General features: G+C 39.3%; 1 protein-coding gene across 1 annotated transcript; it reads right to left on the bottom strand.

The window, feature by feature from the left end:
• Nucleotides 1-19556: 19556 nt before the first annotated feature.
• TMEM260 (transmembrane protein 260) lies at nt 19557-83280 on the bottom strand. The gene is made up of 16 exons (XM_025392542.1): nt 83000-83280; nt 78098-78129; nt 77216-77367; nt 59470-59647; nt 57795-57908; nt 54192-54371; nt 51268-51308; nt 47530-47613; nt 46250-46364; nt 44775-44944; nt 41802-41973; nt 37985-38133; nt 30098-30274; nt 27741-27794; nt 26196-26286; nt 19557-21830 (listed from the first exon to the last, which is right to left on the bottom strand). Exons 1-16 carry the CDS (start codon nt 83157-83159, stop codon nt 21576-21578), a joined length of 2124 nt encoding a protein of 707 aa, XP_025248327.1. The 5' UTR covers nt 83160-83280; the 3' UTR covers nt 19557-21575.
• Between the last annotated feature and the right edge of the window lie 53994 nt (nt 83281-137274).

The raw sequence follows: 137274 nt of genomic DNA, 5'->3' as shown, positions 1-137274 counted from the left end.
TTTTTTTTTTTTTTTTTTTTTTTTTGAGATGGAGTCTCGCTCTGTCACCTAGGCTGGAGTGCAGTGGCATGATCTCGGCTCACTGCAAACTCTGCCTCCCGGGTTCAAGCGATTCTCCTGCATCAGCCTCCTGAGTATCTGGGATTATTGGCGTGTGCCACTATGCCCAGCTAATTTTTGTATTTTGGTAGAGATGGGGTTTCACCATGTTGGCCAAGCTAGTCTCGAACTCCTGACCTCAAGTGATCTGCCCCCCTTGGCCTCCAAAAGTACTGGGATTACAGGCATGAGCCACAGCACCTGGCCTCATCTCTGCCCTTCTCTTAAAGATGGATGTTTCTCAGGGCCCTTTCCTTGCCCCTCATTTATTCCTACTCTGTGTCCTTCCTATGGGAGGTCACATCCACTGCAAGGGTTTCATGTACCGTCTATATGTTGGTAGCCTCCAGTCCTCATCTCTAGACCAGAACTCACTACTGAGTGCCAGACCCATAATCCGGATTCCTACTGGAGTATCATCTCTCTATTTCGCAAATATTTTGCTGACTACTCCTGTCTTCCAAACACTTGTTGTAGGTGCTGGATGTACAAGTAGTGAACAAAACAGACAAAAATCCCACCCTCATGAAGCATAGAGGTCACTAGAATTGGGGAGGTCTGACAGTAAATAAATAAGATGTTAGCACTATCAGAGGATGGTGAGCAGAGGGCGATGTCACCTGCTTGTATTTCTAAAGGCTCTTTCTGGCTATTGTGTTGCAAATAGACTGGGAAGGGGGATAGGAGTGAGAGCAGAGAAAGGTGGGAACTGGGATACCAGCTACTGGACATCTATTTTTAAATGCCCCATGGGCACCGGAGACTCAAAACTCTAACACTGAGCTCACTATCCTTCTTCTAAACTTGCTCTTCCTCGTGCTCAGGACACCCAAATCCACTAAGGACTCAAGCCAGAACCTGGAATTTCTGCCCACTGCAGCCCCTTTTCCTCACATCAAACCAGTCACAAGTGCTGTCCACTCTAGCTTCTGAATATCCCATTCATTCATTCATTCATTCACTCACTCACTATTTCACTAGTTTGTCAAACATTTACTGGATACTGACCATGTTTCAGGCCAGTACTAGAAAGGTAGATAATGGTCTCTGCCCTCTGGGAGCTTACAGTTTAGTGTGTGAAACAGATAACAAAACCCAAAATGAAACATTACATATATGACTTCCTCTCATGCTAAGGGCTATAAAGAAACTAGTTTCAACAAAGGAGAAAAATAGCAATACTCTTAGGTAAGGTGGCCAGGGAAGGACCTCTTTAGGAAGAGATGCCTGAGAAGGGATGAGTCACCGGTGAAGAATGATGTATTAATTTCCTAGGGCTGCAGTAACAAATTCCCTCAAACTGTTACAGTCCCCACCAATATACCACAATGTAGCAGTTTCTCATTATAAGGTATCACCCAGAGTTCTTTGTCTCAGGACCCTGGACATAATGGGTGAGGTTGGAGCGAAAGTTTAAAAAGCCAAAGAAGTTCTTTGCTGCAGAGAGGGGACCTGGAAGAGGGCTGTCGTTTTACAGTTGCATGCAAAGGCTTTTACAGGAAATTGATGAGGGCTGGGTGTCTCATTTGCCTAAGGCACACATTTCTGGTAGCTCCACCCCGTCTTCCTAGTGGGCATGTGGGCCCGTAGCTTGAGTTACTCTATATTGCTTGGTTCCCCTTACTGCACATGCGTCAGGGATGGAATTTTCCATTGCGGGCATGTCTGGGCAAGTCACCTGTGTAGCTTTTCTTATCTCTATGGCTGTAGCATGTCTCAGGCAAGCCCTCCTGTGCAAGTTCCCTTATCTGTCCCTGCAGGCTGTTTTTTTGTTTGAAAGGATTCAACCAAAGAGCCACCCTGTCTGCCTAATCATTTTTTTTTTCCTTTCTCCTCAATCAAAACTGACACTTCTTGTCATTCCTTGGCTTATGGACACATCACTCCAGTTTCCACCTCCACATGGTCACATTCCCTCCATGTCTCCATTCTGTGTGTCCTCTCCTCCTATGAGTTTACTAATCATTAGATTTAGGGTTCACCCTAAAGTGAAGTGTGACTTCACCTTAATAAATTGGGATCTACAGAGATCCTATTTTCAAATAAGGCCAGAATTTTGTGGAGACACTATTCAACCTAGTACAAAGGAACACTTTTACAGGCATACGGGGCAGTTTTTACAGAGGCCCTCAGGTGAAAGGGCTTAGAGTGTTTGGAGCCAGGGTGGCTGAAGTGTAGGCGCAAGGAGTAGAACAAACCCAGGTGAGCTGGGAAAGAGGCAGACCCAGGGTATGAAGGATTGTAACAGGAAAGGGCTGAAGTGTAAGGAAAAGCATCTCTCCAGATGAAGAACATCAGAGTGTGTGATACAAAGAAAGAGAGAGAGAGAGAGAGAGAGTGAGAGCGCAATGAAAGGATACAGAAGAGGACAGAAATAAAGGGGCAGAGTCCTTGAGAAGGTGGCGGTTCAGGAGTGGAAGAGGGGAAGATAGACACAGAAGTAGATGGTAAGGGAAAAGGGAAATCGTGTCTAAAGGCTTCTATTTTCTTGATTATATTGGATAGCTAAGAGGTGGAGGAATGGGAGGTGAAGTGTGGAGAAGAAAGCGTGGGATGTTTGTCTTGGAGAGTGAGAAGTCATGCTTGCCAGGATGGCTGGGCAGTGTTAAGAGTCTGTTCAGGGTTTGGTTTCTAGAATATGTTCATTTTTCTTTCTCCGCACTGTTATCTACCTAGTTCAGACCATACGATTACCCTGTGTAACTGCAACCACCTCTGATAGGGTTCTCGTCTTCCCATCGTGCCCCACCCCAATCCCAACCCAGTCTATTCCCCACATTGCTGTCACCATGGTCATTTGAAGTTTACGTGGCATCACTCTCCACCTTAAAGTCCTTCCCCTAGTTTCCCACTGCCCTCCAGATAAAACCCAGCTCTTCACTGTGGCTCTCAAGATTGTTATCAGCTGGTTTATGCTTCACTAGCCTCATTTCTTGCCACTTCCACTCAAATTCTGCACTTGTTTTTGAGACGGGTTTTACTCTGTCACCCAGGCTGGAGTGCAGTAGTGCGATCATAGCTCACTGTGGCCTGAAACTCCTGGGCTTAAGCCCACCTCAGCCTCTGGAGTAGCTGGGACTACAGGCTTGCACCACCACACCCAGTTATTTTTTTTCTTTTTCTTTTTTCAGAGACAGGGAGTGGCGGCTGGGGTGGGGTAGTGGTGGGGGGGTCTCACTATGTTGCTCAGGCTGGTCTCAAACCCCTGTCCTCAAGTGTTCCTCCCACCTCATCTTCCCCAAGAGCTGGGATTACAGGTGTGAGCCACCACACCTGACCTAAATTCTGCATTTCAATCACTCAGAATTACTTTATAAATTCCTTGAACGTGCTGTCCTCTCCCCTTCAAGGCTTTGCACTTGCTCATCCCTGTTTCTGAACCCTCTTTCCCCTCTTCTCTAGCACTCCCTAGTCATCCGCCCTCTCCTCCTAACTCTCCTCCTCCTTCCAGCTCAGTTAGTCCCCTCTGCCAGCCAGCTTTCTTTGACATCCTCCACTCTGAGTCTAGATAGGTTTCCCGTACAACCCTCTATGTTTCCCTTATTAGAGCAAGTACACCTTATAATGCAATTGCTCCTTTGCCTATCTTAGGTCCTCATAAAAGTATAAACCCCTTAAAGTGTCCTGTTTTTCATATTCCTTGACACATGCCAGATACTTTTTAAAATGTGAAATAAGTAAATAAATGAAAATATTAAAACAGTTAATGTCTATGCTGAAAGTCATAAGTAACTCAAAGCTTTCAAACAATTGATTCTGCTTCCCCTCAAGGCACAATGGGATTGACCTTGATGCGGGGGATGTCAGGGAACTGCACTCTACATGGCCATCAGGACTCAGGCCCCTGTTTCATGCTCTGCTTCTCAGTTGGACTTCTGACTTCCATCGTGAACTGCATGAGGCTTTGGGAGGGTTCTCCGCAGGATAATTTCTGCTGTGTCTTTCTGCTTCTTTGTACCTCCTGTCTCTTCTGTAATTAGTGGTCTCTGTTATTTGGTCATAGGGAATGCTTTTCTTTGTAAGTGCTCACTCAGCTTCTGAGAGCCTTGGAAGAGTGTGTCTTGGAGTCTCCCGGGTCATTTGATTTTGAATTCCCAGAAATTGTTATTGTAAGCTGCTCTTTTCTTGTAGCATAAATAACTGTCCCAGTTCTCATACTTCCTACTCTGCCTTCAGGCAGTGTCCCAAGGATGTGCTTCCACTCACACCCAAGTAGTCCTAGAATGACTTCTCAAATGACAAAAAAGCAGCAGAAGATGCTCTGGTTTCTGTTTTGCATTACTTTCCTACATGGAGGCCTTCTGATCTTTTTGGAAGCATGCTGATTCAACTGCTCATGCATGCAGATCCAATTCCTGCAGACTGGCAAGATCACTCTGCATCTTTAACCCATTCCATTGACGAAATAATAGTTTCCCTTCTCAGTTTAAAAACGTGAAATAAGTAAATAAATGAAAATATTAGAACAGTTAATGTCTATGCTGAAAGTCATAAGTAACTCAAAGCTTTTTTTTTTTTAAACTAAAAACAAAGTTTTTTGTCTTCAGAGAAGTCCTCACCTAGCTTTCATGTCATCAGTGGGTGAAACTGGCTATCTTTTGCTCTTCCTCATGTTCTAATCAATGTACTGATTAGTGTGCTTTGGATGTCACATAAATAGATACATGTTGGCCGGGCTGGTCTCGAACTCCTGATCTCAGATGATCTTCTCGCTGCCTCAGCCTCCCAAAGTGCTGGGATGATAGGCTTAAGCCACCGTGCCTGGCCAGAAATATAGAATTCTTAACCCCCATTGTTTTGGATTGATCTCAGTACCCATAAACCCTTGTTGAAAAATCCTGCATTACTAATTTACCCACTTCTGAAGGTGCATTTGGTTTTTGGTTTTAAAAAAAAAATTGCTCTTGTGTAGTTTATAAATATGCTTTTTCAAAATAAAAAAAAACCCATGTTTTCATTTCTGTAATTGTTGAAGAGTAGAGGATACAGTGTATCGATGCTCAACATTTAATGCAACTGCCTTTTTTTTTTTTTCCCCCTCCTTCTTTTTGAGACGGAGTTTTGCTCTTGTTGCTCAGGCTGGAGTGCAATAGCGCGATCTCGGCTCACCCCAACCTCCGCCTCCAGGGTTCAAGTGATTCTCCTGCCTCAGTAGCTGGGATTACAGGTATGCGCCACCACACCTGGCTAATTTTGTATTTTTAGTAGAGATGGGGTTTCTCCATGTTGGTCAGGCTGGTCTCGAACTCCCAACTTCAGCTGATCCACCCGCCTTGGCCTCCCAAAGTGCTAGGATTACAGGCATAGCCACCGTGCCTGGCCAATGCAACTGCCTTCTAGAATGTCTTGTGTACTGACTGCAGAGGCGGGACAATTAAAACTGGGCTTCCCAAATGCCCTTGCAGTGAGGGTTCTGGACGTGAGCACAGTTCGGCCATTCATATATACTCATGTGGGATTCAGAAGGTGGCAGTGAGACACAGCCTACATTTTCTATTGTTTTTGCGGGCAAGCCTGGTCGGAGATACTTAGTTTCCCTGTGTGTAATCACTAGCCTTGTGTGTGTTGAAAGGCAGTGTTGGGGAGGCCATTTAATTTGTGTGGATTCTAGTAGGCACAGGCATGGTTCTGGTTATAGCGGTTGCAGTAACTTCCCGACCACGGTGGCTTCTGAGAGTGGCAGGGGTGTCATGGTTCTGGAATTGGGGACAAAAGCAGTAGCTTCCCATCTTGTTAGGGAGCTTCCTGGTTGCCGAAGGCCGCAGTTCTATTGGTGGCCAGGCTCTGCAGAGAAGTTTTGAGAGTCATCTTTGGGAAGGTTAAACCTAGAGTCTGTCTCTTCACCCTCCTCGTAATTCTGTCAGCCATTTCATGCTTAAACTAGGTGGAATGGATGCTGTTCTTGGCAATAAATCCATGACCTATATACCATGGGAGTAGTTGTTTGCAATATTAAATATAGCTTCTGGTTGGAAAGATGTTTAGACAAGAAAAGTAGCTGTCTGAGAAGACAAGATTTAGACTTTTTCTTGATAGCTGCAGCTATGTAGAAGCCAAATCATGGCTCTTGCCACTTGGGGTGCATGTACAACTTTCTGTGACAGTAACAGCAATCGGATTTTGAGGGGTGAATGAAAGGCAGAACTCTAGGGGCCCTAACTTTCACATTCAACTTGAACTCACACTGAGACCTAAATTTATAATCCCGAGGGTCTAATTCTTCTGCCAAACCTTTCTAATGACGAATAGCCTCTCTCCATTCTCCACCTCTTTTTTCCCCCTTCCCATAGGAGTAAGGACTCCCACTCCACCCCCACATACACACGTGTGGGCAGGAGAAGGCCATTTGTAAAGAAACAGTGTCATGTAAACAACAAACTCAAGTTTCAAAGGAGAAAAGATAACAAAATCTGCAATAGAACATATGCTGGGGGAAAGGACAATTACTCCTCTATGACAAGCGCAAGAGGGAAAGTCACTCACATGGCAGGGAAAGGCTGACCATGAGAACAAGTCTAGGATTTAGCTAGTCACTCCTTTAGGCCAGGTCCTGTTTCTCTACAATGTTCCCTTTTTAAATTCCTTCCTTCCCTCTCTCCCTTCCCTTCCCTTCCCTTCCCTCCCTCCCTTCCTTCCTTCCTGCTTTCTTTTTCTTTCTTTCACCAACTACCTGTCTGTCTATCCATTTTAAGATTGGGTAACACTTGCTCATGGTACAAAATTCAAAGCTAAAAAGGGCACAGAGTGAAAGCAAGTCTCCTGCTCCACCCCGAGGGCATTCCTCTTTCCCTACCCAGAAGCAGGCTCTGTTGTTTCTCCCCTTGTTCATTTTCCCACTGGGGCTCCTCTCACCTCAGATCCTATGGAAGCATCCAAAATTGTGGGAAAGAATTCCAGATGAGAGGTGGAGTCTAGGAGGAGGAGGAGTGGTGACCACCAAGATTCCAGATCCACTAGGCTAGTGCCTGGCCCACGGTTGGATCCTCCAGCGTGGACAGGACAGTCTGTGGTTGCTCCCTGCAGCCACCTGACAACTGGGCAGTAGTGGGAGGGAGGCTGGTGCCTTTTTCTTTAGCACGGTTGTCTGTTTGGTTTTATTATGTTGTGTCCCCACTCCCGCCTCCAACTCTTCCTTCAGCTGCAAATCAGAGTGCCTATGGATGAATGTTTGTTTACATATGTCATGCCGCTGTCCCTTCAGAACAAATGTGTGTATTTGAGGCAGGAGACTGTTTGGTTTTTAAACCAAGTGGAACTGCCAAACGCCCTCCACCCAGCTTGTGGACAGGTGCACTATTAGGAGTTTACATAAGAAAAATCTGTGCCAATTGTAACAGGTAGAGAGAGAGAGAGAGAGAATGAGAGAGAGAGAACCTGAATAATCCTTTGGCAATTCTTAGTGTGACACAAGATTCACTTCCTTCTTAGCAATTCTGTGCCTCATGCCTCATTCCTGATAATTTTAGGGTCTGCTATGTCTTTTGCTATGAGAATTAGCATCAGCAGCTTTCAAAATGACTTACCAGTTAGCCCCTCCAGAAATCTTAGGACACTATTCTTTTCTTCTCCAAATTTCCCATCTCTAAGCCTTCTAATTCTCCTTCAAATTTCCATCTGTAAAGTTAATACAATCCAATAAGAAAATAATGTGCTCTTGAGACGTTGACATGCTCAGAGCCATTTTATCCTGCCCTTAAGCCTGGAAAGTTTGAATTTTCCTTGGGATAAAAAAGTAAGAAATAATAGAATAATTCACTGTACTGTAACAATTAAATCCAGCAATTTAGCATTGAGCATTGGTAAATATAATGCTCGCAACAACCAAAAGTCTCCCACGTATTGACAGGAAAAACCAAAGTTATAAATCTAAACCTCCTATTCCGAACCACATTCCTAAATGTAAATAAGCATCCAAGCATGCTGCTACATATCTTTACAGAAGCAATTACAAACAAGTCTTATCAGTTGCTGCTAAGTCACCAACGCATACAATGCTTATCTGCTATGCCCTCTACTGGATAGAGTACACAAGGCAAGTCGCATTATTTCCAATTAATTTTTGGCATCATCACTCTGCATCTGCTTTAGGAATGCAAGGCGTGAAATTTATAGTAGCAGGTTTAATATTCCATCCAGCCAAAATCATTTCGCTACAAGGACTTACCTTTGGTAAAATATTTTTTGTTTTTTTGTTGTTTTTTTTTTTTTTTAAGTACATAGATTGCTTCTCCTCTTCTTGCAACCCACTGTCCAAACTCTCAAGCTGTCACAAAACTAAATACGTGGCAGGAATAATTTCATGCTGAGTAAAATGTGTTTAATTTCACATCTTGTAAGAATAATTACTTAGCATAATACCACTTAAAATGTATTTTTATCTGCAAATGCTAATGAAGCTACAAAAACCTGACTCATCTTTTGAAAGAATAAGGGTATTAAGGGTGCTTCGCCTCTACTCCCTCTTCTCCGTAGTGGCTGCCTGAAGAGAGAAACCCGGACTGGAGAAATAATCCCCAACTAGATCCTGCTGTCTTCAAGCTGGGTGTGAGCCCAGTGACTTTGAGGGGAATTTAATCCCACCCGGCCTCTCAGGAGCCTCCCAAGGTGCTGAAAACAGCTTCAGGCTCCCTGGGGCTGCCCAGTTCTCACCCAGGTCCACCTAGACAGCCACTAGGAGAAGGCTCAGACCCAGGGCCGAGAGCTACCTACCCTAACGACTGGGCTGGTGGCAGGCCTGTGGCCTTTGGCCTTAGGGCTTGTGTCTCTTTGATCATTGGTGTACCCAAGTCGGAAAGACCACTGTCCTATCTATTGTTTGTCTTGAGGCCTAAAGCAGTAGTTAACAAAGAATGACAAGGAGTAAGGGGGAAAAGGAGTGCCTTGCTTTAAAAACTAAAAAAAAGAAAAAAACCCAAAAACGAAAAACAAAAACCCTCTTTTATTCCTAGTTTTAGAATTACAGAAAAGTTACAAATAGTTCAGAAAGTTCTTATCTACCCTTCATCCAAATTCACTCACCTTAACATCTTACATAATGATCAAAACCAAGAAACTGGCACATTAGTGCAATACTATTAACCACACTATAGATTTAAATTCAGATTTCACCACTATTTCTAATTGTATTTTTCGTTGGGTGTGGTGGCTCATGCCTGTAATCCCAGCACTTTGGGAGGCTGAGGCAGGCGGATCAACTGAGGTCGGGAGTTCAAGACCAGCCTGGCCAACATGGAGAAACCCTGTCTCTACTAAAAATACAAAATCAGCTGGGTGTGTTGGCACATGCCTGTAATCCCAGCTACTCAGGAAGCTGAGGCAGGAGAATCGCTTGAACCCGGGAGGCGGAGGTTGTGGTGAGCTGAGATCACACCATTACACTCCAGCCTGGGCAACAGAGTGAGACTTTGTTTAAAAATAATAATAATAATGATAATAATAATAGTATTTTTCTGTCGTAGGATTGAATCCAGGATCCCATATTGCACATAGCTGTCATGTTTCTTTAGTTTCCTTAAATTCAGGACACTCTCTTGTCTTTCCTTGTTTTTCATAACCTTAACCTTAATATATTTGAAGAGTACTGGTCAGGTATTGTGTAGATGGTCTGTCAATTTGAATTTGTGAGATGTTTTCTCATGATTAAATTAAGGCTGGGTGTGGTGGCTCATGCCTATAATCCTAGCACTTTAGGAGGCTGAGGCGAGTGGTCAGGAGTTCGAGACCAGCCTGGCTAACATGGTGAACCCCATCTCTACAAAAAATACAAAAATAGCTGGGCATGGTGGTGGGCACCTGTACTCCCAGTTACTCTGGAGGCTGAGGTACAAGAATCACTTGAACCTGGGAGGCGGAGTTTGCAGTGAGACGAGATTGCCCCACTGTACTCCGGTATGGGGGACAGAGTAAGACTCCGTCTCAAAAACAAACAAAAAAACTAAATTGAGATTATATATTTTTGGCAAGAACACTACAGAAGCAATGATTCCCTTCACTGTTTTGTGGAAGCAGGGCCTGCTTTCTTAGCAGTGAAGCTAAGCAGGGGCATGGGATAAGAGCCTGAATGAGATCAACATCCCTCTAGAAATTTGAGTGGTGGCTTTAAGGAGAGTTAGGCACCAAGCTTAAGAGCAGGTGACACACTTTTATTACCTCTCGCCTCCTTTCTCTGTTACTATGAGTGGCAATGGGAGAGGTGGGAATATTTCTTCGCCACAGATAGACAGCATGAACTTTTTTTTAGTCCAATGTTGCTGTGACCAGCAGAAGGATAAAGGTAGCCAACGAAAGCCGAGAATTACTCATGTTGGTGTGAGAAAGAAGGTGGGGAGAGATGTGCCAAAATAAAAGTGTGGTCTAACGACCATTTTGGGGCCCGGTGAAGCCCTTTGTGGATTCAGCAGGGCTCCAGGTAGCCCAAGAATGAGATGCAGACTTCTCAACAGGTGGGAAACTTGTTAACCTGGGTTGAGGGGGTAGTGGTAAACATTCGTAAGCAACACTTCTAACAGTGAGAAAGCAAGTTTGATTCCTTAGTTGGGTAGAATGTAGTAGTGGTGAACAAAGATCCTTGGGCAGATTTTTAGACTTGCATTTTGACTTTCTCCCCTTCTGGAATGGAAGCTCTGTCGGGGACAGGGCCCTTGGCTGGTTCCCGTCTGGAAACCTCGTATTCAGACCTGGTACATTGTAGCAGCTCAAAAAATGTTTATTGATTAAATGTATTTTTTTTTTTTGGAGATGGAGTCTCGCTCTGTCACCCAGGGTGGAGTGCAGTGGCCGGATCTCAGCTCACTGCAAGCTCCGCCTCCCGGGTTCACGCCATTCTCCTGCCTCAGCCTCCCAAGTAGCTGGGACTACAGGCGCCTGCCACCACTCCTGGCTAGTTTTTTGTATTTTTTAGTAGAGATGGGGTTTCACCGTGTTAGCTAGGATGGTCTCGATCTCCTGACCTCGTAATCCGCCCACCTCGGCCTCCCAAAGTGCTGGGATTATAGGCATGAGCCACCGCGCCCGGCCTGATTAAATGTATTAAACATAAGTGAATGGGCTGGGCATGGTGGCTCATGCTTGTAATCCCAGCACTTTTAGGAGGCTGAGGTGACAGGATTGCTTGAGTCCAGGAGTTCATGACCAGCCTGGGCAACATAGCAATACCTCACCTCTATTTTTAAAAAAGTAATAAAAAAAGAAGTGAATAAATCGGGTGCTCATTTACAAGACATACTCTTGGACGCTCCACTCATCCAAGCTCAGCGATCTATGACCCTATCCCCCAGGATGGTTTTGGAGGTCCAGCAGGGCCTCCGCGCTCCGGACTGCAAGCTTTCTGCCCCGTGCCAGTCCTCGAAGCGCCTGCAGAAGCTGTGCTGGTAGGAGACTGTTCTTTGAGAAGTCCCTGGGGGTAGAATGCAGGGGAAGATAGACTAAGATCAAATATATAGATGGTAAAATCTAAGTTTGGGAAGAAGAGGAGATAATGTAGATGCCTGCTTCCAGATGGGCCATGGTTTGGGGAAACCAGTAGAAAGAGGGAAGAACGGTCATGGTCATGGGGCCTTATGAAAATGAATTGTGAACACATGATTTTTACTTGTGTGTGTGCATGCGTGTGCACAGATTGAGATGTGTTTTCCTTATTAATGGGACTGATTTCGTTTCTTCAACTGCTTAGTGCTTTTTGGTTACTCTCTTCTGATTCCCAGATACTCATATAATGTAAATAATGTATTTATATTTATAATTATCATTGTAATTTAAATTGAATTATTTAAATTTTCCAGATGCATATTTAGTAAAGACGTTTTTAAACATACTAGAGAGACAAGCAAAGTACCAGGAGGCTTCGAACATTTATTTTACTGAGTAGAAAGTAGAGAAGAACTGTTTTTACTGACATACTAATGAAAACAGCCAACATTACTTGCAGTTGGTCCATACCAGGCACTGTTCAATGCACTTTATAAATATTAACCTTTTTCATTCTTATAGCTGCATCATGAGGTAGTCTATTATATTTCTATTCTACAGAAAGGAAATTAAGGCAGCCAGAGCTTTATCACTATTTTTAATTTTTTTGAGATAAGGTCTCACTATATTGCCCAGGCTAGAGTGCAGTGGCACAAACACAGTTCACTGCAGCCTCAACCTCCCAGGCTCAAGTGATCCTCTCACCTCAGCCTTCTGAGTAGCTGGGACCACAGGCACACACCACCATGCTTGGCAATTTTTAAAAATTTTTTGTAGAGATGAAGTCTCAACTATGTTGCCCAGGCTGGTCTCAAACTCCTGGTCTCAAGTGATCCTCCCATCTCGGCCTCCCAAAGTGGTGGGATTACAGGCATCAATCACTGTGCTTGTCTCACATAGAACTTTAAACAGTTACTCCAAGTCACACAGCTAGGAAGTGGCAGAGCTGGGAGTGTAATCACTCTATACTATAGTGCTTCTGGTGCAATCCAGAAAAAGCCTATGTTCCAGAGAGAACTTAGTTTCTGCTCTTTGCTCTTTTAGGGGCAAAATGAACACTCCAGACCCACATCTTTCCAAGTGCTTCTTCGAGCAAGCAATATGAACTAGAGTTGTCCCCTCTTTCTGGGAGGGAAGTCACAGTGACTTCCCACAGGAGATACACATGGCTATGGGAGCTTTAAGAGATGAAGGTGTTAAGGTGTTGACTTCATCCAGGTGCATTATAATAAAAAAGGAAAATAGAATCTCTATTGTATCCAAATTATGAACAGGTCACATGTTTCACATGACAATATAAGCACAATTATTAAGGGATTTCATGGGATACTATAAAATAAAGTTCTAGTCTTGTACAGGTTCACACATTTTCTTGGTACAAATGAGCTCATGCACTTACCAGGTTTAGGCTCTTAACATCAACTATTTATTTGTTCAGCAAGGGACAAGTGAAAGAGGAAAAGTTTTGTCCTAGTAAAAGCGAACCCTGTGAAATAGGTAATCTATATATCTTTATCAAATGCACAAAGTGCATGCAGCATGGTTTATGTGGTCACATCAGAAGGGGATTTTGGTTTCTTGAGGGGTGCCAAACTTATTTGCCTCCGAACATGAAGGGCCAAATTACTTCTTTTTTCTTTATATTGTTGTGAGACAGAGTCTTGCTCTGTCGCCCAGGTTAGAGTGCAGTGGCGCAATCTCAGCTCACTGCAGCCTCCGCCTCCCGGGTTTAAGCAATTCTTCTGCCTCAGCCTTCCTAGTAGCTGGGATTACAGGCATCCACCACCTTGCCTGGCTAATTTTTGTATTTTTAGTTGAGACGAGGTTTCATCTTGGCCAGGCTGGTCTCTAACTCCTGATCTCGCGATCCACCCGCCTCAGCCTCCCAAAGTGCTGGGATTACAGGAGTGAGCTACCACGCCCAGTAGGGCCAAATTACTTCTAATTCTGAGAGTAAATGAAGGAAATTTAGGTGAAGCAATTCAGTGGATAACAAATGTCACCAAGATCGTTATAATAACAGCTATTATTACTATTTTTACTACGGTATATATTTTCACAAATCATACGTATAAACCAAGAGTCAAATTTGGGAGAAATCATTGTCACTTACACATTGAATACGGTAAGGTTCATATATAGGATATCAAACACTTAGGTCTTCAAAGAGGTTTCTGCCTTGTGGACATTTAACTTTTTTTTTTTTTTTTTTTTTTTGAGATGAAGTTTTGCTCTTGTTGCTCAGGCTGGAGTGCAATGGTGCGATCTCGGCTCACTGCAACCTCTGCCTCCCGGGTTCCAGCGATTCTCCTGCCTCAGTCTCCCAAGTAGCTGAGATTACAGGTGTGTGCCACAACACCTGGCTAATTTTGTATTTTTAGTAAAGACGGGGTTTCACCACATTAGCCAGGCTAGTCTTGAACTCCTGACCTCAGGTGATCCGCCTGCCTTGGCCTACCAAAGTGCTGGGATTACAGGTGTGAGCCACCGCACCTGGCCTGACATTTAACATTTTTTAAAAAGTGGCTGAACCAAATAGAAGAGTCATGAATACCAGTGGTAGGTGGGGTCTGCTTCTGGGAGGTAAAGTCTAATTTCAGTGGTGCTGGGACATATTTCTTTCTCCAAAATATAGAAATATGATTGTGTTTTGATGTCTACTTAAGAGGGGTAACAAATATATAAACTAGTGCAACATTTTTCAAATTGAGCTTCTAGCTGCCGATTCAGCTGGAATATAATTTATGCTAATAAGTTCCTGGATTTCAAAGTGACTTTTTTCTTGTCACACTAAAACCTTTTAATTTGGGTATATATTCCTAAGTCCAGAAAGGGCAGGGAAATTTTCAGTCAAAAGCCAGGGATATAACTATCCCCATCTAAAAGGAAAGGGGAAAAAATTTACATTCCGGAGAGTTGAAGGAGAGAAGGAAAGTTCAATGTATAGCTTTTCATTTCCTGCAACATAGTTGATTTCACACACCATTTACCCCTAGACAAGTTTATGCTAATTTTAAAATGGCTGCATTGAGGACTTTAATGTGCCAGAGAGTTGATGGTGGAATATAGCTGGTTTCATGTAACTGGGACTGGAATAGGGAAACTGTACCAGGTTGAGCCAAGAAGCTTGTGTTCTAGTCTCAGTGCTGTTACTACCTAGCCATGTGACATTAATCAAGTCATTTGTTTAGTATAGATGTCAGTTTCTTCATTTATTAAACTAGATTAGTTGTGATAGTTAACACTGGATGATCCTTTACTAACCCTTTTGATGTTCTCTGTTTTTTTTTTTTTTTTGGTTTTTTTTTTTTTTTTGGAGACAGTCTTGCTCTGCCCAGGCTGGAGTGCAGTGGGTGCGATCTTGGCTCACTTGCAACCTCTGCTTCCCAGGTTCAAGCAAAACTTCAGCCTCAGCCTCCTGAGTGTGCCTCAGGTTCAGATTAAAGGTGTGCACCACTACGTCCAGCTAATTTTTGGTTTTAGTAGAGATGGGAGTTTTGCCATGTTGCCCAGGCTGGTCTCAAACTCCTGACCTCAAGTGATCCACCTGCCGCAGCCTCTCAAAGTGCTGGGATTATAGGTGTGAGCCACGGCGCCTAGTCTGGTGTTAAGTTCTTGTAAGCCAGTGACTTTCAAATTTATTTTTTACTATGACGTACAATGAGTATATTTTATATTGACTCAGTACGCACATTTATCAATTTCTTTACATACACACATACATAAGTATGACATATATGTTATATTCACATGCATATGTGCATACACATATGAAATGAAACTGAAGGTTCCATGAAACAATACTTTGTTACCTCAAATGCATTGTGGCATTTTTATTTATTTATTTTTTTGAGATAGAGTCTTGCTCTGTTGCCCAGGCTGGAGTGTAGTGGCACAATTTTGGCTCACTGCAACCTCCGCCTCTGGGTTCAAGCAATTCTCCCTGCCTCAGCCTCCTGAGTAGCTGGGATTACAGGCTTCCGCCACCATACCCAGCTAAATTTTGTATTTTTAGTAGAGATGGGGTTTTGCCATGTTGGCCAGGCTGGTCTTGAACTCCTGATCTCAGGTGATCCACCTGCCTCGGCCTCCCAAAGTGCTAGGATTACAGGTGTGAGCCACTGCACCCAGCCCATTGTGGTATTTTTAATTCTACTTCATTAAGAAAAAGATGGTCAGTTCCCATTCAATTGACTTCATGACCCACAGTTTGACAATCAGTTTAAATAAGCACAATCCTGCAACTGGAGGAACTGCCTCCAGGTGGATACAGGTGACTGCATAGGTTAAGGGCTAAAATTCTAATCACTGAAAGAGAAACTTAACTGTGTAGACACAATCCACATATTGAGTGAATATGCTATAATTTTAGTGGAAAATTATGACTCTCTAAGTAAAAACAAACACTAAGTACGAGTATTCTCTATCGGTGAAGTTGCTTGTTTTAAGCTCTGCATGATTGAACTCTAGTTTTTTATGCTTCTAAGAATGAACTTTTTTGAAAACTTCCTTTCACCTGTTACACTAAGGAACCCTAGTTTTTTTGATAAATAGATCATTTTCCATATATAAACAATCCTCTTTAAAGTTTTTGTAGCTTTTGCAAGAGTAATTTTTAAAAGCTCTTGAATTTTTATAATAACTGTTTTTTGTTTTTTTTTTTTGAGATAGTGTCACCAAGGCTGGAGGGCAGTGGTGCAATCACAGCCCACTTCAACCTCCACCTCCCAGGCTCAAGGGACCCTCCTGCCCTCAGCCTCTCGTGTAGCTGGAACTACAGGTGCATGCCACCTTGCCCTGCTAATTTTTGTATTTCTTTTGTAGAGACAAGGTTTCACCATGTTGCCCAGGATGGTCTCAAACTCTTGGACTCAAGCGATCCACCTGCCTCAGCCTCCGAGAGTTCTGGGATTACAGGCATAAGCCACCATTCCTGGCCCTGAATTCTTGTGTCTTAGCTGACACTCAAGGATCCAGGGTAATGGGTGATTCATTTAGGTCCATAATCCAAGGATGAGAAAACTGGGTATGATTTTCCAAGCAGTGTTCCCCTTTCAGTTTTCCCCTTTCAGTTTTAATCACACACGCTTTTATATGTGAACAACCACCACTGGTATTAAAGATACCTTCAACAGTTCATCTATCTAAGGGAATATTTCATTTAGCTGAGAAATATCAAGTACCTTCTTCAAAAGGTTACATTTCAAAAAATGCCCTTTCAGATAACACTTCTAAATAGAAGACGATCATCGTTTGTTATTTTGAAAACAGGACATGGTCGGGCGCAGGGGCTCACTCCTGTAATCCCAGCACTCTGGGAGGCCGAGGCAGGTGGATCACGAGGTCAGGAGATCGAGACCATCCTGGCTAACACGGTGAAACTCCGTCTCTACTAAAAATACAAAAAATTAGCCGGATGTGGTGGCGGGCGCCTGCAGTCCCAGCTACTCGGGAGGCTGAGGCAGGAGAATGGCGTGAACCTTGGAGGTGGAGCTTACAGTGAGCCAAGATTGCGCCACTGCTCTCCAGCCTGGGCAACACAGTGAGACTCTACTCAAAAAAAAAATTTAAAAAAAAAGGACATAATCTCCATTTGTTAGCTTGCAGTATTTATTATACAATGAACTTAATGATAAAAAGATTTTATGCCATTTCCATATATTGTTCTTCACCCCATACTTCTTATACGAGAATTACAACAAATCCTAAAGTTAAAGTTTTGAAATGGTTAAAACTTAGATTTGGCTTATCTCTATTTATCTTTTATTATACTTATCCTCATCTAATGGCAACTATGTACCAGAAGACTTGCAACTCAGCAGCTGCTCTGTGAGGCTGGATCACTGGGATAGGTGTAGGGTCTAATAATTGTGTCTTTGTGTCTTGACCTTTATCTTGTAACTTTCTCAACCTTGTCAACTCAACTTTTTAATATCATAGCAATGTCTGTATTGAAAATTAACCCTCACCCCTAACTTTGGATCTGCAGCAAAGAGCCAGAGAACTCCACTTTCAGGCTAATAATTGTTGGCTTCACATGTACAGTGTTGGAACTGCTACTTGTCCTTCCCATGTGGCATCACCACCCTTTTTTTTTTTTTTCCACTATGGCATGAGCTAATCTTTCTAGTACATATAATATCCATCAAATGTACATTACATTGTTGAAGAGCAATCAGAATTTTTTTTCCTGAAAAACCCCCTTTTCAGGATATCTTCCTGTTTAATTTTCTATAGCTGAGTAAGCATACTGTACTATTCCTGGGGCTATTTTAAAAATACTGTCTGTGCTGATCCAAATCAAACAGACCTTTAGAGGGTACTGACAATGATGTCTTCATTGAATATGATCACTGCTAAAGCTTTAGCTCCTTGTTTGCTCTGTAATGCTGTGCCAAGATCCTGGCCTTTACATGTTCCCAGAATCCCTGGAGACATTAGTTACTTGCTTGTGAGTATCAGCATTAGAATGGTTTTGCGTTCACAACAAAATGTGAATCTCTTACTGGGCTGCAGTTGTTTTCTTTACCCAACCATAAGACTTGAAGCCAGTCAGAACAGAATTTTAAGTGATATCCTGTGCTGATGCATTTATAAAACATACCAGAAGTCAGAGTAACAGCATTCTTTTTTCTTTTTTTTCAACCTTTGGTATAAAATTTTTCCCTAAATATTAAAGCATTAACATTTAAACATTCTGAGGGATATTGATGAGAACTATGATTAAAGATTCACAATATTTCACTTTTAAAACAAACTTAAAAAACTCCTCTTCATATCCTAGCCTGATGACTTAAAATTACCAGCAGGGTATCATAAAAACAACCCTAACACTCAAAATGGGTTTTAAATATCATAAAGGCTAAACATTATGGTTCTACCAAGAGAAAACACTAACAATATGAGCAGAAATAACATTTCACAATTTCTGTTTTAAGCTTTCAAAATAATACACTAGTAATTGATTCCCTTCTATTTTGGCCACATTTTGAGTAATAGAACAGAAGCATTTAACAAAATGGGTCCTTTTAAAAAAACAACAAAAAAAGGCAAGTCAATACCAAGAACCAAGCATACTCCCATCAGAGGGAACAGGGAGGCACAGGGAGTGCAGCCCACCCAGTGGTTAGTCAGATAACTTGGGAGCCACCATCCACTTCTCCACTTGCCCTCTGGTGCGTGCCAGCCTTGGTGCCAGGGCGGCAGGGCCCTGATGCATGTGGAGAGGCAGACAGTTTCATTGGCACCTCAGGCCGAAGTCCAGGCAGAATTTGGCCTTGTGGCGTTCCTGTCGTCTTGCCAACCCATGGCACTCCCAGGACACTGCTAGGAGAACGCTGGCCAAATCCTGCATGAGAAGTCACCTCCATCACAGTCCCCTCAATGTTGGGGGTCAGACTACAGGAAACCGCTTTTATCAGATTTTGTGGTGTCTGTACACTAGCCAAGGAAAGGAAGAGAAAGAAAAAGAAAGCAACTTGTTTAACCTCGTCTAACAGAAAGGAAAGGATTCTCCAAAGTAGTTGATCTGGGAATGAAGCCCAACATCCCTAAATCTCAGCTCAGTTTACTAGTTTTTCATTTACCAGTGGTTTTTAGAAACTTATTATGATCCTATCTACTCTGGGCTATTATATCATTGGTTTCTCAAAGACAGAGTGGCCCAAAGCCGTTGTTGCACACACACAAAATAATCTATGTGCCGTTTGACAATAATCTATACATAAAGCACATTCAGCCATACACATATCTCCATAGTACAGACACATATTTTAAAAATATTTAAAAGCAGAGATTCTCAAAAAGAGGTCTTCATTTGCCATTCTTAAGGCGACTAATAGGAAATATCACTTTCAATGAGGTTCCTCAAACACCACATGTGTATGCAGATGCAGAGATGGATATTCACATACCTGTGTGTAGATGTTCAGAAACAAACACGACCATCACACATGTGTGCAATCTCTTTTCCGAACCAATAAAGACAATGCTTTCCTAAGATATGTTTGAATTTTATTGTACTTTCTTTTTTAAAAGAAAAGAGAATATCATAATCTTACACAACTTCTTTCGAATGGATAAACTTAGACAATTTATCAACGCTTCCTTACATTTTTACACCACACTGAACTCCAACAGGTTTTTGTTTTAAGGTAAACCAGGTTTTTGGTCCTTCCCTGTGGAGAAGTTACTTTCAAGTCAGTGAAAGTTCTTGGCCCATGATTAAAAGTCTTTGCCAATTAGTACTCAACAACTTCAATTCATTTTTTTCTGGTTCAAGATGAGTAGGAGCCTAATAAGGCTGTGATAAAAGGGCAAAAGGCACTGAGAGCCAAAAGCGGATTAATGAGCTCCTCCATTTATTTGTCTTCCTAACAGCTGAACTGTTACAACTATTGACACTCTTCAAAAGGTTCCGCTCTGAACCCTGTCCAGGCACTGCAGGCTCCAATGGACATCTTCAAATCCAGAGAATGGAGGGGCAAGAGCTTCCCCTGTGTGATGCCAAAACCAACAAAGCCCCATGGATCAGGTAATGAAACTTCAGCTTTTCCCCCTTTGAGATTTATTTACTGGCAGCTGACAAGGGGCAAATTCAGCTCGAATTGTGCAGTCAAGGCCCTGTCAAGCTTTTAGAGGCACCCTTGTCTTGAAGCACCTTCATGACTGGCATTTCACTCAAAAGCCCTCGGCACTGGTCCTTAACAGCTTATGACATCACAAAGGACACTCCAGACAGATGCCTACATGGCATCCTGCAGCATTTTAAAAGAGAATTAGTGGTTTTAATTATGGTCGTAGTATGAAAGGGAACCATGCAAGCTCCACAGGAGACCTTTGATCAGACCCTTTTGCTAGTACAATGCCACGGAACTGTGACTATTCCTGGTAAGGGGCCTTTTCTTGCTGAATGACTCACCAGTGATCTTTGAATGCAGACAAGCTTCTAGCCCTCCCTCTTCATTAGTGAGCATTTCTATACAGGGGCCTATATAGTGCTTGGAGTCTAGGAGCTATACAATTGGGGGGAAAAGAAGCCCTACAGATTCTGGCCTCTACTTAGGAAGTGCTGAAGGACTCTGAGTGACTTTATTCATTAAAACAGGTTGCTATTAATTAACTGTCATAATAAAATAAAGAACTATTATTTGCATTTCTTACTATGTTCTCTTTAGTAATATGTATAAAAGATGCTTGTAACAGAAATGAATTTATTGAGCCATCCCCCATCCCCCCCAATCCCTGCCTTTTTTTTCCCCTTTGCATTTTGGCAGCAAGAGCCTACTAATTATTGGGCCTAGATCTCTGAGTCCAAATAGAAATAAAACATAAATATAAAATTAATTAAGAAAATGCAAAATCCTTTTTACTCACCAGTTTCTGCAACTGAAATAAGCAAACATCAAATTAGCTTTTTTTTTTTCAGTGATTTCCGAGAACGATCTAAGACAGTAAAACACAAACTTTTTTCAAAATATCACCCACTTGGTGCTTAGCTTGAAGTGTAAGACTATGTAACAACTATAGCTACTTTGTAAAAAATGTACTCTCACCTAAAGCCTAACATGATTCATTCCTTTTGTTCAGGAAACAGAAAATGTCTTTGGTCTGGTATTAATATCAAAAGATTTTAACTTTAAAACTGATTCCAATAAGCATGGCCCTTAAACAGTTCATGGTCAATATTTAGTTATATGAAAATGGTTCATTCTCTTCTAGAATCTAATCCAGCGCAGTCATCTGGTAAAAGACTGGAAGTCAGAAGACTTTTCATAAAGCTTCTCACTGAAATGGTAATTTGGTAACATGGGATAAACAGAATTTTGCATAAATAGTAGATCTTAGTCACTGAACACCCCATTAAACAGTACTGCTGGACCATGTTACTTATATCTGGGAGATGACTTAGTTTTAAATTTTTTATGCAGCTTCTTTTCTTGAAGAAAAAACTTCCGGACTTCAGAATTTTGGAAGCTGAATGATGAGCAGGTTTTTCATATTTTGCTGTGTCAGACATTTTTCCTGTTTCTCAGACTTTGCAGTTCTTTTCTTAGGTGCTTTAGAGCACCTAAAATATCAGCTTGCTGTGGATCATTCCGTGCTTTCTGAGAGTACAGATGGAAATGTCTGATGGTTTCAGATAACAGCACTTCAGGGTCTGCATCTCTTGCCTGAAGACGCAGCATCCGCTCACAGGCAATGGCATAGTTCTTGTGCCAATTCACTGGGTGCTCCTTTTGCAAATAGACAATCTCCTTATAAAGCTAGAAAACAGCAGAAATGTTGGTATTCCATTGTTATTCTTTGACTTTGTTTTCAAAAACAAACAAAAAAACCACAGAGGAATTAATAACAAGAAACAAAAAATTCAAGCAGTCTCCAGTAAAAATCTAATCATTGCTAGGCCATGCAGAAAATGCAAGAATGTTACTGTAATTATTACAGTAGCAGGAGGCAAATATGCTGCGTCTAAAACTGCTTCTGAGGTTTTCGGATGTTGCAGGGAAACCTGAGACACACTGTGTTAGGACAAAATACTCTTCCTCCAGAAAGATGTTCTGGGGAAGGGATTTAGTTTTAATTCATGGAAAGCTATTTACTCAACAGGCAGAAGAGTTGAAACTCTAAATTTAGCTGTTGGAGGAAAAAGAAACAGCTTTCTTTAGAAGACTGCCTGGAAAAAGAACTTGAAGGAATTTAAATTTTTGTCCCACATTTTTGACAGAAATTTCTCTCTACATTAAAAATAACACTAATAACAATAGCAACGATAAAACAATCCAGACAAATTCATCATCACAGAGGCTGAGTGTGACAGAATTTAAGAGATATCCTTAAAGTGAGATACTGAAAAGCTTCACAGTATCCTGTAATTTACAATTTTGAGAGTTAAAACTTTGCCCATAGGAATTTAGAATTTCGCTTTTCAACATCAGAGAGAGTATTAATTGTATAGAGTTAGATTTTTTGATATTGAGTTTTCTAGAGGAAACACATCAAAAATTTAACAAATAAAACACATAAATCTGCAAAATGGAATATTACAGTTGCTTATTTGGGAATCTCACGGCTTTCTTGGAGATTGTCAAGTTAGAGCTGTATTCACAGGCGTTTAACCTGTAGACTTTCTGAGACCACAGGAAAGCAATAGTGCTTTCTCCAAGGGACAAGTGCTTTTTGAATTAGACATGACATCGTTTAGTTAAAAGAAACCCAATCATATTATCTATTTTTCCAATTCCTACTCCAGGGCAGACAAAAGGCATACCTATTTTAAAATACCACCCTCACGAAAAATTCCATAATCCATGTTTGATATATTGTTTCAATAGTCAATAACCCTCAGTCATCCAGCTGCCTTTTAAAGCAAATTTCCCCTTAGTTCCCTTGATTTTATACAATAGGGAAGAGGCTGGGCATGGTGGCCCATGCCTGCAATCCCTGCACTTTGGGAGGCCGAGGCCAGAGGATTGCTGGAGACCAGGAGTGGGAGACCAGCCTGGCCCACAAAGCAAGACCCCCATCTCTAGTTATAAAAAATAAATAAATAGAAAAGAAAGAAAAAATGGGAAAGAATCACCATGCGCTTTCATATACATCAAGATTACTGTGAGCCTCCTACCCTTTTATCCTCTTGGTAAAATATCCAAAGTTGCTTTACCCTTTTCCTCATCATTTTTTGTCCAGTGGTTTCTCTTCCTGAGGCCTCCTCTGATAAGACACGGATATAAAGGCTGTAGCATGCTGCCCTACACAAAGTAGGCATTCAGGAGCTGTCCAGTTTTCAAAATCCTACTAAGTTGTTGTTGTTGTTGTTGTTGCTTTACACATACCAATTTTATTTTGTAAATTAAGTATAATACATATTTCTATAGAAATATGAACCTATTAAGATTCATGTTTGCTACTTTTTTATTTTTAATTTTTGCAGGTACACAGTTGGTGTATATATTTATAAGGTACATGAGATATTTTGATACAGGCCTGCCATGCATAATAATCACATCAGAGTAAATGGGGTATCCATCACCTCAAGCATTTATCCCTTCTTTGTGTTACAATCCAATTATACTCTTCTAGTTATTTTTAAATGTATCATAATGTTGTTGGCTGTAGTTACCCTGTTGTGCTATCAAATACTAGATCGTATTCATTCTGTCTAACTATATTTTTGTACCCATTAACCATCCCCACCCCACCAACCCACACTAAGATGCTGAAGTCCAAAATAGATGCCAATACTTCCAGGAGCATTTCCCCAACTGCTCCAGAGAATGGAGGCTCATTCATGACCCACCTACTAGTCTTCAGGCAGCAGGACACCTTCAAATGATGCAATTTATTCCTATAGGAATAAATTGGCTACTCCCTGCCCTGCTCCCCCACCATGCCTAAATTATTAAGTCACCTGAACTTAATATTCTGTATGCGCTATTGAGTAGGATAATGTAAACAGCAACAAAAATATATTCTTTACACCTAACAAGAACATTCTTGAAAAACTAGCACTAGGGGTGGTAATTAAGTAATTACCATGAAGTAATTGGCGTCATTTGTCTTGTAAACATTGTCACACATCTGGAGACTATGCAAAGGAGATACCAATAATCTGTATTCACTGAAAAAAAATAGAGCTTGCTGACCCAAAGGGACAACAAATCCACAAGCGAGCTTTAGTAGTAGCCTAACAACGCACCATGGAAGCGGTCACTGATGAGAATATAAAATATCAGTAAGTCTCAGCTTTCTCCCAACTAAATATTACTTGTTTTTCAAAGAACTACAAGGTATTAGAGATAAACAGGATTATTATATGAACAGGATATGAAAGACGATCTTTTCAAGTTTAAAGCCCATTTTCTTTTTTAGAAAAAAAAAAAAATAAAGGCCTGGAAAGGTTCATTGACTCACAGTTGACAATTAACAACAGAGTGGGCCTAGAAGCTGGGCCTTCCTACTGCCAGACAGAACTCCAGCATGCTGCCTTCTATAATCGGGTATCTTGCTGTCCTCAAGTGGGGTGCCTCAGAGGGTTCCGCCTTTGCCCCCATGGCTCGCTCCTTATGGACTGCTCTCCCCTCCCTCTCTCGCCTCCTTGCCCTACCATCTGTCTGGTTAGCTCCTTCTGATCTTTCAAGATGACACTCCAATGACATCCCCTCTGGAAGCCTTCCCTTCCTTCCTCCCTCACCAGCCTACTCCCCAGCTTGCTCCGGTCCAGTGCTCTGGGTTTCCGTAGCACCTCTGCGTGCCTCTCACAGCACTCTCAAGTCTGAACTGTGACTGAGGACTTGATCTTCTGTCTCTCTCTAGCCTGCCACCTTTTTGATAGCAGGAATAAGACTTAACTGTCTGCAGCACACTATTTGCTATGGAGTGGGTGCTCAAGAAATGCCTTGTGAGTGAATATAAGTGAATAAACAAGGAACCAGAGATCACAATTGAGGAGTAAAAGTAGTCATACTGATTGGACACCATGCTATTTTGTCTTAGCACCAAACACTTGTCCTGGCTGAGTAGAACCACAGCAGTCTAGAGATGGCAGAAATATCTCAGCTGCTCATATATACAGGTCCTACCCTCTATTTTCATTGGCCCTTGTCAGGATATTAGTTTCCTATAGAGCAGACTCTGCAAGTGTCTGAAGTGCCCAGTGCCATAAGTCACAGCAAAGCAGAGACTTGGTTACAATAGTGCCACAGCAAGCCTCCTGTATCTGCTCCCACTTCCCATCAGAGAGGACCAATGTGTGCAAGATCTTCAGTGTGGCTGTGTCTTCCGAAGGTTCATTTGGCTTCCTGGGGCCAGTTAGAAGACAGAGCCACCCTCCATGACTCTCTCTCTTCTCATGAAATCTCAACAAGCCACGGCCCTATCATTTCAAGTGGAGCCAGGGTCATGACTTTTGCAGAGAGAGTAACCAGCTAGAACTTGTTTTATATTAAGCTGTTATATTAGTTTCCTATTGCCACTATAACAAATTACCACAAACATAGTGGCTTAAAACAACATACAATTATCACCTCGCACTTCTGGAGGTGAGAAGTCATAAAACCAGCATGACTGCGCTCCTTCAGGAGGCTCTAGAGGAGAATCTGTTTCCTTACCCTTTCCTACTTCCTCCAGAGGTGGCCTGAACTCTTTTACTCCTGGCCCCTTCCTCCATCTGCAAAGTCAGCATGTAGAATCTTCAAGTCTCTCTCTCTGCCCTCTGCGTCTGCATCAGGTCTACTACTCTGACTCTGACCTGCCTGCTTCCCTTTCATGAGGACCTTTATGATTATGTTGGGCCCACCTGGATAATCTGGGATAACCCCTGTCTCAAGACCCCTAACTTAATTCCCCCACCCCTGCTTTGTTACATAGGTAACATATTCATAGGTTGTGGAGATTAGGACATAGACATCTTTTTTTGGGTGGGAGGTATTATTCTGCTTACCAGAGCCATTTACTTTGGATACTGTGATACAATTGAGGATTTGTTCATATGTGCTGCTTTATAACGCCCAAATTAAGAGGGAAATAAAAGAATAAAAATCCTAATGTGATATACCCTCTATCCACCCTGAATAATTACCATCACCTTCCCACCAAATATATCTATATCTATATATAAAAGTATAACATACGTCATATGCATGAGCGTAGAGTTGAGCTTTCACTTTTGAAGGCATGTGAGCAGTTTCTGCCAGGTTAAAGATGAAGAATGGTGTTTTCATCCTGGGGGTGGGGATAGGAACCTTCATTAAAATCATACAGTCAGTTGCACATTCAGGGCTAAATCTTCCAGGCTTCTCCACTGATAAGGGATGTACAAAATTCTTTATTGTATTATTTTCAGTTCTCTCATATTCATGGACATTTGCTCTGAACCAACAACAATCCCTCCACCAACCCGCCAAGATGCTGCATTCACACTAATGACTAAATCTTTTAGGAAAAAAGCCTACACTCGTCATCACTATTATACACTGTTCATCCTCCAAATGTACATTATTGTTATGCAAGAGAAGCCAGGAAAAGGGAAACCTGCTGAGTTAGCGAACACATCCCTTAAGGTACCCATCATGAAGCTCATGCCATGTGTGCCCAGTTCTTCCAAGGTGACTAGACCCTTAGACCCCATGAACTCATCCAGGTTGTATTCAGAATACCAATTAAATCAATACCTGTGTAAATAATGACCTGCTTTCTTCTTTTATGTGATTTCTTCCCAGCTTTCCCACATTCAATCACAGTAAATTGTGCAAACATACGGTATATCCTTGATCTATATTTACAATCATTATTTTGCAGCTGTATTTCTTGACCACTATTTAAAAACCTCTTTGAACTTATGTAAGCTCTTTGTATCATAACTGTTCTCCGTGTACAGTCCCTGGCTCAGACTGGACATCAATACATTTTTGCTGAAGGAAGCACTCCCTATGTACAAGATACTCCATCTGCATTACTTAGGACTTTTACATTAATACTTAGGCCAAAGTTTGTTAGTGTTATTATGATTTAAAAAAAAAAAAAACAATGACAGGAACCAAAAGAAGTTGCATCACTATGAAATGTTCCATATAGGACAGGATGACCTCTCTCTTCTCTGAACTACAGGAAAGTATAGGCTTCATCAGATTAATATTCTAATCTCCTTTAACATGTCTGTCTGCTCATTAGACTATGCACTTCATGAGGGTAGGAAGTGTGTCGTATTCATATGTGTAGCTTCAATGCCTAGCACGGTGCCTGGCCTCCAGTAAGTATTAAATAAGTGCTTAACTAATTAACAGGCACATTACAAATGGAGGCAAGGTTGTAATGATTAATTTCTACTCAATCAATTACACTCACTTTAATTAAGGCAAGAAAGCATAGGAGAGATGAGTGTTCCAGAGGCAGACAGATGTGAACTTTGGACTCCATCAATAGCAGCAGTGTGCCCTTGGACAAGTAGCCTTTCCACATCCAGTTTGTTCTTTTATAAAACAATAACCTCAGAGGTTATTGTGGGGATGAACTGAAATATTCACGTATGATTAGCACAGTGCCTCAAAAACATAATTGCTCATAAATGTTATTTTCATTATCACTACTCACCCCTACTCTTGAAATTAAAACTGCCATAGGCTACTTCCCTGTCATATTAAAAATAGACTGCACACACAAAAATGTAGATTAGTCACCTCGCTTGCCACATTTCTTCATTGGCCACAGATTCCCAAGAAGATGGATCAAACCTGTAGTTACAAGAAAACAGTAATATTTTTCTGTCATCCACATTTTTTTTTTTTTTTTTTGAGAAAGAATTTTGCTCTTGTTGCCCAGGCTGGAATGCAATGGTACGATCTCGGCTCACTGCAACCTCCGCCTCCTGGGTTCAAGTGATTCTCCAGCCCTGGCCTCCCAAGTAGCTGGGATTACAGGCACCCGCCACCACATCCAGCTAATTTTTGTATTTTTAGTAGAAATGGAGTTTCACCATGTTGGCTAGGCTGGTTTCGAACTCCTGACCTTAAGTGATCACCTGCTTTGGCCTCCCAAAGTACTGGGATTACAGACGTGAGCCACTATGCCCAGCCATCATCCACATCTTTGCAAAGGATACATCATGACTGTTTTATCATCTGACAAGGCCAATAAAATAAGATGAATCTTGAAATACTGATAGTGATCAAATTAATAAACTTGTTCTCCTAAAAAAGTTGAATTATAAGGAAGTTTGGGTTTTGGTAAATATCTTTTTTAAAATTTTTAAAAATTATACTTTAAGTTCTAGGGTACATGTGCACAATGTGCAGGTTTGCTACATATGTATACATGTGCCATGTTGGTGTGCTGCACCCATTAACTCATCATTTACATTAAGAATATCTCCTAATGGTATCCCTCCCCACTCCCATCACCCCACCACAGGACCCAGTGTGTGATGTTCCCCTTCCTGTGTCCAAGTGTTCTCATTGTTCAATTCCCATCTATGAGTGAAAACGTGGTGTTTGGTTTTCTGTCCTTGTAATAGCTTGCTAAGAATGATGGTTTCCAGCTTCATCCATGTCCCTACAAAGGACATGAACTTATCCTTTTTTATGGCTGCATAGTATTCCATGGTGTATATGTGCCACATTTTCTTAATTCAGTCTATCACTGATGGACATTTGGGTTGGTTCCAAGTCTCTGCTATTGTGAATAGTGCTGCAATAAACATACGTGTGCATGTCTTTATAGCAGCATGATTTAGAATCCTTTGGGTATATACCCAGTAATGGGATGGCTGGGTCAAATGGTAGTTCTAGTTCTATCTTCTTAATCTGCATAATGAGCTCCCATGCCTCAAGAGAGCAAACAGAAGATCAATGGGAAGACATTGGAAGTATCTGGGGAGCCAGCCGTTCATAAGAACTGTATGTTAGATGGCAACAGGGCAGAGGTGAAGTGTAGGTCACTCTATGGACAGAGGTAAGAGCCAAAGAGCTGTGAGACAAGGGGATCAGCCTGAAGAGAAGGGACTCCTGGCTTGGGAAATCACTGCTGGAGCTTTGATGCTGCTCAAAGAACAATGGCCAAGCCATTTGATTTTTCTTTCTCTTAATTAAAAATTTTCTTACTATGTATATATTTGATAGAATGGGGATAGTGAGCAATGTTATGTACCGGTACTAGTTGTTCAGCTGTTCTTTTTCTTATGATGGCCGTAGAGTGCTTTGATCATCCATCTCTGGCTGTTATACAACAATGTGGTCTGTATTTGTGCATACTGACTTTTCAAAAAACCTTTACAGTATTTTAAAATATAATCTTGTCTGTTGCTCTTAACCTATAAGCAATAGGTTATATAATCTTTAAATAATTCATAATTTCAAAAGTAAGTATTGGAGGCACATTTCTTTAGATAGTGACTCTGTGTATGTGTGAAAGCAAGTAAAAGAATCGCTACTCCATAGGTAGAGCAGCCTAGATAGTGACTCATTTTCTGTATAGGAAAGAGTAAACTCTATGTAGAAATGCTTAAAGGAAGGCTAGTAATGCCTCTAAAACATAACCAGGTTGATGCCAAGAAACTCTGAAAACAAAGTTACTTAAAGCTGAGTCTTCCCTCACAGAGAAGTTATCTGCCATTCCTAAAGAAAAAAAAAGTGACAAGTTTGCGCAAATGGAAACTATCATAAGCAACAGAATGCCTTTTAAAGTTCAACTGCAGTTAATGAACCTCTTCCGCTTTTAGGGCAATGAGCTATAGGATGGTGGACGATGTAGCATTCAAAGACTTGGAAGTAGAAGGTGCCATCATCTATCCCCCATCATGGTATCCACACAACCAGCACCCTCTTCCCTCCGCTCTCCCCACTGTTTTGTAAATAGGAGAACGAGAAAGACACGTTCTCTTTCTGTTGTATTATGGTATTTTGTGGGTAGCAAGTAACAATATTAACAATTAATAAAAAGTAAAACAAAAAAATTAAAAGGCATCTCAAAATGTAGTAGTTTTTTTGGGTACTCAAAACTGCTATGTTTATATGCATCAAAATGCAACTGCTGTTCATACCTTCCATATTCTTCAGTCCAGTTGTAGATATTTTTTGTAAGTTTAATCCATTCCTCAGGGTTGAATACAATCTCCAAAGGAACTAATTTGTCACAAGACCCCCATGGCCAAAGTGAGTAGTTCTTTTTCCAGGTTGGGTCGCCTTCATGAATTCCTATGCAAACAAATGTTTCTTTTCTGTTGGAAACAGAAAAATACATGATGTACTTAAAATTTAAAGTTCTAAATGTTAAGTAAATATAATTAATGAAAGATCATTTTTAGATTTTTTTCCCAATATTTATTACCTATATGATTTTGGAAAAATTACTGAACCATCTGGGTCTAGTCTTCTCATTTGTGAAACAGGTACAACAACTATCTTTCAGAGCTGTTTAAGATTAATGAGATATCTGATATAATTAAGTGTCAAAACATAATAGAGGCTGGACGTGGTGGTTCACACTTGTAATCCCAACACTTTGGGGCTGAGGTGAGGTCAGGGGTTTGAGACCAGCCTGGGCAACACAGTGAGATCCCCATCTCTATTTATTTAAAAAAATAATAATAAAGTTCTAGTTCTGGAGAAGAAGGAATAACTATAGTCTACCTTGTCTCTCCCACTGTACACAACTTTAATTCCTGGACACAGAATATGTGGAGCAGCTATCTGAGGACTCTGAAAAGTAAATGGTAGAAAGAAGATTGAGAAAAAAGACCAGAATTAGACGTTCTACCACATTAGTGATAAGTTTACCATTTTTCTGCCACCATGGGGGAAAAAAGGAACCTCAAAACTCAGAAGTATGTTTCAAATAAGGACCAAAAAAGCTCCAAGAAAAGTCCCCACATTTTTTTGTAGCCCAAGAAGTAGAAAAGGGGACTAAGGTTTGGAGACAGTGGAGGAAATCCCCCAGGTCTTTTTCCTTCTCTCCTTTCCCAGGTGCCAGGCAACACTGTGGCATTAGTGGAGGCAGCAGCATAGTGAGAGTAGCGGTGGGTTGGCAGGCACCCAAAACTTCTCTCTAAGCAGAGGCATTGTGGTTCCAAGAGTGTGGGGCAAATCTCCATTGCTTTTTGTCTCTCTCTGTCCTTCAGCCTGGCTCCAGATGCAGACACAGTCACGGGAAGGGCATAGCAGAAGAAAGAAATTAAAGCCCCAGCTTTCTGGCCAGAGAACCAAAAAGGAAGGCCCCAGCAAGTTGGAAAGTAATGGGGTGACCACAGAAAGGAGAGAGATGAAGAGAGTAATCCCATAAAGTTGTATATAAGCTCCTTGCTTATCTCTGAGCTGAGCATGCACAGCTCTGACCCTAAACAGAGTTTGTAAAATTAACCACAGGGCAGACCACCACCCAGGTTCCAGACTGGGTACCCAGTAGTGTTACCATAGGTAGCTAGTCAGGATGAGCAGGGCAGGAGAGGGCTCCGCTCCGTCCCACCCCAACCCCACCAGGAATTTCAGAAAACCATCAGGTGATGGTCAGACAGTTGTCACACTGCTTCTCTAAAATAGTAACTGGTCACAGCCAGCACCAGGAAAAGGCAGTTTCCCAATAGATAGAAACACCTGAAACTGGTGATCAGCAACTTCCTGAAAAGATCTCAGGAACTGAACAAGTGGGCTCAAGCATGTGCACTAAGAGGCAAAATAGCAGAGTTTAATGGGTATATGATCTTCTAGGGCCATTCCACCAGTGAGGGAAGAACGCAAGTGAGCATGCATACAACTCCAGTAAACACACTGCACAGTCTCTCTCTCTCTCTTTTTTTTCTTTTTTTTTTTTTGAGACAGAGTCTTGCTTTGTAGCCCAGGATGGAGTGCAGTGGCACGATCTTGGCTCACTGCAGCTTCCACCTCCCAGGCTCAAGCAATTATCCTGCCTCAGCCTCCAGAGTAGCTGGGATTACAGGCATGCACCACCATGCCTGGCTAATTTTTGTATTTTTAGTAAAGCCAGGGTTTTTCCATGTTGGCCAGGCTGGTCTTGAACTCCTGACCTCAGGTGATCCACTGGCCTCAGCTTCCCAAAGTGCTGGGATTGTGGGCGTGAGTCACTGTGCCTGGTCCACAGTGCACATTCTCACCTCCCAAGTGCTAGCAGGCTACTGCACAACCAGGCAGTTCAACCCCAGGGAAGAATCAGGGCAGAAGGGACGCAAGACCTTAGAAGTATGCCAACATAGTAACCCTGAGTCAAAGGTCAAATGGGGCAACTTGTCTTTCAAGTCGCCTGCTTGGCCTTCTTCCAAGTGTAGTTTCCTTCCTTTCACTTCTGCTTTAGAGCTTTTAATAAATTTTACTCCTGCTCTAAAACTTGCCCTGATCTCTCCTTCTGTCTTATGCCCCTCAGTTGAATTATTTCTTCTGAGGAGGCAAGAATTGAAGTTGCTGCAGACCTCTATGGGTTTGCTGCCAGTAACTCAGACACTCGCCACCGGTAACAGTAGCAGACCCATGGGATTGATCCAAATAGCACTGCAAATGCTTTGGAAACAGAACTGGTATTGGAACCACAGTTCACAGAAGGCAGGCCAGAATTTGAAAGCTGAGATTAACCTGGCCAAGGGCTTGCTAAACAAACAAACCAAAAAGTCATCATTCTCCTTGGGATTTAAATAAGACCCAAATACGCAAAATTTTTTTTACAATTCAAAATTACTCAGCATATGAAGAACCAGAAAAACCTCAACTGATAAAGGAAAAGACAATCAATAGATGTCAATTCTAAGATGACACAAATGCTAGAATTGTCAGTCAAAGACTTTAAAACAACGATTATAACCATGCAAAGAAGGGTAAATACTCTAGAAACAAAAGGAAAGATGGAGAAGCTCAATAAAAAAGTAAAATATATAAAAAGGAACCAAATAGCTTAATATAAGTTTGGCGAGACAGTATGTCAGGGAATTTGGAGAGAGAGAGAGAGAGAGAGAGAAAGATACAATTTAAACAAAAAAAGAAAAACACTGAAAAAAAGTACAGAGTTCAGGCATCTGTGGGACAGTACCAAAAGGTCTAAATTCATTTCATCGGAGTCTCAGAAGGAGAAAAGAAAGACTGTGAAACAGGAAAAATTATTTAAAGACATAATATATGGAAAGTTCCCAAATGTTTTGAAAGATACAATCTTACAGGTTGAAGAAACTTGGTGAACTCCAAACAAGTTAACTCAAAGAAATCCATGCTCAAATATATTATAATCAAACTACTGAAAACTAAAGACAAATAAAAAGTATTGAAAATGGCCAGAGAAAAACAATACATTTCACCTAGGGGAACAATTATTTGAATTACCATAGATTTCTCCTTAGAAGCTACTACACAGGCCAAAGAAATGTAACTTACATTTTTTTTTTTTTTTTTTTTTTTGAGATAGGGTTTTGTTCTGTTGCCTAAGCTGGAGTACAGTGGCACAATCATAGCTCACTGCAGCCTCAAACTCCTGGATTCAAACAATCTTCCCACCTCAGCTGCCCAAGTAGTTGGGATCACAGGTGTGCACCACCACGGCCAGCTAATTTTTTTTTTTTTTTTTTTTTGTAGCAACAGGGTTTCCCTATGTAGTAAAGGTTGGTCTTGAACTCCTGGGCTCAAGCAATCCTCCTGCCTCAGCCTCCCAAAGTGCTGGAATTACAGGCATGAGCCATTGTGCCCAGCCTAAAGTATTATTTTTAAAATGCTGAAGAAAATAGTATTATCAACCCAGAATTCTATTTCCACAAATATTCTTCAAAAAAGAAGGTGAAATAAAGACATTTTTAGATAAAGGAAAACTAAGAGAATTCACTGTTAATAGTCTTGGTTTAAAAGAAATGCTTAAGGAATATCCTCAGAATGAAGGGAAATCATACAAGAGGAAAATGTGGAATATCAGGATTGAAGAAAGAACAACAGATCTGGTAAGTATCTGAATAAATATTGTAGACTATTTTTTTCTCTTAAGTTCTTTAATATCTGTATGACTACTGAAATAAAAATGACCCTATCTGACATAACATATAACACAAAAAGTAAAAGACTTATATGGCAGTAAGGTTTCCACATTCTGCTTGAAGTGGTAAATTATTAGTCCTACGTAGACCATGAAAAGTTAAGTGTGGATGCTGCAATCTCAACAGCAACCAACTCCAAAAAAAAACTAAACAACAAAAACTTTACCAAGCGATACAGTAAAAAATCTCAATACACATTTTAAAAAGAAATACAAAAAGTCAGCCAGGCACAGTGGCTCACGCCTGTAATCCTAGCACTTTGGGAGGCCAAGGCAGGTGGATCACTTGAGGTCAGGAGTTTGAGACCAGCCTGGCCAAAATGGTGAAACCTCCGTCTCTACCAAAAATACAAAAATTAGCTGGGCACGGTGGCACATGCCTGTAATCCCAGCTACTTAAGAGGCTGAGGCAGGAGAATCGCTAGAACCTGGGAGGCAGAGGTTGCAGTGAGCCAAGATTGTGCCACTGTACTCCTGCCTGGGTGACAGAGTGAGACTTCGTCTCAAAAGGAAAAAAAAAAAATACAAAAAGTCATTTAATCTAAAAAAATACAATAAAATAGTAGACATACATGTAAGCATATCAATATTTATATTAAAAGCAAATGGTCTAAACACAGCAATTAAAGATAGAGATATCTGAGATAGTAAAACAAGACTCAAATATATACTGTCTATAAAACACCCATTTTAAATATGATATAGGTTGGTTAGAAACAAAAGGATGAAAAAGATAAACCACAAAAACATGAATTAAGTTAAAACCAATAAAAAACCCCAGAAGATTTTTTTCCTTTGGTATAGACAGAGAAAAGTGCAAATATAATGCAATGAAGAAAGGATAATCTTTGTAGCAAAGAGTATGAGGACAATTTGATATCCAAACACGAAAACAAAACTACAGAACTCATAGAACAAAACATGAGAAAATCTTTGTGACCTGGCATTAGGCAAAGAGTTCTTAGATATGATACCAACAATATAATTCATAGAAGAAAAAAATTGGATTTGAATTTTCAAAGAAATAAAAAAGTTTTGCTCTGCAAAAGACACTTGTAAAAGACAAGCAACTAACTGCGAGACAATATTTACAAACTGCATATTTGACAGAGGTTGTGTACCTAGAACATATACAGATCTTTCAAAACTCAACAATAAGAAAACAAACAACTCAATCCCAACCCTATGCAGAAAAACATACTCACACACAAACGTAGATGAACGTTTATAGCAGCTCTACGTATAAACACCCCAAACTGGAAACAACCCAACTGTCCTTCAATGAGTAGAAGGATAAACAAACCACAGTACATCCATACAATGAAACATTACTTAGAAACAAAAAGAATGAACCATCGATACACACAGCAACTAGGATGGTTCTCAAAGGCATTACACTGAGTGAAATATACCAATATCAACAGGTTACATACATACTTTGATTCTATTTATATGACATTCAGGAAAAGGTAAAGCTATAATGATGAAGAACAGATCAGTGGTTGCCAAGGTTAGGCCTGAGGGGACAGTATGACTATACGGGAGCAGCACAGGAAAGTTCATGGAATCATGGACTGCTCTGTGTCCTGACTGCTGTGGTGGTTACACAAATGTACACATGTGTTAAAATGCATAGAACTGTATACCACACCCCCTAAAAAGAAAAGTAAATATTACTGCTTGTTAAAATAATAGGTGCTCACTAAACATTAGCTAGCTTCCTTTCAGAGGTACACATTTAGATAACTTTCATGTGATGATGGTCCATCCCTTTGAGGGGGAAAAAAATCTCTATCACATGCCTTTAAATAATGCATGTCCTTTGACTTAGTAATTTTACTTCTGATAATCGATGCTAATCATTTAAAATTCTGCCCCTCCACAAAAAAACCTACATATACAAAGCAGTTGTTGTAGGTATAAATTTATTATAGTTAAAATTAGATACCATGTTAAATATCTCCTAATAGTTTTATTCACTTATTATTTTTAAATTACAGTACATGTATTTACAAATAGTTTGTAAAAACATAAGGAAATTGTTTTATGATAGTAAGTATAAAAAACAGGACACTTATGCTTTTACCTTTGTAAGACATATGCATTTTTTATATGTGTGTTGTTTCTGAGTGACTAGGACAATGTTTTCTTCTAGTTTTAAAAAAAAATTCTCATTCTGTAACAAACACATGCAACTTTTACAATTAAAAACTATTTAAAGAACTGATTAATAAGTCATATTTATGCAGTGATCTTTGTTAGTCAAAAATATTAACAATAAAACTTTATGGGGCAGAATGTTCATCATCATTGTATATTATAATAGCAAAAGTCTAGAAACAGAGAGAATATCACAAAAAATCGAATATTTGTTACATTATTATGCATCTTATGAGAATATTAGCCAAAAATGACAATAATATACATGGAGAAATGCTCATGATATAATGGTAGGTTAAAAAAAATTGGACAGATAATGATATCTCAGCTATCTATAATACAGTATGTATGAGTAGGTGTATTTTAAAAATAAGTCATTCATGTTAAAGATGAGTGGAATCCAACAATATTTATCAAAATACTAACAGCACCTGTCCTTGGGAGACAGATGATACTGATCATCTTTACACTTTTCTGTGTTGTTTAAGTTTCCTCAAAGAACATACGACATTTCCATCATATTGTTCTTGGAACATTTTGGACATGCAGTTTTTATTTTAAAAATGCTGAATGAATGTCCCCAAACAGAATTAATGGCTTCCTTATCCATGCTGCCAGAATACTTGGCATATATTGTCAGTTAAGTTATCTATCTGTTCAGTAAACACCTACTGAGCATTTACTATGTCTGACACTTTACAAGGCATTGATAGTATAGAACTTATCCCACCAAATTATGGCTAGTCGTATTCACATCTATTTATGTACACAACTAGATTGTGTTCTACTTGGATTTGTAACTGAACCTCATTCAACTTTCTACTGCCGGAGCCTAATACAAGTTGTAACGCAGTAGACATTCAGTAAATGCTTGTGGGATTGAATTCTTGAAAATTCACAAAAATGCCAGTTTGGGGATGTTAATGGTTCCTAATATTTTATCTAGAATAGAATAATTAAATGTTACTCTCACAGCACATTTATACCCATTACTTTCGTTTACTCCATGAGCCACATAAACTTCAGGCTCTAAACACCCAAAATACCACATTATTATGTTCTTAGCAAGGGATAATTTAACTTTGGGATTTACAAAGATATTCTGAAGTCTTCTTTATAAGAAAAAAGGAATCATGAAATAAGTGTTTCTTCTTCAAGCTCTGGACAATCTTAAGCGCTTCATGGCAGAAGAAATGTTCAACACTGTACCATTGGGGGAATTATTTATTCTTGACCTAACTACAAATAATTTTATGTTCTCAAGTATAGAATTCACAATTCTCATATTTTATCTCAGCTAGCATAAACTACGTGTTTTTCTTATTTATAAAAATGTCTTATCCTTTATAAAAATCTTTAAGCTATTTTTATACAGTGATTATTCCTGAAAACATTTGCTTTACACTTAAAAGGGGGACCATAGTGTTGATCGGGGGAACTATAATTGCTTGCCATCCACCTGCAATGATTTCAAGTAGGCAGGCACATCTCCAATTTCTGTGAATTGTACTCAGATCTTATTTGCTGTTCTTGCTAATCTGTCTTTATTTTTCCTTTACCCAAAACAATAACATTTATTTCTGCCTGGCCTTATTTATGCACAGATATTCAATTTAATTACAAAGATAATCTCACCGGTGACAGGGAAATAGGTATAGAAAATTGGTCTTTTGGATGAGGCACAGCTGCTACAGAAACAATTTCAGAAAAGCTTAAGATTTTAGAAAAGCTATTATATAAAAAGAATGCTTACTCTTTATTTACTTCAAGAAAATGATAAAGATTAAATGTGACCATTCCACTAGGTAATATTCCTTCCACAGGATTCCACCGGTTCCCAGGAAAGTTGACACCTGGCAAGTGCTTTGCCATCTTGGGTAAATACCACTCATAAGTCATCATCTGCCAGAAAAGTCACACATGATGTCAGACTTTTAATATATTTCTTAAAAAGAATCAAGTTTATCAAGTAATGGCAAAAACCTAAATTACTTTTGCACCAATCTAATACATATATAATTGAAAAATATAAGCACAACTGAGAATGTGGTAATGATTACTTTTTTAGTGATGTAAACCTTGGATTTTATTATGACTATCATCAGTCACATCAGTACCTTCTTCCAATTTACCTCCCACATTTGATTCCCCAGAAGGATCTTCCCCCATTCTAATACCTAGAGCAGGAGCCCCCAAACTGGGCTGCACAGCAGGGGCCAGCATTACTGCTGTGCTCTGCCTCCTGTCAGATCAGTGGCAGCATTAGATTTTTCACAGGAGCATCAACCTATTGTGAACTGCACATGTGAGGGATCTAAGCTACACGCTCCTTATGAGAATCTAATGCCTGATGATCTGAGGTGGAACAGTTTCATCCCAAGACCATTCCCCACCCCCACCCCCAACCCCCAGTCTGTGGAAATACTGTCCTTCATGAAACCCGTCCCTGGTGTAAAAAAGGTTGGGGACCACTGACCTAGAGAACGTGCATTCAACTTTAAGAACCAGTGTAAATATCACTTCCTTTGATGCCCTCCTCTGTCTCCACAGCCAGAATGGCATGCTCCTCTAGTACTTTGTACTCACCTCTATTAGAGCCTGCTCCTCACTAGACTGTGAGCTCCTAGAGAAAAGGCACTGTATTTTTTCATCTCTGTGTCTCTGCACCTAGCACATCGGCTGGCATAGAATAGTTCTCACATTTATTATTATTTTGAGACAGTCTTACTCTGTCACCAAGGCTGGAGTACAGTGATACGACCTCGGCTCACTGTAAGCTCCGCCTCCTGGGTTCAAGCGATTCTCCTACCTCAGTCTCCCGTGTAGCTGAGATTACAGGCACGTGCCACTATGCCCAACTAATTTTTGTGTTTTTGGTAGACACGGGGTTTCACCATGTTGGCCAGGCTGGTATCGAACTCCTGGCCTCAAGTGATACACCCGCATTGGCCTCCCAAAGTTCTGGGATTACAGGCATGAGCCACCACGCCTGGCCAGTTCTCAAATTATGTTTGCTGAAGTTGAAATGCCTTTGATGGCCAGACTAGACAACCTAGACAAAATAGCCATTATTTTATTCATTCAAAAAAACAAGTATGCTCATCTATAATGAATAAGATATAACCCCTGCCCTGGAGAAGCTCAATCATGTAATAATCTAGGCCTCAAAGTTAAAAACTCTTTTGGCATTTCAAATTATCTGAATTTATTAGCAGCCCTATATTAATTACATATCCTTACACATTTACACATTCTTTTGATTTAAATAATTTACTTATATTAGAAAAAATCATTTTACTTAATTCTATACTTAATACATACTTAACTCTATACTTTGATATGTATCCATTCCCTCTTTTTAAAGAAGAGACTCCCATTTATACCACCAAAGCTTTGTTATGTTTGGATATCATCATTTGAGAAATTGTGCTTATGTTTTACTTGTCTTATATATTTAACTAGCAAATGACAAAGTAATTTTAATCTAAGTCTAAACTGTAAATACTCAGAAAAATACTTACTGAATTAGGCTTTATTGCCCAATAGTTCCAGTTCTGGAGGATATTAACATTAATTACATACCCACTGTGTGCTATGGACTTTATTGTTCCTCATTTAATTCTCATAATAACCTTGCTATGTGAGAATAACTGTATCAGACACTGTTGATTGCCCACTCCACAGTGAATACCTTCTTCTTTTTCACTAATGCAATCTTGATTTTGATCAGGTAGCTCAGGCTGCAATGTTTTCAGTCTAGTCGTTCTCCTTTGCTAATGAGCAGTTTAGGTGTGAGTATATGACTCAGTATGGGTCAGTGGGGCCTGAGTGGAGGTCTGCTGAGGGACTTCTGGGGCACATGTTATTCCCAGTAAATAGAAAGAGAGAGGGAGACACCCAGAAGAAGCACCGTGCTTTGTTTTAGGTTGTGATGTTTGGAACTGGGCATCCATCCTCTGACTGGGAGGGAAAAGTCAAGAGAATGGCAGAAAAGCTGCCTCAGAAACTGACGTCCCTGAACTGCTCATATTATGTTAGATAGGTGATCCTAACATCACCTATCTCCAGACTGCTCGTCATGTGAGGCTAAAAACTCAGTAATTTCAGTCAGATACTCTGTTTCTTGCATTTAAATGCATCCTAACTTATATAATGATGACTTACATTTCATAAATAAGGAAACAGAAGCTCTGAGAGGAAAAATCATTAGCCCCATGTCACACATCCAGGAAGTGACAGAATGAGGACTTGAGTTTAGGTCTAATTCACTTCCTAATCCATGCTTCTCAACTACAGTAGCTGACATCCTAAACAGTGTTTAAAATCATAGTGTGGAACCACGTTATTAACAAATAACCTAGCTTTTGTCAGAAACTAGACTGAAGATCAAATTAATCAATCGGCATCCATGATATAAATGCAACTGCTTCTTAAAATGTAAAACTGTATATTTACGAACCTGTTCAAAGTTTTCTCCAAAAATTATAATTATTCATTAATTCAATAAAATGCATTCAGTACCATGCCTAATAATTTGTTCAATTGAATTCATCATATTATTCTTTTAAGATTAAGAATTTCTCTTTTCCTAATGACTGCTCTAAAAACACCAGAGACAGGCTTCCTCCCTTTTACGAATCTATGGCTCAAATAATAAATCTTACAGTTTAAATAGTTCTTCAATGAAAAAAAAAATGTTTTCATAGCCCTCAAAATTTTCACAAGTCCTCTTTAATGTATTTTTGTCATAGCATTAACAAAGTTTATATAACAATTCTATAGCATAATTATAGTTAAAAATTTCTATTTTGAGTAAAATGTTTACTTACCTACAGTATGATTTATTTCATATTCAATATAATTTATTTTAATCCCTGGACCAATGGGCAAGGTAAATTCGAATGGTTGAGTTAGCTGAACATAAAATAACAATTTTTTTTTTGAGACTGAGTCTCGCTCTGTCACCTAGGCTGGAGTACAGTGGTGCAATCTTGGCTCACTGCAAGCTCCGCCTCCCAGGTTCACACCATTCTCCTGCCTCAGCCTCCCGAGTAGCTGGGACTACAGGCGTGTGCCACCATGCCCAGCTAATTTTTTGTATTTTTAGTAGAGATGGGGTTTCACCGTGTTAGCCAGCATGGTCTTGATCTCCTGACCTCATGATCTGTCTGCCTCGGCCTCCCAAAGTGCTGGGATTACAGGCGTGAGCCACTGCGCCCAGCCTGAATGTAAAATAACAATTTAAAAATAGATTTACAATACAACGAACACTTTTATGGTTTGTCACATGAACGAGAGACCTAAAATATTATGAATCTAACATGAAACACATTAATTCTTAAAACATTCAGTTTAAATGTTTTTAAATGAGAAGCAACTAGTGTGACTTACGCTATTAATTAAAATAAAAAAACAAGTATGCTCATATATATTCTACCTAACATGTAAAATGTCATATATATTCTAACAGTGATCATGAAAATGGTACCCACCATTTTAAAAAAGATGTTTTTTCCAAAACATGTTTTTAAATCATTGCTATATTCTAAGTATATGTTTCGTATACTTACTTCCTGATCCACTAACGAAATGTCAGGCCTCAACCCCTCACAGTAATGCATGTAACGGAGAGAATTTCCTGGCAAATCTCCTCTCAGTAAGATAATTGCATCATGAGGCATAGAGGTGAGAAGGTTCTTTGCGAATTTATCGATCACATAGTTGGTCCTTTGGTCACAAATGCTAAATAAAAGGGTCCAAAAAAATTAAAATAGCAACACTTTGCTACAGTTTTAACAAGACTAGGCTTATTTTCAATGCCATTCTTTTCCCATCATACAATAAACATTCAGTGTTTCAATATATTCTAAAATAATACATATATCTGAAGAAAGAATATTATCGTCTGATAAGCAGCAGCTAATTGTGCAACTGAAAAAAGAATCAGTCTACTGCTTACTTCTGGAGTTTATAATCACCCCCACAAAGAGGGAATCAGTACACAAGAACAGGTCCTTTTTCCCCCTAAGTGCAATCCAATTTTATTTTTAGAAATTAAGATTTCTGATTCCACTTGGAATTTAAGGCAATTTTATGTTAACTCCATTTACTCAAAGGAACTTTCAGAAATGCAAAAGGAAATCTGCCCATTTCTGACTTGAATTTGTATGACATTTGTATGATTTTCTTGCATGTAGAGGTTGATCCTTTCCACTTCTCCCCTCCTGTGTTCCTCTCTGCCTTTGGAGATCAAGAAATCGCTAGGGGATGAGACCAATGAGAAGCAAGGGGAGGAAGAGTTTCCTGAGTTGTTTACTTCTCTCCAGGCGTTATTTGCTATTGCCAATAACTTCATCCTTTTCAAGAATGAAGTGAACTTTCTAACTTCAAAGAAAAACTGCCATGAGTTCTAAGAGCATTTTATGAAAAAAGAAAAAGACGACAAAACAGTAATTAGTATTAAAAAATGAGACAAGCAATGTCCTTTCTGTTGTTATCAGGTCCATTACATTTGACGGAGCTGAGAAACACAGCCTCAAGTTGAATACCTGGGTTAGTATCACAAAGCAAAAGAACACCTCTAGGAACAGAATACTATCCCTGCCTTTGTAATGGATGTAAAAATTACTGTTTCCTACCTGCTTCCCTATGTTGCAGAGTGATGAGGCACATTTTGCCATCTAGCAAAGGTGCTACGTATTCCATTCCCCTGGGGCAAATGAAAAAAATCAAAACAAGATAAAAACACCTAGCCTGTGCAAACACGTCTGGGGTCGAACCTGGACTGCCCGAATGGCCTGAGCCAGGAGATGACTGGGATAAGAAAAGGCTGGGAAACACACTGTGAGTTTGGTGCACCTGCTTGAGCTAGCGATGATGTTGTGTCCAGGACATGCAGCCCCTTCTCTCAAGGTCTCCTGCTGGCCTTCCTAACACCAGCTCTACCCCAGTATTATAAAGAACAATGTTGTGTGCTTTTCTTTAACTTTTATTTTAGGTTCAGGGGTACATGTGTGGGTTTGTTATTTGTTATACAGGTAAATTCGTGTCACAGGGTTTGTTGTACAGATTATTTCGTCACCCAGGTTACTAAGCCTGGTACACAATAGTTACTTTTTTCTGATCCTCTTCCTCCTCCAAGCCTCCACTCTCAAGTAGGCCCCAGTATCTGTTGTTCCCCATCTTTGTATCCATTATTTCTCATCGTTTAGCTCCCACTTGTAAGTGAGAAGATGCAGTATTAGGTTTTCTGTTCCTGTGTTAATTTGCCAAGGATAATGGCCTCCAGCTCCATCCATGTTCCTAAAAAGGACATGATCTCATTCTTTTTATTGCTGCATAGTATTCCATGGTACACATGGACCACTTTTTCTTTTTCCAATCTGCCACTGATGGGCATTTAGGTTGATTCCATGTCTTTGTTACTGTGAATAGCACTGCAATAAACATTTGCATGCATGTGTCTTTATGGTAGAATGATTTCTATTCCTTTGGGTATATACCCAGTAATAAGATTGCAGGGTTGAATGGTAAGAACATTGGTTTTTAAAGTTAAGTTAAAAGAGAAAATTTAATCCTTTAAAATAATACCAGTTAAATCTCACTATAGCAAAATTCTAAGGGACTCTCTCTTCCAGTTCCATAATGTGTACTTGATATTGCTAGAAATAAACGAACTATAGTCTAAGACTTAGACATCTTTATGTTAGACTGAGATTCTTATTATAATGGTTATTAAACAGATTTGGAAAAATATATGTAATAGTAATAATATATGAGTTAAGAAACTTTGGAACTTAATTTTAAAATAATTAAGGCTGGTGTAGTGGCTCACAACTGTAATTCCAGCACTTTGGGAGGCTGAAGAGGGAGGCTTGCTTGAGACCAGCCTAGGCAACATAGTGAGACCTTGTCTCTACAAAAAAAAAAAAAAAAAAGAAGAAAGAAAAAAGGCATGCCAACGGTGGCATGTGTCCATAGTCCCAGCTACTGAGGAGGCTGAGGCAGAAGACTGCTTGAGCCCAGGAGTTCAAGGCTGTAGTAAGCTACAATCATGCTACTGTACTCCAGCCTAGGGGACAGAATAAGACCTTGTCTCAAAAAAAAAAAAAAAGTTAATATTTACTACTACAGAGTAAACTGGACATAAAGGGAAGCATAAAGTGAATTATTTTAGGGTATACAAAAAACCCTAAATCATTTTACTCTCCATCTAGGTGGTATTTTAGGTCATGAAATTTTACCTATACTAGGGATTCTAAAAGTATCTCTTGAGTTCTTTAGAGAAAAAGATACAAATAGTCTACATGCACCACCTAAACCCTTGTTTGCAATGGCCTGAAACCATACGTCGCCCATACTAAGATTCTGGTTCAGGAGGTTTAACAACCCTAAAAGCTAAAGAACTACTGCATTCAACCAAGCTGTCTCACTTTGAGTCCTGAAAACCAGTAGAAGTTAAAAATGAAATAAAGTGTTAGAATCTAAATATTCAGGTATCTCTGGCTTGACAGCTACTTTTCATAAAAATAACCATGTGTTACCTGTAATTAGAATATATTTGGTAAACTACAAAAAGAGTTGCAGAAAGCCATTCCAGACACTGAAGCCCATTGCTATTCAGCACTCTGTTAGTCTCAGACACAACTGCAGCCAAACCAATGCCAGCGAGGACGGCCACTACCGCATTGCTCTGCATCCAGAATCGTTCCACCTGTGAAAGAGACAAGCAATCAGTAGGTCCAGTTGACTAGTTTATGCTATCAGTCAGCTACTTATATATTTTTAAAATATACTGCCTGCATTTAGTTGTGTGTACCTATTGTCATTCAGGTTTTGTTAACTGATTTCCCCAATCCAAGCCCAGGTCATTTCATTTTTCTATTTTCAAACATTCTTCCTTCCCAGTTTGACAAATGCATCTCCCTTTTTAGATCCACACATTCACTTCAATACTGTGGCCTTCGTCTTGAACTCCAGTAATACACAGGCTGAAGGAGTTAGAGAATGCTTTTGCTTTCCTCCTGATATTTCCTTCCACAGGGAGAAGCTCCACTGTCCTGGCCTCTCTCTGACCCCTCACGTATTTCCTCCTATAGGATGTAAGGACTTATCCAACTGGGGAGTTTGGGAGCTGGGACTGGACCTGCAGCACCCTTTCTTTTCCTCTCACTTTCTCCTGGAAGTGAGCTACCCACAGCAAGCACCTGTCCAGGTCCAGAGTCTATCTCTATGGCACGAGTTGGGTGGGGGAGACATGGGAAGAGGCTAGACCTCCACAGTACTGCCTATGACTAGTGGGTAAATCTGCCTATTCTGGGATGCTGGAAGAGGAAGCCCCCTTGGCTACAGATATAAGCCACATTTTCCAATCTCAGTATTACCAGATTAAAAGTGATTCTCCCACCCGTTGTACTGTGTTACGTTGTTTCTCAATTGATTCAGAACTCAGGTGATCAAGTAGGGTATTATTTATTAGGCTTCCTAAACACACACACACACAGACCACTCAGTTTCAGCTGTCAAAAAACAGCTATTGACATTTACAGAGATTCTATTATAAGTAGAAGAAATACTCTAATCTCAGAGACTGCTGCCACAGAAAACAGAAACACGGTTGCTCTTTTGCCTAGGCCTCGGACTGGGTAGGTAAGAAATAAGGATATACGTTGTTAAGTGCCCTCAATTATAATTCATATTTCTTTTGCTATTAAAAAAATTCCAGGAGAAATGCAGTTGTACCTATATTTGCAAGCACACACACATACAATGACTGACTTAAATCTACTTTACATTCATTTTTCTATTTAACAACTGTGTTAATGAAACAATGCATTCTTTTTATCCTAAAAAGAGGCCTTAGCTGTATTGGCTCAATAATTTAACTTTGATTTATAAAAATGTATATAAAATTTTAACTATTCCTTAAGTAATTTGCTCTTCTACAAGATTTATGAAATGCAAATTTGTACATTCTTCACAAACTTTCTGGTCAAAGGATATATCAAGTAAAACTTACCACACCCATGAAAAGTGGTTTTGAAATATCTAAATTTGCTCTCCAAGCAAAGAACAATGAATAAATGCAAAACATCCCAGTAAAAAGCCATACTAATGATGGATTCTGTCGGTCCCTACAAAAAATAATAAAAATGTCTAAAATATTTATAAACACGAATGTCAAATATAATATCACAGGACTTTAAACTATTAGATCTATAAAAACTTTCCATTTTTAACTAGAAGCAAAGAGAGATCTCGGTTTTTAAAATCTGAGTTGAAACAACCAAAATATAGTAATAAACTCGAACTACAACTTGGGACTACACAGTAAAGGATATAAAGCTAACATTCACAGAAGAAATGCAAACTACTAATTTTGTTAAATTTCAGAAGTGATCAAATATAGGCAAAATACAAATATTTTCATGCTTGAAATAATAAAGATTTAAGAACAATAAATCTCAATGTTGGTGTGAATGCAGTGGTATGACAATAAATGTTAGTATAATCCTTCAGAAAAGTTAATTTGATAATATTTTTATTAGAAGCCTTAAAATATTAATAATCATTGACTCAGTTATTTGTCATGCAGGCATAAATCTTTAAGCAATAACCAGAAATGTAAATAAAGATTAATCCATAAAAATGTTTTGGTATTACTTATAATAGTGGAAAAAGTGGAAGCAATCTAAAGAGTTCTCAATAGAAGAACGGTTAAATTAATTCTCCTATGGTCATAGGATGTTCTATTACATAGACATTTAAATGATTTTAAGTATTTTTATAGTATGAAAAAATGTTCACAATAAAATGTTTAAGTGTCAAGTAAACAAAACTATAGATACATGTACAAATATATATTTACATACAAATACATACATTCAACAGACTAGATCATAAATGAATAAATTAATGGAGATTTACAGTGCTGCATTTTCCAGGGTTTCTTTTGTCATCAGGGATTACTTTTATCATCAGAGGAATTTAAATAATAGCTTCTTTTTAAAATCAGCAATAATAATCAATTATGGCAGAGTAAGGAATCAAACCTGAAGTTTAGGACATCAAATGACTGCCTACTTAGACAGTAATATAATGCTCAATTTCTTGAAATCATTGATTTAGAATCAGGATAAAAGTAAGAAAACAATACATATTTATTTTAATAGATAGCTAGGAGAGTCATTTATTTGGAGTATAAAATAATACTGGCAATGTCCTACAGTGACATACTGAAAACATTAATTCAATTCATGAACATAGAAAAATAGCAGGAAAAGGAATTGTATTACTTACTTTCTTGCTAAACATATATTTGCACAAACTGCAAGGGCTTGGATGTTGAATGAGAGTTCGGTCCTCATATTTGTTACTTGAGAACTGCAAAAAACAACCTAACTTATTGTTGGCAAGAAACAAATTTCATTAATTCCATGTAAAACATTCCTTGTAGGATACATTTGATTATACACTGGGCTTGGGTCAGATTTTCAAATTGTGTCTTTTAAAGTTGGAAGAAAAAGTGCAATAGAAAGAGTTAAATAGTTCCAAGATGTTTTCCAATGGTAACATTTGGTTACCAACTTACATAATTTGGAATAGAATCAAGACAAATAATTTTTCTGTATTTTTGATATTGGTATACTGCATAGAATATCCGCGACTGGTTTGATAGGAAGCTGTTTGAAATGAATTTCTGAACTTTTTTCTGTTGGCAGTGTAGACATGGCCTCTAGTGATTTCGCAACTAATAACAAAATTAATTCAAATAGCTTTCTGGAGATCTAATATGAAGAAAATAAAGGCCATGAGAGAGAATTCCCAGCCATTCTTTTGTGGGTTATCTTTTTCCTTAAATGGTTTCCTTGTTTTCTATATCATTTGTTTTGGTTCAGAAAACATTTAAGCAATCTCAGAGAAATGTATTATTCTTTTTCCTACAAATAAACTAAATTTTTCCATTAACTCATATGCATTTTAAGTTATTATGTGAGTTCTAAAATAGTTTCTGCTCTAGCTGTCTCCAATTTTTAAAAAAGAAATGACTCTATACATCATCTCAAATAACTTTCTTCTCCCTACCGGCAATTTTACTGGAGAAAATGTGATACCATAATTATGGAAACCATACAATGTGTATTTTACTAATGAAGACTCATCTACTATGAGAAGACGTCCTTACTCATTTTCAAATACACTTGAAAAATTGATTCCAGCATGAGGCCCAGTTCAAACCATTCTTCAAAAGGAATGAAGTCAGTCTCAAAATTAATTCTTGGAGATCTATTGCTTAAGTGTAAGCGCTAAAAGATGGTCACTGCCTAAGGTTAGATTCAATAATTTCCTTGTACAGGATTGCAGTTTAGAGATATGCATGGGGAAAAAATTTAATTTGCTTGACTGGAAAAGGGTAGATGATTAGCTTCTATCATTTTGAAGGATTTTCTCATAAGTTAATTATCAGTTGCCTTTTTCAACATTCCTGCCCACCTGAAACAATTAAAGACTAGAAATTCTCATTCAGGGAGTGCTAAGATTATGCCTTCATTCTACATGACGACTTGGTCCACACAAAAGTGTGGGTGTGAGTGGTCATCACTTTTGTCAAGTCTTTTTTTCTGGGTATACAGCCTGCTATTATTTTAATGTGAAGGAGGCCGTTAAGGGTCTCAATAGATGACTTTTACGTGCAACTAATAAAAGTTAGACATATGGTCTAGGATTACTCTCTAGCGTTCTTTGGAGTTCATGTAGGGTTTGCTAAGGCAAAATATAACAGCTATCCTTAATGCTATAACAATCTCTGGAAGGTAGATAGTAAAGGGCAGGCAGTGAGTCCTGCATGGAGCAAAGCAGAATAAAATGAAAGCTCAGAGACATTGATATGACATATGACTGTCTTTATCTTTATTTTATTTATTTATTTATCGAGACAGGGTCTCACTCTGTTGCCCAGGCTGGAGTACAGTGGCATGATACGATGAGGACTCACTGCAGCCTCGACCTCCTGGGCTCAAGTGATCCTCTCACCTCAGCCTCCTGAGTAGCTGTGACTACAGGTGCATACCACTATGCCTGTCTAATTTTTTTTTTTTTTTTAATGTTTTGTAGGCTGGTTGTGTTAGCTCACTCCTGTAATCCCAGCACTTTGGGAGGCCAAGGCAGGTGGATCACTTGAGGCCAGGAGTTTGAGACCAGTCTGGCCAACATGGCGAGACCCTGTCTCTACTAAAAATACAAAAATTAGCTGGGTGTGGTAGCACGCACCTGTAATCCCAGCTACTCAGGAGGCTGAGGTGGGAGGATCGCTTGAACCCGGGAGGCGGAGGTTGCAGTGAGCAGAGATCTCACCACTGCACTCCAGCCTGGGTGACAGGGCAAGACTCCACCTCAAAAAACTTTTTTTTTTTTTTTTTTTTTTTTTTGCAGAGACAAGGTCTCACTATGTTGCCCAGGCTGGTCTCAAACTCCTGTGCTCAGGCGATCCTCCCACTTTGGCTTCCCAAAGTGCTGGGATTACAGGCATGAGCCACTGCACCTAGTGCCATCTTTATCTTTGAAAAGAAAACTGAGCTTCTTGTTACATTCTCCCAGCGAAAATGAGAAAGCCACAAAAGTCTCACACATAAAAAGAAATATTTAAAATCAATGGTGAGAACCATCAAAAGGTTATGTGAAAGTAACTGATGGCAGGGAGATATTTCCAAGATATAATGTAAAGTAGAAAACAGCAGGCTAATGAAACAGTATGTTTACTATGATCCTACTTTTAAAAAGAAACAAAAATCCTAAAAATATTAGAAAAATGTAGTCCAAAATATTAACAGATTAATAATAGTGGTTATCTCTGCATGTTGGATTTATAGGTAGTTTTAATTTTCTTATCTTTGCTTACCTGTATTTTCTAAGTTTTCTATAAAGATTATGTACCTTTTTTGAAGTAGAAAAAAGAAGTCATTTAAACAGAAAGGAAGGAAGGATGGCTGGAAGAAAGCAAGCTAGTAAGTAAATTACACCGAAATTGTGAGAACTCATAAACTGCCTCACGTATAAAGTTGAAATATTCTCCTCACAGTTTTTTCCAAACAGCCCCAAGAGTTCCAAATTAGTAATTAGTTAGGACATCACTTCAGTGTTGTAGAAACCTATTTTCTTCCAAAATTTTGTATCAGGTTGGTATGGATATCTTTCCACTTGTCTTAATCTGTAGGTTTTAAAGCAAATATTAACCCAGTTTTCAAAGAACACTATTAAATAATATAGATGAAAATATATTTGCTTAAGCCAGCTCTAATAAGGTTGGATGTTAAAAATACGGAAGCCAAAGATAGAGCTTATGGCAAGGATAGCCTAAGGAAGTCATAGGAGACATTACATAAATTAAGCTCTGAAATACTAAAAACCAAAATAACAAGAAAACAGTTGTTCAATGGAAGGTTGAAACATTTTCGTTCTATAAATACTCTATATAGTATTCTAATATTCACTGTTGTGTTTATTGCTCATTTTAAGCTCTATCTTATTGAGGGAGGTGCTAAAAATATTTGAGAGTACAGTTGGCCCTCTGCCTCCATGGGTTCTGCCTCCATGGATTCAACTAACCTTAAATCAAAAAACTTTGGGGAAAAAACTGTCTGCACAAACATATACAGATGTTTTTTCTTGTCATAATTCCCTAGACAATACAGCATAACAACTATTTACACAGCATTGACATTGTACTAAGTATGATAAGTAATCTAGAGATGATTTACAGTATACAAGAGGATGTACACAGGTTATATATAAATATTATGCCATTTTATATCAGGACTTGAGCACCCATGGAGTTTTACATCCTCAGGAGTTCCTATAACCAATACCCCATGGATACCGAGGCACAACTATAAATACAAACAACTGTCAACTGTAGAGGTAAAAACTACTTCTCAGACACACTTTGTTACAAAGAAATGAACTCAGAAATCCCTAAAATCACTTAAAGGAACTAATAGAGAATTCATTTTAAAATAGTTTCAAATATTTCATACTCACAGCAATATTTCAGACATACTGGATCCTATTTCAGATTTGGCCTAAACACAAAAGACCAACGTTTATTTGCATAAGCATTAAACTGAAGCTTTATTAGGCTATTGTATTTTAACAATCTTGACTTAAAAGACATGGGTTTTCTTAAAAAAATTTTTTTTATTTTAGGTTCCGGGGTACATGAGCAGGTTTGTAACATAGGTTAAGTTGCATGTCAAGGGGGTTTGGTGTATAGATGATTTCATCACCCAGGTAATAAGCATAGTACCCAATAGGTAGTTTTTTTTGATCCATTCCCTCCTCCTACCCTCTGCCCTCAAGTACACATGTGGTCATGTGTACTCCATGTTTAGCTCCCACTTATAAATGAGAACATGTGGTATTTGGTGTTCTGTTCCTGCATTAGTTCACTTAGGACATTAACTCATTCCTTTTTTATGGCTGTGTAGTATTCCATGGTGTATATGTACCACATTTTAAAAAATCCAGTCTACTGTTGATGGGCATTTAGGTTGATTCTATGTCTTTTCTATTGTGAATAGTGTTGTGATGAACATATGTGCGTATGTATCTTTATAGCAGAACAATTTATATTCCTTTGGATATATGGCCAATAATGGGATTGCTGGGTTGAATGGTAATTCTGTTTCAAGTTCTTTCAGAAATCGCCACATTGCTTTCCACAATGGCTGAACTAATTTACACTCCCACTAGCAGTGTATAGCATTCTCTTTTCTCCAAAACCTCACCAGTATGTTTTTTGACTTTTTCATATAATAACCATTCTGACTTGTGTAAGATGGTATTTCATTGTGGTTCCAACTTTCATTTCTCTAATGATTAGTGATATTGAGCACTTTTTCATATGCTTTTTGGCTGTGTGTATGTCTAAAAGATACAGGTTTTAAATGTACAATGTATCATTTCTCTTCACTCAAAGTCTTTAGTTCAGAGTCTTATTGAATTTTTAAAGAGAAGTCAGTGAAAACTAATTTGGACATCGTTTAGGAAGAATTTTAGAAGTAATAATTGGCAGGCTGGGCACGGTGGCTCACACCTGTAATCCCAGCACTTTGGGAGGCTGAGGTGGGTGGATTACGAGGTCAGGAGCTCAAGACCAGCCTGGTCAACATGGTGAAACCCCGTCTCTACTAAAAATACAAAAACTTAGCCGGGCATGGTGGTGCACATCTATAATCCCAGCTACTCAGGAAGCTGAGGCAGGAGAATCACTTGAACCCAGGAGATGGAGGTTGCAGCGAGCCGAGATCACTCCACTGCACTCCAGCCTGAGCGACAGAGTGAGACTCTGTCTCAAAAAACAAAAAAAAAGAGGTGGGCGCGGTGGCTCAAGCCGGTAATCCCAGCACTTTGGGACACCGAGACGGGCGGATCACGAGGTCAGGAGATCGAAATCATCCTGGCTAATATGGTGAAACTCCGTCTCTACTAAAAACTACGAAAAACTAGCCGGGCGAGGTGGCGGGCGCCTGTAGTCCCAGCTACTCGGGAGGCTGAGGCAGGAGAATGGCGTAAACCCGGGAGGCGGAGCTTGCAGTGAGCAGAGATCGCGCCACTGCACTCCAGCCTGGGTGACAGAGGGAGACTCCGTCTCAAAAAAAAAAAAGAAACAATAATTGGTTAGAAATCAGTTGAACTATTCCAGCAAAAATGATTTACATGTTAATAAATTAATAACCTTTTTATACATCCATGATAGACTTTCCTTAAGCTCTTTATGGGCACTTTGATTAAAATTCATTACAACCTGTTCATCTATAATTTCACAATTATGTATGAATTATATAAATTTCAAATCTAGAATGGTCTTCAGACAATATTTTTATGGAATAACCAAAATAAGTAAAGCAGAATATAAATGTAAAGTATCAAACTAAGTCAAAATAATTAATATTTTTCCTTTTTATTATTCTATTTTATTATGAAACATCTCCTACATACAAAAAACATATATAATACATCTTTAAGGGTCAAAGAGCTTTTTAAAAATCTACAGATCCATCATTCAAGAAACAAAACCTAATCAAGATCATAAGGTATCTCACAAAGCCCTCAAAGACTTTTTTTCCCTTATCCCACAGCAGTAACTACTACCTTGAATTTGGTGTTAATTATTTCCCTATTTTTTATAAATACATAGTTCTACTACTTTTGTGTGTACCCTTGAACAATAGATTGTTTAGTTTTTGCATGGTTTAGAGTTCTGTATAAGTGGTATTATATACTACATACTCTTCTGAGACTTGCCTTCTTAAGTAGGACACAAAAGGACAAACCAAGAAAGAAAAACCTGATATAACTGTCTATATGAAAATAAAAAATCTTCTGCTTATCCTTTCATTTTTCAGATTATCTTTACTGCGACTATATTTAGTGTGTTCCCTTAATATGTCTTAGGAAAAGCAAGGCCTTTTCAACTTCTTTGGAGCACACTGTTTCCATTTAGTGAACTCATATCTTATGAGGCATTTACAGATATGTCTTGAGTTTTAAAAACTAGATACTAACATAAACACTGTTCATGAAATATGTAAAAAAATAAATAATAAGAAGTGGTTTGGTCAAAGAAAATTTTTTAAATGGAGGATTTTTTTTTTGCCTTCGATCTTTTCCAAATAGTTTTATTCACAGATCAATTGCCCATAGTGACTCACTGCTAACAAGACTGAAATTCTTCAACTGTAGGTGGAAGACTTTTTAATGATTGCTATCCTAAAAAGTATATTCAGGATATACAACTACATGATGTTAAATTAAGTGATTCCAACTTTTCTCTAACATATATCAAAGGCCCTATTCCAAGGGGCAAGTTTGTTACATAAATAACCAAAATAAAAATCTGATCCACTGTCACTGATAAATATTGTTTTTTTAATCAAGGCCCAGGTAGAACACTGAAGTTTTACCAGGCTGAAGGTTCCATATTCTTCCCTGAGAAAATGTGTCAAAAATCCTTGCAGCGTTGTCTGGTCTCCCCAGGTCCACCGGGCGTGATTAAGGTAAGATGAGATGGGAAGGTGGATATAGGGCAGCAAACCAGCAGAGAAGTACAGGCTCAACTTCAACAAAGAGCCCAGGGAGAGTTCCTGCATCAGAGCACATCGGGTGGTAAAACAATGTTTATTTTAGTAGATTCATCCTGGAACTTCAAGAACATATCAAGGAAAACACCAAATATGTTTACTCAGAGCTGATCTCCCAATTTATATTAAGTCACCACAGAATACTATGTTAAACCTTCTGATTACTATGGATTACTAGAAAATTGCATCAGCCTGAACTCCTCTGCATGGCAGGTGAAAGCTGAGTGAAGCAAACAATATTAGCAAAGGCTCATGAGTATCATGTTTACTGCATCACTTACATTTAAAACCATGTCATGACAAGCAGCATTGCACAGCTAAGATAACCTGCTTGGAAGTGATTATGTGTTGTTTGGCTGATTTTGAATATGCCCAAAATACAATTCTAAGACCAATTCACTTTATCATCATCATTAGGAGTAGACTTCAACTATATCTATTATTATGATTATACGTTGACAATTCTTTCAACAAGGGTTTTGAACATTTCAATGTTGGTATAAATGCAACTAGCTTTTATATAAACTCCAAGCTCATTCAAATGCTTTTTTTCCCCCCTCAATTTACAATTAATTTCCCCTAATTAAAGAAAATTAGTTGTTATAAAAATGCTGCTTCATATACCTTATTTGGGAAAACATATTTCTCATTTGTAAAATACTTTTCTTAAAGGACAATATTGGCAAAGTTTTACAAATATTAAATCCAAAAGAATATGAATTCTGGTATATTCAATCAATTCCTGTGTATCTGAACCAAGATTCAAATACTGCTTACTTTAGTAACTGGGAGAGGTGTTCTCTCCCAAATATCGTATTTGGAAATTGCCAATTTTTCCTTTACAAAAAAGAGAAATTCATATGTGAGAATGAATATAAGAATCAAGGTTCACATTCACCAGAGGTAGAACAAGCAGTTGATTTACATTAGCATTTTCAAATAAACATTCGTAATTGAAAATGAAGTGTTTTATTACAGTACTGATTTCATTTGAGATTTCTATAGCAGTAATGAGATGCAAAAAAATGATGGCATGAAAGGAGTGTAAGAAATAACTAATCTAACAACATGCCTTTGCTATTCTTAAAATTAGTTTTAAAGAAAGTAAATGCTTATTTTTGCACAGTTTCTGCATATTATAAAGTTGAATTTAGATTGGTAAGATGAGTTGCTGCAGAATTTTCCTTTTGTGTGAAAAATAAACAGGGAGACAATTGCATAAGAGCTATTGCAGAGTTGGGGAATAAGTGGTTCCTAATCCTAACTGCACATTAAAATCACCTGGGGAACTTCTTAAAAATACTGATGTCTGGGCCTCACCCCAGATCATTTATATCAGAATTATTTTGGGGTAGAATCAAGTTTTAGCATAAATAAATAAATAAATATATATATATACACACACACCCCCATGTATATATGTACATATAGATACACATACACATATGTACCTACATTACTATATACATAGGTACATTTGTGTATATATACACACAAACAAACACGAACTTTTAAAAAGTTTCTCAGATAAGCAGCCAGGGTTGAAACCAACTGACTCAGGACTTTCTGCTCTGTCTCAAATCACCTCACAGTGAGATCCAACTACCCTGTTACTTCATTGGTAGGCCTTATTTTCTAGCCTCTGCTTTTTAACTAATGGGAAATAAAGAGTCACAGTTCTCACAATTTCATCACTCTCTGTAGCTTACCTCAGTACAGGGAAAACAGGCCCTTAGTACAGGCTCCGAAATTATCAACTCTGAATCCTCCATGTTTTACAGAAACTACATGTCTCTCCTTTCAATCAATTAACGTGAAATACGTGCTGAGAATGCACCCCTCTGATGTCTGTTCAGGTTAGAAGCCTGGCTAAGATGACTGATATTAGAGGGAGATGAATCCATCCACCCCCACTGATTCACAAGAGAAATATTTGGGCTTCTTTCTTGTATTCCACAGAAAAGATTCACTGAGTTATATTTCATACCTCCATTTTTAATCAAGCATTTATATAATAAAAGGCCATATAAAGAACTTACTATATACACTATAAAACCACTGTTAAAGACACTGCTTGTTATGCCGTTTAATAAGCTTTACATAAGGACCTACATGATTGACTTCACAAAATTCAGTGCCAACGAAAAGTTCTTTCCTGTCAACTGCTATGTTTCCCTTTTACTCATTTTATTTTATTTTTTATTTTTATTTTTTGGAGACAGAGTCTTGCTCTGTCACCCAGGCTGGAGTGCGGTGGCACGATATTGGCTCACTGCAACCTCCGCCTCTTGGGTTCAAGCGATTCTCCTGCCTCAGCCTCCCAAGTAACTGGGACTACAGGCACACACTGCTACGCCTGGCTACTTTTTTTTTGTATTTTTAGTAGAGACAGAGTTTCACCATGTTGCCCAGACTGGTCTCGAACTCCTGAGCTCAGGCAATCCACCTGCCTTGGCCTCCCAAAGTGCTAAGATTACAGGCGTGAGCCACCGCACCCAGCCCCTTTTACTTACTTTTTAATCACATCATAAAAATTTTATAACCTCCATATTACCCTTTTTGCTTTACTGTTAAGAAGCTAATGTGTTCAAGCACAGTAAATAAAGCTATCTAAAGCTTTGGTATAATTATTTCCCTATCTCTAGATAATAATTTTATTTGTTTTATATGTTTTCTATTGTAATTCTGATTATAACTGGGTATAATGAACAAATAATAAAAGGATAAGTAAAGCTGAGTTTGTACACAAACAAACAATAAGGTAAAAAGACTCTAGTGCTGGCTTTGTATATAGACTACTTTAACCTCTGGGTACCTAAATCTCTCATTGCCTAATGAAGTAATTTTCCTATGTTGCTTTATATTGCCATTTTAATTAACAATCATTTTTTTTTCTTTCAGAGAAGAAATAACAATAAATCCTTTTTAATTCTAGGGAATCTATTTTGAGAAAACAACACTGTTACCAGAGATTTTATTATTTAGTTCACAATAGCAGTGATGTCTGTTTTGTTGAGAGCTGACTCTTCAGCACCTGGAGCAAACATATGGCACAGGGCAAGGACTCGGCACACAGTTAAATAAATGAAGTATGATGGCACACCACTCTGTGTCTTAGAATGTATAAAATGATAATTAAGAAAATTTTATATTGTTGCTTTAAGTCCTTTCAGCCTACTTTCATCGAGATGCTATTCAGAATCAGTCACAAAATTATGGAACAGGCCAGATGCCACTGCAATCAATACCGCATAATTTTTGTAAATCCTATTTTTTTCAGTCAATATTGTTAGGCCCTAGGGTTATTTATGCTTTACATGAAACCCAAGAAAAATTAAAGTCTGAAATTTTCTCATGATAAAAATGTTATATAAAACCTAAGTAAAATATTGTACATTTTTATTTTTAAAAAACTCAAAAACCTACCTTTTTTTTTAAAAGTTGAAAGAGAATCCAAGGTATTATGCACAAAACATAGAGTATTATTGTGTGCTGGTTACATAAGCTAAGGCCACAGCAGAAAGCACCAATTTTAGCTATCTGAAAATAAATTTTAAAAAATTAAGTAAAAAATTCACCTAACACTCTAAGAACAATAACAAAAAGCCATTTTTATATTAAAACCAAGCATTTGTATCCTAAGTTAGGTTAAAATCAACCTCTAAGATGCAAGCAGTTATACTTTTTTTAAATAATCACTAATATTTGTTACTATTATTTTTGTTAATATTTTCCATGTTCATCAAATAATTGTAGTTTGATCTTAAATAACTGTTTTCAAACCAACTTTTAGAAAATCCTGTATGATAAACAGGTAAGTTGTAATAGTAATAGGGTATTGTGTAATGCTTATTCAATTAAATCTATAATTGAAATTCAGCAATTGTTTTTTCTCCTATTAAGCAAATGAAATATAGCCTGTTTTGTTTAGAAACCTGGTTATCTCTGGGTGGTGTTTTTCAGTTTTTTCAACATGTGTTAGTTTCATAATTGGCAAAGATTCTCTCCTTTGACCAAACTCAAGTCAGGCTCCTCTAAACTCTTCCCAATTAGGTCCTGACTTTTGAGTTTCCATGTTCATCTCTGCATTGTCCAGTTTTAGCATCAATCCTGTCTAGTCAGTTTAGCCAGAACCCTCATCCTCAATATCTGATCAAGTTCTTCACTACCATTCCTTAGGTGATGTCTGATCACCCTGGCTTGCTTTCAGCAAGAATTCAGTCACTTTACCCTGATGTTTCCTCTCAGTAATTTTCCATCCCCTGACTCCCACCCTGCTCCTTGGCTATAAATTCCCACTTTTCCTATTTGGAGTTGAGCCTGATTTCTTTCCCCTACTACAAAACCCCATTGCAGTTGTCCCTATACCTGAACCTGAACAGTGTGCCTTCTCATAAAAAGTCTATTGAATATTTTAACATAATCAGACATTTTTTAAGCCCCAAAAAACCCCTCTAATAGCATCACAGAAAACCACATATAAACCATGATGTTCTTTTGTTTCTACACTCTTTAACAACACAAAGCTGCCTATACTAAGATGCTTTGGCATTTCCCAGTGTATAGACTGTAGGTTCTTAGAAGATAGGGTTCTTTTACATGTCAAGTGATTCTGATGAGTGTTTACCTTAAAATTCATTGTAATTTCTTCTGAACTACTTCATGGTTTACATTTGATACTTTTCTCTTAGTTAAGTAAATTACAAATTCAACATTTTTTGGCAATTAAAGAGCGAGTCAATGTATCCTAATTTAAGGGGGCCAGTCTAGAACTTGGCACTTTCTGATAACATACACAAATAAATGATGGTGAATTAACCAACAAGCCTATCTTTCCCACGGGACACACAGGGGATTTCATAATCCTCTCACTCTCCAAAAAACTTTTAAACTCCGAGGGAAGAAAAGCGCCATGTTTTATAAGGGCTATTGTGGTTCCATCCATAATAAAAAAGACTGAGATCATTTTCTCTCTCAACATGCCAGATTTTCCTGACAGTAATCAGAATAGATAAATGGTATTTAAGCCAACATTAAAAAGAAATACATCTGTCTAAAAATTAAAACAAAAACTGATTTCACTTTGATCAAAATAGGTTACCTTTGATCTCTCCGTAGCAGTTGCTGCTTCCTCAAAATGTACAGTAAGAGCCATAAGCAGCCCCACAAACAGATTGTTTAAGCTAAAAACCTCTGCTGCAATGGACCACTGCCATGTTAGACGAGAAAATGAAAACACCCCCGCAGCAAGGATTCCTCCAGCAGATGAGCCAGAAAGCCTGCAAACACAGATAACATGAAATCTTCTTTCCCAACAAAAAGAACTAACTTTATTTTCCTTTTTGTAAACTGTACCAGCAGAAATTATGACAGTCACCCAGCACTACTCCAACACATTATATGGTTAATACATTACCTCATATAATAATTTCTTTCAACAAATTTTAATTAGGAAGTTCATATGTTAACTTATTAATGAACAAATAAACAAACCTATGGCTAGAATGAGGTTCAGTCTTCAGATGTAACTGCTAGAATTCACGCCAGTTCAGAAAACCTGAAGACATAGTAGCTAGAGAGAGAACAAACCTGTGTCATTTTCTTGCTCTCTCCATGAAGAAGGATGGTCTAGTTAGGACCTAAATGTTTGATTGTAAAAATTAATGAAATGAAAAAAATATTTATTCAGGAAAATGCATTCTCACTTCAGGTACAATGTTTGGACCCAGGTACCTTTTATTTTCATCTCTCAGCATATGCCAAAGAATGTCTTGATCACAATATTTGATGATTTCAATATCTTATATAGTGCAGTTCTTAGTTTGCGAGGGTTTTTTCTTTAGACAAAGTTGAAGTTAAAACTAATTTTTTTCTCTAAAGATGGGAATGTAAATTTCAATAACACCAGAAGAATCAGATGCTACACTTAAAAACAAATTTCTCACCCACAAATGCCAACAAAACCCATACCATTCAAAACAATCAGGAATCTGGATCTCAGTTCAGAGATTTGATTTGAGACTGGTAGTGTGGTTGAATTTACTAATGCATATCAAACCAAAACAAGTTTCTATTTCCTTATAAATCTAAAACTATGAAAATGAAAGTGATTATGAAATGCCTATTTCTAATAGTGTTAGAAAATTCAGCAAGCATTACTGCGTCTAACAATTACCATATTCTATAGCTCCAAATCATCAATTTTCAACTATATTCTTTTTTTTTTTTTTGAGACGGAGTCTCGCTCTGTCGCCCAGGCTGGTGTGCAGTGGCGCGATCTCGGCTCACTGCAAGCTCCGCCTCCCGGGTTTACGCCATTCTCCTGCCTCAGCCTCCGAGTAGCTGGGACTACAGGCGCCCGCCACCTCGCCCGGCTAGTTTTTTGTATTTTTTAGTAGAGACGGGGTTTCACCGTGTTAGCCAGGATGGTCTCGATCTCCTGACCTCGTGATCCACCCGTCTCGGCCTCCCAAAGTGCTGGGATTACAGGCTTGAGCCACCGCGCCCGGCCTAACTATATTCTTTTGTATAAAAAGTTACAGAGTAGTTCTATGGCTTTTAGTCAATCATTATTTTTAAATGATTACATAAAAATCCCAATATCAGTAAACCTCTTTTTTCTTTGAGTTTCTGTTTGCAATTTATTTCTGTTTTCTTTCTCTTATAAAAATCAGCAGTTTCCCATTTCTTTCAGTTTCCCAGTCTTCCAGTGATCCTGATTCAACATATTATTTCTTCCTTCCAAATTACTTTCCTGTGTACTCATTCCTTTCTATTTGTATTTTTACTGCCTTACACTTAATTAAGAATTCCCTAATTTGTCTTCTGGTTTTCAATCTATTCTGCAATAATAACATCATATCAAGTTTCCTAAAACATATTCTTTATGACTACCCAGCCCAAAAACTTAAGGACTCTCCACTGCTTGAGGGATAAGTTCTAAATCAGACTGCCTGGAATCCAGGCTTCCAATAAACTAGCTCCCACTCACTCACTAATGATCAACATTATTCTCTCCACCCATTAGTCAGGCTCATCAAAACTTCCTAATAAGACATGCCTATGCCTAGTACTATACTTTTGCTCATTCTGTACCCCTGAATCTAATGTCCTCCCTGCTCCTTTCTATTTATTTAAATCCTACTTCTTTCTCAAATGTTTCTTCAATTCCTAGGTTTCAGCCCATTCTGCACATCTATAGTATTTGTCGTAACAATTACTTTAACACTGGTTTTGAAATGTGAATTGGAGTTAAATTTCATTTATGTTGGAAGTATCTAGCCCCAAACACACAAAGGAAACTTAGTGAACAAGAGAACAAGTTAAAGTATTTCTAACATTTTTAAAGGAACTTCTATGTTTCATATGTCAATATTATTTGGGAAAGTCAGCATAAGATACAAGATTCCTTCCTCAACTTAAAACCGAAATTAGCATCCTTGGAGAAATGGCTGATACTAGAGCTGGAGTAGCTCTAGCACAAAATTAGTCTGAAACATCTTGTGCCGGAAAGTCAAGAAGTGCTCAAAGAATGATGGGGGCATGACAGAAGGACACAGGAGCCAGCTTAAAGAGGCTCCCACTGGCCAAATCTGGGATAATGTAAGCATCAAAAATAATTATAGTAATTGCTTATAAATCACTTAATACCTAAGAATCTATGAATTTAGTGATGTAAATAACAAAGTGAGAAGGACATCATTGGCCTTTCTGTAGAAAGCCAACTAATAATTATAGAACAAATGATGGAATTAGAAACCACCATTTCGCAGCCATCTTAATAATAATCAATAAATACCAAAACTAGTGGGTAAAAATTTTAGAGTAGCAGAATATGTACAGTCTCAAGGTACCGCCCTATAAATAGATGAATTACCAAGGGAAAAATGGTAACTTTACAGTGGTGAAAACTGTCAGACACAATCTTAACCACGTGACCAAAATTAACAGCATTAGTAATAGGACAAACATCATATGCTTCCCAATCTATTCCAGTGAAAAGAATACAGCATCATTTCTACAGCATTCCTGCAGAAATGTGTTACCTGAAGCGAAGCGGAATAAAATCCTGATATAAATGAATCCTCAGGAAGAAAACTCAACATTCACTAATCTACAATGACTTTTAACACATATTCTTACACTCAGAAAGGCATCCTAGGCTGGGCGCAGTGGCTCACGCCTGTAATCCCAGCACTCTGGGAGGCCAAGGCAGGCGGATCACGAGGGCAGGAGATCAAGACATGGAGACCATCCTGGCTAACATGGTGAAACCCCGTCTCTACTAAAAATACAAAAAAATTAGCCGGGCGTGGTGGCGGGCACCTGTAGTCCCACCTACTTGGGAGGCTGAGGTGGGATTAGAATTATGAACTACATTAACTGTCTTTTCAAATATTTCATAAGGTTTTAAAAACTGAAGAATATAAGGTAAAAATTTTGACTTTAATGATGACATTTATCTAGTTACCTTAGATTGTTACACAAAGTTAGGTACATGAGTATTTTACTGAAGACTAATCCCGTATCAGCAAGGTCTATAATCTGAATTCTCTCTCTCCGTCTCTCCACTAAGGTCAAGATGGTTTTGCAATAAATAATCCATGTACTCTTTCACCTGATTTTCCTTGGCATTAGAGAAATAATTTGTGAGACCGCTGAGTCGAATAGTAGAAGACAAGGTAACTGATTATGAAATCAGTAATGGGAATCAAATCTAAAATCTCAACCTTTTTAGCATCGGATAAACTTGCTCGGAAATCAAACTAAGTCTACAGGAATTTGCCTTGTAGTCCTAATGTATGGCACACAAAAGCGTAGTGGATCTTTCAATTTGTTTGTTTCCCAACAGCAGCATATGAGGGTCTGATGTTTCCACATCCTAGTGGGCACTTACTATCTAGTTTAAATCTAGCCACCCTAGTCAGTGTGAAGTGGCATCTCACTGAAGTTTGGATTTGCATTTTCCTAATGGCTAATGCGGCTGAGCATCTTTTTCTGTGTTATTGGCCATTTGTGTATCTCCCTTAAAGAAATGTCTATTCAGATCCTTTGCTCATTGCTTAAATTGGATTGTCTTTTTATTATTGAATTGTAGAGTCCTTCCCAACTTCCTTTTACTATGTTTCTTTTCAGCTAACCACAGCCAGAGTCACCTGCTTGCAACCAAGAACCCTGACTGAAACACACTATCTTCTCTCTTTAGTATACTTCCCATTATTTTTTCAAGGAAAAGTGTGAAGAAATTCTGAAAATAAAATGCTCCTGTTCTCCTAGTCTTGTGCAAAACAGAAGAGAGGAAGCATGCCTCTAAGAGCAGAAAGTCATGTGTACATCCATATATAGGATATATAGAAAGTGAAATGTTTTGGAGGACCCAGTATTCATGTTTTCGTACAATAATCTATATGGGGTAAGCCTGTATGAATTTCTTTGATTTCAATAGGATTTTATAAGTTAAACTCTGAATGCTCCTTAAAATGCACATATTTCAACACACTGCCTTTAAATGTTTACTTTATGACAGTTAATATGTAGGCTATTTACTGCTTATTTAAATGTTGACCAAATTATCTACTGCATCTGACTAATCATCATCTCTTTTCATTTTGGAAGAAAAATTATCCAAATAATTTGTAAGACCCAATGACTTTGGATTTTTCCAAAGAGGACGATAGACAATTTAGACAATAGATTCTAACATTCTCTAAAAAACTTGAGATGCTTGAACTACCATTTTGTATGGGTTTATGTTGTATTTAGTCCAAGTAACACATACATGTTTAATTGATTCTGTTTCCAAAGATAGGTTCAGCTAAGTCTTCCAAATCAGGAGTTTTTTTGTTTGTTTTTGTTTTTCCTTCACACCTTATCCAGTTATGCAGCAACGAAAACAGACTGAAGATCATGAGCCAGTTTATCAGAGCTATATATATAATAAGATTCCTCTGTTAATACAAAAAAAATTTTTAATTTTACTTTATGCTAAGACTCAGAATCAATCAACTGTTACTTGCCATGTAACATACACAAACTAGTAGATTAAGAGGTTGAAATAACTTGAAACATCTGTTATGGAAAAATTCCACAGCTCAAGAGGGATACAATAAGGCTTTGTAGGTAGCAATTAATGCTCAGCTGAGTTTGAAGACTACAGCGACTGTGGAGATGGAGCAGCAGCGTCAGTACACAGGGCTATGGATAGGTCTGCAGGAGTCTGAGCCAGGCTTTATTATGATAATAAAATAAAATATTATTTTATCCTAGAGAAGCTGGATGGAGCCATCCTTTGGGGCTTTACTAGGTCAGAGGGACAGAAGGGCAAAAGGACAGGACAAGAAGGAGAGTTAAAGTAATGAATCATGGGGCCTAGACTGAATAGAAAAGGAAGTAAAGAGACAGTGTGAGCCATCAATGAAATGAGTGAAATGAAAGCTAACGTCATACCAGGGAGTAAAAAGTGGGTTGGAGAAGGGAACATCAAATTGTTAGTGGATGGAACAGGCCAGTTATACAAGATTAGACTCTACTGTTGAAAGCAGCCAATGATGGAACAGAGTTTTAGAAAGCTATTCTCAAAATACTAAGATTTTCAATAAACTAAGTATTTGTCCTGAAAGTCTGCCAGTGGTTGGTACATGTGCACTAGTAAGTCTGCAGGCTGAGAGCAACGTAGAAATAAGGTCTGTGGCCCACTGCCATGGCTTCACAGACATGCTACTAAGGAGCTGTGACCCCCACGTCAGGACACAGCAAGTCATGTCTGTGATTTGTGCTCACACATCAAAGGATGATGCCAGTAGTGATAAGGATGATGATTTTCTGAAGACTTTGCAAGTCCTCAGTTAATTCACTGATTCTGTAAGAAGACAGTCTCATTATATTGCTCAAGTCATATTTCCTATGCATTATCTGAGCATGCTTCATTTAACCTTAGTGAGACAAAGATAAATGACTACAAAGCAGGTTGGCATCAGGGATGATTTCATGAAGACACAATTCAGGGTAAGGGCTAGGCTCAGTATCAGCCTCACATGTCCACATCTGCAGCCTCTACCTCTCTTCTCACTGTAGCCCTCTATTGAAATTGCTCTTGCTGAGGTCCCCAGTGACAACAGGCTTTCTGGACCTCTCTGCTGTGTTGATCCCTGTTGATGACCACTCCTCTCGACACACTTTACTGAGTTGATGTCTGGGACTGCATATCCCCCTGGTTTTCCTTTTATGGCTCTGGATCTTCCGTGTGTGTGTGTGTGTGTGTGTGTGTGTGTGTGTGTGTGTGTTTTCTGAATGTCTCCTCTTTTTCCATTAATTTCTTTAAAGCTGGTTATTTCCCCAGATTTCATTCTCAGACAACTGCTTTTCTCACTCTACACACTCTGGCTAGCTAGAGTAACTTTATCCACTATCTTGATTTCAACTGCTAACCACAAACTGAAAAAAAAACAGATCTGTTCCCAGCACTGCACTCTCCTGTACTGTTGGACTTAAATATCTCCAACCAACTATGGTACACCCCAATGCCAGTCCAACTCTGGATGCCCCATAGAACCTCAGTGTCAACATGTACAAAACTAATTTCTCATTCTCTTTTCTAAAAACGATTTCCTACTCCTGTATTCTCTGTCTTAGTGACTTTCATTATCTACCTAGTTATTTAAGTTAAGATACCTGGTAGTGATCATCAAAGCTTCTTTTCCCCCTCTCTCTCTCTGTCAAAAATAACACATCCTGCCAATTTCATTTCATAATAATTTTTAAAGCTCATCTAACCTCCATCCATACCACCACCATCCCATGTTAGCTATTATCATCACCTCAGACTCAAACCAATCCAACAACGTGGTAAGCCACCTCCAGGCCTATGCCCGCCACTGCCAACAGAGTAAGAGATTCAAAACATATCTGACCTCACACCTTTCTGACTCCAACCCTTTAATGACCTCTCCTTTAATGAGAAAACATAATATAAGCCCCTCATCATGACATAAAAAAACCTTTCATGATCTGGTCTTTTAACGTAACACATCAAACTTTATGTTTCAGCAACACTAAATGACTTGCAAGTCCCTATACTCAAAAGCTGTTTCTCCACTTCGGGGTTACTTTGCAAATGAGGTTCTCTATACAGGCTGAGGATCCCTATCTGAAATGCCTGGGACCAGAAGTCTTTCAAATTTTGGATTTTTTCAGATTTTGGAGTATCTGAAGAACACGTATCAGTGAAACATTTCTAATCAGAAAATCTGAAATCCAATATGCTCCAATGAGCACTTCCTTTGGGCATCATGTCAGTATTCAAAAAGTTTCAGATTTTGGAACATCCTGGATTTCGGATTTTTTGATTAGGGATGCTTAACTTGTATGTGGAACACTGTTTTGCCTTCACTTCGCTAACTCCCATGTAACTATTTACAACTCAGTATAAGCATCGTCTTTGGCAAGTATTCCCTGAAACATTTTCTCTAAGACTAGGATACCTGCCCCTTCTCTAGGTTCTCATCCAATTAAACGCAATAAATAGGTATGAAATAGATTTTTATGTATTAAAAAAATGACTCTGAGGAATATAAATTTTTAACTGTAACCTAATCAAAACACTATAAAGAAATCAGATTTGAATAACTTAAAATCCTCTATATAATATATTACAAAGTCAAAAAATTATTTTTGGACTATTGATAATGTTGGATAATCTGTCAGCATATTGATATACTTTTTAATTAAAAATATATCTCAATATATATGTGTGTGTGTATATATATATGCACACACTCACATATATGTGTGTCCCTAGAAAAACTATTTGATTTTTTGAAAAACTGTTTCCCATATATATATTATTTTAGACATACTTTATTTGTAGTTTTTAATGCTCTCCAAGTAGCAATGGTTTCTAATGAACTCAGTGTAACTCCAAACATTTTCAAATAATGTTGGATAAAATTACTTACGCCATTATTTGGAAAGAAATATTTTAAGACAAAAGATGTTTCGGTCTTGGGGTAAATTTTAAGAGTCATGTCCTTTATTATTATATAAACGATGTCTTGGTAACAAATGCTATTAAGGGAAAAGTTAAAGAATTCATTTTAAACTTGTTACATTGATTCTTGTTTTCTTAAATAAAATGATGTTTGTATGGACAGATTTTCCAGAAACTAAGGAATACTATTTTATCACGCTGTACTTTAATTCAAGTGTTTAAATATTCGTTTGGCAAGGGTATAGAAGTAATAATTTATTTTTAAAAACTTTCTATTTTCATATTACTTTCTTCCTTGTCTATAAAATAAATATTTCAAAGAGAATAATAAAATATAGACTGGGCGTGGTGGCTCATCCCTGTAATCCCAGCACTGCAAGGCCAAGGCAGAGAATCGCTTGTGCTTGGGGGTTCATAACCAGCCTGGGCAACATACTGAGATTTCATCTCTACTAAAAAATTTTAAAAAATAAAAATTAGCTGGGCATGGTGGCACATGCCTGTAGTCCCAGCTATGTGGGAGGCTGAAGCGGGAGGATGGCTTGAGCCCAGGAGGTTGAAGCTGCAGTGAGCTATCATAGCACCACTGTACTCTGGCCTGGGTTACCGGCCTGACTCCAAAAAATAAAATAAGATAAAATATAGGTTCACAGTTACTCATATTGCCTTTCACATACTGATTTGTAGAGACAGTTCCTCAATTTTCTCAAACTTTTGTGAAATTTCAAACAAACACATCAAATTTCCCATTTTATATTTTATTGAGCCAAACAACAATGAACCATCCAAATCAATAAGGCACTACATATTGGAGCTAGGAAAAAAAAGTTAAATGTGCAGAAGGCTTTCTTACCTGTGCAGAAATTCAAATGAGGTTGTGATGCTACAAAAATCATAACAAATATATCTGAAGGCATATCTAGTCTCACACTTGCTAAGAGAGATTACTGAGAAGCACTTTTATCATCTGTTTATTATGAGTTTAAAAGAAAGTCATTTTCCTATGAATTTACAGAATTCCTAGAGCTTCTAATTAATCCACTATCCTTTTGGATCGCTGGGGCCTTTATTATCTTATGATCGTGGCCAATCATCATCCCTGTCAATGAAGGGAACCTGTGAGTGAGTGAGCAGACAAGTTAGTTGCAATCTCTTTTTGGGAATAATTCTAATCAGGAGACATACTCTATAAAAAAATTTTCCCCTGGAAAGGCTACAACATATATTTAAAATTTTTTTGGCAGAGGTAAATTATATAAGTAGAGTAAAACATTATTCATAAATCTTTTGCATACAATACTATTAAATGAATTGGTAGTCCAAATTTCTGACTTAAGTAATCTATTAAAAATAAATGGAAGGAATGTCCAATCTGACATTATTTAAATAGGAGATTTAAATGAAATTGTTAATCTGAGCTCACAAAATAAGCTATCTTGTGTAATCCATAAAGTCTAAAGTGTAGATGAACTATAAATAAAACTACACCCAAAATAAGACAGACAAACAATTGTCATCTACCCATAGAGTAAGTCTGATGATTTTTTTCAAATAAAAATGACATAATCAAAAACATGATTGTGTTTTAACTTGGCAATCCAGGATACCTATTTTCAATTTCCATTTTATTCTTTTGAACAAATATGCTTATTATTTTTAAAGAGTAACTAAGGAGTTAATAACATGCTAAAGTAGAATCTTAAAATTAGCCCATTAAAGTGAAAAGACATTTTTTTCCACTGAAATTGATTATTAATTCAACCAAAGTAAAAGCAAAAGAGAAATTCAAATGAGGTTGTGAATAAATGAGAACTCTTTTCACCAGAACTCACAGATACATGACTAATAGTTTAAACTATTTTCTATTTTAACTTAAGAACACTTTATGATGAATTAGATATGAGAAAAAATGTTTTCCATTCTCAATCTAATTCTCACAGAGCCCCAATAGAGCAAGGTCAAATGAGGGATCCCTTCAAATGAAATACATATTTTTATCATCTAACCTGACTTATAGAAAGATAAAAATCATATTAGGTCATATGAGGAAAAGATCACAATCTTCAAACACTACCACTATGACAATTTTAATAACACAACCCTTGTATTATAACAGATACTCACCTGTCAATATCAATAATCAAAATCAAGTTTGTACACTGTTAGAGAAGTAAACTTAATTCTAAGATCTCATAATAATGGGGGAAAGCACTGATATAGATTATTCAAAATATCAAATCCAAAAGTCACTGAAGTACATTTTGTTTTATATAAATAATTTTATACTTCATATAAAAAATATGCTTTACAGTATATTTGAAGTAGATAAATCTTCCTGATTGCTTTTTACTTAGGTTAACAATAAAACCACGTAGTTTATATTCCAGGAGAGCACAGTGTTTAGTCAACAAAAAAAGACACACCAAGAGTATGATAGATAGTATGGGTAGGGCAGTCAAGTGTTTAAAATCTCACCCAGATCATGCAAATGACAGAAATTCTCCACTGGAGTAAGGATGATGTGATGCTATTAAGCATCAAATGTGAGCATCAGAATTCTCTGCTTAAAACACAACTGTCTTCTTTTTTTGGTCCACGAAATTCATGAGACCTAGATAAAATTCCTAAGAAATGTACTGATTGTGTAGCAGTTTTCTCACTGATGGAATACTATTCATCTGTTGACACAATGGATAAATCACGAGGTTACAATTTACACCATTGACACAGGTCTGCTATTGATAAGGTATATTTTTCTTTCCGCTACACAGTATTTGATTTTCATGTGTAGTCACATGTTTGTATAACCCTTAATCAAAAGGCAAATAACAGAAACCTGAAATTCTTTCCGAACACACATTTGACATGCCTCATAAAATTCATGAATGTATTTGTCTTCAGTGTTACTTGTATGCAAAGAACCCAACACGGAAGGTACACTGCACTACGTCTATACTGAGTGTACTGAGAATTCCTACTTGAAATGGAATTTGACTGGGCAGGCCACAGTGCAGCATCTGAACGTTATTGTTTAATAAATTACTATTAGTATCAATTCACAGTGACAACTAAAATAGTGCAGCTGACTACAGGGAAGAAGTATGGTAAAGGAGGATAAAAATGAACGGCAAATCTACCACCCTTATCCTTCCACGTTCTTATCTTTCTGGGTCCGGTTCACGAAAATGATATAGAAGTTCCCTTTAGGCTCACTCACATAATCAACACCATGTATTTCTCTCTCCAGTCTACCTGGAGAATGGTCAAACTAGGGAGCTAAGTTACTGAAAATCTAAGTCCTGCTAAGCCTCCTTCCTTTGGTGGCAGCTCACTCAACAGTCTTTCGACAAATATGTTCTGGGTATCTAATATGTGCTAGGTGCTCTGTGGGAAAATTATAATGAGGCCACTGAGAGAGCAGAATATAAATCTTCTCATTGTCAAGTTTACACCTAAGAACATAAATCAATAATTTAGGACATGATATAAAAGGTACATCTGAGAAGTCATCACCACTGAACCTAAAAAAATTTAAAATATTTCCATCTTTAATGAATTTGCAAATAAGTCCTTTCTTCCACATTTTAGAAAAATTTACTGTCATTCCAGATAAAATCTTACTAAGGTTAGTTCTACTTCATGAGGTTTGATCAAAAGGAGAACTGTTTTACTCAGAATTTTCAGCTATATAAATATTCACTACCAGTACTCTAAAAGGAAAAGTATAAAGTATTATTCCTGATTCAAAACCACTACATAAAATTAGAGTAAAAAATTTAAAGTCTTCAAAAAGGAAAAAAGCACAACTAAAATGCAGGGAGTAAGGTTAGGAATAGCTCCCATAAATCAAATGTAATCACACAATTTCCATTAGAATTAAGAGTTGTGCATTAGCTATTAAATGATAAAGCTATTCAAAGTTTAAAACAACTCATTTTATTATACTCCATCAACGTATTCCTGAATATGTGGAAGAAAACACTGAACTAGGCTTTATAGGAACAACCGCAATTTACTTCACGTTTTACTAAGTTTTCACAGTATGCCAGGTAACTTGCACAACAGTACAGCCCGGTTTAAAATAACTCCCCAATTACAGACTTTAGTCTATTTTGTTTAAAATGTATAAAAACATATAAAACCTCAAGATTAGTTTGTTACTCAATCTTCAAAATGTATTTTGCATTCAGTAACAAGACTGAAATTGGTTAAAAGGATATTGCATCAGAGTATTCTCAAAGGCACCGGCCAAGGCATATCATCACGCTAAGTCCTTTTTAACTGAAAACTTAGAAGATGCTGTGTAATTCTTACAATGTTAAGATACAAAAAGTATAGGAAGTCAATGTAAAACATCCAAATAACTAAAGTCAACAGAATGAGGGTATTAAACTACTTTCATCAGCAATACTAACCAACTTAATAAACAGTAGAGATTTAATATTAAGTAGTCTTATGCAAAGTTATGAAATATATCTTAATATCTCAATTCATTGACTATTTTCTATTTTTATGGCTTTGAAAAGCACCAAATCTATATGAGTTATGAGCTATAATGTTATTTGTAATTTAAAGAAATATGTGCGTTTTATTATTACAACCATAATAACTGATGACTAGTTCCAGTGGCAAAATCTCGGCAGGAAACAGATTTAGCAATTTAAATGTTTTATAAGTTTTTGTAATTGAGGAAACTTTTCATAATCTGACATTTGTTAAAACCACTTATTAGAAATTATGCAGCACAGTAGCTGTGGAAATATGAGCTAGCTTCACAATTATAAAGTCAGCCTATGTAGCCCTTTCCTATTGTATATAGTGGCATAAACCCCACGGCGGCCTATCAGCTAACTGGCAGGCAGGGGGCTGCTCTATTCAAAGTGAGAGATACAAGCTGCAGGGCAAAAACCTGGCAGCTCCCATCTGACCCCACAATCCCCTACTGGTGACAGCTCCAAGCTCCATGGCAAATTAGGCCTTCTCATATTACAATTGGAGAAGACAGATTCCATTAGCAGTATCTGAAATTGAGTGGAGAGCTGCACTGTTATCAGACTTGACTCATAAGCACTGCTATTAATCAGAGCTATGATAGCATTTATATATTTCAAGCTATCTGCTGCCGCTGTGATATTCTGCTACAAAGGGTTGATGGGACTTAGGAAAGTGAACAATAGAGCTTTCTGGGAAAAGCAGAGTAAATCAAGAAAGTCTATGACTTCCGCACATTCTGAAGGGATTGTGGTTTACATAAATTTTCTCCCAATTGGAGATTGAGCTCTTCCTCATCTTACACATGGGATTTAGTTGTCACTCAATGGTAACAGCTGTGAAAAGGTGAAGCGGCCCACCGCTCAGAATATTGCCTTCGCTTTTAAAGCAATTAACCCATGAACAGGAGGATACCTGGTGATATCAAAGGGATTAGGCCAGGCAGTGCATTATTAACATTTCCTTGAACTAATTCTAACTCTGACTAGCTGTCAGAAAAGACTCTACAGTCTTAAAAAAGAGTTTTTGCCTTGCTTTTTTTCCCTTCAAAATGAAGCGCTGCTATTTGAGCCTAATATGTCCCTCTACTTATAAGAAAATGCAAATGAACCAAGCTCTTAATATTCTTAAGCAGTCTAAGTCAATGCAATTTTAATACAAGTACGAGAGAAATATATGATCAATTAACCAGGGATCAAGACAGATATTCTCCTGAATGGAAATTAACTCTCTAGTACTTTCCATTCTTCTTCAACTACAAAAACTTGGTGACTATTTGTTACTTATGCATAGTTACTTGTGAAATTAGGAAGAGCTTCACATTATTCTCTATGGCAATAATCTAAAATACTCTTTGAGCTGGAAAATCCAAATGTCCCTTAAGCAGGAGATTCTGCATTCTCTAAGGTATGGCATTTTAATTTTCTATTGTTTATTGAATGGAATCTTAGCTGAAGCTAAAAGAATAGCAGACCCAGTGCTCAGAATCAAGTCTTCGCCTTCTAAAATTTAATCGAATTTTTAGAAGCAACATAATGTTTAAAAATATATAAGGTATACAATTACAAAATCCATGAGTTAAATACTGGCACAAAACAATCTGCCAGAAGATATTTAAGGATTACTGAAAATGATTGTACATTCTTTGTAGTAAGCAAAGTTTCAATATACCTTTAATATTATTAATATTCCTATATTCTAGGTAATCTACTCGACATTAAGAGATCTGATGTCTTACTGTGCAATATTAATGATGTTAGAAAGCATTTTTATGTAAGTTTCCTGAAACTACACCTTTTAGAAAAAATATTTGAAAAACTGCCTATTTAATGGTGACTTTGTATTACTTTCTTTAAAATAAGCACTGAATTTTGATTATAAAAACTAAGAGCTTTACTTTTAATTCACATGAGTGTTCAACAAATATCGTGGAATGAATTCTTCTATAGTTCCATTTGGCTGGTAATAGTTTGAAAAGGATAGGCTGACTCTCAGGCCTGTTGAGAATATATCCCCTGCACTGTAACTACCAAAATAAATGACATAACATATACCCTCCTCTGATATCATAAGCAATTTAAATCTTCCCTGAGGTAAAGAATTTTTATACAATGCTATCAACATGCTCCCTTCTCTTTTAGTGATACCGGAACATATGAAGGGTTAGAATATAGATGTTTAATGATAGTGACTTCAGTACTCCTTCTTTATTCAGTAAATAAGACCTAGTTTGATATTTCCTAGCAGATAATTTTGAAATTCAAGCATTAAATAATGTTAAATGGTGTTCATGTTAATGATTTATATTATGTATAACTTTAACATTTTATATTAATAGGATTTGTGAATTTCAAATAGAATAGGGCATTTTAAATATTATGCTATTAAATTTAAAAATCATTTACTTTAATAGCCTTAAAAAAGAAAACCCCAGTTCCCAGAAATCACTAACTATATTACAGTCTCAGAAACACAGATGTACACATTAATAAAATGAATACTATTTCATATAAATGAAATGTACTAGATTAAACTCCCCTAACATAATACATGCTTAAAAATACTCTTTAAGGGGACAATACATAAATAAATACATACGGAAACAACTGCCACAAGCTCACTATTTTTAATTCAATAAACTACAGTGACACATAGGGCTTTCAATGTGCTGTTTTACTCACATGCTTTCTACATTAAAGCAAAGCAAATATAAATGAGTTCTTGCCAACCATTAGGAAAGATTGACAAAAAATGCAGTGTTAATGACATCTTACAGCTTTTAAAAGCAAGAGAAAGATGCAAGAAAAGCAAAAATTACATAGTAATTGGAAACAACGAATAAATTGGTCTTTCAATCTAAGTCATGTTTACTGAAAAAAATGGAGCTTTTTACATCAACACATTTAAACAGAAATTTGCTTTTGAAATAAAATCTTTGTTTAAAAGGTACAGAAAGTCTTTATGTCCACCCCAAGAGCTAAATATAGTGAATGCTATGTGAACAATTACCTGAAAAAAACCTAAACCTGTTAAAAGAATTAATTTACTGCACACCAGTCAGCACTAATCCTACATGTACAGTAATGGTCTCTTAAGTGATGGGGGAAAGAAAGAATAAAACTGTTTCCTGGATCAAAACCCTTCAATATTCAACAACAAAATGGAATGATGATTTGGTTTGTAAATGAATAAAGTAGTGAAATGTCTCCTAAACAAATTCTGATAAGGGAGTCAACCTGCAAAGAAGCACATTTACTGTACGCTGGGACAGGAAAAAAGCCATCACTGTAATGGTTGTACAAAAACTGTGTCCTGCTGTTGGGTTTATATTCACAGAAGAAAGGTTTTAAAGGTTAAGTTCAGGTCATACAACAAATGAAATTGTAACAAGCCAGCTGACATTGTATAATGTCTTCTTCCACTCAATCAATAGGCTACTGTTAGTCCTATTACCATAGAGATGGCTTCTCCTTTTTGAAGGGTGTCTATTGTTTGACAAAACAGATTTGCCACTTGAACTAAGTTATTCCCAAAGGACGTGTACCTTGTCAATTATTTGTATTCAAAATAATGAAGTATTTTCATATTAAAATTATGTAAGAGATAATATTGTTAGATCCCTTTTCTGAAGGAAAGCAACTTTTCCAGGGCACATTAAAACCACTCAAATACCTAATTTAGTCATATAAGAGATTGAATTTAAAGCACATGTCAGCAAGTATAAAATATATCATTAGCCATGTATATTAAAAGAAAAGCGTTATAGGCTAGTGTGCTAATCTAAACCCATTATAATCAATCATAATAATTAATAAAAGCTATTTTTAAAGAAAAGTACTGTCCAGAGCTATCCGGATTCTGCAAATTTGTTTTTAAGATTTTTATTTATGATTTTTACAGTGGTTCTCATGTGGAATGGCATCACCAATTAATAATGTTGAAAAACACGGAAGTTTTAGAAAATGAATCCCTTTACTTGCACAGAGCTATTTATAGCTACATAACATTTAAATAGATGTATATGTTACATAAATGATCTATAATACAGACTATCCAAATGAACATATTCGTTTTCTTTAAATGTTTTTGTTCTAAAGTATCTTGTGAAAATTAACAATGTACTCATTCAATATGGAACAAGGAAGTTCCTGTTCACCCTAGATATTTAAAAACAAAAACCACTTTTTCTCTCAGTGGAAATACTGCCAGATTCTTAATCACCAAAGACTCAGAAGGAACAATTCTAATAAAAATTATCCTAACCATTGAGAAAAAGAAAAATATTAATAGTACGAATGAATCTAAGCAGAGACATTATTTTAAATATTTCATAAAGACTAAAATAACAACAAATGTAATAATACAAAAATTTTGGAGAAGATCAAGTTATAATACTTGAATCTGAAAGTTTTTTCACATGCAGATTAAAAGTAAACTTCTGAGTTATAGTTATACTAACTGTTATCTTTCTATAAATAATTAAAAGAGATTTAGAATTTAGCTAAAGGGTAGTATTATGACTTTAACACAAATAAAAATATTGGTCTCCAAAAATGACATTTGAAATTGTACATATTCAAATTATATTTACATACAGAAATCATTTGTTTTATAACAAGACAAGCAAAAGTTTTTAGAAGAAGTGTCTTAATTTGGTTTTTCCTTTTGCAGAAAGTGTAATTTGTATTTTTCACTATAATCCTCTTAGGTATAGGATACACGGAGTTAAGAATGAAGGAGACAGAAACATCAAAGACAACTGAGTCACCAGCATTCTAAACTAAGGACCAATGTTTTAAAAGCAGGGTAGCCTTCCCAACTAAAAAAGTCTTCTATCAGTGAAGTACTTGGGATCTAATTTGCCTACCTTTCCTACAGCCATAATGGAGCAGAGTGAAACCTTACTAAAACCACATCCCAAATTTATTTCCTTAGTTAATAACCTTATTTCAAAAAGTATACATGTTCATATTTAGAATATAATACAATTAGCCCTGGACCTGACAGGCAGCTGCCCATCAGCAATACTGTGAGTAATTAAATGATATTTACCACTTACCAAAAGATGAACCTCATATTGTTGAATTAAACCGGCCCATCTGCAACTTCATAAAATGACAAACCTCATTAGTTCTGCCTAATCAGAGAATTGTGATAATTAACTGTCGACACCTTCACTCCATTGTATGAAACAAAACCAACTGCATTTGAGGGGTCAAATGCATATGAAATTATTATAAATTAAGAAAGTGAAATCACATGTGTTAGGGAAACCAAGCAACAAAAGATGTTTTTAATGCATGTACTTGAGCCATAAGAAATCTGTATCTCCAACTGCTCAAAATTAATTTTAACTAATCAACTACTTTACCTGAAAACGGTGAAAAAAAGTAACGATGCAGCTACTGCTCCAAATAAGCCACAGAGAAGATTGACGCGGTAGGCAATTGAACCAAAAGGAAACAGTGTAATTGCCAGTTTAGCCACCAGTGTGAACAAAGGATAGCCAGGAGGATGGGCAACCTACAGAAATATTAGCAACAGTTAGAAGAAGGGTTTCATCTAGGAAAGGAAGAGTTACACAGGCCTTAATTGAAAAGCAGCCCTTTTCTCAGGCAACTATAAAGATTAGGCACCAATGATTAAATGTTTGAATAGTGGTTTTCTATTGTAATCCTCTTGTGGCAATACAAATAAATATTTTCTTTAGTGGATTTGGCAGCGTCTATCACATGGAGCGTCACCCAGAGAAAGGGTGACATATTTCATTGTCAGTTCTTAAGCAGTTTGTTCTCTGGGTTCACAGTACATTAGGGTCATTTAAAAGGCTATTGAAAAAAAGCAGGTTCTGAAATATCGTATTGGTTAGAAAGTTGAAAGACCACACTGCTATCGGATTACCACCATGCTGACAGTCGTAAGGTCTTGCCTAAAGGGATCATGCACCATAATAAAGTTTATTAAATAATAAACTTATTAAAACTGTTAACCCGATTTATTTTATTCTCCACAGCTTATACAAAATTTGGGGTGATAATAAGCAGCTACTGTATATATAGTAAAGGCTTTGCTTTATAATTTAGTTTAATTGGATTTAAAACTTAAAGTAAATTGTCACATACTGTACTTATAAGTTACTAAAAACTGGGGTTTGAAAATAAATTAATCTACTTTACTCCATGCTTAATTAAACTTTCTTAATTCCTAAAACTGTTAATGAGAGCATTGATTAAACAATAAAACTAATACTTACTCCGAGCTCATGTGCGGCTGTGATCAGTTCCCCTGTGAAAAAATAATGTAAAACCAATAATTACTATTAGAGAATGACACTCCTCCAAAGTTTTCAAAATCCAAATGCTTGCATTGGGGTTTTGCATTAATTTGACTGGATAAAACTGTAAATCTGTAGAGATTTAACAGCATGAAATAGTCTGAGAACATTTTCTCCCTTAGGTCTTATTGAACAAACTATCTTTGGTAGTTTTTAAGAAGTGGTCAGTGGAAATATAGGTAAATTCCGGTTTTTTAAAAATGCTTTTTTTCTCTCTTGAAAGTTGTATCCACTTGCAAATATACAAATACTGTTGGGGCACTAGTGTAACATGCTTTGTTATCCCTCAATAAATTAGCACGAAAGTCTATAAAGATGTAATCTTATGATAACATAAAATGTGCAGACATCTGAGGTTTGGACACTCTCTAAAATGTCCCATACTACCCTAAAACTGGCATTTGGATATCTTCTCCACATTAATTGCATTGGATATCTTTAAACGATTTCCAAGTGTCTATTAACTGCAGGTTATTTCAGTAAGGTCTACTGTAAGACATTTTTTCAAACCATTAAATAATATTCTTTACATAGTCCTTTATAGTTCCTCACCATTAGTGACTATTTCTAAAATTATAATGCAGTAATGTAATGCTTATTTGTTAATCTTTTACATATTCAGAGCACAAGGACTATTTCTGACTCAACCCTCAATGAATCAATATTGATGAATGACTCATGAAAGTTACTAGTACCTATTAGGAAATATACTAATGTCCATTTCCTATCCTTTCATAGCTAGCAATACTCTGCTTCTAATTTCTGTCCCAGCTACAATTTAGACCTTTACTCTCTCTGGCCTGGACTATGGCAACAGACTTGACCAATCTTCTACTTCAATTCATGTTCATACTGAAATCACTTATAATCAACACCTGCCTTTCCCCCTGCCTACACACACACACACACACACACACACACGGCTGGATTGCATCCCTAGTCTAACATTTCTCAATGGCTGCTCTCTGCTTACTGAATGAAGTTCACATTCCTCAGCATGATGTTCAAGCTTTCCATGGTTTCAAGGTCCCTTTTCTAGGCTTATATCCATGAAACCTACGTTCTCTCCAGTCAAATCTGATTACCCACTGTTTCTCTGGAGTGGTCCTCTTTTGCACCTCTTCTCACTCATTTTCTCACCCTGGAGTATTTTCCCTAGCATTCTCTCCCTAAATCCTTCAAAGCCTAGTTCAATTGCCACCTTCTCGGTAACACCTTTCCTTAGACACCTGCTTCCCCAGCCTCCCCATCAGAATTAATCACTTCTTCCTCCTCCATAGAACCTGCTTGAGTCTATTTAGCACTTTAGATTGCCTTATATTCTGGTTGGTTTTCATTTCTCTCTCCCACTAAGTTTAAAAACATTAACCTATCCATTTCACGATCCTGCCAAGATACCAACACTTCTCCCCTCTGGCCACACACAATCAATTCAAGCCATGCACATAGAGGTCAACAAAAAGACACATCATATTGTCATCCTTGCTACTAAGACACCCCTGTCTTCGGTGAGTGACTGCATCATGGAAGTGTTATAAGGGCACCTGAAGACAGATTAAGTCAATTACTTACAGACATTTGTTAGATATTCAAGAGCACCTTAGAAACCAGCACATTTTATACCCTAAATGCTTCTTTTTAATTAGTTTATGGTCTCACAATGTCTCAAAGAACTGTTCCCTTTGTTAACTACTGTAAAGGATATGATTTTACAGTTTACTCCATAACGGATTAGCTCTGAAGTCCTTAGCGCCAAACTATTTTCATCGATTTTTTTTGTTCTTGTATGTTTTTGTGACGAAGCCACCATAAGTTCAAAATTTCAAGGTCACTATTCATACTCCTCCATTTAAAATGTATTCAGAATTATATTTAACATTAAGAAAAACAGCCTATTTTTCTCTAACTTCTTTTTACCATGGAAAAGTCAGTGTGTTGTTATTATTTCCCGGAGTTCTGCTGCTATCAAGATAAATCTGGAAAGTGACAAACTTCCATCAATTCTTATCAAATGTTAAACTAAAATAGAAATAGAAAAGATGCCCCCATTCTAAATGTATCTTTGATAAAGATCTAAGGGGAAATACTACTCTGAAATTCATTATGATAAAGAGGAAGTGAATAGCAAAAAAAAAAAAAAACCTCAGAGCTTCCAGAGTCTTGCCTTTCTCTCAATCCTGTACACGAAGGGTTCCTCAGAGTTATGTCTACCTGCATCAGAATTAATCTGCTTTTTAAAAATGAAGACTCCTTGCCCATACCTCTAAACTCCCTAATCTACTAAGACCCACTGGCACTGGGGGCTCAAGTGTCCCAGGTAATTCTGAAATATGTTCCAGTTTGAGAACCACAGCTTTGTTGTCTGCAATACAAACTAATGGCAAGCCCAGAGTCATCAGCGGATGCTTAACCTTTACAAAAACCAGCTCCCTTTATATCATAGGTCTCAACATTAATTAGACTAGATTGTCACACATCACATCTGTTAAAGACAGTCTCATGTACAAACTAATTTAGTGAAGGCCAGCTTCCTACCCCCTCCCCGAAAAGCACCACGAGCACCCCTGCCCATAAATGAACTATGTGTGTCAAGTGGTACAAAGAATAATTTTGGCAAGACCACACAATGTGATGAATCTATGGAGTAAAATGTAAGACTTATCAGGAAGAAGAATACATGCTTTGTATTGGTTTTGAGATGTGTTCTGTTTATTGATGAAAATATAATTCATAAACAAATATTCAAGAATAGTACATTCAACATGTAAACACAATTATCAAATATACGATTAAGCAAATTTTCCATATTGGCATATACTTGGAAAACAGTTTATTTATCATTCCCAAAAATGAACATAAAAATATTAGAAGCAACCACTATTTAACATGAAACCAAACAAATTAGAAGCACCTAAAGTTTGGTAACTCAAGGTGAATACACAACTTTATTCTTCTGGGAAAAAATAAAATACAGTATTAATAAAGGCAAGGCAATAAACATTTTAAGTAGATTTTAAATATCACTACATATGTGATGATGGATTTAGAAAAGAATTTCTTGAAATGTTTTGACAAAAAGTAGAGGTTAAGGGGGCATATTCTAAAGTCAATATACTTGGGTTCTTTTCCTGACTACTCTGTGTGACTTTGGGCATAGCTTAGCCTTAGTTTTCTCATTTATAAAAGGAAAATAATGATCACACCTACTTTTAAGGGTAGCTGAGGGGGTTAAAACCACCACCCATATAAAGCACTTGGAACAGTGTCTGGCGCATAGTAAGTGCTCAAGAAACTTCAGTTATTATAAATCTCACTCCCATCTTTCACACTCAACCAATCATAAGTAGCTGTCAATCTTTGTATTTTTTTACAGGTAACAGAACTACCTAACCTCTGAAAAATGCCCTCCAGCATCAAAACTCTCACAACTATAAAGTTACTTCCATTATGAAATACAAATCTTAGAAACATGGTACAGAAACTCCCTACTACACAAATGAAACACTATCCGTATTTGTGCAATAGGACTCGAAAGAAGGTAACAATCTGAAGATGGAACATCAAGGATTTTCAATGTGGTAGGCAGCCCTAAATATGATCCCCACTAATCCCCAACTCCTGGTATTCTCACCTGTGTAATCCTCTCCCCCTTGAATATGGGTTGGGTTTACTGATGAACTTCCAGGAATAAAATGGAGAAGTGGTATATCACTTACAGTATTCGGCTACAAAATGACACAGAGGTGTCAGACAGAGAGGTATCCTTCATCTTTTTCTTGACAGAAGTCAGTTAACTTATGGAGACCCACACAGCAAAGAACTAGATGGCGTTTCTCCCCAAATTGAGCCTTGAAAAGACCGCAGCCCCCAACCCACACGATGACAGCAAACTTGTTCTGAGTACGAGCAACTAGCTTAAACTGGACCCAGATTCCTGATTAACAGAAACGGGAGACGATAAACGTTTGCTGTTTAAGCTGCTCAATTTAAGGATAACTGGTCATGCAGCAAAAACTGCTGCTTCAGTCCACAGGTTCACCACCTGAAATTACAGCACCATTCTGACAAAATTCCTGGCCACGATATGGCATTATTGAATCCAAAAACAAAACATAGATCTTGTTTCTTGCCTCAAATATAAAACAATGTGATTTAACTGGCCGATGAGTCATGCTTTTCTTTTTCATAGAAACAGCCGCACCTGGCTTCCACCTTTTTAAGAGTTCTGCAAATATTCTGCATGGCTAGTTCCTTCTCAATATTCAGGTTTCGACTAAAATACCACTTCTTCAGAGGTCTTTCCTGAATAGCCATTCGGAAGGACCCACTACTTACCCCCACTCTCAATCACATTTCCCTCCTACCGTCTCCATAACTTATCACCAGTTTAATATGCTGTTTATTCATTAACTTGGGTATTGTCTAACCGCACTGGAACACTCGCAATTATCTGTTCGCCACTACTGTTCTTTTGTCTGAAACATAATAAGGACTCGGTGAGTAATATCTGTGGATTAAAAAAGGATGCAAATACTTAGGACCAGGAAAAAAGATCTGGGGAAGTGGAGAGGTCATTAAGCCCCACCAGACGAAACCAACAATAAGCCCCATCTCGAAAGCCTGAGAACTAAAGAAACGAGAACGATAGGGATGGAAACAGAAGTGGGCTCTGAAACACACAATAGTGTCCTGTGCACAGGTGGGTGGATGGAGGCCCAGAGCTGACCAAACCCAATGCCAAGAGCGGGGGCCAGACGCAGCCCCCGCCCGTTCTAGGATCAGGGGAGAGGGACAGGAGGGGCAACCCTGCGAGTACTTTACCCGAGTCTCCCCCAGGCACCGAGGGGGGCAGCGTGAGGGTGAACACTGCGGCCACGGCGGCGAACACCGCGATGCCGCCGCGGATGCCCCCGGAGCGCCGCGTCCCCACTCGGACTGCCCGCCCCCGGGCCTGGCCCCTGCCGTCGCCATGGGGACTCATGGGCCAGTGGCGACCGAGGGAGGAGGACACGGCTGGCCCAAGGACTCGGTGCGACACAGAGTTCCCCAGTCGAGAGGCGAGCGGAGCCTGTGCGGCGGCCACAGCGACTTCCGGGTCGAGCCTCCGCGGATTGGACCGCACCTTTCTCCGTCTGAGCGCAGGGAGGAGAAAATGCCAGGCCTCGCTTGAGCCAGGCCCTGGGAGTTTTCCCGCAGTGCACCACGCATTGGCGTTCACCTACTTATAATGTGATTTAAGGTTCCTAATCACCGGGAGAGCCTTCCCTTTAAAAAGCAAGCCTGGCCACGGCCCTACCGTCTCCATGCTGTTGCCCCCTTTTATACTGACTTGGTTGGGTCTGACAGAGACCAAAGCAGCATCGAAAACCGCGAGCGCGGAAGGGCTGCTCCTGCCCCCTACGGTGCGGGGTGGAACTGCACAAAAGGGCCATGATCAGCCAGGATCCCCTACCTGTGCTAAAACAAAGGGTGGTGTATTTACTGTATGTGCGAAGTAAGTCAATAAATACATTAATCGCAATTATGTATTTATTACGATTTATTACGTTGCTATGATTAATTACAATAAGTCTTTGTGCTACTTATTAAATCACTGAGTAATTTTTAGAGAGATTAGAATATGCTAGTCTTTTTTTTTTTTTTCCATTCCATAGCATGATGAAAACTCTGTAGACGAGTCGGGAAATTTGAGTTCCTGTATTCATGCAAATAACTCATACCATGATAAAGGTGTCTCCTAGTTTAATGAAGAGGAGTGTTTTGCTGGAGCTTTCGACACAACAAAGTGGGAAATGAAATTGAATCACAGTATTTTACAATGAGCTGTAACGCAAAAAAAGAATCGGGTTTGTTAATAGGACAACCACATAACAGTGCAATTAAGCTTTTTAAGCTTATAGTTTATGTTATTAAAGCAATTATCCTGGAGTGGGAGGGGAGGAGGGCAACCCCCATAGAATGTATCTTGCAGACACACTGAAAACCAGTGACAATCTCAAATGTGTTACATGCAGTTTGATAGGGACACAGTGACTAAACTATAGAGTAACATATACGTACCTTGACGGTCATGGGACCAGCACACCTTAGTCTTTTCCAGGCACTTATACAATTTCCAACCTTTTCCAGGTACTTTCTCAGCTGTACTGTGAGTTCCTGGAGGAGAGGGGCTGTGTGGTAGAGTGCTTCTAAAATGGCTTCCCAGATAGCCCTGCCTCCTCACTCACTTCCTGTATAATCTGCTCCCTTTATGTGTGAGCTTAACCTAAGGATTGGTTTCTATCAATACAATAAGGCAAAGTGATGGATGTCAGTTTCAAGATTAGGTTATAAGAGACTAACTTTCATCTTGCTGGCCCTCCCTCTTGTCCTCTCATTTGTTCTCTCTGATGAAACCACCTACCCCATATGGTGTAAGCTGCCCTGTGGAAAGTTCCGCATGGGAAGAAACTGAGAGTCGCCTCTAGTCAACAGCTGGCAAGAAACGGAGACCCTCAGTCCAACAACCTTAGAGGAACTGAATCTAGGAAACACCATGTGAGGGAGCTAGAAGGTGGGTCCTTCCCCCACATAAGCCTTGAGATAACTATAAATCCTGTCAAGACTGGATTGCAGCCTGTGGATGACCCTGAAGCAGAGGACCTAACTAAGCCCCATCCAGACTGCTGTCCTACAGAAACTGCGAGATAATACATGTTGTTTTAAGTCGATAAATACAGGGTAATGTCAGTTATCAGCAATAGATAACTAAGATAGGCTGTCTTCTCTTTCTTTGCTGAAAGAACATACCGATGAGTAACATTGACTGAGTCAAGCATATACTTCTTTCCCTTTTTGTGGATTTCACTTTTGCTTATGAGTTTTGTTTTACAATTTTTTATTTTGAAGGGGAATAATTCTTTGTCCGTGTCTGGGAGGTAGAGATCAGAGCTGGAAGTACAAATTTAGGAGTTTCTCGCGTAAGGATGATATAAATGACTAACTCGATAAGGAGATAGTGTAGAAAGAACAAGGCTGAGGTCTAATGTCAGCCCATATTCTCATTTAGGGAATGGTTGGAGAAGGGAAGAGAACAGTGGAAGGGAATGAAGCGTCATCAGAGGTTAAAGAAGGAAAGTCAATGAAGTACATGTGGTCAGGATGTTACAGAGAAGTAAAGGACAATGAAGAAAGGCGTGTCTAGATTTTGTGAAGCGCAAGTGCATAAAACTTGGAGAATTATCTGTAAGCAAACTGATATAAATCAAACTTCAGATACAGAATTAGGCACCAGATATTGGAAGACACCTGGACTAGAGAGGAACTGTGAAGCCCAAGCTTCATTCGCTTCACAGTTGTTTTCCTTTGAAGATTAAGAACTTCCAGTTCTCTGTTTGTGTCTGACTCTACCTCTTAGTAAGCATCTGACTATTCCTTCCTCTCCAGAAGTATTTTCTTTTCTGACCTTCATTGATAGCACACTCTTTGGTTTTCCTCTTATCAATGGTCTCCCTGCCCTGGCTCTGCTTCTATCAGTCCTCTAAATGCTAGAGTATTCCTGGGCTGTTCTAGGCTTTTCTCTCTTTCTGTCTTCTTTCCTGAGATGATCATATTAAAGCTTTAAAGGGCAACTATGGGGCAATATATCTCAAAAGTATACCTCCTCTGCTTCTCTTTTTTAAGTGACTGATTATTTTAAAACACCCGACTGCCCCCGACCTCTCCATTTCTATGTCTAAATAGCCTGTCAAACCTGATAGACTTTGTCTAATTTCCATCATATTTAAAATGATACCTGGCACAAAATGGGTGCTAAACAAATATTTATGTAATAAATGAATACATGAACAATCAGAGATCATTGGTGTATCCATTAGGGATTGCATTTAGCTACTAGTGACAGATCCTGCTACAGTGTCTTAAACATTAAAACAATCATTCTCTTATGTAAAAGAAGTCAGAAGTCTGGAGGAAGTCAGTCTAACACTGGCTTGGCAACTCCCTGCTTCCACTAGGGACAAAGCTGAAGTCCTCATATCTTTCTGCACCATCCCACTCAGCTTACATTCTCAAGGTCATCTACTGATCCAAGGTGGCTGCTAATGCTCCAGACATTACATCTGTTCTTGAGGAAGAAAAAGAAAGGATGTCACCCAGGCAGAGATCACTCCAGCCTGGGTGACAAAGCAAGACTCTGCTTGCAGAAAAAAAAAAAAGTCAACTGATTATGAACTTTAGTCATATCTACAAAATACCATCACAGCAACACCAAGATTTGTGTTTGATTGAAAAACAGGAATGGCCGGGCGCGGTGGCTCAAGCCTGTAATCCCAGCACTTTGGGAGGCCGAGATGGGCGGATCACGAGGTCAGGAGATCAAGACCATGCTGGCTAACACGGTGAAACCCCGTCTCTACTAAAAAATACAAAAAATTAGCCGGGCGAGGTGGCGGGCGCCTGTGGTCCCAGCTACTCGGGAGGCTGAGGCGGGAGAATGGCGTGAACCCAGGAGGCGGAGCTTGCAGTGAGCTGAGATCCGGCCACTGCACTCCAGCCTGGGCGACAGAGCCAGACTCCGTCTCAAAAAAAAAAAAAAAAAAAAAAAAGAAAAACAGGAATGTAGCCAAGCCAAGCTGATACATTCAAAGAACATCACAGAGGCCAGGGAACACTGAATTAGATATAGTACATCAGATTGATGGAAAGTAAATGCATAGATCCGTGGCCCTATGGTACCCTAAATTTGGCTCTGGGAGTCTTCCTGGGATTTATGGCCAGCATCTAGCTTCTATCGAAACCAAGGAGGTGGCTCCTCCTTATTGCTGAGCAGAGGGGGACATTCCCCCTACCCACCGGGCCTCTACTGCTGCCTCCCTGTTGCGAGGTGAAGGAATGCCTCATCACTGTTCCACTTATGGTTTCCACTAGCACCACATCTCCCTACCCACATAGTTATGGGGGTAGGGAGATGGCCTCCTTTTCCTTGGACAGTGGTGAAAGTCCTGACTCTCACTAGGCTCCGTCTGATACTACCCCAGAAGGGAGGGAGAGGGGGACCTCATTATTTCTGGGCAGGGGTGGAAGTCTAAGATTCCCATGTGGTCTCCACTGCTGCCATGGAGAAGAGGGTTCTCATTACCACCCAACTGGAATGAAAGTTCTGGCTTCTCCCTTTGCCTTCTTTGACATGACCCTGGTGGTATGTGGAGGCACCTGGAGAGGGTAGAAGTCTCGGCTCTCCACTCAGCCTTCCTCATGGTTTATTCTTTGGTTTTGGCTACAGTAGAGTGATTGTTTTCTAAATGCATCTGTCTTGCAAAAAAATACCTGTTTCATCTTTCTGAAAGCAAAAGTCACTCCTCTTTGTTTTATCCTTTCTGAGCATTCAGAGTAGCTTCACAGACATTCATGCACTGAAATTCACCTAAAAATTACAACTTAGATGTCTAATTCCCCCACACCCCACTTGATACAATCAATGTCTTAATATTTCTAATATCAGTGAAATTTAAGGTTAGAAATTTTAGACTAGAAATTAGATACCTAGAATGCTATCCAGTAATCCACCTACAATAGGAAAATACAAGAGATACAAATACCCCTGTCAAATGCCTCAGAAAAGTAATTTTAAACATATAAATGTATTAGTAACCAAAGGAATTTGAAATAAAAATAAAGGAACGCCATTTCTACCTTTCCAACTGTCAAAGGTATTTAATAAATATGGGGGATTGGTGATAAAGGAATTTGGTATAGTATTTTAGAGGTCAAGTTATCTATGTGTATCAAAAATATGTAAAGATATTAATATAATTTGACCTAGAATTAATTGTAAGTAAATATTTGTATACATCTTTAACTTTACTAGTAATCAGAGAAATACAAATGAAAACCTCAATGAGATACTACACACCTACTAGGTTTGCAAAAGTTAAAGTCTAGCTATATATGATGTTGGCAAGTGTGTGGAAAAACAGAAATGTTACCAGGAGTTAGAAACCACTTCCAACTACTTGGAAAACAGACATGTCTAGTGGAGTCAAAGGTGTTTGGAGTCTACCACTCAGTAATTCCACTCCAGGTTTATACCTAGAGAAGCCGGGAGACACATACAACATGTCCATAGCAGTGTTGTTCATAATAGCCCCCATACAGGAACAGCCTCAAACATCTATCGACGGCAGACTAGAGCAATAAATCCTCTCATATTCATACAATAAAATAGTATACAACAAAGAGAATGAACAAACTATAGCTAGCTACCATGGAACAATCTGGCTGGTTCTCACAAACAAAATATTGGGCAAAAGGAACAAGTTATGATAGAACACGTGGGTAATGATATTTACTTATTTATTTATTTATTTATTTATTTATTTATGAGATGGAGTTTCACTCTTGTTCCCCAGGCTGGAGTGCAATGGCATGGTCTCGGCTCACTGCAACCTCCATCTCCTGGGTTTAAGTGATTCTTCTGCTTCAGCCTCCCAAGTAGCTGGGATTACAGATGTGTGCCACAACACGTGGCTAATTTTGTATTTTTAGTAGAGATAGGGTTTCACCATGTTGGCCAGGCTGGTCTCAAACTCCTGACCTCAGGTGATCCACGTGCCTCGGCCTCCCAAAGTGCTGGGATTACAGGCGTGAGCCATAGTGAAACTAAACTATATTATTTAAATATACATTGTGTATATATAATATTATATATGCTATATACGCACAATGTATATCTAAACAATAGGTATACATTGAAAAAGTGTATACTATATCATATATCTCTCTATATGTATCTCCATATGTTTAAATTACATTTAAAAATCCCCTTATTTAATCATTGTATTTTACGTTCTAAATATAATTTTTTCTACATTAGAGAAATTAAATGTTCATAAAGTATTTCAAAAATCTTTGTTCCAGTTACCTGTTATTATGTTAAAACTATCCCCCTGGTGGCATATAACAACCATTTAATATATCTTATAATTTTATGGGTCCAAAATGTATACAGGGCTCAGCTAGGAGAGTCTTCTGTTTCGTGTAGCATTGACTGGGGTCACTGGATGGTATTCAGCTGGCAGATAGGCCAGTCTGGGAAGTCCAAAATGCCTTTATTACATGCCTGATGCCTTGGTTGGGATGGCTGGAATGCTGGGCTCAGCTGAGACTTTTGATCTGAATGGTCCCATGTGGCTTCTCCAACATTGCAGTCTCAGAGTAGTTGAACTAAGTTTCCAGAGTTATAAGAAGCCTAGGCAGAAGCTGCAAGGTTTTTATGTCTTAGGCTTAGAAGACACAGAATATTGCTTCTGCTGTATTCTCTAGATCAGGCAAGTCAGTAAAGCCAGCCCAGATTCAAGGGGAGGGGAATTCGACTTTACCTCTCAAACGTAAAGAATTTGCAGCTATCTTTAATCTATACATCCCCCAACAAGACGTGTGATACAAAAATAAAAAATATATATGGGGCAAATATTTTTTTTTCCTGCCTGAAGGGGGAAACAATCATATGTGAATCAGGATTGTGGGAAAATTCAAATCGTTAACTCAATATGCAGTTTGGAAAATAAATATTGTTTGGCCTCAACACTAAAGAGTCTTCTAACAAATATTAAGTTAATACTTTTTCAAAATCTGATGCAGCTAATATTTGAATTATTTAATTAGAGTTTTAAAAGGTTTGTGTTATTTTCAAAATCTTTTTGTTCTATTTCAAGTTCAAAGAATTAAGTTTTTACATTTAATAAGAAAATGATAGTAAAATCTATCAGATGGAAAACAAATTATGAATACTAGGACTGTGAATGTATTCAAGTACCTAGCACAGTACCTAATACATAGTAAGTACCGGGAATGATTTGAAGATTGACTGTAGAAGGGACAGAGAGGATCTCTCACCTTGCTAACTGCTTTCAGAAAAGATTACATCTAAACCCCCAACCCTAAGGAAAGTCTCTCCTAACCCAGACCCAAGATACAAACCAAATGACAAAGGAAATGTAAGAGGTATATAATTATAAATGGTAATTTAGAAGGTAATTATGGAACTTATAAAATATTAAGCATTTTCATAATCATTCAGGGAGCAGCCTGTATTCAAATCCTGGCTCTACTAATTATCATTGTGATCTTGAAAGTTCTTAAATTACTTGGCCCCCATATGACTCATCTGAAAAATGAGAATGATGACAGTGCCATCCTCTTAAGTTTTATGTGAAGATTAAGTAAAATAACAACAACCACCACAAAAAACAGAACTTGGCCCATTGGGAGTCACAATAAATATTAACTGTTATCTAACATTTAGAAGAAATTCTATAGGATATTATTTGAAAATAGGGCAAGTAAAACTGATACTTTTCTACTTCCATTTCAAAGGTAATTAGCTAGAACTGAAAATATATGAGACAGACAAACTATCCATTCGCAACCAGGACGTGATCTGGGAAGCTTTGTGCTCCCTAGAGACTTAGCCTTGGATTAAAAACTTCAATTCCGTGGTTTGTGCAAGTCCAAACCCCATCCCAATATTTCCAGGAAATCTTGCTGCCTTGTTCTACTCATCTCTAGCTCTTCAACTATTCTGCATCAGCTCAAACTTAGTCCTTTCTTCAGTCTCCAGAGAAACCCACTGGTTCCCGCCGGGCGCAGTGGCTTACGCCTGTAACCCCAGCACTTTGGGAGGCCAAGGCGGGTGGATCACCAGGTCAGGAGATCGAGACCATCCTGGCTAACACGGTGAAACCCTGTCTCTACTAAAAATACAAAAAATTAGCCGGGCGCGGTGGCGGGCGCCTGTAGTCCCAGCTACTCGGGAGGCTGAGGCAGGAGAATGGCGTGAACCTGGGAGGCGGAGCTTGCAGTGAGCCGAGCACTGCACTCCAGCCTGGGTGAAACAGGGAGACTCTATCTCAAAAAAAAAAAAAAAAAAAAAAAACCACTGGTTCCAAACAAGCTGATTTCTAAGAGAATGGAAAGAAGAGTGTTCAACCAACAACCATCTCCCCAGGTTCCTGCTCACTCTCCCCCTGATTTCTCCTTCTCCCAAACTTGCCCTTGCAAACTCTTTCCTCTCCTCTCTTCTGCACATCATGTTAGCTTACCTTAGGGTAAGCTATCTCTAAACTACCTTTGATGACCTAACATCATCAAGGTATTTAATTAGTAGACTAAAGGACCTTCCATGTAACAGGATTTATGTGCTCTGGATCACAGACATAGTTAATGATCCAGTACATGGCTCCTGCTCTAGTACATGTTCTTCTATCTCATGTTTCCTGCATTGATGTTGTCAAGATTTGAAGAAAAATAACCAAGGGATAGACAGGTGTATAACATCTTGATGAGTTTAAAGTAGCTGATAAAATGAATAGTTTCATGCATATGCATACAAATGGCAATTCCACATATAATTAAAGTTTGCCTGCTATGGGCTAGCAGTGAGTGGTCTCTGTGCATATAGCAATGGAGTTCCTGGATGGTGCACTTTGAACATCAATAATCCAAGACCCCAATGGCCAATGTTGCTGTATGCTAATGCTCTCTCCTTCTCCCTGACGTGAAATTCTTATGATTCGAGTCATTCAGCCACACTAAACACTAAAGTTGGAAATGTCTCCAGAAGTGTCAGTTTGTTTGTGATTATCTAATCTTGGAAGTTGGAAAGAAAAAAAAAAAGCATAATAGGTGTCAGACTGTATTTTAAGGATTTTCTGAGACTAATACTTTCCTACCCCTTTAGAAAAGAGCCACACTAAGTGTTGGGATTTAGAAGAAGGCAAATATTGGCTCAAAAATGTTTCAGGAGTCAAAAGACAAGTTAGTGTTTTCACGACCAATTGGAAGAGTGTCAAAGTTAAATTTATCTTCCTAAGGTAAGACAGATCATTTTTCATTTGCCTGGGTCTTAGGAGTGAATAAGTGAGGGAGAAGCCCTTTACTTCTCACATAACAGACCCCAGTGGGAAACTGCCTTTTCTCTGAAAAGTGGGAGTGCCAATAAGAATGGGAATGCAAATGGAGTAGGGAGAGGAAAATACTTCAGTAGGTCCGGGACCCACATACACCAAGACTTCTGGGACTGGCACCATGTATATTAGATGATGCCATAGATCCATCCCTACTGTTTGCATCTCCCCACGTGGGAAAAGTGAGATGCCGACAGTTGAGTCCTCATCTTGGGAGGATATCATGGGCAAGTCCACAGTAAACCATATGCTGAAATGAAGACTGTCTGAACATGCAAGACTTCTATCAGGCATTGGAAGGGGAATGGCAAACTGGGCAGGTAATGCCATTCCTAGTGTTTTATTTTTCCACAAACCCAATAAAAGGGCTTTGTTTCTCTGTGGTAATGCCTCATGTTGAGTATGTTATTCTGTTGAACTATGTGGTTGGGCTCAGCACATCTGGAATAAGCAGATTATAAATCAGTGGAGGTAGTCCAGGGGACCATTTTGCAAATGTTACTAAGATTCAAATATACTACCCAAGGGACACATGAGAATTTTCTTCCCTGTGTACTTGAATGAAGACAGGTTTAATAGGTTTTAGAGACTTTATCTTGAAAAGCAATGCCTTAGACACAAGAGAAGTACAGAGAGCACACGTGTTTATAGAAGTGGGGGAAGGTCGCAAGAGCAGCAGGAGTGGCAACAGGGAAGGAACAGGCAGCACGCGTGGGCTGCAGGAAACCGTCATGAGCAAGAAGATGGTTCTCTCATCAGAAAGTCACTCTTGCTAGAGCCCACCAGCATGGAGTGCCTGGCCTACCAGGAGCTATGTTCCTTTCATGACTGTAGGGTAATAGTTATGTTTATGGTCTTTGGAGTTAGACTTCGAGTTCAAATCCCATCTCCATCACTCACTAGTTGGGCAAGTTACTTCACTTACCTTATTTTCCCCCATCTATTAAATGGAGATATCATGAGAATTAAATAAAAATAATCTAGAGTCAGAGTTTAGCACCCAGCCTGGCACAGAGTAAGCACTGAACAAATGTGGGTTATTGTTGTTATTCACTTTAGAAGTATCTATTGAGTGTACTGTGTTCCAGGCTCTGTGCACTGGTAAACAGTTACAAGTATGGCATGCATTATTTCTCTCCTCCCAGAGCTCACAGACCAGTGGGAGATACAATACGCAATCTGGCAATGACAACATTGTATTAAAAAGGGGTATGATTGGGAAAATGCAGGGTGTTATGGGATCACGGTGGCTTCAAAGAAGCTGAGACTTGAAGTAGAACAGGAGTTCACCAGGTGAGGGCTGCTGGGGGAAGAAAGAAAGGGTAGCACACATGAAGACCTAGAGTTAAAGAGGAATGGTGCACTGAAGCCAGTAGGTCTGTGGGCCTTATGTGCCGAGGACAGGGTAGGCAGTCAAGGGTGATGCTGAGGGCATGGGTTGTGAGAGGACACGTTATGCAGAGATGGTAACTCAGGTGGAGGAGACAAGGAATTTTAATTCACACCACAAGGGCACATTGGCTTTACTTTAATAAGCCAAATTTAATCTGTTTTGAATCCATGTCCCACTTTGTTGTCAGAATATTCACTCAGTCATTACTGGGGCTCCTTTCTTCTCCAGCCCCACCCCACCAGGTTCATATGTGAGTCTTGGGAGCTTACACAGCCACAGCATTCCGGGCTTAATCTGCACAGTGGCCTATGCTGATGTGCTCATTGTCCACATCCACATGGTCTCTTGAAAGCAGGTGCAAGCAACACCAGTGCCACGTTTGAGCCTGCAGAGGTTTTCCCCCTCTGGATACCAAAAACATGGCTCTCTGTGAATAGCACCGTCCTAGTTCCCGTTAATCCACTTCACCATCTTCCATCGGTCCTTAGTCTGAAGTGTTACTAACAAGTGACTCAGGGCCTCTATCTGATTGAAAACCTTTCAGAAACTCATCTCTTAACTCTGGAAATCTCCCTCAGCCCTCTAGTTTGTCTACTTCTGTCACTCTTAAACACCCAGCTCTTGACCCCTTCCTCTCCTTCTCTGGGACAAGCTAACATCCATGAGCCCAAAGGTCACAAATAAAATCTGTGACAGGAGTTATCTTCTTCCTGGTAACCTCTCCTTTCAGTTCTCTAACACAGACTCCAAGAAAACACAAAAATCTGACTACTTTCTTGAGATGGGGGAAGGAAAAATATCTAGAGCAGCAAAAATGACACTCAAAACAAAACTCATCTTGTCACATGTTATTCTAGAACCTTTATCCGGAAACACATTAGGGAACATTTAAAGGGCCTATGATTTGCATTTCAGAAAGTTCACAGTGGCTACAGAGTGGAGAGGAAGAGGTGGGTAACAGTAGAGGCAGGGAAAGTGATTAGAAATAACCATCCCAGCAATCTAGGTAAGAGTTGACTTTGGTCCTATCCAGGGTAACGTTAATGGAAATGAAGAAAAACAAAATTAAACACAGTATAATATTCATATTTAAATACAGATCCTTGCTTTTCCAGGCAATTTTCTGATTTACTAACATTTTTTAATCTGCCACTTCCTTCTGGGCTCATTTTTCTTTTTTTCTGCAATATATCTTTTAGTAGTTTCTGAATCTCTGTATATCTGAACTTGTTTCTTCTTTATATTGATTTTGATTTTGAATGATTTAGCTGGGTATAGAATTTTAGATTCATTATTTTTCCCCTCAGTACTTTTCTCTTTTCTTCTTCTTCTTCTTCTTCTTTTTTTTTTTTTTTTTAAGACAGAGTCTTGTTCTGTCACCCAGACTGGAGTACAGTGGTACCATCTTGGCTCACTGCAACTTCTGCCTTCTGGGTTCAAGTGATTCTCCTGCCTTAGCCTCCCAAGTAGCTGAGATTACAGGTGCCCACTACCACACCCAGCTAATTTTTGTGTTTTTAGTAGGGGCAGGGTTTCACCATGTTGGCCAGGGTGGTCTCGAACTCCTGACCTCAGGTGATCCACCCACCTCAGCCTCCCAAAGTGTTGGGATTACAGGCATAAGCCACCGTGCCCAGCCCCTTAGTGCTTTTTCTTCATTCCATTTTCTTTTCCCCATGGAATCTATTGATGAGAAATCTGTTATCAATCAAATTGTCATTCCCTTAGCTATTTTGCCTTTTCACTGTGTCAGCTTCTAGGATTTTTTTTCACTTTGTCTTTATTGTTTTAAAATATTTCTGTAATGTATCTGAGCATAGATCTTTTTTAATTTATTCTGTTTGGTACTCATTTGTTCTTTTCAACTTGAAGATTCGAATCTTCTTTTAGTTTTAGAAAATTGTCAGCCATTATCTTTTCAAAGATTGTTTCTCTATCATACCATCTCTCCTTCTCTTCTGGAACTCTGGGCATTTCCTTGTTTCTACATCTGTTGTGTATTCCCTATTTCTTATCTCTCTGAGCTACATTTTGAGAGACTTAGCTCTTTCTTTCAGTGTGCTTATATTCTCTTCAGTTATAAACCAGCTAGCCTATCTAATGAATCTTTAGTGGTATAATAATCAACTATATTTTTCACTTTCATGATTTCCAGTTTCTTCTTATTCTTCACTTTTCTAATTCTTACTTCATAATTGAATTATATGTTGTGCATATGAAATTGTACATTCTTTCTTATAACTTCCAATTTTTGTTGTATTATTGCTATTTTCTTCTTAATGTCTTAAGGATTGCTCTATTGTATTTACTTCCTCAGGTGTGAATTTTCCCATTTGTTAGATCTGTTGATTCTATTTTATGCCATTAGACCTTCTTTGGCCTTAAGATTATTGCTTGCGTGCATATTTTCTACTGTATTTTTTCCCACATTTACTCTGAGGCTATATAATGGTTGCTCCTACTTCAACACTAAAGGATGCACAAGTAGGTCTTAACAGCTCAGCCTGGGGTTCTCATCATAAGTAATATTGCATGGCAGGTCCCAAGTCCTGACCTCATTTTGTGACTCATCCCCTGTCCCTGGAAGTTTCATTTCCTCCCTCCATCCTTCCCTTCCTTCTCTCCTTCCTTTTTGTCCTTTCTTACTTTTTATTATAAAAATGTTCAAACATACATAGAACTAGTGTGAATAGTATAACAAGCCTCTGGTACCTATTACCCAGCTTTAACACTTATCAGTATATGCCTAATCTTGTTTCATTTATACCTCTCTCCTACTTTCTACCACGCTGGATTATTTTAAAGAAAATCCCAGACATTGTATCATTTATCCATGAATGTTTCAGTATCTATGTCTCAGAAGTATTGTCTTCTTTAAAAACACATAACCATAATGCTCTTATACATGCAAAAATTAGTAATCTTTTTTTTTTTTTTTGAGACAGAGTTTCACTCTTGTCACCCAGGCTGGAGTGCAGTGGTGTGATCTCGGCTCACTGCAACCTCTGCCTCCCAGGTTCAAGCAATTCCCCTGCCTCAGCCTCCTGGGTAGCTGGGATTACAGGTGCCCACCACAATGCCCGGTTAATTTTTTGTATTTTTAGTGGAGACGGGGTTTTACTATGTTGGGCAGGCTGGTCTTGAACTCCTGACCTCGTGATCTGCCCACCTCAGCCTCCCAAAGTGCTGGGATTACAGGCATGAGCCACCACGCCTAGCCAAATTAGTAATTTTTTAATATTACTAAGCTGTTGGTGTTAAATGTCCCTGATTATTTCATAAATATTTTTGTAGCAGTTTTGCTTGCATTAAAGTTCACATAAGCTGCCATTGGCAGGGTGTGGTGCCTCACACCTGTAATCCCAGAACTTCGAGAGGTCAAGGTAGGAGGATCACTTGAGTCCAGGAGTTCAAGACCAACCTGGGCACCATAAGGAGACCCTGTCTCTACAAAAAAAATTTTAAAAATTAGCCAGGCATGGTGGCACAAGCCCATGGTCCCAGCTACTTGGGAAGCTGAGATGGGAGGATTGCTTGAGTCCAGTAGGTTGAGGCTGCAGTGAGTCATGATCACACCACTGTACTCCAGCCTTCGTGACAGAGCGAGATCCTGTTGAAAAAAAAAAGATGCAGACATTGCCTTTGGCTCATATGTCTCGTAAGTCTTCTTTAATCTATAACATTTCTTCCTCCAGAATACAAGGATGAGAGAATATACAGGACAAGAGAAGAAACTACATTGTTTATCCTCGATAATTTCCCACATTCTGGTTTTCGTTGATTGCGTCCATGTGCTATCACTTAACATTTATGGATCTATTGCTTCAATAATGTTTTGTAAGAAAACACCACAAAACCTCAACGGCATACAACAATAAGGGTTTACTGCTGCTCATGCATCTGGGGAAATTGGCAAGGTGACTTTGCTGATCTTGGCTAAACTTGCTTGCCTGTCTGAGGGTCAGTTGGCTAGCTCCCAGCTGGGATAGGATGACCTTGGCTGGGAGGACTGGGGTGACTGAATTCTCTTCTATGTATCTCTCATCTTCCATTAAATTAGCACAGCCATGTCCTTCTCATGGTGATGACAGAAACCAGAACACAAAGATTGCTAGGGTTAAAGACACAGGGGTCAGCAAGGCCTCACATGAGGGACATGAGGGATCTCTGGTTTTTTTTTGTGTGTTTTTTTTTTTTTTGCTGTTTCTTTTTTTTTTTTTTTTTTCTTTGAGACAGAGTCTTGCTCTGTCACCCAGGCTGGAGTCCAGTGGTGCCATCTTGGCTCACTGCAACCTCCGCCTCCCCGGTTCAAGTGATTTTCAAGCGTTATTCCTGCCTCCGCCTCCCAAGTAGCTGGGACTACAGGCACGTGCCACCACGCCTGCCTAGTTTTTGCATTTTTTTTTTTTTTTGAGACGGAGTCTCGCTCTGTCACCCAAGCTGGAGTGCAGTGGCCGATTCTCAGCTCACTGCAAGCTCCGCCTCCCGGGTTCACGCCATTCTCCTGCCTCAGCCTCCGGATTTGCATTTTTAGTAGAGACAGGGTTTCACCATATTGGCCAGGCTGGTCTGAAACTCCTGAACTTGTGATCTGCCCGCCTCAGTCTCCCAAAGTGCTGGGATTACAGGCATGAGCTAGTGAGCCCATCCCCTAGGATCTCTTAGAAGATGGCTGAAACAGAAAGAACCCAAGTCCTGAGGGAAATGGGTGACTGGAGAATGTAGTAAGCTGGAGTCTCAGAGAACACTGGAGAATCCACCAATAATTGGACCATAGGATAAAAGAATAGTTACAGCATATAAAGCAATAATCCAGATTCTGTCCTAAATAAAAAATGGATCAGAATCAGGATGAACGCATGGCAGACTTTCTGTAGATTAGTATTTATTGCACTCCTACTAATGCTAAGTACTTTATCAAACACATTATATAAATTATAGTATAGTGGATGAGACCATGAATTCTGAGCCTGCCTGGGTCTGAGACCTATCTCCACCAGTGAAATGAGTTAATAGACCCACAATGCTTAGAAAAATGCCTGCTGCAAAGTTAGCACTCAAAAATCTTAGCTGTTACACATGATCTCATTTTACATTCCCAGTAACCCTATAAGATAGAAAAATATTGACTGGGTACAGTGGCTCACACCTGTAATCCCAGCACTTTGGGAGGCTGAGGCAGGTGGACCACCTGAGGTCAGGAGTTTGAGACCAGCCTGGCCAACATCATGAAAGTCCATCTCTACTAAAAATACAAAAACTATCCAGGTGTGGTGGCGAGTACCTGTAATCCCAGCTACTTGAGAGACTGAGGCAGGAGAATCACTTGAACCTGGGAGGCAGAGGTTGTGGTGAGCCGAGATCACGCCACTGCACTCCAGCCTGGGCAACAAGAGCAAACTTCGTCTCAAAAAAAAAAAAAATTGTATTCCCATTTACAGATGAGAAAAGGGAACCATAGACAGGTTAGCTGACATAGCCAAGTCACATAGCCAATGAGCAGCAAAGCAGGAATTCAAACCCAGCAATTTCATCTCAGGGCCCACGTACCAATTATGATAGGATGTTATCTCATCTATACCACTTGATTTGATATGAGTCCTGGAGTTAGTTTTTTAAGTGTCCTTGTCTCGGGCTAGAATTGGCTCCAGAGCCTGAGTGTGTGCATAAGAGGAGTGGTGGGGGTGGGATTGGGGTAGGAGGAACTGGATTTATCCCCATAACTGGCTTCAGATATAGGAATTAGTGAGCTACCTGGGCAGAACCCAAGCAGTCAGACAGCACAGGACTCCCAGTGGAGGAGGGCCCAAGGACACAGGAGGAGCAGAGGTGTGTGGTCAAGGCTGCAGGTGCAAAGCAGCGTGTCCTGAAATCAGTCAGGATGGAGCAAGGAGGGTGATGGTAGAGATGAGTTGAATTTGAGAGATTCTGCTTCAGGTATTTCTTTAAATAGAGTGAGAAGAGAGCCATGCCAATGAAAGACCAACTGTAGCCAGTTTTCTAACGTAGTATTTCTTTTCTTTCTTTCTTTTCTTTTTTTTTCTTTTCTTTCCTTTTTTTTTTTTTTTTTTTTTTTTTTTTGAGATAGAGTCTCGTTCTGTCTTTCAGGCTGGAGTGCAGTGGTGTGATCTCAGCTCACTGCAACCTCCACCTCCTGGGCTCAAGTGATTCTCCTGCCTCAGCCTCTCAAGTAGTTCAGATTACAGGTGTGCGCCACCAGGCCCAGCTAATTTTTGTATTTTTAGTAGAGATAAGGTTTCACTATGTTGGCCAGACTGGTCTTGAACTCCTAACCTCAAGTGCTCTGCCCACCTCGGCCTCCCAAAATGCTGGGATTACATGCATGAGTCACCACACCCGGCCTTCTAATGAGTATTAATATTTCTGAAACATGGCTTATTATCAGAAACATCCGGTGGAGCTTTTCAAAAATGCCCATTCCTGGGCTTACCCCTGTCAATGCTAATTAGTAGTTCCAGATGGAACCTGAATAGCTGAACATTTTCAGAGCTTCCCAGGTATTGATTAGCTTGGTCTGGGGCCCAGTGATCTAAAGGTATAGCCCTTCAGATTTTTTAAAATTTCAACTTTTATTTTAGATACAGGGGGTACGTATGCAGATTTGTTATATGGGAATATTGTGTGATGCTGAGGTTTGCAGTACTGATTCTGTCACCCAGGCAGTGAGTGGAGTACCCAGTATGTAGTTTTTAAACTCACCCCACCCCCCACCCTCTAGTAATCCACAGTGTTTGTTGTTCCCACATTTATGTGTGTCCAATGTTCAGCTCCCACTTGTGAGAACATTCAACAACTCTTCATTTAACAGGTAAGGAAGCTGACAGCAGGGAGGTTAAGCATCTCACCTGAGCCACACAGCTGGTTGATGGCAGAACTGAAACTGGGTTTTAGTCCAAAGTTCTTTCTATAATATACATTCCTGTCACTATATTCAATGGGTAAAGTACCTTGGGGGAAAATACTCCCAAATATAAATGCATTTGTATTTTGATATAAGAGTATCAAATAGCATTCATCGTCATAAACTTTGAGCAACCATAATTATGCACGAATTCTATTTGACAAACTGTCTTTACAGCTCCTAGGTGTGTGGCTGTATCCCCAGGTGGGATATGAGCAGCTTATAATTGGAACTTTTTTTTTTTCATTTTTATACCTCCAACTTTTCCCATAGTACATTTAATAAATGTCAGTTAAATAATCATAATGACCAAAAAAGTCAATATATTATGATACGTTTGGTGGGGAAAATTCAATAGCGTGGTGTGAAAACATATTTATGCTTTTGCAAACCTCAGAATTTTTTTTCAAGTCTGTCAAACATTTGCCATTTGAATTACAGCTTGTTTGATAAGTGATATAAATCCATGAAGGAATAATATAATACTTCCTTCTTAAAGGAGGTTTTGACAAATATGATTGAGTAAACCAACTTCAGATGAATGGATCAGTTAATGCACTTAGCTTGACAAATTCTCTGCCTCAGTTACTAGCACTAATTTTCACTTTGGGGATGGCAGTATGCCACACTAAGCCTGGTGTCACATGTTACCTTTCTTTTACAAAAAAGAAAACTTAGACACAGAAAGTTTGCATAGTCCTCCTAGATTACACCACTAACAAGTGGAGGAATTTGGAGCCTGTGCTTTTTCTGTGCATAGTTTTATGCTGCTGCCCAGGTAAGAAGAAGAAGATTGCTGGGTTTGCTTTTGCTTTTGATGCCCAAAGATGTCTGCAAGTCACACAAGCACAGAGGCAGAAGAGACTGCAAGAGAGTAAGAGGAGACTTAGGGTCAGTGACAGTCAGTGTGGGAGCTTTGTTAATCACATAAGCCATCTTCGTGGGTATTCTCACAGATTTCTGTGGTCCACAGAACCTGGCATTCCGGGGGCTCCTGGTCCTGACAGAACCCCAGGATAAGGAATAGGGCAGACTGTGCTCATTTGTCCCCAGAGGCTTAGAGCCCAGTAGGGGCTAGCTCTCCTAAGTCTCTGGAACAGGAATCTTAAGGGTTTGTTCAGGAGTCGGGGGGGTCTTCACACGAGAAGAGTGATGACTTGATGTCCATAGGGATGGGGCTCTGGTTAGAACTTTGAAGGGCCTCTCGTTACATGACTTGGCTTCAAGTTGTACCTGCATAGCAGGTGCACTGCTTTTGTTTAGATTCTACTTTTATTTGGGATGGCTTTGAAAGGGGCTGCGTGGAGATTACTGGGAGGGTGTTTCTAAATCTCCCAAGATACCTCTTTGTATCCCCGTTGTGCAAGAGACAACTTCAACTGAAGAGCATTGCCCACCACCTGAAAAGGAAGCTGGAACACTGTCAACTCGGAATCTAACTTGATGTTCACAGGAATAGAGGATCATCAAATACCACACAGGTGGTACTTGACATCTATGGGGGTCCCTATAACCCATCTAGAGGCAAAGGAAGCTTGGCATCCTGGGCAATCTCAGGTGGCTCTCTGGGCTGTGGTCCCTCCAGAGCCAATCTGTTCAAGTTGGCCCACAAAGCTTCCCCCTGAGCTGGGCCTCTGTCTGTCCAGGCAGACCCAGTCACATACTTTTGGGAAAGCAGTCTTGGGCAACCTTCCCTGGTCAGAAGGAGAATGTGAGACCCAGAGGTGGTAGTCACTGAACCCTGAGCAGGAGTCTTAGACATCCAGGGAGACAGACAGTCCCAGCTCTAAGGACCTCGTTGTAGCCTTTTCGGAGAAATTCTGATTAATGTACTGGAGGAGGAAGTTATTTGGAATTTGAAGCTGTTTAAAGGTCGAGGAGCAAAAGGACGTAGGTCACCAGAGGCATAAAAGGAACTGAAGGCCCACAGTGCCAAGAGAAAATCTCCATGACCTGCCCGCTCCTAGGGAAGAAGGAAGATGGAAGATAGGAATGAAGATGTTCTAATAGAGGGATGAAGGAGGAGGTGCTGCTCAAATGTGCTAGAATCACAGTGATGAACACAGAGCAGTTCTCCAGCATAGGCAGCCACCACGGGGATCCTGCACTGTGCTCTTACCACCACCCCGGGCACTCCAGATCAAGTGCGGGCGCTTCTGCCAGGGGTTTGAGACGAGGGCAGCAGATCCTCAAGCCAAGCCTTCTAATTCTAGAGAACGTATTGATATTGATGAAGGTCTGCCACTCAGATAGTGATTAGGTTTTTTTGTTTGTTTTTGTTTTTTAAAGATGGTGGGGATGAACAAAAATGGGAGACACATCCATCCTGGCTTGCAGACACCTTTCTGTCTTCGAAGGAGTTAATTCTGCCCAAGTAACCTCACCACACATTCATGTGCTGGGCCCACAGTGATGCTTATAAGTAAAGTGAAAGAGTTATTGCCTGAAAATGTAGCTCATGGGTGGAAGGGATATAGTATTTCTCACCACTGCACTGGAACTGAGTAGAACAACTTCAAATACAAAATATAAACTCACTCAAAATATTGTCATGTGTGAATGTTGAAGTTGTCTTCAGTTCCACCTTAATCAAACTGGCGAACATAATCCAGTCTTACTAAGATAATTAAAGGGACACTTCTGTAATTAGATAGAGAGGTGCCTTTTTTTTTGGGGGGGGGTTTGTTTTGTTTTTTCCTAGGCATTTCATCATCCACCTTGCCAACGATCTAAAGACAAAAACATGCAAATCTCATGGCACTAGAGCATACTCTAGTGGTGGTGAAGAAAAGCAAACACCTCCAAACTGCTAACTGTATCCACTGCTGGGGAGTCCTAGGCAAACACTTCTTGTTTGGGCAAAAGGTTAGGTAGGCTTGCCTCATAAAACAGCAAAGAAAATGGATGGAGCATTGTGTGACAGCTCCACGCCATATAATTCTCCCTTAAGAATAAGGCAAGTTCTGTTTTATCCAATGCTCAAAGCCAAGGGCAAGCAAACAAGAATTATTAAAAATCTTAAAACAATCTAAAATAACATCCTACACCGTGAGGTTTTAGGGAAGCTTTTGGGGTTGTTTTTTTTCCCCTTCTTCTTCTTAAATCCGAGCCACATTTAGACTTTCCCCTTAGAGATTCTGTTTAAAGAAAGGAGAGGGAGCAGATAATAGATATAATACCTAAAGCAAACTCCCTTCAGCCATGACAGTGTTATTACAAACTTGAGTGAATGTCATTATTTCAGATAAATAAAAACAATGGACCAGAACCAATTTTACATAAGAAAATATTGTTCAATTTGTTGCAAGCCATGGTGAAGACTCCCCTGGTCTATCAAGTGATGGTTAATATAAATAAGAACATCTGTCCTTGTTAAAGATAGCACTCATAAAAGCAAACTTACACATTTAACCAAGTAACCTCATTGCCATATGCTGTGTGTGTCTCCAAACCAAGGGAAATATATTCCCACGGTTTTAAATGTAAATTATACTCTTACATTCAAACTAATATGAACTAAAAATAAGAAAAATCCACCACCACCACACACATAAAAAATTTTAAAAAACTTTTTTTAAAGCCAGAAGCTTTGTGTTCTATTGTGTTTAGACTTAAAATATGGAACTATTTAGAAAGAATTAAAAAGATTATGTGGCCGGGCGCGGTGGCTCAAGCCTGTAATCCCAGCACTTTGGGAGGCCGAGACGGGCGGATCACGAGGTCAGGAGATCGAGACCATCCTGGCTAATACGGTGAAACCCCGTCTCTACTAAAAAATACAAAAAACTAGCCGGGCGAGGTGGCGGGCGCCTGTAGTCCCAGCTACTCGGGAGGCTGAGGCAGGAGAATGGTGGGAACCCGGGAGGCGGAGCTTGCAGTGAGCTGAGATCCGGCCACTGCACTCCAGCCTGGGCGACAGAGCGAGACTCCGTCTCAAAAAAAAAAAAAAAAAAAAAAAAAAAAGATTATGTTTATTTGATTTCAAGTTACCTCAGCAAGAAACATATTTTTCATACCTCTTTGGAAGAACAGCAGGTCAAATGACGCATTTGTGAGTGACTGAAATATTTCAGCCATGCTGCAGGGTCCACCTGACCTGGGCACCATAGATTGAGGGAACAAAGGCTTATGTTTTAAAAGTTCCTTTAAGAGTCTTTCTGGGGGAGGGTAAGGGGACACGGGAAGCTGTCACAGCTTCGTGTTTTATTTTTATCCTATGACACTAATCAGTTTAATTATATTTCTAACCCATGACTCGGGATCGTAATTAATTTTCCTAAATGCAAACATTATATTGCATAATTCTGCAACTTCGCAAGAATCAACACAGTTTGTTTTAAAGTCACCCACATCCTTTGAACTCCAGAGTTTCCCAGTCTGTGCACATTCTTTCCTCCCTTTGAGCAGGTTTTGTTTCCGGTTATGTTCAATAGCAAAGGTGGGTCTTTATTCTTAATGATAAAACAAGTTGCAAAACAGTTTCGTTAAAGAGATCCAGGATCTGAAGAACCTATTCCCTTCATTACTTGACTAAATGAAAATCATACACTGACGTAAGGTTAAATGGGGCTGCGATTTCCTTATTAAACGGAACAATTAATATTACAAGTGTTTGAAGATCATGATCGAGAAGACTTCACTGAACGTTTCCGAGAGTAATTATTGCAAACAGAGAGAACACAAACCCTATTTAGGGTGTAACTCAATATGAGGGCTTGTGAGTCAAATGTTGAGCCCTTTAGAACTACAAATCTTTCTTTGTGGCCTTATTAAAGAAATTCTCCCATCTCCATTTAAAGGGATAGATTGCCAAGGCCTAAATAAAACGCCAGAACCTAAAATGAAAATGCTTCTGACCTCGCTGCCACACCTGATACTTCCAATACAGATTTCCTCCGAGTGCCGCTTTCTTCACCTCCTTTGCCCCAGGCCTTCATAATCCAGAGAGAGAAAAATGAATTTCATTCCCAAATGCTAGAATTGCTGGTGCAGAACGTAACTAAATATCAGCAGCTGTGCCAGGGCACCTGGGGCCGTATAAGGAAGCCTTACAAAAGACTTAGTTATGAACAAGATCCCAGTTCTCTGCTCATCTTGGTTTTCTGTACTTTAAGAAGGGCAGGGAGAATTGTAACTATGCCCTTAAAAAAACTGTGTGTGTTGGGGGAGGGGCGGTGAGTTTTAGTTCTCAAAAAAAAAAAAAAAAAAAAAAGGGATAAAACAGATGTTCCTACGGCAACGAAATGGGACCAAAGTAATGCTGCTACGGCTCATGACCATGACTTCTCAAACGCTAATGTACAAATGCATCACGCGGAGATCGCTGAAGATGCAGATTCTGAATCAGCAGGTCTGGGCGGGGCCTGAGCGTCCGCATTTCTAATAAGTTCTAACGTGATGTTGGTGCAGCTGGTCTAAGGGTCACATTTTAAATAAGGGGTTAGAGCAATTCACTGCCTTTCGTGTAATTAGCCCCCTGCCCTATATTACTATTCCAAAGTAGTTTCATTTAATACTTGTCACTTCAGTCAATCACTGAAGTCAGGATTTTCCTGAAGACCAGTACTGTGTACTCTATCTCTGCTATATCCCTTAGCACCTAGCATAGCACCATTATAAGGATGAGAAAAAGGAAGTACCAAGTAACAGAGACAGACCCTTTCTGGAGGTATGGGCAGCAAAACTGTGAGGAAGGAGGCAGGTTCAACAGCAATTATGCAATCTTGGTGGAAAAGGTGTCATAGAGCCTCTCTTTACAATTCTTCACAGATATCTTTAACAAAGAGTGTTTGAGAAGATAGTCTGTGGTCTCTTTTTATCTCTCTTTCAGTGTTTGGAATGATGGTGGTGTCCTTCCAGAAGAGGAAACAGATTAGCAGAAAAAGATTGGGTTTGGGGACTGGCAAATGGAATGGACTGTCTGTGACCTTGACTCAGTCTTAAGATGATCATAGCCACTTGCAAGTTGATTTTAAGGATTATAAAGGATCTGTATAAAGCACCCAACACAACGGCTGGGGATAATAGTTGCTCAATAAATGTAGGTGCAATCAATTCTCCTTTGTCAGGGCTTGCTGTAACCCAGGTGTTTTCAACCTTGGCAACTGCACATCAGAAACAGCTGGGGGACCCTTAAAAATTCCTGATGCCCCCAGGCCATACCCTACACCAATTACATTATAAATCTCTCAGAGGGTGAATGGGGACACTCTTAAAGCCCCCAGGTGGTTCTAACAGCCAGTAGCTGAAGTTGAGACCACTGACCTAAGTGTAGTTAAGGAGCAGTCACTTCTTTGGGGCCTAGGAACAGGCACCAGCTAATTAGCCTCCCCTAGGGGTGGCAGGGGGAGAGGGAGGATGGTGAGAAGCTTCCCACCCTCTTGCACACTCCCAAGGCGTGTCTTCACTCTTCTCGCCCTGCAGGGGACAGCAATCTGCTAGCAATCAGTGCTAATCAGTTTGCTCCTAGTTACAGAGCTATCCTGGGGTTGTCAGGACAGTGCCATCCCTCCGGATATTTGAGCATAGATTATTTTGCGTTATTCATGATTTGTGTTTATCTACCTTCTCATTAACCCAGAATGATTTCTTTATTATTACCACCCACATTTTCCAGGGGTTCACCAACCTGTGAAATAGAATGGGGTCACATGAATAAAATAGCCACTGGAAACATTCATCCGATATTCAGCTCCTGGAGAGCTCACCCCACAAGTGTGTCTGTTTCCTGGGGTGTGCCTTGTGTGTTCTTGAACAAATCCAGTCAGCTGCCATGCTGATTCTATAACACTGTATCCATGAGATCAAACTACCTCATAAGATGGTGAACAATTAATAAAATAACATGCATAAAGTACACTAGCTTAGTGCTGGGAGCAAGGTTATGTTTTTAATAAATATTAGGGTTTTACAATGAATAGGTGGCACCTGCTGGGCTTGACCATCGCTGACAGGCACTGCCTTTGTCAGACACTACGACCCCTTCCTGATGCTATTTCTTCTCATCATATTGCTTCTGCACAGGGCTCCTGTCATTGTCTGGAGACCATGCTGTGGAATCTGCACAAGAATTTGTGGCAAAGGTGGGCAGGGTCCCAACCTTTTGTAAGACTTGTTACAGAGGCCCCCAGCAGTACGACTGGGGCCCTGAAGTTTCGAGGAGCTTTTACATTCTTCCTTTTTACCCTCTCACCCTAGGCTAAGTGCCCGCCCTGTACTCAGAATCATTCTGCCCATTATTCCTGAAATGTTGCTGCCAGATTACGCTCACTGGCCTGACTCCCCACTCCCTCCTAGGAGATACTTGGTGGGCTACTGCACTAGGTCATTAGACATTGCTAGATGTAGCTGAGTCTCTGCAAGGAGCACAACTTGGGCCCAGGCTGGGGCATTGATACGCTTTCCTACAGCGTGGGAGCAGGGCCTTTGAGAGGTACTGGTTTGCCAAGTGCCCACCTTCATCCACTACCAATTGATGAACAATTTCTGTCATTTGGAAAGTGATGGATGCCAGATCCAGTTACACCCTCATTAAATTCTGTTTGAGGAGAAACATGATTTACAGGAAGAAATAGTTAAACACATTTAGCATTGCATTTAAATAAGGGCTATAAAGAGATAGAGTATAACAGCTACAGAAATCGCAGAAGAAACAGATATTGGGAGTCAGCTTGGCATGGATTGGTCAGAAGAGACTTTCTAGATGAGATAGATCTAAGAAAACATTTGAAATAAGAGCTGTGGTGTCCCAAGGGAGGAGAAAGGGTGGGAATGTCAGATCAGGGTGCAGGCAATACAGAGTACATTGTCTGGAGAGAATTTAAAAACAAAACCAACTAAAAGTCAGTTCACTTTTTATTATCACCATACACCAGAAATTCTAGACAATAAAAGACCATTCTGGTAGTAATCGTTTATTGTTTTAGTAATTCTTAGCAAACACAATGAGTTGGGTGATTTAGATATACAATTAGAGAAATCAGTAAGCTATTTGACCTCCCCATTGCTCCTATCAAATAAATTAAGAATGTATTTTTAATTTCCTACCTCACGCCATTGCTAAGAATCTGGTACTTTCTGGAAAGTCCTTTTCGAATTCCTTTCTGGAACATGCAGTGTTTGGTAAAGACCAGGTCATTTATTCCAATTTAGAATGAAAACAGGAAGTCAGAGAGAGGATTATGGTCATAAACAATATTTGGGGAATGGGCAGTGGGTCTGGAATCTTAGAATTCTACTTCAGTCATTATTTTTATGGCCCCCCTATATGAAACCGCTGTCCCAACCAAAAGCAGGCAGCCCATGGTTTTGTGGATGGCCAGGCTGTAGACTCCCATGAGAGCAGGAAGTCTTTTCTTTACTCTGTTAGCTGATACAGCTGCGGGGGCCAAGAGAGAGAGCTTTCCCTTTGGCCCTCTGAAAGTCTGCGGAAAAATCAACTCACAAAAGGCAGATTAATTAGAGAAAACCCATGCACATTTCTTTAATGTGTATACACAGGAGCCTTCAGAATGAAGAATCAAGGATAATAGAGGAACTGTCCATTTTTATGCTTAGGTTCAACAAAGTCTGGACAATTGTGTAGAAATATGATTGGGTAGAAAGGGTAACATCTAATGCTAGCTATAGACTGAGCTGGGAAGCCCAGCAAAGCCCATTTAGATTCTTCTTGGCCTCTCTGAGCATGCATTTCCTCCTTCTCTGGAATGGCGGTCTAATGACCTAAACAAGGTAAGTCAGATCATTTCTTTATGGCCAGTTTTTACATAGAAAGGCAGCGGGAAAGTTAGAGTAAGGCTTTTTTAGGTTTTATGCCTGGCGTTGGGGAAAGGTGGTTCTGGTTTCTATGACCTGCCTTGAGGGAGAATGGAACTACGGAATAAGAGAGCAGGAGAAGGTCAGAGAAAAATGTTTGCTTCTGAGGCTGCTTCTAAGTTTTTTACTTTGGCATATTGTTTTCTGAGCCTCAACATACCCAAAGCACCTGAATGAGTACTTGGCAAGAGGAGATGGTCAATATACATTTGTTGTGTCAGGGAAAAATCAATAGTTCAAGTGATTCAAATACAGGTTAAAGGCTTTATTCAACTGATGGGAATCTAGATCTGAAGACCCAGAAACTCCCCAAGATGAAGCAGTATTGGGGGTCTCAAAGATTGAGAAGAGTGGGGGCCTGTCCTTGTGGTCTGGTGGAGGTTGCAATTTTCTGTATCTCTAACTGCTGTCCAATCTGCCTTTGGAACAGCTGGAGATTGCTCTGGGTTTTTTATGCCTCCTGCTTGGGAGCACTGGAGCAGTCTCATCCCAGTAACTGTCAGAACTGTTCTTTCAAGAGCTGTTTTTATAAGCATGTGGGTTGTCTGTTAGGGTTCACAGAAGGGGAGGTAGCAAAAAAAAAAGTAGGGGGTGGGGCAGGGGTGAGAAAAGAAAAAGGAAAAAGGAGACAAGGGTTGAAGCCAGAAAAAACGAGATCTATTTTAATCCTTTTGCAGTGAATGAATGAATGAATGAGCCCCTTGCCTTTCCCCTGTTGAGCCATGAACTGGGAACCTGGAAGGTTGCTAGAAATATTTAAGACACACTAATTTTTTTGGATTCATACGTGTAAAATCTGCTGCTGCTAAATGCCCCCTCAAGAGCTCTGGCCTCACACAGGAGACTTGCTACTGCTTTAGTTTCCAAAGCCTCTGTGTTAGCAGTCATGGCAAATTAAAGTCAGATTCACCACAGGCATTTTAACACCTCTTGAATGATGAGATCAGGACTTGGGGTCCTCACTGCACACTTCAAATGGATAGCTAAGAGGGAGCAAATCAGCCAAGTTCTACCAAGTGTTAAATGTGGTCTAATGCTGTGCTTGTATGTAACTTTGATGTGTTCTGGGGGCCCAGCCTGCACTTCTGCTCTGGACCCATTGTCTTGGAAATGTGTGTCCTGTTCATAAGAGATGCTGAGAAAGATGAAGTAAATGGATTAGGGTGAGGCCAGTACTCCAGAGAAAAGCACCTTAAAGGCAGTGATGGTGCTATGTCAGCATTGTCACCTTTAATAGGAAAGGTGCTTCATGCAGTTTTAGAAGGTATTCAGTTTATAATTAGGACTATGCAGAGGGAATTGGGGAGGAGAAGGAAGTAAGGTAAAATGCTATTGTACTTACTGAGAGAACTTAAAACCATGCCATTCTTTCCTTTTTCAAAATACTTGTTGAGCTGAATGAATCTTGATCGCTTGTCAATCTTCCATTCATTGGTGCGGGAGTTGGCTTGCACCAGTGTGGCTCGTGTGTGCCAAGTGTGGGCATCCTACTTCTAATTCATTAATATTTGATTGGCAGTTCTAAGTCAGCCATGGTGGGAGTATTTGTGGACATTGACAAATGCTACAAATCAGGCTCCCCATCCCAGAAGCTGATTTTTACCAGCATACCTCTTCCCCAATTCATCTTTCATGAATCAGCTTGCTACCTATTTTCTCATGAAGCTTCAACTGACAACTCCAACCCAACAGTGATTTCCTGCTTGACATGAGCTGAGAGCACTTATGCCAGCTATTCCACTTATTTGACACTTAAGCAATTTACTGTGCCTTTGGTTAATGACTTAGTGTTATCTTCTTAACAGACCACCATTTAATGTTTAATGAGTCTTCATGTAAAGTGTAAGCTCCATGAGGGCAGGGGCCATGTATTATGCATCTATGTATAGACTCTCATGAGGGTTTGACAGAATGAAAACAAATGGCAGGTGCTCAAAATGATATATGCTAAAGAAATGAGTTATTGCAGGGGTCCTCAACTCCCTGGCCATGGACCTGTACTGGTCCTCAGCCTGTTAGGAACTGGGCCGCACACAGGAACATGAGCAGCGGGTGAGGGAGCATCACTGCCTGAGCTCCACCTTGGGGTCAGATCAACAGTGGCACTAGATTCTCATAAGAGCATGAATCCTGTTGTGAACTGCTCATGCGAGGGATCTAGGTTATGTGATCCTTAGGAGAATCTAACTAATGCCTATGATCTGATGCTGACCAGTTTCATCCCAAAACCATCGCCCCGACCCCTCAGCCTATGAAAATATTGTCTTCCACTAAACTGGTCCCTGGTGCCGAAAAGGCTGGAGACCACTGAGTTATTGGGTAATTAACATATTAGGTACTGGAAAACCTGGGCAATTGAATGGAAAGTGAGATATATTTTGCAATAAGTAAAACTGTATTTTTGGAAAACAATTAAAATTAACCATATAGCCGTAGGTAATGCCACTTCCACCTTGTTGATCACTGAACTGGCTTATGGTTTTTGGAGGCTTTGGCATGCCTTTTGTGCTAGTGCCAGCATTGCTTACTTGTGAAATCTGAAAATCGGTGCACGGTTTGCTCATGGCAAATGTCCTTCAACACTGCAGCCGGTCACAGGCAAAGACAATAAAGCAGAGAATGCCACAAGGTACCATCTTTTTAATCTGCTGTCTTGCTAATCAATTTGTAAATGGCCATCAAATCTTTTCTCAGCTACTAATTGAAAAACTGATATAAATCATAATCTGTATTCCCTACCTAACTTCACATATAGTGATGGTTTCTACTGAACGTTTTTGGGGTCAAGATGTATCTTAATACCAAGAACTAAACTCCATACGTAATGTACCAGTAATGGATACATGTGTTTTTAAATATTTGTTTTAATACTAATGTCAGATTATTTAGGCCCAATCCATTCTGTTGATTGGACCTAGTATAAGTGGAAGGATAAAGATTTCTATCCCTACATTAACACATTTTATGGGTTCCAAAGCCACTTTTTTGCCACTAAAACATAAGGTCATTAACTAATGGAATCCTCACTTTCTGAGGGTTTCATTTGGCTTTAAAAAAAAAACCAGTTTTAGAAAAATTAATCTGCAGAATAGGCTTGTAAAAGTACTGGGTAAATAAGTCATCTGAATTTTATAAAATGTTGCTCTCAAACCAATATCTGCTCCTCAAAACATTTATGTTAAATGGGATAGAAGTAAATGTTGAGAAGCACTCTGCTCAAAGCTATTTACATAAATGTGCTGTCACAGATTATAGTTAAGCGACTTGAGGCAATTTCCCCCCTACCCAAAAAGACTAAAAGAAAAGACTTTTGGATCTCTTCATATCCTTCCCCCCCCCACCCAAATAACTAAAATTCCTTATGGTCATTAGTAGTTATAATACTATGTGATTTGCTGTTACTGATTTCATCGTTCAGTTAATCTTTCCTTCTATCATGTGAGTCTTCTCTGTCTGTTTTTACATCAGTAAATGACAATCTTGTGGATTAAAAAAATCAGGAAAACAATATAATTAGGACCCGGTTTTTAAAAGTAAGACCGTTCCCTCTCCTCTCTGCCCAGATCCTGCCAACCTCCTGCCTGACACCAAAGTTTTCTCCCTTTTTTTCTCCTCATTTCCAGTATTTTGTTGTATTCTACTAATTTCTTGTTTCTCCAGAATGGCCCATTTACTCTTCCTTTGGGGCAAAATCAGATGAAGCGAGAGCTGGAGAACCAGGCCTGAGCAGAGTGACCTCACCTATTTCCTCACCTGTCCCTCTCTCTGCTGCTCAGACTCTTGGCAGGTGATTCAGGACTCACAGTCCTGGACAAACAGACAGAGTTTATCTCCCAAAGAAAATCTGGAACCAGCTGTCTCTTTGCTTTGGTATATTTCCTCTGAACTGTGCCAGGAGGAACATATTGCAAACTCTTTCCATCCTAAGTGGGAAAGGCTACTGTAGGGGCATTACCAGAGCTGAAGCCAAAAGGCTACAAGTTTTAGGTGACCCCAGAAGCTACTTGTCCAGGCAGGAACTTAGTAAACACTGGGTTTTACTTTTCAAGAAAAAGGAAACTCCCCCTCTCCCTCTCCCTCCTCGCGACGGAGTCTCGCTCTGTCGCCCAGGCTGGAGTGCAGTGGCGCGATCTCGGCTCACTGCAAGCTCCGCCTCCCGGGTTCACGCCATTCTCCTGCCTCAGCCTACCGAGTAGCTGAGACTACAGGCGCCCGCCACCGCGCCCGGCTAATTTTTTGTATTTTTGGTACAGAGGGTTTTCACCGTGTTAGCCAAGATGGTCTCCACCTGCTGACCTCGTGATCCGCCCACCTCGGACTCCCAAGGTGCTGGGATTACAGGCGTGAGCCACTGCGCCCAGCGAAAAAGGAAACTTTTTAAAACGCTATTTCCCCCCATTAAATCATGAAGATAAAGAGGCTTCCTATGATTTGTCCAAGGAACTTGTTATTGTTGCTTCTCTTTGAATTGTTAAGCAGCACAAGTTTTCTCTTTTCTGCCCCGAAAGCATCTTTTCTCAGTCCTTTGCCCTCCGGCCTTACTGCCCGGAGCATTTTCTTTCTTCTGTTCCTATGCGGCCATCTATACCTCGTCTTGTATTAAAAGCCACCCTGCATACAGCCACCTGAGGGGTCTTTCCAAGACAGAAATTTTGTTTTTTCACTTCTCAAAACTTTTCAACATTTAAGTCCTAGCTCCTTAAAATGGCAGTCAAGGGCTTGGTCCCTTGACAAAGTGAGAAGCAACTGCATTGATGCCGCAGCTGAACGTAAACTAGGCTCACAGCGCAAGGATCAGACAAGTTCCCTCCATGACCGTGTCTGAAGCAAACAGAGACAAGGATACTCCGCAACCACGGAAATGACTACAACGCTCCCCGTCTCCCAGCTAACACAAAAGACTTTACTGTTGATGATGCTAGCCCCACTTTAATTATTCTATCTCCTCAATCAAATTATTCAATACTCAATTACTGAAGTGCCTCTGTTCTTGATGGCACTCAATCCAGAATGGGCCTGCACTTTTTTAAACCTTAGAACCACTCAGCAAAAGCGCAAGCCCTATAATAAGCCCTTCCCAACTCCGTATTACTGGGCTGCTCCACAAACTCTCTGCCGTTCATTCTCTCTTGCTACAACAAGCTAAATACTTTTACCTTTTCAGCCTAGAAGTGGATGATTGGCAGTTTTGGTCTATTGGCTTTAATAAAATGTCTTCCCTCCACAGTGCATGCTCTAGTCATGCCAAGACCATGTAAGTTTTCCAGACATACATGTTTTGGACCTGCAGAAGTACCTTTGGTTTGTAGGACATTTTCTTCCTTTTTTTGCATAGAAAAATTTTATTTTTCAAAACCCAATTCACGTTTTAACTCACATGTGAATACATCCAAGAATCTACTCATAGAATTGGATCAAGTTTCCATTGTCTTGTGTTAACTCTGAGCTGGAGCCTATAACATAGAGCCTCAATGCGTATGGACATGGAAATCAGAGAAGACCTAATTCCTCCTGCCTTTGACAATGTACAACCTTGAGAATCTCACTTATTACACATATCTGGCAGAATTGGCAAATGCTACTTCCCCCCATCGATTCTACTCAATCATTACTACCCATTGACACTTAATGAAGCAACTGCACACATATCACGATCCTGGGACAGAGAGAAACACATCTTTTTCTTATTGGAAGCTTAATAGGACGATGCCTAAGACTGCTAAATAAACCGTGTTTATTTCTTTTGCTTCTTTGCTTCTCTAGTTTATAAACTAGGACTTACCAACTTGATTTATTCTGGAGCATAGTGGTGAAATATTTAGATAAATTGGCTCTTAAGAGAGAGAGGCAGTGGAAGATTGTCTGAGGATTAGGTCCAGCTCTCAAGCCTCAGACTCTGTCCTGACCACAGAGAGCTCTCCATCTGGAAATCTGTGATAATACCATCTTCCTCTAAGGGTTAATGGGATGAGACAGATGAAATTTCTCAATCAGTGGTTATCAGCTGGCGATGTATACTAGAATCACCTGAAGAGTTTTAAAAACATACCCATGCCTGGGTCTCACCCTTCTAAATTCTGGAGTGAGGCCTAGGCACTGGCAATTTTTTAAAATTCTATAGATGATTCTAAAGCAACATCAAGAGTGAACACTGCTGATCTAGATAAAGGCAGAAAAGTTGCCATAAAAACACAAAGCATTTCCCAGTGCTAGGGAATGGGTAATAGAAGAAGCATGGAAATCTGTTTCCAATAAACGATGATTGACAAATAATCAAATTTTTTGAAGACCCTAAAGCACACCTTCAAAACGGTTGGACTTTCTCAAACAAAAAGGAAGTAAATGATGGATAGATTCACTGTGAAATTCAGGCTGTAGAAATTTAAAACATTAACAAATTTGGAAATGTATACTGTTGCACAGATCAGGGAATATTGAAATGAAATGGGGCCAGAAGCTAATTATATGGAAATATTTCTATTTGCACATTTCTCCAGAAGGCAAAGTAGAGACTGCAACCAATATATCTATACAAGTGACAAGAATATTAAGTTTTCTGTCATTCCCTTAGTACACTACCTTTCTCAGCATGTATTCTGTCCTAGTTCTTGCAAAGGTGAGAATAATATCAAACTCATTAATTGTCTACATTTTAGATATGATGTGACTTTAGTGGATGGTGTTAATTAAACTACAAAACAACTCCTCTTGCTGTGGTGTGCATTCCAAGTTAGAGCAATTAATTCACTCACTTAAACTGATCAAGATTTAATTACCATCACTCTGTGCAATTACTCCATAATTAAAGTAATTTGGTTCATTCCACTTGCTGACAGTGTCATTGAACAGCCATTCACAGAAGCAAAAGAAGTGATAATTAACTTAAAGAATAGCTCAGGGCAGTTTTACCCAGACAAGTTCACTGTTAGTTATTCCTAAAATACCTAGAATGAGGTAAAGCGCGGAGAGAAAATCCTGGGAGAATTTTTAAAAAATAATAATAATAAACAACACTTTGAGGGGGGAGTTGCCTCCCCAAAATAAGGTCCCTAAAAGCTTATGAATTTCTTAGCAGTTTAAATGGTCGTGGTTGCCATCATTATAACCTAACCATAAATTAGTGTCATGGGCAAAACAAACAGAACTTGAAAAAAATTAAGCACTTAAATATTGGTTAGGGCTAATTACTGTGGGGGATTAGCGCTTACTTGGGGGTTGGTAGGTGTGGTACAAATATACTGGTACAAAAGGAACACTCAGAATCTTTGGAGAAGAACCGAATAGGTGTTTAAGAATTGCAAAACCCAAGTTTGGAAAAAGCGTTGGGAAACTGCGGGCACGCACACACACAAACACACACATGCACGTGGGCCACACTCATGAAGGCCATGGAAATGAGCAGTTGCCTGTGTTTACCTGTAGAATTATAGAATTTACCAGTACAGTAGTTAACTGACTAGTTGCCCAACCAGCAAAATATAGAAAGATTAGCTTAGGAATTATGGAATTCTTTTTTTAATTTTCCTTTTTTTTTTTTTTTCTTTTTTTTTGAGATGGGTCTGTTACCCAGGCTGGAGTACAGTGGCACAATCATGGTTCATTGCAGCCTCGAACTCCTGGGCTCAAGTGAGTCTCCCACCTCAGCCTCCAGAGTGGCTGGAACTATAATCCCACACCACCACACCAGGCTAATTTTAAAAAATCTTTTTGTAGAGATGAGGTCTCTTCACAGGGCCCAGGCTGGTCTCGAACTCCTGGGTTCAAGCCATCCTCCTTTCCAGGCCTCCCGAAGTGCTGGAATTATAGGAGTGAGCCACCGTGCCTGGCAGAGTTCTGGAATTCTGATAGAGCACTAATGAGGAAATGCTAGAGCAGATAATAGGCTATGGATAGGAGTGAGTGGAGAAGATTTGCCTAGGATCACAGGTCTAGAGAGTGAGAGAGCCGAGGCTGAACCTCTCATCTCCCCAAATGGTGCACTCAGAGGCAAATTGTATTGAACTGAAGAGACTGAATTACACGGGGTTTTGGGGGACAGGACCAGATAGAACTTAAAGTGGCCTTCATACTAAAGGGCCAAGCACAGCTTATGGCAGCTCTGCTGGGACTTGGGAATAGTTCTGACAGTCCTGTTTCTAAGGGAGCTACTCACAGAGGCAACAACCTTCCATTATACTCAGAGGAAAACAATAGCTTTTGAAGGGTGGTCCTGTAGCACCTACCTGCTGAGCATGCATGATACCTGGGGCAGCTTCTCCTGGTGAACCCTATGCATGGAGTTGGGGAGATGGTAAGAGATGTCATATCCTCTGCCATTTTCTGAACATTATTTAGATGTAACTTGGAAATTTCCACCTTTAGCAATGTATCTTATGGAGCCTGTCAAAGATGCCAAGATTGAGGCCTCCTTTCAGGTGCAATTGACTTGGGTCCACACTGGCAGAATTGCCTTGGGAACAGAGCTCTTCCAGGGAAGCCCTGCCCACATCTGCATCATCATATTCATAAGAAAACCAGATGGCCCAAACATATTCCTTCAAATACTGATAACAAGGAGGCACGGGGATTTGCTCAAGATCACAGGTCTAGCTTATGCCAGAGCTGGATCTGAAATTCCCATCTCAAGTTGGCCTAGATAAACCATAGAGATTTTACTGGGCAATTACTTATATGAACTATGGTATGAATGGCTCTCTATTAATCAAAGCATTGTGTATTTCCCCATTCATGATATTTCCATGTATACTTAGAAATTAACAATGCATTGCTCAGCCCTTACTCTTTTTTCTTTCCAGATCTCATTTGAAAATATTAGAAGGGGCATGATGATAACATATTGTTCAAGGGATAAGACATTTTCCCTCAGAAGATTTATTACTCACAAATTAGTAAGTCATCTATTTATCATTAAAAGTATTTCCCAAATATAATGAAAAAGATTGTAATAATAATAATATATATAACGATAAAAAACATTTGTGAATAGTATAATCTCATAATGATCAGGATGATAGAATTTCATAGCTAGATGTGATTGTAGGAATCAGCCTAACAACATAATTCATATGTAAGGAAGGACGTGGATGCCTAGGGAGGTCATGTGACTTGCCAAAGGCCAGGTGGCTAATGAATGGCAGAGCTAGACCCAAGTCTCCTCATTCTCATCCAGGAAGCAGTGTAGAAGGTCGCAACCTTTCTTAGCATAGATAGTTCAATAGAACATAAGACTTTCTGAGTTTTCCAAGGAAATCCACCTAGGCTTCTGCAGGTAAGGGGTGTTACAGTGTTAAGGGCAGAGGCTCTGGAGCCAGACCACCTGCTCTAGATCCCAGGCCCACCATTTACTGATCTCTCTGTACTTCAATTTTGCCACATGTAAAAAGGGGATAATGACAGTACCTCCTTGTAGAGTTATTGTTGGCTTAAATGAGTCAATTCAAGGAGAGGACTTAGAAGAGTGCCTCGCCCATATAACTCAATGGCTATTACTATTCTTACCACACCTTAGCCACGAGAGGCTCTCTCAGCAGTTGTGTCCATCCTCTGTTGTGTTCAGCCTGTTGTTGGACCTCTAGCTCAATCCAATGTGGCTGTTTTCTAGCCCAGACACCTGAGCTTCTGAAGGGTCTAATACTTCTGGGTTGGAATGCACTATAGTAGGAAGACAGGCCAGACAGAATCCTGCCATCTTGAATTGGCTTACTCATAAAATCACTAACCTAGATCTGCAGACCTAGTCAAAACCTCAGTCAGTTTTTTCCGTTCTTACCGGAAAACTATTATTGCTGTCTCTCCAGTCTTCTCTCCACCAATCTTATTTGCATCCTCTAGCTAATGAATTCTCTCCATGGAATCCTGGTGGACTTTCCACCACAATTTACTCGAGTTTCAAATATCCTTTTCTGTTTGGTACAAACGCAAAATTCTCATTTAAATAAGTTGTTTTCATGTTTTGAAAGTACATGCATGTCTGTGTGAGTGTGTATGTGCACACCAATGTAATACAGTGCACAAGTGGCACCGTGTGCAAGAACGCTGAAGTAAGAATTTGAGAACTTATTTCTGATCCTGATTTACTCCCAAGTGGCTGTGTAACCTCGAGCAAGTCACTGGCCTCTCTGGTCCTTAGTTGAGTCAATTCTAAAATGAGGAGTTTGGATGAAAAGCCTTCTATATTAGGGTTCTCCAGAGAAATAGAACCTTGTTCTATATTCAGACCCTATTCTGAACCTTATTCACAGCCTATTCAAACCCTGTGTGTGTGAATGTGTGTGTATACATAGCTTATATATGGAGTTAGTTCATGCCATTATGGAGGCAGGGTGAGTCAGCAAGTTGGAGACCCAGGAGAGCTGACGTTGTAGTTCCAGTTCAAAGGCCAGGAGGCTCAAAACTCAGGAAGAGCCAATATTTTTAGTCCAAAGGCGGAAAAAAGCCAATTTCTCAGTTCAAAGGTGTTCAGGCAGGAAAAATTATGTCTTACTCAGGGGAAGGTCGGCCTTTTTGTCTATTCTGGCCTGTTTGGGTGAGGCCCACCCACATTGGAGAAGGCAACCTGTTTTACTCAGTCTACTGATTTAAATGTTAATCTCATCCAAAAACACCCTCATAGAAACACCCCGAATAATGTCTGACCAAATATCTGGGTATCCTGTGATTCTGTGGTCTAGTCAAGTTTGCACATAAAATTAACCATCACACCTTCTAGCATCCCTTCCAATTTAAACCCTTATGATATAAAATCCTACTTAACACTAGTGTACAGACAAAAATCTCTTCTGTAAGTGGAAGCAGTCCTGTCTCCATAGCTATTCCCTATGTGCAGGAAGCCTAACAAGTGCTGTAAGAGAGGTGCATGTAAAGTGTAGTAGAACAGAAAAGAAGAAGCCCATTGTTCGGACTGTGGCTCTCTTCACCAAATGTGTACTCAGCTTAGAGGTAGGAAATATTTTCTTTGTCTTATAGTAGGCACTAAATATTAACTGCTTGTTAAACTGAAAGATATAAAAGGAGGGAGAATTTGATAGGCTGGGGAAAACAAACATTTCAAAATATTGAGCGTGATATGAAATTAATCAGGTCAGCAGGTTGAGAAGCTATACTGGGGAAAAAGTTAGAAAGTCTGGCTAGTAATGACCAGTCCAAATTGAGATACAGGCACACCTCAGAAATAACTGTGAGTTTGGATCCAAACTGCCACAGTAAAGCAAATATTGCTTCATCTTTCTTGAAATCAAGTCATCTCACCCATATACCTGAATGCAATTTGAGTTTTTAAGCAGGCAATAAAGGTGACAATTGCTGTATGTAACAATCAGTGTGTCACGGTGTCCAGGTTAAAAGGTAAGTATACTTCACTTCACAGGATTCAACCTTATAGATCCCTTAAGTTAACAGAAATATCATTCAGAAAAAAGAGGCACTGGACTCATCCACATTTGATCATCATCTTCCCAAAAGCTTCTACCACAAACATGAATTTTAGTCTTGCTAGCATAGGATTCCAACAATAGGCATTTCTTGCTTTTATTTTAAATGATTTTTTTTTTGTGGTTTTTTTTTTTTTTTTTTTTTTTTTTTTTTTTTTTTGAGACAGGGTCTCACTCTGTCACCCAGCCTGGAGTGCAGTGGCACAATCACGACTCACTGTAGCCTCAGCCTCCCAGGTTCATGCAATCTTCCTACCTCAGTCCCCCTGAGGAGCTGGGACTATAGGCATGCACCACCATGCCCAGCTAATTTACTGTTTGTAGAGATGGGGTTTTGCTATGGTGCCCAGACTGATCTCAAACACCTGGACTCAAGCGATTCACCTCCTTGGCCTCCCAAAGTGCTGGGATTACAGGCATGAGCCACTGCTCCCAGTCCAATATGCATTTCATTTAGACTTGGGTAAGGACAAAAATTGGTTTCAGATTGAAAAAGAGACACATAAACATGATCCTCTCTCTCTCTCTTCCTCTCTCTCTCTCAATGCTACAAATTGGGTATACCTTAGCACTTATTTTTTTTATTGCAGGGGGAAATGAGAGTGAGGAAGCTCAAGGCTCTTCCAAAATATAGGATTTTCTTGGATGGTGTATACTTATGTCTACATTTGTAAGGGCCTATGATAAACCACCACAAAGTTATGTCTTCCTCTGGTAACTAACTCAATTATGTCATCCCCTTGAGCATGGACCAAAGTACAGATTTATATCATTAAGCACTTGTCCTAGGTATATATTACTTTCTTTCTAACTCTTTCTAACTCTTTCTATCTTTCTAACTCTTTTAGGAGGGCATTTTAGAAAAATAGAAAAGAGAGGATTCCACTGAATTGCTTCTTGAAGCTTTCTTGCACCAGAATGAGACACATTTAGTAATAGGTGGATGTGGACATAATTTATATGAACCTTGCACATTTAATACCATTAATTCTTCAAAACTAATAATATTAATTCATTCAAAAATGAGATTAAACCTGGGCACCCCTTGCAGCCATAATCCACGACTGATGGCTCCGTGACGTCGGCAGCCCAGCACCACCAGCAGAGCCATCAGTGCATGTGTGGCAAATTGCGATGGGAAGCCATCCGGGAGCTCCTGTCTTGAGTTAAAGTATCGTGGGGGAAGAAAAAAAGATTGCTTGTCTCTCTGCTCACCTTGAATGTTATATTTTAGCAGCCAAATCAATGATTTATATTTAATGCCAACAGGGCAGAGTTACACAATCATTTTTCTAAACAGCATTTAATGTAAATCAGCAGGTATAAAGAACCCAGCCAGGCTCACAAAATGATGGTAGCTGCAGATGAGTTTATTTCTGACTATATAAATCAGGTATGGGCATTGTTAAATGTAGCCGACCAAGAATAGTGTTATATGTTGCATGGTGTCACTCTGAGGGACACCCACTTGTCCCTTGTTTCCTTCTCTTGCTCAGTTTGCAATGTATTAACACTCCTACCTACCTTCCTCTTGTCTTTTCTCCACTTTTGTTTTGTTTTTTTGAGATGGAGTCTTGCTCTGTCCCCCAGGCTGGAGTGCAATGGCGCGATCTCAGCTCACTGCAACCTCCACCTTCTAGCTTCAAGCAATTATCCTGCCTCAGCCTCCCAAGTATCTGGGATTACAGGCGCATGCCACCACATCTGGCTAATTTTTGTATATTTAGTAGAGATGGGTTTCATCATGTTGATCAGGTGGGTCTCAAACTCCTGACCTTAAGTTATCCACTTGCCTCGGCCTCCCAAAGTGCTGGGATTACAGGTGTAAGCCACTGCGCCCAGCCCTTTTCTCTACTTTTATATACTCTATAAACATTTACTGGGTGCCTACTATGAGTGAGGGATCTACTGGAATTGGGCCCAGGAAGACTACTAGAAAATGGCAGTGTTTCCCATGGAGGTGTTTTCCAGTGGAGAGGTCATGGTACATGGAAAACAGCGGGCAGACAAACCAGAGTCAGGTAGCTCCAGTGTCTAGCTCCAGCTGGAATTAGAACTAGCTGCATGACCTTGACACATGATTCAGCTTCTCTGAGCCTCACTTTTCTCTTCCATAAAATGAAGATATCTACCTAAATGCTTATAACATTGTGATAAGAATTAACTGAAAATACTCGTACAACAATTAGTGCAATGCCTGGCAAATGGTTATTAGTTAATAAATAATAGCAAATGCTGTTTTTATTATTATATAAAATACTGAGCAAAGTACATGTTGTGAATTAGACACCCAATAAATATTTACTCCCTTCTTAGGAAGTGGTGAAAGTGGGACAAATTTGTTTTGGCACATTCTCTCTTCTGTGCCCCTTTTCCTCCCTGGTGAGGCTTCTTCACCCTATGCTTCCATGTCTTCTGTATAAAGCACCTATTATCAGGGACATAAATCTAAACTTTCTCCAGGCTGAAAAAATGTGAGTAAATAACTGACACGTGAAGTGAAATTCTAAAAGTAGATGTGTAGCCAGCAGTCTGTGGATAGAGAAGCCTTCTGCTTTTATTAGGTGCCAGGCACTAGAGATATCAAAAAACCTCTGTTCTCTGACTCTAATTACTGGCGGGGTTGTGATATAGAAAAATAAGCAAAGCCAAAACAGACTTTTGGGGTTCAATATTCTGTAGCAGGCATTTACTAAAGCATTTTTGCAAACAGACAGTTTTCTAAGATACATTTCTGTGATAGTTGGAAAAATAAAAATAAATATATTTTAAAATATATAAGTGTATTACATTTACAATAATGGTAATATTCGCATATGTTGTATATGTACATAACATGGATTTTCTCATTACATCCTTTAAAAATGCTACATAGTTAACTTGTTTGCATTTTACAATGTTCAGATGAGAAAACTGAGGCCTGAGAGGCTAAATAACGAATTGCTTATGCTGGGATTGATAGCTCCTTTGAAATGAATACAAAGATGGTATTCTTTACCCTACAGTGTTATGGAATCCTTTCTCACAAAGTTGGGCCTCAATAAACTAAGTTTATTGAAGTTAAATGTAATTTTTATTTTATTATGGGTTTATAGATGGACTTTTTCTTTACACTTACTTTTATCAATAAAGCAAATCACACAAATAAATCTGTTGGGCACAGCTGATGACTCTGGGCTACCTCTGGTGTACACAGACTTCACCACTAGCATACCTGGGTGAATGGACGTGTGTACAACCAGCAAACAAGAGCCTGGGCAGCTTACTTGTCTGTCCCACTGTTTGTTCTGCCCACAGGTGTCTGCTCAAGGCCTCAAATCTGAAATGCATGCAGAAAACAGCACCGTTGAAGCAGGTTTTTGCTTTCATATTTTTAATTAAGTAAATAAGTTACTAAGCACTTAATTAACTAGTTAATTAACTAATTAAATTCTCTAGGATCTTGTACCTTTTTTGACATACTATTTATTATTGATTAGGGCCTAGACTGTAGGAAGTTACATGTAATTTGTCTTTTAGAAGACTAGATTCTTTTTAATTATGTTACCTATTTTGGTGTCTTAAATGAGAGAAATAAAAGACTCTACCTTATTTGGGTTGCTCATAGCTCAAGGGATTGTGGCTGGCAATGTCCCCTGAGCTGAAGGCCCCATTCTACAACAGCCTTCGGGATGCTTGGTAGGACTTAGTGAGGAACACAAGGGTCTACCTTTCAGGGGGTTTTCCTTTAATACATTCATTCAATCTCTCGCTCTTTCCTTGAGGTAGCACCTAGGGGCAAGTGAAGTAAAGAGCAGCTTCCATAAAGGCACCAGAGTAGGAAGGTGCCAGGTTTGTTTGGAGTATGGGAAATAGTTGGAAGGGGAATCAATGAGAAGGCATAGCCGAAGGTTAAAATGAAATGATAGATTGGGGCTTAATTACATGTCTTGATTATCAGGCTAACATATCTTGATATCAGGTAGCAGCAGGGAGCCGTTGGAGGTGTTTAAGACAAAAGGTCATCAATGAGCTCTGAGTCTTGGATCACATAGGCAGCAGAGTGGAGGATGGGGGGGAATCCAGGGGGTATGGGGGCAGAAAGATCCACTGGAACTCGAGTCTGATAGATCACCTTAGACACAACAAAAACCTGGATTAGAGATCACACAATGTTCATTGTGAGAAACAAACTCACCCGTCCAAACCTAAAGAATGGACTTAGAGACCTGGAGAACAGCCAAAGTGAGACTTTTAATGATGCTCTTGCAAGATCAGATGGGCGGGCACACCCAGCACAGTTTCAACAAGCAATTTATCCCCTAGTGCGCAGGTCCTTCACAGGTTCCGGTTTCTCATAGGCTGAATACTGTGGGGTCACAAACTTCTGGACGTCGCCTATTGGTTGTTGGGTTGGGGCTTTAGGTGTATTCTTTAGGGGTTGCCTTGCTACAACCTCATCAGGTCAGGGGATTTTAAAGTCTTTGACTTATGACCTACGTAGTTGGGCAGGCTGATAAGAACAGACAAAGTGAGCTATTTTGCAGGCTAGTAAACTTTTAAGACTAAACTTCTTTGGTTCGGGTGAGGGTAACTAAGGGTAGGGGGACTGGGCAAGCAGGCATCGGTTATCAAAGCAGGGGCCTAGTATATTCTGTTTTTTCTGTAGTTTGCTGACCTAAGCCGATTTAAGGCACTTTTTCTTGGAAATGGACCACTACATACATGATTTCCTTCATTCATGAAGAGGAAAGGACACATATTCAAAAGAGGTTTTGGCGGTGGAATGATTCAGGTGGGGGTAGAGAGACAGTCCACCGATTACTGCATATAGATTAAGGATTAAGAAGAAGACTCAAGGATAGCCCAGAGTTTCTAGGCCAGATGTGACCATCAGATTTCATCTCAAATGCCAAGAGGATTCTGGGGTGGAGAACTGGCTGGGTGATCTTGCTGCAGGCATGGCAAGAGCAGTGGCAGCACGCTGGCCAGGTATTTATCAGCCCATCCATGGAGCAGCCCTTTGTTTTTTGAATCAAATTTATGTTAGTGTCTAATAATAATTTGATTGGTCACCATCAGCGTGATTGCTGAAGACCAGAAGATGTGTAATAAGATAATACACATCAGCTGCAAAGCTGATCTAAACCAACACACATCAGCTGTAGAGCTGGCCTAAAATGTAAGCACCATGAGATACTAAAAAGCACCAGAAGATACTAGAAATACTAACAAAAAAAGAAAAATTATGGAGAGCCACAACTAAACATTTTTGGACAATGTACATGTAGGAGGGCTAGGAGACAAGCCCAAATTCTTCCACATATGTTTGAAAAATTGACTATAAAACTCTCTTAAAAAGTATAGACCCACGCTGATGTTTTGTTTCCTCTCTGCAGAACCACAACCGCATTGTGGGTGAGGAAGGGAATGCCGCCCTGTGGTTCTGGAGAGAGCTGAATACATGACGCTGGACACTGGGCAGATGAGATTGACAGCAGTTATTAGTCCCATATTCTCACACTCAAATACTTAGGAAGGAGGATGCTGTATGCCAGCCAGGGTCATGCAGGGGTTGCACTCAGGGGCAAGGTGAACCAGCAGAGGCTGTGGAAGGCTGGTGTTGTAGTAACAAGATGGGGAGATGACTCCTGGTTCTCACAGGAGGATGTAATTAGCTTGTTTGGATAATTCTGCAGGCTGGCAGGGAAATGGCTCATTAGGTTGAGAACCAGGTGAGCAGTGGCTACTCTGGCTGTCAGGGGAACTAGCTGGGTAGGGAGCCATTCCTACTATTTTGGGGAGAGAGCAGAAGAAACTGCATTTCAGTTTTGGGAGTCCGCATGAATCTCAATGATGTCGAGATAGCACAGGACATTTTAATACGTTAGCCACTGGCTACATGTGGCTGTTAAACTCATGAAATATGGCTAGTCTGAACTGAGATATGCTGCAAGTATGAAATATACACCAGATTTTAAAGACCTACTATGAAAAAAAGAATGTGAAAAATTTCACTACTTTTTAATCAGTTACTTGTTGGAATGATATTTTAGGTATAGTTTTCAGTTAAGGAAAATATATTATTGAAATTATTTTTACCTATATATTTTTGTTTAAAAAACATGACTATAGGAAGATTTAAAATTACATATGTGGCTCATATTTATGGTTTGCATTATGTTTTTATTGGATAACAATGGCATTAACCTTCCTCTAGAAAACTGAGAAATTCAAAATATTCAGCAACAGTTGGTTAAAATCTTTTTAAAAATATTTTAATTTTAATTTTTTTTTTTTGAAAAAAAAAAACCAGAGTCTCGCTTTGTTGCCAGGCTGGAGTGCAGTGGCACGATCTCAGCTCATTGCAACCTCTGCCTCCCAGGTTCAAGTGATTCTCCTGCCTCAGCCTCCTGAGTAGCTGGGACTACAGGCATGCACCACCATGCCCAGCTTATTTTTGTATTTTTAGTAGAGACGGGGTTTCACCATGTTGGCCAGGATGGTCTCTATCTCTTGACCTCATGATCCACCTGCCTCAGCCTCCCAAACTGCTGGGATTACAGGCGTGAGCCACCACACCCAGCCGGTTAAAATCTTTGTAGCATGAAAACCTCTACTTACCTGACCAAGAGAGCTCATTTTAGCAACTTATTCTACTTATCACTCCTCAAACAGGCGCCTCACAAACAGGTGGGGTATTTTCCTGGTCCTGACTGAGTCTCAGCCTTCATTTACTACATTCCAAATTGGCTTAACCAAAGTTCAGAAAAAGAGATTTCACCATTAGGTTTTTGAACTGCATTATGGCAAAGCACCAGAAGGGGCCTCAGGTAGGACAGGAATCCCGGCAGGAATCTCATCCCTTTCTTCTGTGATGTGCATGGCAGAAGATGCTCTAAATCTTACACAGGATACATCTCTAAGCCCCTATACCTTGACTATGCTGTCCAAAAATATTAGCGGGCTTCAAATAACATGAATTAACAGGTTAAAGAAATGAACAACAAATGATTATTTTGTCTACTAAAATGAAGGCCAAATGCATATAACACTAAACAAATTGGAATTAGCACAATTTTACATACTCAGAAAAAAACTGACTAAAAAAGGAGTGGCCGGGCGGTGGGAAGTTCAGTGTTTGGAGGCAAAAACTGGGCATCTAAAGAATGTTTCTGTTTTCTCATTGAAATGCTCTAGTAGAGGCTAATTTTGCCATGTGCTGGTGTGATAACCACTCAGGAATCAAATGCAGCCACGGGATTTGGTTTCACTATAAACAAAGCAACAGCTTGCTCTCCAAGTGTTAGAAACACTGAGCATGCATTAGCCGTAAGCAGAGAAATCTCCTAAAGTCAGAGCAGCGGGGACACAGTTTTTAGAAACTATTTACAGACCATCCTAACAAGGTAAGTGTCTATAAAGCTGAACTCAGCCAGTTGGTTTCCACTCCAGTATGGCTTCAACACCTTGCCCAGAAGACAGTCCCACCTCAAGATAAGTTTGGGTCTGCTCTTTAAGTTTCCCCCCAAAAAGACTCATTTTATTCTGAATAATAATAATTACATATTATTAATAATAATCTCCAATTATTACTGTGAGCCAAGCACTGGGCTAGGAATTATACATATACCAACTAGGCTTTATGGCAAAGCTTCAAAGTTGGCAAAGACTAGATACACATTTCACACATGAGGAAAATGAAGTTCTGAGACATCATTAGCTTATCATCAGAAATGACTCTGGCTGCAAATAACAGAATATCTGACAATTGGTGGCTTAAGGAAGTTGGCATTTATTTGACTCATGTAACAAGAGCTCATGAGGACGCCATCTAGGGTTGCTCTATTGGATCAAAGATCCCAGGGTCCCAGGCTCCTTATGTCTTTCCACTCTGTCCTTCAGAGTATGTTGGGTTTTGTCCTTGTATTCATCATTGCCATATGGCTGCTACATCTCTAGCAGGAAGAAGCAAAGACAGAGAGGCAAAGAAACCTGACAGCTTAGGCTGCTTCTCTTAATTAAACTTCCCTGCAATCCCATCCAGCATCTCATTGTCCAGAACCTGTCTGATGGCTACTTGTTTGCAGGAAAGGCCAGGAAACAGTATTTTTATCTGGACAAAGAACCCAAAGCAGGATTATTTTAGCAAGGAGCAAAGGGAGAACGATTAGGCAAGTAACTATAAGATCTATCACTTTGGGATGGTTTCATCATAAATGTTTTGCAGCCTCCAAAGGACCTTATCTTATTAATCATATTCCCAGTGACTAGCACATAGTAGCCACCCAAGGCACCATGTTGAAATCCCACCAAATAGAGAAGTTTGAGTATCCTCCTATGTAAGTACCTGCCTTATAATTTCCCCTGGATGACAGCAAATGCCGCACAATTGGCTGCAGTTCAGTTGAACACCATTAAAGTCTCTGCTTAGGGATATTGAAAAAAAAAAAAAAAAAAAAGGCAGGGATGCTAAGCCCTACTGCTTTGCTAAGTGGTTTTTAAAAGGTTTGGAGACCATTTACATGAAAAGATTTCTCCAACAGCTAGATACAGAAAACAATTCTGAGACTACTCTTGTCTCTCCCTCTATCTAAGCTTTTACTAATATGTTCTTAGCCCATAAGACCTGCCTCAAATCCTTTGCCTTTAAGCAGCAAGTTATTGGCACTAAGCTTCATATTTTTGCTAAACTCACATTTTCTCCTTAGGAGACATGGATGCTACTAGACACGGGATATTTTCGTAATTGGAAAACAAATGAGTGATTGTGCTTGAGCCTGTCTGTATACACATGTGGAGGAAAAGTTTTTTGAGGGCAGCAGCTGATGAGGTAACTGCAAATTGCAGAGCTAAGGAAGAAGCCAGAGAAGTCATCATTAACATGACTTTCTTCCAGGATATCATCAGAATCCCTCATAAGGAAACCCTTGTGGAGTGAGATTTTCTAGGGAAGTCCCAATTTTAAATACTCTGTCCCATTGCAGCCCAAATGTTTGGTGATGTGTCGTGAACTGTCATGTGTGAAATACTTGCCTTTAGCTATAAGCTTCTGGCAATCATTTTCTATCACAATGGTTTAAACTTCCTTGGATTAAACTTCTGTGAGAGATTCTTAGTTTGACCATTCCCTCTTCTCTGTCTTTTCCTGTTGCTTTTCTGTTATTATAATAAGTTTCCAGGGTGAAACTCACATTTCTAGGCCAAGGCACTTGTGTAGTTCAGCCTACAGGGCTTGATGTGCTCATGAGGCCAGTTTTTAAAATTGGGAAGCTGTTTGGAATTGCTAATGATTAACAAACACACACACAAAGTCCATTTTATCTGAAATAATTGCACCTGATTATAGATATACTCATCAAATGGATGTAGCGATAGCTTTACACTAAAATAAAATAAGCAAAAATTTGAAAAAGAATTGTCTTACTTTTTAAGTGTTTAAACCTTGTAGATACTTTTGACTTTTATCATATAAATAGCAAACATTTAATTCAACACTATAGGCTGCTTGGCTATTCACTAGGAATATCACAGCCATTATAGTAATATAATAGTTGTACTAATGTATGCCCACTGGCCAACTATATTCATTTTTGTGTTTGCTTCTGACTTCATCCAAACGATGCTATTTTAAATTGAAAGATGCCCACTGTTTTCATTCATTCCTGCTACTATAACAAAATACCTTACACAGAGGAATTTATAAATAATAGAAATCGGTTTCTCACGGTTCTGGAGGCTAGAAAGTCCAAAATCAAGGTGCCAGCAGAGTCAATGTCAGCTAAGGGCTCACTCCCTCCTTCCAAAATGGCACCTTCTTACTATGTTCTCAGACATTCTCAGGTTGAAAGAGATGGAAGAGCCAGGCAGCTTTTTGATGCCTCTTTTATAAGGGCATTTTCCCATTCACAAGGGCACTTTGGGATGGTCTCATCCCAAAACCCATGCTTACATCTTATGAATTAATCACTTCCCCAAAGGTTCCACCTTTTAATACTATTCCCTTGGGAATTAAGTTTCTATATGAATTTTGGAGAGACAACACCGTTCAAGCCATAGCACCTGTCTTGTCTTCATATAGGGCACTGGAAGTGCCATTTGACTTATTTTGCGATAAGTTAATACAATTTTGGTTTTGTTTTTATTTTGTTTCTTTCCCTTCCCCCCTTCCCAAAAGCCCTGGCATGTGGGAACTTTAACTAAAATCCATATTTTAAAAGATACTACAGTGAGTGTGGCTTTTTTTTTTTTCCCCCAAGGGTCCGCTGAAAATTGCAACAGACAAGACTGAAAAGGGCAGGTAATCAGTGCTTTGTCTCATCTTCTGGCTTCTCAGTTCCAAATTTTCAGTCCAACACACACCAGTTTGGGGTGTTTTTTTAAGTCAGCACATGGCTTATGGTTTCTGGAAACTCTGTCTAGTCAGAACCACACTATCTCAACACACCCTCATCCATAACCCTGGGGTGGGCTCAAATGTGACTAGGCTGTGTGAAATGTTTTCATTTCCTATTGACTGGTTGTGTACTTCCCTTGTGTTAATCCCTTGTTAATGGACACTTTCTTTGAGCCAGCTGAGATCGGAGTTGTGTTGTCTTTGTGATTCTAGCAGATTTTATTACTTGGATATCTTTGTTTTCATTATTTTGAGATTTTGGGATTTTGTCTGTTTCATTGATATTGATTCTCTCAGTTAGAGATGGCCCAGCCTCCCACTGTTTCTGTTTGTGTTTGATCTACAAACAGTGGGAGGGAATCCTCAGGCTGCAAATGTTTTGGTTCTATGCTTCAACTGGGAAAGGCATGGTAAGAGCCATTAGCAGCTTTCTCAACTGAAAACAGATGACTGTGGTTTTAAACCTAGGTGGGGGACTTGTATTTTGTCATGTAAATGACCTCAGGCCATTGTTCTGGGACATTCATTTTTATAGGGCAATGTGGAATTTTGAAGAGCCCTGACAATCACTTTCTGAGAAATCCAAAGAAAAATACAATTCCTTCTTTTGGTTATTAACTGTGCCTCTTTCTAGCTGTATGACTTTGGGCAAGCCATTTTGCCCCTCTGAGTCTCAGTTTCCTTATCTCTAAAATGAAGATACTAGACCAGATGATCTTCAATCTCATTGATTAATCCAGGAGAAGAAAGCAACATTTCTTTAGCTGCTACTATACACTCAGGTATTTAACTATTTTATTTCAATGATGTATAGTTATTTGACTTAGTGACAACCCTGTGGGTAAGTACTATCATCCCATTGTGCAGGTGAAAGAACTGAGTTAAACATAAGTCTGTGTTCTTGCTATCTCCATCAATACTGAGATATAGTTTACTATATAACTGCTTCATATGGGAAAATGTACCTTCTCTCCTCATTAAGTTTATGAGCACCTAGAAAGGAAAGGCCACATCTGCCAGACACCTACCCCAGGCTTGGTCTTAAATAAGTGCTTGTTGAAGTAGGTCACTTAGTAATTTATTGTATGCGAGGATAAGATGCCCTTTTGGCAATGCCCCATGCAAATAGATGATGACCCTGTAAATACACTAGTGTGTGGTTGCATCCAGGTACCAGGCCGACTTCAGATGGCAATTACAAGAACTCCGACAGGCTTCTATGTGTCTATTGTCTTGTCATCTAACTAACTGCCACAAAGATGCTTCTTTTCGCTCAGTATCCCTCTTCAGGTAATGCACCTTTTCACTTATGTATCTGTTAAGAAAGGTTAAAGACGGACTAAAAAAAGAAGTAAATTTTTAAAAATGCTTAAGTATCAGCAGTCAAGAGATTTAAAAAGCTGAAACATGGTGAAAATATTTTATAATTGCGTAAAGAACTAATCTAAATTGGCTAGAAGTTTTATAATAGAAGGCTGCTATTTCAGAAGGAAGCATGCTTTTGAGCATCCCCCTTTATTATCAAGTGGCAGCCTGGGCTGGACAGCCCTGTCTTTGCAGAGAACCTGAACCTTTTTACTCAGGTAGAGGAACTGATGGTCAGGTCCAGGCTAAGAAAGATGACTTAATAACTTCGATCCCTTTCCAACTGATATTCTTTACATTTTTGTTCACTATGTAGGAATGGCTGAAGGCTTAAGAAGGGAAGGCTGGCGAACACCAACTCCTGGTGACAATTCAGTTTTGGCCCCCAACTTCTCCTTTTGGCCCAGCAAAACAAAATTCCTGTGATTAGTGTGCCTGTGCTTCTTAGAAGACAATTTAGCAGTTGGTTCATTGCCCTTGGGGGCATGTTTACTTAAAGCTTCATACTTGGCGGGGTGCAATGGCTCACGCCTGTAATCCCAGCACTTTGGAAGGCTGAGGCGGGCAGATCACAAGGTTAAGAGATCGAGACCATCCTGGCCAACACGGTGAAACCCCGTCTCTACTAAAACTATAAAAATTAGCTGGGCATGGTGGCACATGCCTTTAGTCCCAGCTATTCGGGAGGCTGAGGCAGGAGAATCGCTTGAACCTGGGAGGCAGAGGTTGCAGTGAGCCGAGATTGTGCCGCTGCACTCCAACCTGGCAACAAAGCGAGCCTTTGTCTCAAAAAACAAAACAAAACAAAAAGCTTCATACTTAAAGCGTTTAATTAAGAATTCCCTCCAACCTGTTGCATATCTTTACCTGAAAAGGGTGTCTAGTTTTCTCCATCTCCTTACAGTTCTAGAGACACTTTAGCAAGGTCTTGAGCAACTGCTTTGCTGAGCCACCCTTTAATGCAGCTCAGGGCAGGATGATGTGGTTTGGCCCTCTTCTGCCCCCACCCACCCTTCCCTGGACTGACTTGTCTGGTTGCTTGAAGACTCTCCCATCAGAATTTCTCAGATAATGGTGTCCTAGAAGTAATTCTCAATCCTGAGGACACATCAGAATCCCTTGAGGAATTAAAAAAGTCCTCAATGCCCAGGCTGTGTGCCCCAGGCTAATAACATATCAGAATCTCTGGGGAGGTAGGACCAAGTAGGCATCAGTCTGAAAGCTTCCCCAGGTGATTCCAATGTGCAGCTAAGTTTGAGACCATGGCTTTGGAAGGCCTCTGTTAAATTACAAGGCTGTTACCTGGAATTTGCAATATATTTATCTGTTACCACTTGTTGAAAATTATGGCTAATCCATCTGTTTTTCTGCAGAGGTCTGAAGAAATACATTTTTTCTTTTGTAAAAAGAAGGGTAGACTATTTATTAGATGGTGCTGGGAAAACTGGCCAGCCACATGTAGGAGAATGAAACGATCCCCATCTCTGCCCTTATAAAAAAAATTAATTCAAGATAAGTCAAAGACTTAAATCTAAGACCGGAAACCATGAAAATTCTAGAAAATAACCTTGGAAAAACCCTTCTGGACATTGGCCTAGGCAAATAATTCATGACTAAAGCCCCAAAAGCAAATGCAATAAAAACAAAAATAAATAAATGGTACCTGATTAAACTAAAAGTTTCTGCACAGCAAAAGAAATAATCATCAGAGTAAACAAACAACCCACAGAATGGGAAAAAAATTTGCAAACTATGCATTTGACAAAGGACTAGTATCCAGAATCTACAAGGAACTCAAATCAGCAAGAAAAAAAGACAAATATGCTGGGTGTGGCTCACACCCGTAATCCCAGCACTTTGGGAGGCTGAGACAGGTAAATCACCTCAGGTCAGGAGTTCGAGACCAGCCATGGGCAACATGGTGAAACCCTGCCTCTTCTAAAAATACAAGAATTAGCCAGACATAGTGGTACGCTCCTGTAATCCCAGCTACTCGGCAGGCTGAGGCAGGAGAATCACTTGTACCTGGGAGGCGAAGGTTGCAGTGAGCCAAGATGGCACCATTGCACTCCAGCCTGGGCAACAAGAGCGAAACCAAAAATAAAGGAAAGAAAGAAAGAAATGAAAGAAAAGAAAGAAAAGAAAGAGAGAAAGAGAGAAAGAGAGAAAGGAAAGAAAGGAAAGGAAAGAAAGGAAAGAGAAAAAGGAAGCAAATAATTTCGTCAAAAAGTGGGCAAATGACATGAATAGACATTTCTCAAAAGAAGATATGCAAATGGCCAAAAAACATGTAAAAATGCACAATATCACTAATGATCAGGGAAATGCAAACTCAAAACAATGAGATACCACCTTACTTCTACAAGAATGACCATTATTTAAAAGTCAAAAAGCAATAGATGTTGGTGTGGATGTGGTGAAACGGGATGGTATATACATTGCTGGTGGGAATATAAATTAGTACAGCCTCTATGGAAAACAATATAGAGATTCCTTAAAGAAGTAAAAGTAGATCTACCATTCAGTCAAGCACTACCACTATTAGGTATCAACCCAGAAGAAAAGAAGTCATTACATGAAGACACATGCACATGTCTGTTTATTGAGCATAATTCATAATTGCAAAGATATGGAACCAACCTAAGTGCCCATCAACCAATGAGTGGATAAAGAAAATATGGTATCTATTCACCGTGGAACACTACTCAGTCACAAAAACGAACAAAACAATGTCTTTTGCAGCAACTTAGATGGAGCTGGAGGTCATTATTCTGAGTGAAGTAACTCATGAATGGAAAACCAAATACCGTATGTTCTCATTTATAAGTAGGAGCTAAGCTGTGGGTATGCAAAGGCATACAGAGTGATAAAATGGACTTTGGAGAGTTAGAAGGGAGAGGGTAAGAGGAGATGTGGGACAAAAAACTACATATTGGGTATAACATATACTACTTGCATGCATTAGAATTTTAGAATTCACCACTATATAATTGAACCATGTAACCAAAAACCACTTGTACCCCAAAAGCTGTTGAAATAATATATGTATAACATATATAAATAACATAACACATACATATCTATGAAACATAATGTATTTGGTTTTCCATTCCTGAGTTACTTCACTTAGAATAATGGCCTCCAGTTCTACCTAAGTTGCATATATATATATATATATATATCTCACACACACACACACACACATGTTCTTTTTTTAAAGACGCATACAAAGGAGTGTTAGAAACCAGGGTGGAGGCAGCCACTTCGAACCTTGAAGTTGTAGTGATGTCTGCTCTCTGCTCACTGGGGCTATGAAGATGAATGTGTGGCTGACTCTGCCCTATAGAAGTAACTATGGAAAAGCTGCCTCGTGGAGGACAAGGACAGAAACAGGAGATTGGGACAAGGGGCAGAAGAGGGCTCTGAGTCATAGTTTCCATCTAGAACCCTCATTGGAGAGCAGAGCCCTCAGCATGGTCCATATATCATCCCAACTTCCCCACAAGGAACCCAACCCTTCCTTTGATGGAAGAAGCTTCCCATTGTCCTATTTGAAGGCCTTTCCATTCCTCTGCCCTGCCCTCACCTGTCTGCATCACATTCTCCTCCAAAATATTAACTTGGTCTTTCACTTATTAAACTTTCATTGAACATCTATAATATGCTAGGCTGTCTACTAGGTCCTATAGTGGTGATTTCCTTACTATAATGTGCATTAGAATTAGCTGCAAAATATGTTTATAAAAGTATATTTCTACCCCAGTTCCTTATTAAAAATGAAGACTTCTAGCACTCACTCTCGTACATTTGATTCAGTAGAGCTGGGTGTGGGTGGGAATTTGTGTTTTTAAACATGGCCCCCGTATGATTCTGATGCAGATGGTCTGAGAACTCCAATCTGAGATGCTGTTCCAGGGGGTACATATAGAGAAGAGTCAGGTGGAGTCCTTGACCTCAAGAAGAAAGACAACAACACGTTGTGATAAAGAGCGTCAAGAGCCATAGTGCATGATCAAAGTGTGTGGTGCTCCAGCCTGGGAGCCAGTAGGAACTTGTCTAGCCCGTGCTTCATTCACCACTCCTGTACTCTCTCATCTTCACTAGAAAGGTGCCAAATAGACCAGTCACAGCCTTAACAGAGGGGTACCCTAATACCAGAGTAAGATCCATAGCACATGACTTGTTCCCCAACTAGTCACATCTGGGAACTTTGGTGCTTGGTTTCTTCTGCCATATCCCTTCTTGTCTATCTGGAGAATTCCATCAACTGTATAACATTTAATTAAACATGTCACCTTCTGGGCAAAGTCTTTCTTGATCCCTCTAAAGCCCAGTTGGTGTATCCCTTGGGCTCTCATGACAGTGTGTGCTTGCCTCTATTTGCTTGTCTCATGCTGTGTGTCTCACTGTGGCTCCTAGATCAGGCAGTGCCTGTCAATCTCAGTTTCACCAGTGCTTCACCAGGGGCAGACATATGGCAGATGCTCAATCAGTCTTTATTGAATGGATTCCTAAAGGCAAGAAGAGGCAGCCAGTGAACTTCTTCACATGATAGGAACATCCTGAACAGTAAGAGTGAGATGAAGAGACACTTCCCCTTCTCTAGCATACCATGCATGATTTCCCCCACACTCCAAGAATGGTGGGGAACAATGGGATATGAGCATCCTGCTGTGAGGACCTCTGCATCCAGCAAGCCAATGAATGCCCTTTCTCCAGAGCTCACAGTCCCAAAGACATCCAGAGCAAAGGCAGAGCAAAGAATGCATGTATAACAAATGGAAATAGCTCAGATAGTGCTTCCTGCATACAAGGCCCTATGCTAAGCACTTACACTAGCAACTGACACACTGTC

This window comes from Theropithecus gelada, chromosome 7b, assembly GCF_003255815.1.
Source record: "Theropithecus gelada isolate Dixy chromosome 7b, Tgel_1.0, whole genome shotgun sequence".
Taxonomy (NCBI): Eukaryota; Metazoa; Chordata; class Mammalia; order Primates; family Cercopithecidae; genus Theropithecus; species Theropithecus gelada.
Note: the sequence above shows the minus strand (reverse complement) of the source record. Positions and strands in the feature narration are given on the sequence as shown.

What these genes read in the sequence shown, in the direction of transcription:
- TMEM260 (XM_025392542.1), bottom strand. Translation starts at nt 83,159, where the DNA reads ATGAGTCCCCATGGCGACGGCAGGGGCCAGGCCCGGGGGCGGGCAGTC. An exon ending in GGTGCCTGGGGGAGACTCGG is followed by an intron (nt 78,130 to 82,999) that starts GTAAAGTACTCG and finishes ATTTTTTCACAG; the next exon opens with GGGAACTGATCACAGCCGCA. An exon ending in CAGCCGCACATGAGCTCGGA is followed by an intron (nt 77,368 to 78,097) that starts GTAAGTATTAGT and finishes ATATTTCTGTAG; the next exon opens with GTTGCCCATCCTCCTGGCTA.